At 37.0% G+C, this 144,179-nt stretch overlaps 1 protein-coding gene across 1 annotated transcript; it reads right to left on the bottom strand.

The window, feature by feature from the left end:
* Positions 1–33,195: 33,195 nt before the first annotated feature.
* Positions 33,196–34,378, bottom strand: LOC131037114 (protein SMALL AUXIN UP-REGULATED RNA 51). Its single transcript, XM_057969151.2, has one exon. It carries the CDS (start codon positions 34,015–34,017, stop codon positions 33,490–33,492), a length of 528 nt encoding a protein of 175 aa, XP_057825134.1. The 5' UTR covers positions 34,018–34,378; the 3' UTR covers positions 33,196–33,489.
* Positions 34,379–144,179: the final 109,801 nt, after the last annotated feature.

Here is a 144,179-nt window from a genome sequence, read left to right as displayed (position 1 = left end):
GTGAAGGAGAGTATTGAGGTTGAAACTCTAGATTCGATTAGCTCACTCACTCAGACCCTTATACAGTATGTTAGGCCTCTAGTAGAGGGTGATGCGAGTGATGGTGTTGATTCTTCTAGACATTGAGTTCCAGCTCATTTTTGTCGATCTTGTGGTTCTCTTTGCACTTATGATCCTAATAGTTCTGAGCATGCACGTGCACGAGCGGAGTTTGCTATAGAGAACATTGTCATGACAGAATCCTTACTGAATGAAACATTTGGCATTGATACCCAAGTGAATTTCATTACAAGTTCATTTCATTCTTTTTATTAAATCTTATATGTAAATTTTAGAATATATCTAAATTAGTAAATTATTATGATAAAAAATCAGGGTCAAAGTGTTCACAATACTAGCAACATTCCTGCAGCACCCTTTTTCACGACTTCGTCGACTCCACAAGTATACAATGAGTGAAGAAGTATAATTATTATATGTAGATAGTTGAACCTTATGTGAATGATTTTCTAATTACTCATTTTGGATGTCAAATAGTTTGATGCTAGAGCTTCAACATCAACACCTCGCAATGTATTTCATCGACAATCTTTCACCCTGCAGGTAAACAATTTATCTTTAATGTTGTTATTAAATAATATAGATAGTTTTGGAGATTAATCAATATACTTTGTTTAATTTTTTAGATGTTGACATCAGAGACTCCTCTTGATGTTCGCGCGTCAATGGAGCATGGTGTTGCTGCAGCAGTAGCAAGTTCAACTGCTTTAACAGAAGTATTAGACATATTTGTAAATTTAGTAAATTTAGCATTACATTTGTTATCTTAATAATATGTTATTGAAAATTTTAACGACACTTGTATTTAGTTTAATTTATATTGTGATGCTTACAGGAGGGGCTTGTCACTCCAAATCATCTGTTGTGGATGAACATCATGATTATTTGTATGCGGTAAGTGACTATTCTATTATATATCATTCTAAAATTCAATTTTTGTATATGCTAACATCATTCTTTTCATTGTATCGGGTGGAGTTACAAAAATGTCTGAAGAGGAGGTTAAGTGGACGTACTCGAAAGACACCTGCATCATATACATATCCATCCCCTCAACAAGCAAAGATATCTCGTGATCTGTTTCCTTCCCCTAGAGGGAAATGAATAGAATAGGGTCCTATGATGTATGCCTATATGGCAATTTTGAACATATGTTTTGTATTACAAATATGTGACATTCTATCTCCATATGGCTTTTGGAAAGCTCCTATTTGACTTTATTGAATACCATGTTGTATGCCTATATGGCAAATTTGAACATATGTTTTGTATTATGAATATGTGACATTCTATGTCCATATGGCTTTTGGCAAGCCCCTATTTGACTTTATTGGATATCATGTTGTATGCCTTTATAGCAATTTTGAACATATGTTTTGTTTTATGAATATGTGAAATTCTATGTCCATATGGCTTTTGGCAAGCCTATTTGTTTGTATTGGATATATTTGATAGTTTTAATGGTATAAATTGTTGCATGGATTTCTAGCTTTTTGGTTAATGCAAATCATTTATCATGGTTATCCATAATTGCAGTACAAATGATTAAATGAATAATTGCACAAAGTTTATTGTTACTTAAGGTTTGAACCTAAATATGTGTTTGTAATCTAAGACACAAGCTTATGGAGATCAACACAAATTCAATAGTTATAGTCAAAATGAGACTACATAAAGGAAACATGGAAAGAACCAAAATTAGACAATGTAAGACACCATTGTACCAATACCCATTCTAAACAAATTGCATAGCCCATAAACTTATATTCATCTAATGCATGCACTTAGGTGATTTCGTTGCTAGAGTGTGGCCCGCAACGATCGGGTGAGTTGGAGAGCAAAAAGAAGGCATTCCTAGTGTATACTCGACCACCCCAATGCATAGGAGCTGACGGTTTGGTGTCGTGATGAGCGGATTGAAAGATGGGGCATTGTGCAACTTTTCATTGAACTCATATGATGCTTTTTGTCGCAACCGAGAAAGTGTCACCACAAGCAACTGGATCCGAGTCTACCAAAACCAAGAGAGGCTTTTTTAGAGTGCCATAACATGACCCCGCAGGATTAGACAGCTTGTTCTTATGATTAACAGGCACCGAGAAACGTGATGCCGAATATTGACAACTTTAAGCAACTTGAGCACTTAGGCGATTTCGCTGCCAGGGTGTGGCCTGCAATGATCGGGTGAGTTGGAGAGAAAAAAGAAGGCATTCCTAGCATAAACCCAGCCACCCTGATGCATACAAGCTGACGGTTTGGTGCCGCGATGAGTGGATTGAAAGATAGGGCATTGTGCTTTTCATTAAACTCATCTGATGCTTTTTGTCGCAACTGAGAAAGTGTCGCCACGAGAAATTGGGTCCGAGTCTACCAAAACCAAGAGAAAAATTTTTAGAGTTCCATAACACGACTCTGCAGGATCAGACAACACGTTCTTATGATTAACGGGCGTCGAAAAATGCGATGCTGAATATTGACAACTTTGAGCAACTTGAGCACTTAGGCGATTTCACTGCCAAGGTGTGGCCCGCAACGATTGAGTGAGTTGGAGAGAAAAAAGAAGGCATTCCTAGCGTAAACCCGGCCATCCCAATGCATAGGATCTAACAGTTCAATGCCGCAACGAGCGGATTGAAAGATGGGGCATTGTGCAACTTTTCATTGAACTCATCTGACGCTTTTTGTTGCAACCAAGAAAGTGTCACCACGAGCAACTGGATCCGAGTCTACCGAAACTGAGAGAGACTTTTTTAGAGTGCCATAACATGACCCTGCAGGATCAGATAGCTTGTTCTTAAGATTAACGGGCACCGAGAAACGCGATGCCGAATATTGATAACTTTGAGCAACTTGAGCACTTAGGCGATTTCGCTGCCAGGGTATAGCCTGCAACGATCGAGCGAGTTGGAGAGAAAAAAGAAGGAATTCCTATTGTAAACCCAGCCACCCCAATGCGTACAAGCTGACGGTTCGGTGCCACGATGAGCGGATTGAAAGATGGGACATTGTGTAACTTTTCATTGAACTCATCTGACACTTTTTGTCGCAACCGAGAAAGTGTCACCGCGAGCAACTGGATCTGAGTCTACCGAAACTGAGAGAGGCTTTTTAGAGTGCCATAACGTGACCTCGCAAGATCAGATGGCTCATTCTTATGATTAACGGGAGCCAAGAAACATGATGCCAAATATTGACAACTTTGAGCAACTTGAGCACTTAGGCGATTTCGCTGCCAGGGTGTGGCCCGCAATGATCGAGCGAGTTGGAGAGAAAAAGAAGGCATTCCTAGTGTAAACTTGGCCACCCTGACGTGTACAAGCTGACGGTTAGGTGTCGCGATGAGTGGATTGAAAGATGGGGCATTATGCAACTTTTCATTGAACTCATCTGACGCTTTTTGTCGCAACCGAGAAAATGTCACCACGAGCAACTGGATCTGAGTCTACTGAAACTAAGAGAGGATTTTTTAGAGTGCCATAAAATGACCCTGCAAGATAAGATGGCTCATTCTTATGATTAACGAGCACTGAGAAACGCGATGCCGAATATTGACAACTTTGAGCAACTTGAACACTTAGGCGATTTCGCTGCCAGGGTGTGGCCGGCAAGGATCAGGCGAGTTGGAGAGAAAAAAGAAGGAATTTCTAGCATAAAATCAGCCACCCTGATGCATACAAGCTGACGGTTCGGTGCCGCGACGAGCGGATTGAAAGATGAGGCATTGTGCGACTTTTCATTGAACTCATTTGATGCTTTTTGTCGCAACCGAGAAAGTGTCGCCACAAGCAACTGGATCCGAGTCTACGAAAACCGAGAGGGGATTTTTTAGAGTGCCATAACATGACCCTTCAGGATTAGATAGCTTGTTCTTATGATTAACAGGCACCGAGAAACGTGATGCCGAATATTGACAACTTTGAGCAACTTGAGCACTTAGGTGATTTCGCTGTCAGCGTGTGGCCCGCAACGATCGGGTGAATTGGAGAGAAAAAAGAAGGCATTCCTAGCGTAAACCTAGCCACCCCGACGCATATCAACTGATGGTTCAGTGTCGCGACGAGCGGATTGAAAGATGGGGCATTGTGCAACTTTTCATTGAACTCATTTGACATTTTTTATCGCAACCGAGAAAGTGTCGCCACGAGCAACTGGATCCAAGTCCACCAAAACTGAGAGAGGATTTTTTAGAGTGCCATAACACAACCCCGTAGGATTAGATGGCTCATTCTTATGATTAACGGGCACCAAGAAACGCGATGCCGAATATTGACAACTTTGAGCAACTTGAGCACTTAGGCGATTTTGCTGTCAGGGTGTGGCCCACAACGATTGGGCGAGTTGGAGAGAAAAAAAAGGCATTCCTAGCATAAACCCAGCCACCCAACATGTACAAACTGATGGCTCGATGCCGCAACGAGCAAATTGAAAGATGGGGCATTGTGTAACTTTTCATTGAACTCATCTGACTCTTTTTGTCGCAATCGAGAAAGTGTCACCACGAGCAACTGGATCTGAGTCTTCCGAAACCGAGAGAGTTTTTTTTAGAGTGCCATAACATGACCCCGTAGGATTAGACAGATCATTTTGATGATTAACGGGCACCAAGAAACGCGATGTCGAATATTGACAACTTTGAGCAACTTGAGCACTTAGGTGATTTCACTGCCAGGGTGTGGCCTACAACGATCGGATGAGTTGGAGAGAAAAAAGAAGGCATTCCTAGCGTAAACCCAGCCACCCCAACACATACAAGCTAACAGTTCAGTGCCACGACGAGCGGATTGAAAGATGGGGCATTGTGCAACTTTTCATTGAACTCATCTAACACTTTTTGTCGCAACCGAGAAAGTGTCGCCACGAGCAACTGGATCCGAGTCTACCAAAACTAAGAGAGGCTTTTTTAAAGTTCCATAACATGACCCTGTGGGATTAGATGGCTCATTCTTATGATTAACAGGCACCGAGAAACGCGATGTCGATTATTGACAACTTTGAGCAACTTGAGCACTTAGGCGATTTCGCTGCCAGGGTGTGGCCTGCAATGATCAGGCGAGTTGGAGAGAAAAAAGAAGGCATTCCTAGTGTAAGCCCAGCCACCCCAACATGTACAAGCTGACGGTTCAGTTTCGCGACGAGTGGATTGAAAGATGGGGCATTGTGCAACTTTTCATTGAACTCATCTAACGCTTTTTGTCGCAACCGAAAAAGTGTCTCCACGAGCAACTGGATCTGAGTCTACTGAAACTGAGAGAGGCTCTTTTAGAGTGCCATAACATGACCCCACAAGATCAGATGGCTCATTCTTATGATTAACGAGCGCTGAGAAACGTGATGTTGAATATTGACAACTTTGAGCAACTTGAGCACTTAGGCGATTTCGCTGCTAGGGTGTGGCCCGCAATGATCGGGTGAGTTGGGGAGAAAAAAGAAGGCATTCCTAGCATAAACCCAACCACCCCAATGTGTAGGAGTTGACGGTTTGGTGCTGAGACAAGTGGATTGAAAGATGGGGCATTGTGCAACTTTTTATTGAACTCATCTGACGCTTTTTGTCGCAACCGAGAAAGTGTCGCCACGAGCAACTGGATCCGAGTCTACCGAAACTGAGAGAGGCTTTTTTAGAGTGCCATAACACGATCCTGTAGGATCAAACAAATCATTCTTATATGTCACTAACATCAAGAAAAACCATCCTGAATTTTGACAATTTTTCACACTTTGAGTGATTGACAACAAATGAGCAATTTTTACATCTTTTACCATATTAGCAGGGTATACTTCACGAAATGATCCCATGTGATCTCTAATGGTCCAAAATTACATTATTTACATAAAAGCACACAAAACAAGACCAAAACACATTTTTTTGTATTACAATGCCTTGAGTAGTCAAAAATACAAGTCATGTACATATATCCAAATAAGATTGATATTACAATTTTTTACATTTACATTTAATCCAATGAACCATCTAGATCTGCTCTACTCTTTATCGTGTCTAGTATGGCCTCATGGTCAGACTCACGAACCTTCCATAGGTTCTTGTTTAGTGGTCTACCCCATATCTGATCAAATAAACATTTGAAGCTACAACAAGGTTAGAATAATGAAGAATCTTCCTATGTGTCTCGAAGTCCTCGAATAACCACAAGTTAGACTTCTTCACTGGGTACCTTCTAAGCCATGTACCAGTAACAACTACTGATCCTGTGGGGTACTCAATATTTTCTCCATCTACCACAGGGCCATCCAAAAAAAATTTTGCGTACACACAACGACACAGGTAATAATGTGTTCCTTCTTCATTGTCTTCAGCTGCAATTACTGCATAAACATGCCCTACAATGATAAAGTGAAAAGAATTTAGCAAACAACTAAGGTAAAATATTAAAGTACAAAAAATTGCATGTGGATAATTTACCTGGTTGGACTAAATCTGACACATATTCAAAGTCAATTGATGCTTCCATCTATGTGAGTTGTAGTCACTCGGAGGTCGGTATGTCTCAAGTGGGATTAGAGGCCTCATACACCATTTGTCCACCCACTCCTTTGACTCACACTCATTATAGGCACCATCTCTACATGAAGAACAATAACATGTCATCTGTCACGTATGGATAGTCCATGAACCTACATTAGAGCTTTTAAAAGAGTGTAGCTCACTGGATCCTGTCAATGTACAACAATCTTCTAATTTTGCAATGTTAGTATCCTCTAGACCAACCAAAAAAATCTGCAAACTGAAGACTTACCTTGATTACCTAAACCAATTGTACCATTGCACCACAAAACAATTGATTTTGCATCTTTCAAGTTTGCATTCCCTTTATACTTTAACTCTTCTCGTGCTAAAGCTCTTTTAATACATGCTCCTGCACCATCATGCTCCCCTTTTCCATGCCCAGCCTTAGAGAAATTCCACATATGTTGAATAGAAGTCAACTTATGCATCCTACTCAACCAATAAAACATCTAAGAGTTCTTAAATTGTGATGCACATTATCTGACCATATGATATGTTGACAGAATGATATGCCTCGGCTAGCCAAATCATCGTAGAATATCTGAAAACAACCTTGCACAAACTCTATAGAGTGTGAGCGATCATCACTGATGTAAAAATGATACTCCCTCAATATCTTCCTATCCTCTTCCATACTATCATGTGCATGAATGAATGTTATATGCACAAATATAGCAACTTGTGTGGAGTTGTAATATTGTGATTGCACCTCATTCTGCGGTTGTAGTGTGTAGTTCTCTGCAAAGTCAACAATTGAAATGATTGTATGAAGTGGAAATGTGTCCTTGCATAACTTAAATTGTGATTCCAACCAACGAGCTCGATGGTTATGCCTTGCATACTCATACACTATATTCTCTTTATGGCCATAAATTGATACACTGATATCTTCTCACTAACCAATTCACACCTTTTTGCTTCTTTTCCATCTTTTAGCATGTAGGCCATTGTCTTATATTTTCCAAATTCTACTAATTCATTACCAATTTCTTGTCCAATATCCATATGTTGACAAATTTGTAAATGTCGCAATCCACCACAATCAACACATGTGCCATCCAGGCAACACTTATTGTAATATACTTGACCATCTACTCTTTCACATAAGATGCTAGAAGATGTTGGTGGACCATTTATGTTGCATTCCTACAAAACATTGTTAGCATGCAAATCTACACATATGTGTTGATAAACATCATAATGGTTAGAAAATTCAATATGTACTCTACAACAACAAGTTGTGCGTGTGTGATTTATTTTGACATAAAAAGGCTTTACCATTTCAAAGAATCTTTGACTAATTTTTATTTGAGGATACATAAGTTGAAACTTGGCAAAAAATTGTGTTTGTCATATCCAAAAAATGTTTCGGATGTGGATCACGGATTTTACTATCAATCCTCCTTCTTACAACATCTCTTTGATTTGGAGAGACCCTTGTGTTATTATTCCAAAAATATTCAATTAGGGATCTCAAGGCTTCAACAATTCCTTTATCTTTCCGTGGTAATCTACCAGAAAATGCCCATAACTCATTATTATATGGATCCTTCGCTCTTTGTCCCCTTCTCATAGCTCTCATTAGAGTTTGTCTACTTATCTTCAATTGCTTACTTGTCTTTCTAAGGAGGCAAGCTTTCTTATTTTGAGTGCTTACAAATGTTGATGTAATGACACGTCGTGTGGCATTACTATCTTTTGTGCATGAGTTAGAACCAACAATATCATATGCATTCATCAGATTCTTCACAATAGATTTGTCGCTTGATTCAATCGATGTTCTTAGCCCAAGAATCTTCATTATGGGCCTAAATTTCAGATTTATCATCATTTCAACAAATAGTTGACATATTCATGTCTCATTTAAAGGCTCAAAAAATATTTTCCATATCCGGTTAGCACGTCTTTGACAAGTACGCTTCGGAATCTTGTTAACCATTGGTTTCAAAACATTAGCATCAATATCAATCAAATACTTAGGCTTTCTATGCAAAACTCTAGGAGGTGTTCTCAAACTTTGAGTTACCTCAAGATTAGGAATGTCAACAACATTAGGGATAGGTGGCATACCTTCAACCGGAGATGAAAATGATGACATACCTTGAAATTGAGGTGTACAAGATGGTGTAGATCCAATAGTTGATGTCATTCATGAAGTACTTGCAATGTCAAATGTCATAGAGGGAGTGCATTCAATATGAGATGTTGTAGACACCAATGGTGTGCCAATAAGAGATGGTGTGCCTTCAACTTGAGATGTAAGAGATGGGGTGCCTTCAACTTGAATTGTGGTAGACATGCTCTCAACCTCGGGATTCAATTGTCTCATTGCACGAAGGTTTTGCATCTGTTGCCTTTGTGTGGCCAATTTTGTCTCTCTCTTAGATTGGATGGATATTTCATGTTCCTCTTCAATTGTTACCTCTTCTTCTATGGTATTCAATTTCCTTTGTTCATGAAGTTGCTTCATTCCTTCTCTTTTTTTTGCATTCTTAGCTTTATGCTCTTCCGATGTTACATTTTTTGGTCGTTTCCTCGGCATGATGATGATTTCTACATGTACATGCACATAAAAGAGAATAAAGTGAATTCATAAAGAGATTTCAAGAGGCGTAAGGGGTAGTCCTAATGGATCTATGACTATCCTAATTATGTTAGGACATTCCTAATGCATCTATGACTGTCCTAATTATGCATATGTTAAAATGGATATATGAAATTGAAATTATTCCATGTATTCCTTTTAACATCTTCCTGTCTCATTTAAAGGCTCAAAAAATATTTTCCATATCCGATTAGCATGTCTTTGACAAGTACGCTTCGAAATCTTGTCAACCATTGGCTTCAAAACAATAGCATCAATATCAATCAAATACTTAGGCTTTCTATGCAAAACTCTAGGAGGTGTTCTCAAACTTTGAGTTACCTCAAGATTAGGAATGTCAACAACATTAGGGATAGGTGGCATACCTTCAACCGGAGATGAAAATGATGACATACCTTGAAATTGAGGTGTAAAAGATGGTGTAGATCCAATACTTGATGTCATTCGTGAAGTACTTGCAACGTCAAATGTCATAGAGGGAGTGCATTCAATATGAGATGTTGTAGACACCAACGGTGTGCCAATAAGAGATGGTGTGCCTTCAACTTGAGATGTAAGAGATGGGGTACCTTCAACTTGAATTGTGGTAGACATGCTCTCAACCTCGGGATTCAATTGTCTCATTGCACGAAGGTTTTGCATTTGTTGCCTTTGTGTGGCCAATTTGTCTCTCTCATAGATTGGATGGATATTTCATGTTCCTCTTTAATTGGCACATCTTCTTCTATGGTATTCAATTTCCTTTGTTCACAAAGTTTCTTCATTCCTTCTCTTTTTTTTGCATTCTTAGATTCACGCTCTTCTAGTGTTACATTTTTTGGTCGTTTCCTCGGCATGATGATGATTTCTACATGTACATGCACATAAAAGAGAATAAAGTGAATTCATAAAGAGATTTCAAGAGGCGTAAGGGGCAGTCCTAATGGATCTATGACTATCCTAATTATGTTAGGACATTCCTAATGCATCTATGACTGTCCTAATTATGCATATGTTAAAATGGATATATGAAATTGAAATTATTTCATGTATTCCTTTTAACATCTTCCTGTCTCATTTAAAGGCTCAAAAAATATTTTCCATATCCGGTTAGCATGTCTTTGACAAGTACGCTTCAGAATCTTGTCAACCATAAAACATTAGCATCAATATCAATCAAATACTTAGGCTTTCTATGCAAAACTGTAGGAGGTGTTCTCAAACTTTGAGTTACCTCAAGATTAGGATTGTCAACAATATTAGGGATAGGTGGCATACCTTCAATCGGAGATGAAAATGATGACATACCTTGAAATTGAGGTGTACAAGATGGTGTAGCTCCAATACTTGATGTCAGTCGTGAAGTACTTGCAACGTCAAATGTCATAGAGGGAGTGCATTCAATATGAGATGTTGTAGACACCAATGGTGTGCCAATAAGAGATGGTGTGCCTTCAACTTGAGATGTAAGAGATGGGGTGCCTTCAACTTGAATTGTGGTAGACATGCTCTCAACCTCGGGATTCAATTGTCTCATTGCACGAAGGTTTTGCATTTGTTGCCTTTGTGTGGCCAATTTCTCATAGATTGGATGGATATTTCATGTTCCTCTTCAATTGGCACATCTTCTTCTATGGTATTCAATTTCCTTTGTTCACAAAGTTGCTTCATTCCTTCTCTTTTTTTTGCATTCTTAGATTCACGCTCTTCTGGTGTTACATTTTTTGGTCATTTCCTCGACATGATGATGATTTCTACATGTACATGCACATAAAAGAGAATAAAGTGAATTCATAAAGAGATTTCAAGAGGCGTAAGGGGCAGTCCTGATGGATCTATGATTGTCCTAATTATGTTAGGACATTCCTAATGCATCTATGACTATCCTAATTATGCATATGTTAAAATGGATATATGAAATTAAAATTATTTCATGTATTCCTTTTAACATCTTCTTGTCTCATTTAAAGGCTCAAAAAATATTTTCCATATCCGGTTAGCATGTCTTTGACAAGTACGCTTCAGAATCTTGTCAACCATAAAACATTAGCATCAATATCAATCAAATACTTAGGCTTTCTATGCAAAACTGTAGGAGGTGTTCTCAAACTTTGAGTTACCTCAAGATTAGGATTGTCAACAATATTAGGGATAGGTGGCATACCTTCAATCGGAGATGAAAATGATGACATACCTTGAAATTGAGGTGTACAAGATGGTGTAGCTCCAATACTTGATGTCAGTCGTGAAGTACTTGCAACGTCAAATGTCATAGAGGGAGTGCATTCAATATGAGATGTTGTAGACACCAATGGTGTGCCAATAAGAGATGGTGTGCCTTCAACTTGAGATGTAAGAGATGGGGTGCCTTCAACTTGAATTGTGGTAGACATGCTCTCAACCTCGGGATTCAATTGTCTCATTGCATGAAGGTTTTGCATTTGTTGCCTTTGTGTGGCCAATTTTGTCTCTCTCATAGATTGGATGGATATTTCATGTTCCTCTTCAATTGGCACATCTTCTTCTATGGTATTCAATTTCCTTTGTTCACAAAGTTGCTTCATTCCTTCTCTTTTTTTTGCATTCTTAGATTCACGCTCTTCTGGTGTTACATTTTTTGGTCGTTTCCTCGGCATGATGATGATTTCTACATGTACATGCATATAAAAGAGAATAAAGTGAATTCATAAAGAGATTTCAAGAGGCGTAAGGGGTAGTCCTAATGGATCTATGACTATCCTAATTATGTTAGGACATTCCTAATGCATCTATGACTATCCTAATTATGCATATGTTAAAATGGATATATGAAATTGAAATTATTTCATGTATTCCTTTTTTTAATTATTTCATAAGATCTTAAAAAGGATGTATGAAATTGCAAATTTTGTTTTGAACCACTAAACAAATAATTTTCTTATGCAACTTCCTTCAAATGCATTGTTAAATCTAATGTAAATCTAATAGGATTATAATCAATTTTGACTCACACTTTTATTCTAACATTTAAACAAAATAACACTTAATAAGTATTTGAATTCTAAAAACAAGAAAATATTACCTCAATTACTCAAATTTGATAAAAAAGGCAATGTTCTTCCTCTTTGACATTGCCAAATGAAAAAAAAGGTGGTGGAGAGCTAATGGAATGTATAAAATAACCTTGCATAAAATGTCAACACCATGCAAAAAGCATTTTTTTGTCTGATCATGCGCAGAAAGAAGACAAAATGAGAGAATGTGGGCTTTATATCATAGGTCAAGAGTCCCATATAACCGCTTTTTAGTGCAACTCATTTGGCACGCACCAAATGACTTCCATTGTAATTTTTTAACCTTTGATAAATTTCTACTCTATACCCTATAACCATTTTTTAGTGCAGCTCATTTGGCTAGCACCAAATATTTTTTAACCTTTGATAAATTTCTACTCTATACCCTATAATCTATACTCTATACCCTATAGTTTGATAGCCACGACCATAAAAATTAAACCATTTCAAACCTATAACAAATACCCTAGATCGTATGACCAAATATGCTAAATCCTCAACCCTATACAATAACCATAGACCCTATAACCCAATATGCTAAACAATATGGTGTTCTAAGGGGTCACATGGTGTCATAAGGGGTCATATGGTGTCCTATGACCCCTTATGATACCATATGACCTCTTAAGACACAATATGGTGTCGTTATGGGTTGTATGGTGTCGTAAGGGGTCATATGGTATCCTATGACCCCTTAGGACACCATATGACCCCTTAGGACAAAATATGGTGTCCTACGACCCCTTAGGACACCATATGACCCCTTAGGACACAATATGGTGTTGTTATGGGTCATATGGTGTCCTATGACCCCTTAGGACACAATATGGTGTCGTTATGGGTCGTATGGTGTCCTAAGGGGTCATATGGTGTCCTATGGGGCCATAGGACACCATATGACCCCTTAGGTGTCATTAGGGATCATATTTTGTCTTAACAGGTCATATGGTGTGTTATGACCCCTTAAGACACCATATGACCCCTTAGGACACAATATGGTGTCGTTATGGGTCATATGGTGTCATAAGGGGTCATATGGTGTCCTATGACACCTTAGGACACCATATGACCCCTTACAACACAATATGGTGTCATTATGGGTCGTATGGTGTCCTAAGGGGTCATATGGTGTCATATGACCCCTTAGGACACCATATGATCCCTTAGGACACAATATGGTGTCGTTATGGGTCGTATGGACACCTAAGGGGTCATATGGTGTCCTATGGGTCCATAGGACACCATATGACCCCTTAGGTGTCATTAGGGGTCATATGTTGTCGTAAGGGGTCATATGGTGTCCTATGACCCCTTAGGACACAATATGGTGTCGTTATGGGTCGTATGGTGTCGTAAGGGGTCATATGGTATCCTATGACCCCTTAGGACACAATATGGTGTCGTTATGGGTCGTATGGTGTCCTAAGGGGTCATATGGTGTCCTAAGGGATCATCGCACACCATAAGACCATACTAACCCCATATGGTGTTCTAGGGGCTGATACGGTGTCCTAAGGGGTCATAGGACACCATACAAACCATACTAACACCATATGGTGTACTAAGGGGTCATATGGTGTCCTAAGGGGTCATAGGACACCATATAACCCCTTAGGACACAATATGACCCCTAACGACACCTAAGGGGTCATATGGTGTCCTATGACCCATTAAGACACCATATGGTGTCATTATGGGTTGTATGGTGTCCTAAGGGGTCATATGGTGTCCTATGACCACTTAGGACAGAATATGGTGTCATTATGGGTCCTATGGTAACCTAAGAGGCCATATGGTGTCCTATGACCCCTTAGGACACCATATGACCCCTTAGGTGTTGTTAGGGGTCATATTGTGTCCTAAGGGGTCATATGGTGTCCTATGACCCCTTAGGACCTAGAGAGAGGAGGGAGTCAGGAAGAAAGTGAGGGAAAGAGGTGAGAGAGGGAATTAGATGGGTGTAAGGATGAAGAGGGAGATAGCTCGATGGATAGGAGAATAAGGGAATTGTGAGAGCTAGAGAGGGGAGGGACAAAGAAGAGTATGTATCTATAAGAATGAAGAGCCCGAGAAGAGGTAAGGGGAGAGAGAGAATATGAGATCTAGTTCATAGAGAGAGATGGAACTACGAGGGAAGGGAGATAAATAAGGGAGAGGTGAGATGGGGGTTTCTATGTACACATTTGGCGCGTGCCAAATAAGGAGAGCGCCAAATGTGTACATAGAAACCCCCATCTCACCTCTCCCTTCATTATCTCCCTTCCCTCATACTTCCATCTCTCTCTCTATGAACTAGATCTCATATTCTCTCTCTCCCCTTACCTCTTCTCGGGCTCTTAATTCTTATAGATACATACTCTTCTTTGTCCCTCCCCTCTCTAGCTCTCACAATTCCCTTATTCTCCTATCCCTCGAGCTATCTCCCTCTTCATCCTTATTTGGTGCTTGCCAAATGTGGAATATGGACCACATTTGGCGCCCGCCAAATGGAATATCCATTCATCACATTTGGCGCACGCCAAATAGGGCGAGCACCATATTTGGCATGCGCCAAATGGCCCACTTTGGGAAACACCAAACCTATGGTTTGGATTTGCCTTGGGCATCCAACCCAAAGGTTTGGACGATCATTTTAGGCTAGAGACATGTTTTTATCAGAACATTGAAAATTTTGACATATTTTTGGTCGTGCTCTCTATCAAGTTTGCACGTGTTTCAATGAAGTTAAAAAAATACCATGGTAAACTTGAGCTCCCTCTTAGCTATCCAACAATGTAATTTATTTCAAATTTTGATTTCATTGTCTTTCATCTATAATTTCTTTTGTCAGTTTGTCCGTTTTTTGTCATAAACCAACATACACTATTTTGGGTATAGATTTTTACACATTCATCAGATTTTGAAAAAACTTACATTTTTAGAAACTAGACTCCATTCTACACAATTTAAAAAAAAGTTTTGATTTTTTATTTGTTTTCAATGATTTTAGGGGGGAGCATGCTCAAATTTCTATTTTTCAGGATGTGTCCACTTCAAAAATTAGTAAAAAATCATATACTCATTAAAAAATTAGCTAAAAAATATGGCATAAACTACAAGGTGTTAGCTAATTTCTCACTAAAGCGATTTTAAAAATTAAAAAAAAAAAAAAACATTTTAGGGGGGGCACAACAGACGCTATGTTATGTTTTTTGCATAAAAACAGGACCACTTTTTGTGGCCCCCCTTTTTGAAGCCCTTAATCTCCACCATTTTCAAAAAAAATTAGTAGTTTAGAAAGTAGACTCGAAGCACTCTAACTCTTGTTCTTGTTGTATCTTCAAATTTGGAGTGTAACTATCTTCAATTTATCGTTGAAGTTCAGACTTTGCTGATTTCAAAAAAAAAAAAAAAAAGTGACATCTTAAGACCCCCTTTTGGTACCACAACGTGGAGCATATACCCGTTCACTATATCAAAATGATAAATCATGAAAAATGCATATCAAAATGCCAATAATTTAGCCTCATACATAGGTAAAATGAAAACCACATAATATCCAATAACCACAATATTACATATATCCAACATGAGCCCAATAATCAACAACAAGGCATATCAATCTTTCCAAATCTATAATTAACATAAATGTCCATCTCTGATAATAAAATCAATCCTGGGTCAACACAAGAATACACAAAGACCCAGAAAACAACCTCTAGACTGGTAAAAATTACAATAGATAACAAAAACGACTCAAAAAAGGAAAAACAATGAGGCAACGCATATACAAAAAGATTCAGCGCATAAATTAACTAGTGCATCACATTTATACAACATACTAGCACATATAAACATTACAATAGCTCATACGACATATTATTTAGTGCATATACCCCACCAGTATAGTGCATACAAAATATAGAGTTAACAAACTTAGAAACGGAAATTAAAATAATCAGTTGTCCAAAAAGATAAATAAATATATAACCATAGCCAACTTGATGGAATAAGGCATAAAACGACCTTAGATGGGATTATAAATCAAAATACCAAAACTAAGCACAAAGCCTTCTAGCATTACAAACTCTTTCACAAGGTCAAGATCCACCCATCAATACAAAATAAAAACCAAACTCCATATATTCATAACACAACACTATAGGTATTCTCAAGGGAATGGAAACTTTAAAAATCCCAAAGAATAATACAACCAATAAACCAAGCATACAATATCATAGAAATAGACTCGTTCACGACAATATACAGTCATGGGAGTCCAAAAACCAAAATTCCCAATAACCAAAATCAAGAATAAAATCCCAGCAAATACATTAGCCATAAATTTTCCCCCAACAATCATTTCACATACACAAAGAATACAATCTTTTCAAATCGAATTGCATAAGAAGGATTAAAAATCCCCAACCTGGAAAATAGAAGTTATGGAATGCAAAATTGTTGTAGAAGCGACAAGCCAAATCTTCAATCCACCAACAAAAATCACAGCCTCAAGCAAATCCAAGCCAAGCTCCAAAAGCCAAGTCAATAATTCTTAAAAAATTCTCCAGCCAAACCACACACACAACAAACTCAAATCTCCCAATAAATAGAAATTAATCAAAAACTATACAACTTCCCCAACCAATCAAAATAATCCAAAATATAATATTTAATACCAACCATGCCAAATATTGAGGTAGAACAATATAAAATAATATTATTACAATCTCCAAACTCATAGCCAATAATGAGAGAGGGTAGGTAAGATAAATAATAAATAAATGGGTAGGAAAAATAAACAATAATAAATAATAAATAAACTCATTAACCAATAATTAAAATAGAAAGGACTAATAAATAAAATAAATAAATCAAAAGCCCAATAAATTTTAAACCATGAAATTAGTATAAATAAATAAATAAACAATTAAATAATATTATCCCACAAACAAAATTTTCAAAAGGGTCAATCATAATAAGGGATAAGTAAATAAATAATAACAAAAAAAAACCAATAAATAGATAAGTTAACAATAAATAAATAAACGATAAACAAATAATTAAATATACAATTACCTATAAATGCTCCAACCAATAATAATTTAATATCAAGGTCATTAATATCTCCCACATACGTATAAAATATAATAATAAATAAATAAATAATATTTCATGCATAATTGTAAATGCCAAATATTATGATCCACAAAATAACATGAATAAATAATAACCTTCAATAATTAAATACACAATCATATCTAAATATCAATGCCATCCATTAATTTAATTTAATATTGATAAACTATATAAGCCAATTAATTAATTAATAATCACAACTCCTCAAGACAACCCAACATAGGATAACATGAAATACCACATGAATCTAAACAAAGCAACTCTAGCCAAGACACCAAAACTAACTAGATATCGGCTAAACCTAGAGTGTGGAATAGGATCTCATGTCACCTTCGATCAACTTGTCATTGGGATTAAAGACACGTTCAAACCTATGGAACCAGGTGGAGTCAATGTCTGGTATCTGCAAACAGTTGGTATTTTGGTATGGTTTTGTCATTGATGTCAACACCTACTAAACCTTATCAACTCTGGCACTTTGGAGAATCAGCAACATTCACTGGCAAGCAAATGACTTATGCACAGTCACCGGTATCTGGTACACCGGCAGGATATAATGATCATGGGCACTTGGAATGGCATGGAAAACACTTGGTTATGTTGAAAACATCATTTGGACACTTTGTCTTGGAAAATCATTTATTAGCATATTCGTGTTTGCATATTTGTTGTTACCGACAAATAGGTCCAGGTTATACACCGGCAGGTTTATCTTTTCCAGATCAGCATGGCACGCTATGGAGATGACTTATTATTGTTGTAAATGCATTAAGTCGACATGTTGAATCGATCATTGCACCGGGCATTATTTTATTTGTAAATTGATTTTATTGTAATATCCTTAGAGCCGACCTACTAAAATTGGTCCTAGGTTATGATATAAATGTAAGATCTTATTTGTTAGATCGAGTATGGAATGCAAAGAAGAATTGTGTGAAGGTATATGTGAGATTAAGCAGAGCTATACACACAGACATCATTTGAAGGTGAAGCAGGGTTTTTGTGAAAGCATATCAGAACTACACCAGTACTGAATCCAGCATATGAAGATGCTATTTTGAGCTGTACATCCTTATTGGATTTAACCATCCAATTGTAGCCAATGTGACTCCTATTTTATGTTTGAGCGCTTGGCCTTTCTGCATGTGCAGACCCCATTTGTATACACTTACTATCTACAGTAGTATCATCTGATTGTGGGTAAGGTTTCCCACCGTGGTTTTTCCTCTTACAGGGTTTCCACGTACAAATATTGGTGTTAAGTGTTGTGGATGACTTTGTCTTTTTGTTTCATGCATTAATCTTTACCGGTATTGCAATTATCTGATAAAATTGTCTACCGGTATAAAAGACTGGTTCACCGGTATTAAGTAGTAAGTTGGTTAAGTTGTTTTTGTTTTGAATTTATTTGACAACTGATTCACACACCCCCCCCTCTCAGTTGTCTCTGGGACCTAACACAAACTTGCAACCACTAATGTACATACAACGACATATAGCATATAACATGAAATAATAAGACAAGTGAAAGAGAGTCACAATGTCATACCATACTCGTAGGCGAGTGGTATGGCATCATCTCATTCACTAATGCAGTAGTACAGAAATCATGACAAACATAGCATCATCTTCATCATCATTACCCAATATAAACATGAACTGAGGTTAGCATATGGCAAGATACCATCATATCATCATAAAATATAAACATGAACCACATGTCCTAATTAGTGCAATAGTCATGAATCTCAACATAGTCCTAACTTCAATAATCAAACTAGAGCTTGAATCAACATAGTAATCATAATGAATCCACTAATGTCAAAGTGAATATCAATATAAGAACGAGACAAGAGGCATCAAGAATATGAACAAATCTAAAAGTATTTTTCACATCCTCTCATAAAGGATGAATCGGGGAGGGACGCTACATTCCAAATGTGGTTGTGTTTCTTGTTTATTATGCATTTTCTATTTCACGTTGATGAGCTTAATTGATGAAATTGATATATCAGCAAAGGTTTAGAAAATGTGATAATGATTTAGAATCTATGGGAATTTTGATTCACCCCCCCCCCCCTCTCGGTATTCTAGTCCTTTCAACCAATCCAACAACCCCACCTCGTGGGTGGATAAATTCATTGGACAAACTAGTATTGTGTTTGTATGCTCTGCCTCTTCTTTGGTGAAAAATACAGGAGGAGATGAAATTTCTTTGTTCGACGTCTTCATGGACGAAGCTACCTTGGATCTTTCCTTGAAGCTTGTAGGTAAGTTATTTTCCTTCAAACCTAATATGGATTTGGTTAGACAATGGGCTTTTGGTATGTGGAATTTGAAGGATAGTGTTATGGTTAGTGTTATGTTGGAAGGGTTGTTCCTTTTCAAGTTTGCTAATAAGGAGGATACAATTAAAGTCCTATCAAAAGGTCCTTGGTTCTTTGACAATGGACACAAGAATGGCCTCTCCCTCTGTAGATGGAAGTCAGGGTTTGAACCAAAGATGGATTTGAAAAAGCCAACGCCAACTTGGATTAGATTACCATAGCCCCCTCTTATGTACTGGAGCTTGAATACTTTAAAGAGTATTGTTGATTCATTTGGATCTCTAATCATGATTGACAAAATTACCTTACAAAAATCCCTGCTAGTGTTCACTAGACTCTATGTTAGTGTATAAATGAATAAACCCCTACCTCAATGTCTCACTTTGCTCTCCAAGTTTGGAAAAATACTTTGCAACCCATTATTTATGAAAATGTGGAGCTATTTTGTCATAATTGTTTTAGATTTCGCCACCTAGTAGAAAAATGTTGAATCCCTAAACCACATAACTATAAAAACAAAGGTAAGGAGGTTCTCCTAGACTCTAGTAGTCATTTGGTTGTTGAAGGTTGTTCTTTCTCTAGAGATAACCATCTGCCCCCTCGACTGGAGGTTACTTAACAAGTTATTGAAACTAATCCTCACACTCTAGAAGGGGTTGTTGTTGACGAAGGTAAGATCAAAAACCCTGATCCACCACAGCAAAAGAATGATATTGATAGATTTGTCAATATTGATAATACATATTTTCCCACTATCATAGTCGACCCTCCCCAAGAGACTCAAATTACTATTTTTCTCACTAGGAAGGTGTTGTCTTCTATGGATCTAAACCTAGACGACACTATGCCATCTCCTATTAGAAATAACATGGTTATTGTTGAGCCTAAGGCTCCCCCTTCTCCTAATGAGTTTGGTAATCAAAACACTATAAAATATGTTGAGATTTCTAATCCAGCATAAAACCCACCTTTTATGAGGATTGATGCTTCTACTAAGGAATCACAAAACTTCCAAATGGAGATTCATATCCCCAATAAAGCAATTAGTTTGATGGAAGTGTTGCTAAACATAATTAACTCAATACCCTCAACCTCTCATACTCAAGAAAGAAAATGGACAATGGCTAATAATAGGAGTAGAAGAAAAGTGGGGAATAAAAAAGCAGATATAGGATCTCAAACAAAACAGGGCATACCCTCGCATATAGAGACTAGAAAAAGAGCAGCAGCTAAGGGAATTGTTATGGGAAAACAAGGCACCCTTGATAATGTTTTAAAAGTGAAAAAAACCAAAAAATGAAGGTTTTATCTTTGTGTATAAGAGGGTTAATTAGACCTCACAAGAAATACATTGTGAAATGCCTAATTTTTGACAATAATATTGATGTACTAATGCTTCAAGAAACCAAGAAGTGAGTTCAATCTTTACTCAAGTTATTGATAAACTATGGCCCAATACTAAGTACAATTATAGATTTCTTGAAGATGCTTTTGGCATAACTACCAAAATGTGGAATATTTCAACTGTTAGTGGAAACATGATTGATCAGTGTAAGAACAACATTAATATTACCTTTAACCTATTCTCTACCCAGGCTCAATGGAACCTCTCTAATGTGTATGCACCCAATTGTTGAGCTACTAGGAAGGTATTGTGGGATAAGATAACATCACTAGTGAACACCAAAATTGACAGTCATTAGATGACGGGAGGTGATTTTAACACCCCACTTTTTTCTTCAAAAAAATTGGGTGGGTTGGAGGACTATTATGATAGTATGTTAGATTTAATAGACTTTTTAAATAACACAAGTTCAATGGATGTTGACCTTAAAGATGTTGCAAATGTGAATTTAATGGTGTTTTAGTATGGTTGTCGTTGATGTCAACATATTGATTCTTTGTTTCAGTGATTGGTTTGTGCTCCGCATTTTTGATATGTTGCAGTTGTAGTCAAGTGATCCCATAAAACTGGGTTACACATTTTGGCTAAACTTGACACTGAAATCGACATTTTGCACTAGATCTTTACTTTCTAACACTTATAGCAGCTCAACCATTAATAATTTGAAGATGAAGTAAACCACTGATTTGTGGATTTTTCATATAGATTCTAAATATATATTTTTTTAAATAATTAGAAATGAATTTTCCATATTGTTATGTAACTTTTACAATAATCAACATTTTTTCAGAAGTGACATTTATTTTGTAATGCATAACATTTTTTATAGTAAGAAGGAAATTCTAATTTTTAAAATATAGACTTGTCACACCAACATCTAGTGGATGGATATTTTTTCATAATTTTTTTACATGTCTTTTTTTGGTTAATTTTTAAGTCAGAGTAATTTTAATTTGGATAGAGGTGTATGCCATAATGCATAGCTTTTTTTGTATGCGTTTGAATTTACTTCTTTTTGTGTTGAAATGAAGATATCAATACTTAGGGAAAATATATTTTTTAGATTTTTTCTCTATTTTTCAATTTTTCCACATGTGTGAAACACAATCCTTAATGTTCGATGAAAAACCTACATTCATAAGAAATTAATCATAAATATATTAAAAATTATACTACATAAATAAACAAAAAAATTAAATGAATTCATTTGACCCCCCAAAAGCTAATGTAAAAGTGGTTTTTTTATCAACATTTTGATAGGTGCGAAGGAGACTCCATTGCAGATATGATTCAAGAGTAGAGGTTATATCAAGGGATTTTGATCTAAGAGGCTTTGATCTAACTCTCTTCAATTAATTACTTCAAATTAGACCTGTCAAGGCTTAAATCATTATAATTTCTAAAAAATGTATGATTTCAACAAAAATTAGGATGTACCAAAAAGTGTAACCTAGTATTGTGAGATCACCCAGTCATGAAGCTTTGGTATGTTGTTGGATGTTGCCTTGGGATGTCATTATTATAATTTGGTGCTCCGGAAGTTGTACTCTGAAAGTGTATTCAGTGATGATGTTATTTGATAGTGTTTGCAGTGCTCCACATTTTTGGTTCTAGTGATAATATTTCGGAGTTATGTTGCTTTCATCTTTATCTTTGTTATTTTAATTCAAGACATGATGATGTGCTCTGGAGTCATGGTTGCAAATATGTTCAATCTGAGTCCAATCGGCCTTGAATATTTTGTTTTTGCTCCAGTGATTATGGAGTATGGATAGCATGTTGTTTTGGTTGATGGAGTGCATTATTATGTGGTCCACTTCTTATTCCTTTCCACTGCTAGAATGTTTAGTGTAGACCTATCTCAAATTGTGTTCCGGTAAATTTTTTGGCCGACTTGGGAGACTTCTATTTCAGATATTAGTATAAATAAAGGATGATTGTGTTGAAGACATATAGATGTAAGTGAATTGAAAAAGAAGATCTATTTCCTATTGGTGTAAATTTGTGTGAGGTTGTGTGTAGTTGTGGTTGAGCAGTGTGGTAGTGCACTGATGTTGTTTGGTACCGGAGGTAGTGAGCCAAAGGTATCTTCTAGCATTGCAGCTTAGTGGCAATTGTGCTACAGTGGTGGATTCTTTCTTTTTCTTTCTTCTTTTGGGTAGTGAGCCCTTTTCTGGTGGTTTTAGCCAGGCAGTGAGCCCACCTATAGTGAGCATTCTAGCAATGAGCCACCCTTTGTAAAAATCACCTTAATTGGAGTCACCCTAACAAGTGTTTCATACTTGAAAATTAGCATTCTCTGTGGTTTTTTCATTCTTGGGTTTTCCACGTAAAATCTATTGTTTCATGTGTATGCTTCATGTGTGTGCTCTCTCATGCTTATATCAATTCATGCTTAAGTAATCAGGAATTAGTTTACCAGATCTGTTTTTGTGGCATAAGTAAAATATTTTAATTGACAACTGATTCACCCCCCCCCCATCTCAATTGTCTGGGATATTCAACAATTGGTATCATATCTTTGGTTCATAGAAAGTGAGACTAGCTGCTCGAGGAGATCTAATGGCACATAAATTGACTATTCCTACTTTTGAAGGACTCGACTATAGTTCTTGTTGAGTGAAGATGAAAGGATATTTGATTTCTGAGTTAAAAAACCTTGGAAGTTGTGGAGACTAAATATGTGATGTCAACAAATGGACCTACTACCCCAGATGAGATTGAAGCCTATAAAGAAAATAAATGAGCAAGGTATGCTATCTTTAGTGCCCTATCTAAAATTGAATTGGTGAAGGTTGTTGCATTAGATACTGCTTATGAAGTCTGAAAAAGATTGAAAAACATCTATGAAGGAAATGACTTAAACTAACTAAGATGCAGACTATTTAGGAAGAACTTAAGGATGGAAGAGGGTGAAGACATAACAAGTTATTTTTAGAAGGTTGATAGTGCAGTGAATGAGATCAGAGATCTTGGCAGCACCTTGGATGATAAGGATGTGATAGAAAAGATTATGAGGACTTTATCGGAGTGTTACAGTGACAAGATTTCAACCATTGAAGAAACTTATGATCCGTCCAAGTCCACCAGGGAACAATTGTATGGCACCTTGATTGCAATTGAGATGGGGAAGTTTGGCAAAGACAAAGCAAGAATTGAGATAGATTTTAAAGCCACAAAAGTTACGGATCCATAACAAATAAAGTATCCTTTATACATGGACTATTGTGTTGGTTGCCATATTTTTGAATGGAAGTCGACAAATAATGTTATTTTTACCTTATTCCACATCCACACATTTCAAGACTCTAGACTAACATACTAGCTCTACTATTTGCCACCTTGGTTCAAAATTGCGAATGCAAAATTGACCTTTGAGGGGAAATCTCAACACCAAACTTTAAAATCTAAATTTCTTGAATTAGGCCCACCTCCCCACTCTTACTAGTTGTTGCAAGCTTATTAGATGGTATATTAATTCAAATTTGCACATTTGGATGTTTTATTCAAACACCAATCCTAATTCATTTGGATCACCCATAGTTTAGAGAGAACCTAATGCATGTATCTATCAAAAAGTGAAATCTTTAGACATTGGTATAGCATACACATTCTAGGAGCATACTATATAGTTACATATAGTCTTGATTCTTTGTTCATCATTGTTGAATCAACCCACTTAGGGGCTTGACCAAACAAGAAGAAATCCTTGTCTAGCAAGTTCCCAAGCACAATCTCTCAAACACCATTTTCCCACACAAATATATTAGATCAAGGCAAATCAACCAATTCAATAAAAAAGTTAATTCTTTGGACATTGAGATAGCATCAACATTCTAGGACCATACTATATGATTACTGTTATGCCCTGCATACCTAACCCCATTAGTTTCCTTGTCTTGAAAATGTGGGTCCCCTCTATTTTGCTTTTTGTAGTTTTGTTTTCCTTAGTTTTTGCCTTGACACCACGGAACCTTGAGGTGTTCTTTGCTTTATTTCAAGTTCTACCCCGGAACCCCAGAGTCCCGAGGTAGCCTCTTTGTTTCCTATCTTTGGTCTAGACCCCGAAACCCCGGAATCTCGAGGTCTTGCCTTGTTCCTTTTTGTTGAAGCCTCAGAATCCTGGAATCCCAGAACTCTGAGTTCTTCATTTTTTGTTGCCTTTTTGTTTGTGAACTTCAAAATTTCGAGACCCCAGAATCCTGAAGTTGTTTTGTGTTTCCACCTCAGAACCTTGGAGTCCCGAGGTGCCCTGCTTGTTGTTGAAACACACCCCGGAACCCCGAAGTTTCGAGGTGTGTTCGTGTTTTGTTGTTTGTCACCTCGAAAGTCCGAAACCCCATACTCCTAAGGTCGAGTTTAAGGTAATCGTACGGACGGCTTATCAAGGGAGTATAAATAGGGAAAATGAACTTTTCAAAATTCATTTGTGCATTCAAGCTTTCTAATTTTCCAGCTCTGACCTCCCAACTTCGTGCCTCTGTGTTGTCGAGCTTTCGTGCGTTTTGTCTCACCAGGTTGGTGGATTTCTTCTTTCTCGTGTTTTCTTGTTTAGATTTTCTAGTTTTCTAGTGTAGATTTTCTTTGGTTTTTTTTCTTTTTTCTTTTTTTTCTTTTCTCGTTTTGCGTGTTGGTATTTTTGCATGCCCTAGGATCGGGATTCCGGGTCCCTGGAATCCCGAAGTCTTGTGTTTTTCCTATCACAACTTCGGAACCCCAGAGACCTGGAGTTCCGAAGTTGTTCCCCTTGAGCCACGCCTTCAACCCCGGAACCTCGAAGTTTCGAGCTTGGTCGTTTTAGCTTATCCTTACCTCGGAACCCCAGAACCCTGGAGTTCCGAAGTTAATTGTTTTTTAAGGGGTTTCTCACCTCACAACCCCAGAGTCCTGAAGTGGGTGAAAAATTTGATATTTTGACTATGTGATAGGCTAATTTTTGGTTCTTTCTTGCAGATTAGAGCAATAAAATGGACCCAACCTCCAGCAAGAAAGCTAAGGAATTGGATAAGCTACCTACAACCATGAAGTACCACTACCAAGGTCAGACTTTGCTTCCAAATTGGAAGACCAGATCAAATGGGTGACCGATACCAAAGTAGGACATATTGAACTGGAGGATATCAGAATGCAATTGGACAAACCAAGGTTGGGATGCTCCTTATAGGAGGATCAAGAGGTCTGGGCTAGTGGAGGCAACAATATTTCCACAATCTATTCAAGCCCCTGAATTTATTATGACTATTGCACAGTTTTATAATGCAGACACCAGAAAGTGCACGGATGATAAAGGCAAGATAGTAATAGATTTGTCAGTAGATATGCTAGGTTTTGTATTTGGTATTCCTTCAAGGGATGAAGTGCTCCTGACTACTGAGGAGGAAGTTGTGGAGGTATGGGATAAAAATACTACTTCCTGCAAGAGACACATGAATGAACATTGGCTCGAGGAGGAGAGGAAGACAGGGTTGAAGGCCAGTGACATTCTAAGGGCCGATTTCAAAGAGCCGCAACGGGACCTAATAATCATGTTGAGCCAGGTCTTCGGTAAGCCAGATTGCCAACATTTTCACCCCTAGATGTTCTAGTTTATGACTACTATTTTAATTGGAAAACAATATTACGACTAGGCCTAGGAATTATCGGATAACATACATAATCAACTGGTTGATGTGCATAAAATAAAGAAATTTTTCTTTACTTCTTATGTTATCTGGGTAGTTGCTCGGGCAAGCAAGTTTCAAAGGCTGCAAATAGAGGGCTAACTCGGCGATGAAGAGGGGTAGAAGAAGGTGTGGGAGTATTATACTCAACTCCCTCTGAGCAATACAAAGATACATTTTAAAAGGATAAATGATGTCTTCCTCTTCCCCGTTATTATAAAGCTCATAGGTGATGAGGGTTATAGAATAAGCCCAGAGGCAATGGCAATAATAAGGGAATGGGGATGTTGGTTCATCTAGAATCGACATTCCACATACATCAGAGTTGGTGGCTTTACAAGAAACCCCATGTTGCTGCCCAAATATTGTAATGATCAGGTGATACTCGTAGAATATGTAAGGCAGATGGTTAAGTTACAGTTACTATTGTCTTCAAAGCACAAAGCGTGGGTTGATTTCTCTGTAACAATTGGTTATTTCTCTTGTTCAAAAATTCAAGTAGCTAAAGCGACCAAGCAAAGAATTATCGGACTTACATTTAAAAGAATTTAATTGTGTTTGGGAACGTTATGCTCCATATGGAAAATTGAAGCAAATGATGCCAAAAGCTTATGATTGGCATAAACCAAGGTTAGAAGACTTTTGGATCAACCTCCAGGACAGTTTTGAAGTTGGAGAGAAAAATTATTCTAGGCTCTCAATCCCACAAATAAGGAATTTTGAAATAGAGACAAATCTCCCTAAAGAATTGAGGGATGATGGTGAGTTATTAGATCAAATATATAAAGAACAAGGAATTGATAAGAATCCCCTTTCCCCAATAAGATGGTCGGGACAAGAAGATGTAAATATAGATTTAGTAACTCAAAACATTATAAAAAGAACTAAACAATGGTTGAATTTGAGGATTTGGCCAAGCGCTTCAAAAGGAAAACAAAAATAATAACAGATTCTCGTATTCCTCTCCTTGGGTCGGTAAAGAAATATGAAAAGTTTGTAGAGAAGTTGTTAGGCATTTTGGGCTTGGTATTCTCGGTGTTGGACATTTGGAGGACAATGTACTCCGTTAGTGGGACGCATATGCGGCAGTTATTTTACAACTTCTGTTGAGTTTAATGTTGAGTTAATGGATAGATATACATACTTGATAACTCAGTGTCAACAGGCTTCAGAGATAATAGAGAAATTAGAGAATAGAAGTAAGAATTCAAAGGAGATTTTGAATAAGTTCAAGTTCGGAATCAAACATGTTGTTGATCCTCCTACTGAGGTAGTTGCATGCTTCATTAGCAACTACAAGAGTTATAAAAAGCAGAAGATGAACATACAGTTGCTAATGATAGCATGGTATTTTTGAAGAATTTTGCATGTCACTGTGACTGGGACTTCAACTACTACTCCAACATGTACCTTAAATTATTGAGTAAGTTTTGCATGATTACAAAGTGTTCGCTCGTGCAGCACCGTTTTCGTAATGCTCACCCAGTCAGAGTTTTGTAGTAGTTAACTGGAGTTCAAGGCAAAGTGATGCAGGAGCACCTCATGACTAAGATAATAAGAGAAATAAAGGCTAAAGGACACACATGAGAATGTGACCTTTCAATCTATGTAATAGGGTAGTCTTGTTTATTTGATATTTGATTTGTTTGTAATAAACCCCACCTTGTTACCCAATGACATGGATTTGGCAAATTGATAAGCCACCATGGGCATATGGGCCTAGGGGTATTTGGTTGAGTATTTTTCTAGGTGTTTATGTGTTGGAGATGTCTTAGAAAGGTTTAGAACATGTTGAAGCACCTCGGATTTAACATATGTCAAAAGTTGCTCAAACTTGACAACTTTTAATGACAACTTTTGGTTGCAAATAACAACTTCCTTCCAACGGTCACCTCGGTTCAAAAGGTGGTTGATAACCATTGAGGAAGATATAAAATGTCATCCCCAATCATCATTGGGAGGAGAGAATGACTTTGTAAACTTTTGGCATCATTGAAGTAATATATTTCTGAGAATTTCCAGCAAATTCGTTATTCTACGTGGTGTACCGTACTGTACGATCATTTTGGAGTTAGGAAACCAGTGGGATGTGTTAGAGTGGCCAATCACCTTTCAGATGCATCAATTCTGAGGTCCTAATTCGCCAAGACAAGGAAGAAATCGGCAAATTTCTGAAAGTGTTCTAGGTTTGACAGTTTTGTCTAGGGTTTTGTAAAGAAATGGCCTTACCTTGCTGATCCTTCATTGGTGGTTCACGGCTTTGGAGGGGATGCAAGTATGGCCAATGTATTTTAGGATTTTAAAGGCCTTTTGCAAGTTAGGACCAGTTGGAGGCGAGGGTTTGATGCATTAAGGTGGGCAACTCCATGTGGCCACCGGCAAGTGTAAACAAACAGGTCTCACATCAGGGTTTAAAGGTCTGATCATGGCCTAAGACTTAGGAATTGGTGTATTTGCAATGGCTTAAGAGTATTCCTTGAGTTGTTTTGGTGAGTTAAGGTCTGTGTCTACACACTCCTTTGTAAAATAGGCCTAATTGGGCTATATCGGTCTCCTAACCAAAGTAGGGTTTGGATTCGTGTGTTCCCCTACCGGTAAGAACCATTAGGATATGTTTTGTAACTCCCAAAAGGGTATCCAAATCCGGGATTTGTTGTTTGGTCTTTTGGAGAAATAAAGAGTTAAGTGTAGAAAACCGGTATGGCAGGGCTACTAGGTTTTGTAGACCTTGTTGCAGCAGTTACCCAAACTGGTAGAGGGAACCTGAATTCAATGATTGAAGGAGGTCTCCCTAACCTAGGGGACTTCAAATCAAACCTTAAAAAGCCATTGTTGCATTGGAAAAGGGACCAAACCATTGTTGACCGTAGGGTCCTTGTACCGGTCAATGAAAGAGACCTTGTACCGATAGTCTTTTGTTTGGAAGAAAGGGATGTGGGACTTGTCAAGCTGATATTCCTTAACCCATGAGAGTGTTGTGTGATTGCTAGGGTCTTTGGTGTGTTCTTGGATTAGGAGAACCTATCCTATATCGATACCGGGACCTAGACTTGCATGTCAACTGCGACTCCTTGTTTTTTAGTCATAGGTTTATTTCTTAGAAAGTAGGACAAGAAACTCTATAAATTAGAGATTTTGATTCTTTGTAAGGGTCCACAAATTTATGATTTGAGGCCCAATTAGATAATCTTTTAAAGATTTATATGCAAATTTTATGAGTTTGAGTAGATGTTATGATACAATTCTTTGAAGTTAATATTGTGAGGTTGCATGACTTTGCATGTTTATTGGAGGTCCATTACTGAATGCTAGTTTGAATGATATTGATGATATTTTGATTGCAGGGTGTTGATTGCGTAGTTCATTAAGTTGGTATTGTATTGGTTTCATTGTTATTTTCTTGTTTCCCTGATCCCTCTTTTGCAGTTTATTTTGAAAGAGAATCTAAATCATAAAAATACAAAAAAATAAATAAATTAAGCTATTGGAAGTTGTTTCAACCAACAAGTCCATCACCGTTCAGAACCATCGACTATAGAGACCTTGGAGTGGTTAGTCCCCAAAAAACTTAGTCTTCAATCTTTGTTCATCATTGTTGAATCAACCCACTTAGGGGCTTGACAAAACAAGAAGTAAATCCTTGTTTACAAGTTCCCAAACACAACCTCTTGACACCATTTTCCCACACAAACATATTTGATCGAGGCACTTTCAATCAACCACTTCTAGCAAAAAGTAAAATCTTAAGAAATCAAGATAACATCAAAGTTTTAGGACCATACAATATGTGGAATATGTGATTCCATGTAGTCTTCAATCTTTATTTATTATCCCAACCGAAGCTTGACCAAATGAAAACAGATCATTTTCTAAAAATTCCAACCACAATATCTCAACACCATTTTCCCACCTGAACATATTAGATTAAGGTGAATCACTCTCGACCTAAAAATTTCAAAACTCATACCGTATTCTTTTCCACAAATATAACCTTGAACTTAAGAAGTCAACCAAAAAAACTAATATCAAGAAGCCATCACCTAGATCTAATTTGTTATACCAACGACCATTTTTCATTGAATTACGACCTCAGAACCTTTTTCTTGTTACTCCCAACCAAGAAACCACTCGACGAAACCATTTCTTTAAGATAAGAAAACGAATGGCACATGTCCACACGAATGGATGAAAAAAATGTTTGAACGGACTGATGATGTGGATTGTGGGGTGACTTTTGAGGCAACTGGTGTCCTAAGACAATTTTCCTTGTCCTCCACCTCATATCCTTCATTTAATAAAGAGCAATTTGATAAAAGTTTGAATTACAAGTTCGAGCGTAGTACAAATCACATGGGTGCAACAAGCACTCAAGAACATTATAGCCTTTCGTCTGGTTAGGAAGAAGAAGGGCAGGCTTTTACTGAATTGACAATGCCCTTTATAATCACCGCTCTTGTCTATTTTCTGCCTGCCCAAATCGACAATGACCTCCATGAATTGGCCAAATCAATTAAACAATTGGAAAGTGAACAGTTTCTGTACATTTTGGATTGCCAAGTTGAAAACAATTTCGTAGTAATCCCCCTCCATACAAATCAAGTGCTTAACAGCCTGTAGATAGATAGACAGACACGCATAGAATCTTTCAGATTTCAAGGCAGCACTTAAACATCCTTCGCTCTCACACTGTTTTGATGCCTTCTTATACTCTCAACATCACCACTCCCAGCTTTTGCAGCCCATTTGCCCCACAATAATAATTTGGATCTAAAAACCCTACCCAACACACTATATTGAAAACTAGCATAATCAAGCTGAAAGATGATATCTTTCAATTCATATATGAAAACTAACATATCTATTTTTAGAGTAATACAGATAAAGTATACTAAAAAAAAAATATCATATTTACATTCATATGTAAAAGATATCATCATATTAACAGACATAAGGTTATCACAATTCATGAGATATCATCATATTAACAGACATAAGGTTTCCACAATTCATGAGATCACAATCAACCGTTTCGGAATTCAATTGTGTAAATTTTTGCATCAACATGAAAAAACCTGAAATGCATGCAGAGATATTCATATGTGAATAAAAACTTAATTATGGACAAAAAATAATGCTTAAATTAAACCCAAAACTTCCAAATAACAGGTGGTAAAGAGTAATGCTTGTATTGATAAACAGTAATTACTGCATTGCACAGTAGACGCTTAAATATGACTTCTGCAGACAATAATTCCCTTAATCATTGAAGCAAAATGTCGGCCTCTTTTCTAATGTTTAAAGAATGCAATCGGGATAGGAGATCTTCTCTTATTCAATGTAACAGAGGAACTCTTATGCTCAGCCCATGCATAGCCTTACAGAAGAGCTCATGCACTAACGTTTTTTTATCCCCTACTTATTTTAAATAATTATTTATAAAACCTGTAATTTCTAAATTTTTAAGGATAAAATCTAAGAAGAGATGCTTAAAGAGAGGGAATACATACTTGTACCAAATTTTTAGTAAAAAGCGCTCCATGATTTCAGCCCGCTTTCCATTATAGGTGTCTACTATTTTGAAAAAATTAAAAAAAATTCTAAATTAGACAACTTCTTAATTAAAATATATTACAAAATAGAGCAATAAAAAACTGCATGGACCCATTCGCTTTGGAAAAGTCTTTTTTAAGTGAGATTTTTTTTTTTTATTATTGCCCTTCTAATATTTACACATAATTGATGCGCTGATCATTTTGGAGGGTTTCTCGGAATTTTATTTGTTTCCTTAACAAAAACATAAAATACAGGAAACTATAGGTCATACAGCCAGGTAACCGTCAAATTTAATGAACAGTGTCATCTTTTTATTTTTATTGTAATTAATTTAGTTTAAGTAATATTAATGATTGAAGTGAAAGATCCACCCACATGGCCCAGGCTGGAGGGGCCCTGGACAGTTGAAGTTAAATTTGACGGTCAACTTGACAATTTTAGTCACTACTCATCCACTATTACACTTATGTATATTATGACGGCAAAGTATCACAAATACAGCCACCAAATTTATCACCGGCAGGTTTCCGGGCCTCCTCCGTTCCATGCCACTAGTCTTGTTTTGTCGGACTTTCTAAGAAAGTTCAACAGTGGCCTTTTGTTCATAGGTGAAAATTAATTTCAAAAATAATCTTTCAGGCTATAAAATCCATAGCAACTATTATCACTAATAATAATAATAAGAGAATATTTTTCGTCCCAACTATAAAATTATCCTATCATTGCATGCACCTTTACCCTACAACCATTGCTTTGAGGAGCTTTTCCTAAAGAAAAAAGTGGCTTTAGACTTGCTTTTAAAATTTACTGAAAAAAAGCAACCACTCTTCCTACAATCTTGTCACATAACCAAACCGTACGCATTCCAGTGGAATCAAAACCAAGAACAAACAGACAGAAAAAACAAAGTAAAGGACAATAAAAAGATGTATGTATATATTCTGTTTAGCAGAACCAAAACCAAGTGTACGGTAATGCTTGCCAAGGTACAGAGCTACAAACCCGGTATTACATACAAATGGAAGCTTGAGCAAGTAAGCACATTGCTCAGAAACCCCAGAAAAAACAGGGCACAGGCAAAAAAACAAAGCCTTCAAAAATGCTTTTGCTTCACTTCGTCAAAACGTCTCAGTCGGCCATTGGCCTGTTACAAACCCTTGAGGCCTCGTGGACGGACGAAATGAGCTTTCCCCTCCATTAAACTCACCCGAATGTTTTCTGCATGGCGGGACTGTGCTCTCTTAGGGTTTTAGCATGCGCCTCAGACCCGCAGTCAGAATAAAACTTCAAAAGATCATCAAAGCTCAACTTCTTGTGACCGGCCGGATCATTTCTGTCCAGAAGCCGCAAAACTTGCTTAAAAACACTCACCTCGCAAGGTATTGTAAGCGCGCCCTGATGATCGAAGCCAAACTCCTCTTCAGCCTTGTCCAGAAGGGCTCGAAACAGGGGACGACTGAGATAACCAGTAGGAATAATGAACCGCCTAGGTTCGAGTCCCCTCCCGACATACACCGCTAAATAACCCTCAGGAACGTCCGGCGGAGGGCACGCTTGGCCGCGGCAGCATTCTTCATCTGAATCATACAAAAATGGCGATCGGTTACTAACCCTAGGCGAAAGACTGCAACCGACTCCAGTATTGCGAGTCAGTGCCATGATCCGCCATTTTCTCACGAACTGCCGGAGCTTCACAATCTGCCGGATCTTGTTTCCCTTCTTCCCGCCCATTCTCCTACACTGCACCTCCCAGTATGCTTCTTGAAACCCTAAAAATAAACTCTCAAAATGGAAAATAACACAGCAGAAATGCTCAAATCAAAATAACCAGAAAATCCTAAGGGGCAAATGCTACTCAGAATAAAAAATAACCAGAAGATCCAGAGAGAGCGAAAATACTGCAGAGAAATGAGAAGAAACTGCGTAAGCAATGGAAAATCTCACCATGAAGCGGGTGGAGATGAAACAAATGGGAGAGTCTGAACATAAGGAGAGGACCCATATTTATGGAGGAAAATGGGGATGCTTCGATGGTTTGTTTTAATTTTTATTTTTGGGGGGTTGTTTTAAATTTTATCCGTATGCTGATACGCACGATTCTGTTTAACCAACCATTGTTTAGGTTTTCGTTTTTTTTACGGTGCGTTGGAAACATAATCTGACAAGGCCTAAGGTTTGGACGGTCACGCGTTAATGAAGGGTACATTTTTACCGTATGGGTAATTTAGCGTAAACCGTCAAAGTAACTGACAGTTAACAGTTGATTGCAGAGCAGTTTGCCTAGATTAGAATCTAGGTAGGTCCTCTTTTTAATGTTAACCTCTTGTTTACTAACGGTAAGGTCCCTCTTTGCATTCTTTATTTTAGACGCTTTTTTCTCCCTTCCGATTCAATCCCCGGGAGGCTCGGGAGAAAAAAAGCACGGTGAGGTTATGTTTACCGGTAACGGTTTTTTAAAGATAATTATGGATATCAACAATAGATAATTAGATAATTAATGATATTTTGAATTTGTTTATTTTAAATCTATATTTAAAAATGTAATTTTATTTATTTTACATTTAATAAATAATAGTAATAAAAAGTTTTTTTATTTAGATTTTAGTCTTTAATATATTTTTAAATTATATGTCTACTCATTAAAATGATATAGATAAGAAAGTTAGGGGGTGTCATTATAGTGTTAGGCTTCTCAACGTAATAATTAATGATATCACTAGAATAATTTGGTTAGAGAGAACCAATCAAGAGACCTACATGGGATGAACCCAAAGTCATTAACCAATTATGTCATTAGTTGGAGCCAAAATACTTTCTTTTCAATAATAAATTATTTTTTTTATTTATTTATTTGTATGATAATATTTTTCCTATTAAAATCAGTGTTTTGTAATAATTTTTAGCATCCAGTTGAAAAAGATCCATCTATTTATGATTGAAATTTTGGATATCAATAAATATTGGGTAATTTATGATATTTATGAGAGTTGAGAACGCCCTCCCCATTTTATATTTGCTAGGTTGCTAACATTTTTTAGGAATATTTTAATGTTGGCGGTCCCATGAATTTTGTATTGCACTTTAGCTTAAAAATTTAACCTCCTAAATTTAAGGATGTTGACATTGTCATCTTAAGTTCAAACTCAAAACTTACATGGTCAAAACAAGAAACTAGGCAAGCCTCTTAGGCTGCCCCATAGAGGGGGACTTCCTAAAAAATAGAGTTGGAGTTGCTGAGATTTTTTAGGAGTATTTTAATCAAATTCAGATGATTGACAAGTGAAATAAAATATTCCTAAGTTGGTGGGGCAATTTCTAGCCCCACCCATTTTCTCCTGCTTAAAATTATATGCCTAAAAGCTAGGGGCTCCTATTATTTGGGAAAAATAATTTATTCATGGAACCGTCTCTTCCTTAAAAATAGAGCTTAAGCCCCCTCCATGGGACCCTGCCTTAGCTAATTTTGGGTAACTGCTCAACTTTTTGAGGAGCAATTTATGGAGCAAGTGGCCCCATGGAAAGTAAAATCACTGCTTATTTGTATCCTCTTAAATCATTTTGTAAATGAAATTATTAGTAATATTTCTTGCAAATAAAATTTGTAGGCAAAATTGGAAGCAAATAAAAAGAAGAAAAGAAAGCCACATGTCATTTTTTTCAATAAGCATTGGCTGCTTATTTCTAGTCCCCACTTTATTTCAAAGCTTGCTCATGTTTCGATGCGGTTGCTTATGAACATTATTGCTTAAAAAACTTTAATGATTTAAGAGGATTGCATAAAAATAAGCAATCTTCTTAAATAATTTTTATAAATAAAATTATTAGTAATATTCTTACAAATAAAAATTGTAGGCAAATAAAAAGGAGAGAAAAAAATATAGTAAAGCCACATGTCAGTTTTTTCAATAAGCAGTCACTTATTTCTAGCCCCCCCTTTTTTCAAAGCTTATTTTCAATTTTTAAGCAGCGACTGCTCCACCAAAATAGGAGAAGATTTAAATTTAAGTAGAAAATGTTCATAAGCAGGACCATGGGGACATGGGGTTAGGGGGGCTGAAAATAAGCACCAACTACTTATTGAAAAGAATGACAAGTGACTCCACAATTTGTTTTCCCTCATTTTATGCCTCCAATTTTTTCTCTAAAATTTATGTGAAAAATTATTATTATTAAAGATTACTTTTAAAAATGCAATTTAAGATAATTGCTTGTTTTTATAAGCAGGAACCTGCAAGGGCACAAACACTTTAATAAACCATTAATTGCATGGGTTAGTTAATCAAAAACAACAAAATGAAATCCATTGCAAGTCGGCTTATTGCCTCCTAGAAAGTGCGAGTGTGGATTGCTCTCAGATTGCTAAGTTATCCAGTGACTAGACTACACTCAAACAGAGGATTTTTAAATGCATGCAACTAGGCGAATGCAAGATTGATAATTAAATGTAAGATTAATTGATTAAGTGAAATGAGATTATCAAGATAAATGATCAAAGCTCTAAATGAAGCTAAGCTAGATTATATGCAAGAAATTGAATCTAGATAAGAGAAATGAATCTAAGCTAATGAACTAGAAGTCTAAATGATTCTAAGAATAAATGAAAGCTAAATGAAAACTAAGTTGATTGATGAATTAACTATTCAAAGCTTCTTCAAAATTTCCTCGATAACCTACAACACAATATTAGCATAATAACGATGTAAAATTCTCAGATGTTGATTGAAGAATGAGAGCTTGAATTTATAGGAAAATCAAGAGGGAGACCAAACGTCAGAATTGATCTTTAATGAACGGTCGAGATCGATTTGAAGGAAGCACAATCCAGGTGAAATGATTTGATTGGACAATTTAATTCCATTTTGTATAGATAAGATTGAGTTCAAATTAGCAACTCAGATTCTTTCCATTTTTCTTGAGTTCAGTCGATTTGTTTCCTTTTTTGAATTTTTGTGCTCGTAATTTCCAATTTATTTTTCAAATTAATTCCTCTTTCTTGATTTGTTTCCTTTTTTTGAAGATTTATGACAATTTTTTATTTATTTATTAAATATGCAAAAGATATTTAATTAAATAAATGAGATATTTGATTTTAAAAAGATTTTCTATTTTGAATTTTGAATTTGATCAATTAATTATATGAGAATTTAATTAATTTTAATTGCCATGTTGCATTTTTATACCCTAGGAATTAATTAATCGGGTTCTCATGATTGATTTAAATTGATTATTTGATTAAGGACCTTGATGAATTTTATTGAATTTAAGCACATTAGTCGAGATTAGGGGCCCATGGTTTTGGATGACCATTTTTAGGGTATTACATTTGCCCCTCTTTGAATTGATGTGCGAGTAGCACGTTGATTCAAAGAACAATTGATGTCTAGGAGATACCAGTTCTGAACTTGATTGATCACGAACCAGATGAAGAGCGAGGTATTCAATTTGTTTTGAAGAGATGAAACTGAACAGACTGATTGAAAGCGATACCTATCCTGAACTTGATTGAACTAGGACCGATGAAGAGCAAAGATACCAAACTTGAACTTGATGGATCAAGAAGCGGATCTTACTAATCTAGAACTCGATTGAACTAGACATAGTGAGCGAAGATAAAAGTGATCTTAAACTTAATGGATCAAGACACGGTGAGTGAAGATAAACTGTCCAACTTGATTTGATGCAATGAAACTAAACACCTACTTAGATTGAGCATGTGATCAAAGATACTCTTTAAACCCTTGATTGAGTTTAAATGAATAATCAACTTGATGAAAAGCGATGAAACTGATTAACGTTAAGAGACTGATTCAGATGAAGACAATAGTAGCTTGATTTGATGCAATGAAACTGATATATGCTCCTAGAGATTGATTTGATTCAAATGATCGAGAAATCTCAACTTGATATGAAGCGATGAAGCTGAGATGCCCCTAGCAATAAGGTCTTGTTTGATGTTTAGTAAAGATTAGCTACTCGACTTGTAATGAAGATTTTGAAAGAAATTCTCGACTTTGAGGATGTGATCACTGATGATGATGATGTCATGAATATGCCCCCTCGGGAGCGAAATCAAAAGATCGATAGGTTGCGTAGTGATTTCATGCAATTTGATAAAAAAGATTAAGCAATTAATGATTTGAGTGCAAAGAATGATTCAGAGGTCCATTTGAAGATTTAGCGTTGATTGATGAGAAATTGAGTGCAAATTGAAGAAAATAATGAGCATTTGATGAAAGTGCTAAGTGGTCATAGTTGTGTGAAATTGACTAGGAAGATGATCTCGGATTTTGATTTCGATCCTGAAAATGGAATCAGGATGGTCAAATTAACCGAGGGTGTAGTTTTCACACCAATCGAAGCAAGTTGAAAAATAGGGTGTTGACCACTTAGCCGTGAAGAGAAGGTTGATTTAAATTCAAGCTCCAGGTGAAGAAGACCAAAATCATCGTTAGTATGCCACGTTCACCATGCAATGCACGAAACTTTACATGAATGCAGAAGATGCAACTAGGACCTAGTCACTGGATTTTGATTCACTTTCTTATCATCATTGAGCGTTAAATGTAGGAAATAGACATAAGCATCAAGGCACAAAGAGTCATGATAAACTGAATGTCCCGTCTTCTTTGATATAGTAGTCAAACATAAGCACCAAGGCAAAAGGAGGCCAAGATGACCTGAATGCTTCTTGCATGCAAACACAACAGACACTTTAAATAGACAAGGAAATAGTTCTAACCTCACTGAAGTGTGCATATAAATGGAGTCGAGGAATGTGAGGCCATTTCACCTTAATGCGAAGGCTCTTATCACAAACACCCAGTTTATAGGACATTTCAGATCATCAGAATCACATCCACAAGCAGAAAACAAAGAAAGGTATTATGCTCCCAATCCTTGTACCTCTTAGTCAAGATAAACTTCCTTGAGTTACTCAGAGGGAATAATGAGTGAAAGCCAATATAAAAGACAACATACAAAGAAAATGTCAGCATAGCTCAAGCAGTTTGAGTTGTTGTTTTCGGTTGTCCTTGTTTTGCATGTTTGATAGGGTGCTAGTGATCAAAACTCTGTATAAGGTAGGAGAATGAGTGAACGATCTAGACTTGACTGACACAAGGATGGCTTGGTTGAGCTGCTAAGGGCTTTAAGATTGAAGTGCCCTAGGACTATAATGTTGATCGATTGCAAGACACGGGGGTTCTAAGGAGAACCAAGGGGGGTCACGAAAGTGACTAAAGATTATGCACAAGCAAAAGCAAAGTAGGAAAGCAGGGAATGCCAAAGTTATGTTGATAGATGGAGCGCTTGTGAGTACAAGAAGTGCCTATGTACTAGGTTTTCACCTTCTTGGCAGAGATTTTTTTTTCAAATTTTTTCCTCTAGTGTCTAGCAAGGTAAAAGGGATTTTGAGCAAGTGAATGAACGAATGGGATAGAAATGGATAAGTAAATGATGGAGGAAGCTTATGCAATTTTCAAGGACTATACCACAATAGGATAGCATGTTTAATCCAAGCACAGGGACTAGATATAGCAATTTAAAGCTAGGATAGGTGTAACGAATGTCATGTGATCCAAAGGAATGGAAATGTCAAGAGGTTTTTTTGCATTTTATGTCCTTAATTTTGATCAATATCGAGGGATAGATTTGGATAGGATGCAGATATGATAAGCAAGATCAAAAGGGGGTAATGGTGGATGGAAGCAAGCATTGGACAAAATAATGTATAGGAGCTTAAGGGTGTGGATCAAGTGCAATAGATAGGGCACACAAAAGCCTGTAAAGATCCTTAACCTTGCCAAGATCAAAGGTGGAAAAAGGGATATGGATGGATATAGAGTGAATAAAGGATAATGGAGGATGGGGGATAATAGATGGATGCACACGGATGAAACTTGCCCCCAGTGAATAGTGCAAGAGGACAATGAATTACGCATGACGCCTATTTGCCAAGTTTTCATCATGGTACTTGCCCAAGGCGTCTGTTTGCCAGGTTTTCACCAGTGGATGATTTTGTTTTTCTTTACTTTTTTTAATTTTTTTTATTAATTCCTCTTTCTTGATTTGTTTCCTTTTTTTGAAGATTTATGGCAATTTTTATTTATTTATTAACGATGCAAAAGATATTTAATTAAATAAATGAGATATTTGATTTTAAAAATATTTTCTATTTTGAATTTTGAATTTGATCAATTAATTAAATGAGAATTTAATTAATTGTAACTACCATGTTGCATTTTTATACCTTAGGAATTAATTAATCAAGCTCTCATGATTGATTTAAATTGATTATTTGATTAAGGACCTTGACGAATTTTATTGAATTTAAGCACATTAGTCGAGATTAGGGACCCATGATTTTGGATGACCATTTTTAGGGTATTACTGCTAGCCAAAATAAGCTAAGCAATGATATGGGGACCTACCCATATAAATTAAAAACTCTAATATTTTTATCAACTTAATTTGTTTACCATGCATTTATTTTATTAGTTCGATCTAGTTATTTTGTTATTGGCAAAACAAGTAGTAGAACTATCATACAAAGTAAAAACTTGACATTTTTCTCAATTTAATATGGTTATCTTTTTATCATGGTTGGTAGATTTTAAGGGTCATGTTGTATTGAATGTCCACCCCCAACATTACTTATAATAATATGTGATGTTCTTTTGAATCAAGTTAGCCTTGTCACATATGAATGACTTATGTGTGAAATGTTAGGGCATATCCCATGTGGCTGCTTAGATTATTTTGGAGAAACAATATGTGGAGTGGTGGCCCAATGAATAGTAAAATTTGTTGCTTAATCTTAAATAGTATTTTAAAATGAACTAATTCGTAATAATATTTTTGCAAATAACATTTGGAGAAAAGATGAAGGCAAATAAAAAGGAGACAAAAAAAATCATAAAGCCATGTGTAATTTTTCCCAATAAGGTAGGTCCCCATGCAGTTGCTTAGCTTATTTTGGCTAGTAGCTACTGTTTAAGATTTTAAGGATCAACTTGTGGAGCTAGTGGCCCCATGAACATTATTTTTTCTACTTAAAATTAAGCAATCACCTCAAATTATTTTGTTGCATAAATAGTAAATTATTTGACTAGTATTAATAATAATATGTGTAATAAATTTTGAAGGGAAATTTTGGTAAAAATGGAGGCAAAGAAATTTGTGTAGCCATGTGGCATTTCTCTTAATATATTGGCAAAGAATCTGGTCCTAAAGGGTCACACATGTGTTCTAACACATGCATGACCCCTTAGGACCACACAAGACCCCTTAGGACACTATGTGATCCTATGTGTTCAAATTGGGTTCTAAGGGGTACATTGTACACACTAGGATGTTATAAGGGGTCATAAGTGGTCCTAAGGGGTCACACATGTGTTAGAACGCATGTGTGACCCCTTAGGACCACATATGACCCCTTATGACACTATGATATCTTAAGGGGTATGTTGTACACATTGGGATGTAATAAGGGGTCATATGTGGTCCTAAGGGGTCACGCATGTGTTTGAACACATGTGTGACCCCTTAGGACCACATATGACCCCTTAGGACACTATTGGGTCCTAAGGGGTATGTTGTACACACTAGGATGTTATAAGGGGTCATGTGGTCCTAAGGGGTCACACATATATTCTAACACATGTGTGACCCCTTAGGACCACATAGGACCCCTTAGGACACTATGTGATCCTATGTGGTCAAATTGGGTCCTAAGGGGTACATTGTACACACTAGGATGTTATAAGGGGTCATGCATGTGTTAGAACACATGTGTGACCCCTTAGGACCACATATGACTCCTTAGGACTTTATATGATGATGAGGGGTATGTTGTACACATTAGGATGTTATAAGGGGTCATATGAGGTCCTAAGGGGTCACACACGTGTTAGAATACATGTGTGACTCCTTGGGACCACATAGGACCCCTTAGGACACGATTGGGTCCTAAGGGGTATGTTGTACATACTAGGATGTTATAAGGGGTCATATGTGGTCTTAAGGGGTCACACATGTGTTCTAACACATGTGTGACTCCTTAGGACAACATAGGACCCCTTAGGACACTATGTTATCTTATGTGGTCAAATTGGGTCCTAAGGGGTACATTGTACACAAATAGGATGTTATAAGGGATCATAAGTGGTCCTAAGGTGTCACACATGTGTTAGAACATATGCATGACCCCTTAGGACCACATATGACCCCTTAGGACACTATATGATCCTAAGGGATATGTTGTACACATTAGGATGTCCTATGATAACCTAAGGAATATGTTATATATATTAGGATGTTCTAAGGGGTCATATGTGGTCCTAAGGGGTCACACATGTGTTAGAACACATGTGTGACCCCTTAGGACCACATATGACCCCTTAGGACACAATGTGATCCTTTATGGTCCTAAGGGGTCATATGGTGCCGTCAGGGGCATATGTTGTCTTAAGGGGTCCTAAGGGGTCATTTTGTGTGTACTAGGATGTGAAAAGGGGTCATACAGGTTCTATTTTTTCTAATGTTTAAATTTATTATCTAAGTTTTCTAATATTTTTCTAAGTTTTAATTTATTATTTAATTTTTCTAATGTTTTAATTTATTATCGAAGTTGTCTTTGGACATGTAGTGTCGTGGTTTAAACACTTCGTTGGTGAAGCGGCCACCAAGGTTCAAATCTCTGCTGGGCCATTGTGCTCGCAAGGCCTTGTGCCTTCACTAGGCCATTATGCTCACGGATTTGAACAAGTGAAGTGTGGGGATGAGGTCCCCCGTTTGTGGCCTCACCAGTTCATAGCTCTGGGTCAAAAGTGTTCATGTGGAGCCGGATGGTGTGTCGTGCTAGCGTCACCGGTCATGTTAAAAAGTTTACCAGGCATAGTTTTTATAAAAGAAAAAAATTATTATCTAAGTTTTAATTTTGCTAATGTTTTTCCTAACGTTTTTCTAGGTTTTAATTTGTACCTTAGTTTTCTAAGTTTTTCCTAACATTTTTTTTAAATGTTGAAAAAAATAATATATATACAATTATTTAATTAAAAAATCAAATTAACGTTAAATTAAAATATTAAATTAAGTTTTCTAACATTTTTCTAAGTTTTAATTTTGCTAATGTTTTTCTAAAAAATTTCAAACGTTTTTCTAAGTTTTAATTTAGTATCTATGTTTTCTAAGTTTTTCCTAACATTTTTCTAAAAAGATGAAAAAAAATAATAAAATACAATTATTTAATTAAAAAACAAACCAACAAGCAAATTATTTACTGTTTTAAAAATAAATTTAATAAAAAAATTAAAAAAAACATAAAAAAATTATTAAACAAGAAAAAGAGTTATTTTGTGCACCTAGAACAATGTAGGTCGAATGATGACAACTGAGGAGCGTTGACTGCTACTGATGGGGCACGGTGACACAATGTCCATGTAGGGTTCATTCTAACCCATTCAGTGGACCCAGATGTCAAGTCAAAATGATAGTTGAACTGTCAACTGTCATTTTCGACTTATATAGACAGTTTAAAAAAACTGTTTTTTATTAGGTTCGCTTGAAGGGGTGGTTCGAGTGAACCCAATAAAAATAAATATTTTATTGGGTTCGAGTGAACCCGAAATTGCAATCAGGTTCACTTGAACCCGGATTTGTCGAGGGGTTTGAGCGAACCCCCAAGGGTAGTTCGTTTGAACACCCCTAGTTCATACGAACCCATCAAAAAAAAAAAATTCCCCGCCTCACAAATTTTGTTCATGGGTAAAAGTGGGAACCATTAATGTGGGATCATTGATTCACCACCCTCCAAACTCTACCCATCACCCTTTCATCAACCTATTTCGTTAAAAATCAACTAAGTCCAATTTTTGTTACAGTTTTGTACTTGGTTTTGAAACCTCTTTTGATTTTGAACTGGTTCTCAATTCGAGTTATATTTTTGACAAAGCCTTCTTTTGTAGCCACATTTTTCTTGTTTTTCAACCTTTTACTTGGTCTTGAGAACCTTTGTCAGGCCATGGACTAGTTCTCAAAACTAGTTTAAAGTCTAACTGGTTGTCATTGTTGATTAGTTTCTTGCCTTCCCCGCCTTCAAGATTCTAAGTTCAACTTTTCTTTTTGGCAACTGAACATGGTTTCAAAACCTGAATTGGTACTCACAACTAGTTTGAATTCTAACAAAGCACTTAAAAGCTTCTTTCAAAATTGTCACTTCTTCAAGGGAGATTTTCAAAGGCTTGCAAAGACTATTTGAGATGATGGGAAAGGTTTCAAAACCTATCCCAAAACTGAGTAGAATTTTCAGAGCCAGTTTAAGATCCAAACAACTTTCAAGGGGTCACATGGACAATTTCGCTAGAGCGAATACTATTGATAGAGCCTTCCCTCAACTCTAGCAATCCAACAATGGTGAGTTCCACATGGTAATTCCTCATTGGCCCATTGATTTCAAAAGATTTAAAGTATTGTGTAGCTTACATAGGGACAAAATTTTAATGACCAACGACCATTTCTGGAGCCCGATAAAAAAGGAATGATGTCGTTCCTCTTGGCCATGCTTGTAGATGCAATTTTCACATGATTAATGTTCAAACAATGTTAGAGATCAATTTTGGTTGCTAGTTGTGAACGTTTTCTTCCTTCTAGCACCAAATCAATCCTATACCTTCATGTGTGCCTCTAGCCTCTAGGAAATAACACAATAGAGACTCGTGTATCTTTCTTTAGTTCTCTTCATTTTTTTTTTGTGTAGTCACGGGTAGGGAGAGACAAATTCTAATTTAGGTGCATCACCTCCTTTTAGGTTTATGCAATACCTTCTCCCCTTTTGCTTTGCAAGTTGTTAGAATATGTGTAGAAGTAGAGTTTGAGGTGTTGGTTGGTTCAACACTTGCACCTAGATCAAACAAGAAGTCAACCTTCTCCAAAGATTCAACCCCATTGCACAAGGTCCCATACTTTGAGGTTATTTCCATGTTTCAAGAGGTTGTTGAGTTGATAGCTCAATATAGGTGCAAACTTTTGTGACAACATAACCAATAGTTAATAATCATTCTTGGAAAGTTATCTTGATAAGTGAGGTATCTTAGATTTCAAACTAGAAGATTAGACTACTCAATGTTCTTTCCATGGAATAGAATTATGGGAGTGACCTAGCTGAAGGAGACAAAACCCTTACAAAATAAGCAAGTCTTGATATCAAGTGATATATTTAGCACATAAGAATACTAAAGGTCAACAAGTGTATCAAAAGAGACAAACCGAATGCTATAATCCACAAAACATAATGTAAAATAAAAGTGTAAAAGTACATGATGTATATTTTTATTTGTATCCTCTCAAAATATAAGATAATCTCATCTATGTATGTATGTATGCCACTAATGACAAAAGTAATTTATAAAATAACATACAACACAAAGAAGACCAATAAAAATGTAAAAACACATTTCAAAAACATCAAAATTCTTACATAAAAATTATATCATATTCAAATTTATATATAAAAATTACATCATTTTTAAAGAAAAATATTACAATTAATTACAAAATAGCATATATGAAACAAGATGGTTGGTGGTTTATGATTGCTTACGACCTGTTACTTTACTAGTTACATTTTAGGTATTATTTGGTTGTGATTGTGCTGATGTTTTAGTTCTTGATGTCGTTTGACTATGGATGTAATAGAAACAACACTCTCGTTTTGCTGCTTTTTAATATAAAGAAAATATAAGAAACAAGAATAAATATAAACATTATGAATATAATATCTCATAATAAAAACATCATGTATTGACAAGGTTCATAAAACACAACTCCTCCTTTCATGCTTTTTAGAATTGCTTGTTTAACATGATCTCTTGCCCTGAATCATGCTAGTGATCCAAGGCATTTGGTCATATCATGGGGAACCATCTTTATTAATAAACATCCATCACAACCAAGATGATGTTGATGTTGTTTCCTTTATAATCTTTCTCTTTTTTGACTTCAAGCCTAAGATTTAATAACTTAATTAATAATTATTTTGTCTCTTGTCATTAACCTTCAAAGGTGATAATAATTAAAGTTTTCATGGATCTAATAAAAGGTACGGAGCCCTTTGTCAAACTTCACAAAAAAATTTGTAATTGAACTCCAAGTGTATTCTATTTAATACTTAAAAAATAATATATAATTTTTGGGTGTACGTATTAAGTGCCGTTGAGTCTCTTTCGGTTCTGCATGTTAGTCAGACTATAGTTTTTTCGGGGAAAGCATGAACAAAATTGTGGATCTTAACCGTTTCTTTTTAATATATTAATTATTTTAAGCTCACGGACTGTTCTTTCCTAAATTAACTATGTTTGAATAATTAGGTCAATTAAAATATCATTTTGCAGAGGAAGTAGAAGCTTTCAAGTAAGCACTTGAGTACTCTCACGGGCATATTAAGAGCTACAAACAAAAATAAATTGACTACTCACGGACATGTTGGGGTCTAACATGGGAATGCACCAATCTCTATGTAGTAAAGTAATTTCAACCATTAGCCATTATGGTGTGGTTTTAATTGGCGTCGTCTATGGGGTCAATAGAATGTATCGATTTTATAGTGTGTTTTATAAGTTAGTCTTATAAACATATTATGGGGCCAATGTATTCTATCAACCCCATAGCCAGAACCATTTTAATGAGGATGCGATTATTCTCCACAGGAAATGACAATTCACGCAATTTCTAAAATCTACAAAATGCAATAGATTTTCACAAAATTTTCAGTCTCTCAAACCTCATGATCTGTCTCTACATTGTTGTTAAACCACAAAAATTCGGACAAAAAAACGTCGTGTTATGCAGATTTGGGTTTTTCCATAGGATGACATTTGGTGTGGAGAATAGCTACAGGGGTTTTAGTGGTTTGTCATTGGAAAACATGAATAGTGGTTGTTGGCTTAAATTTTTTAACAAATATTGTTGATGGGTACATCGTCGATCTAGGAACTAAAAAAGGGGAGCTATCTTTAAAAGTGTAAGAATCTTAAAGGTTTTGCTCTTGATTTTCTTGATTAGAGGAAAAAACAAAACAAATGAAATTGTTTCTCAATGTTAATAATGGAAGGAGTGAGGAATCTTTTAATATATCAGTGACACAATAATGACTTATATCTTAAAGTCTATTTTTAAATTGAAAAAGCTTTTGTTGTAAGTAACTCGTATAAATGATTTCACTCATGATTGGAAAATATGGCGTTTCTTTTTGTATTCTCCTACACGAACTAATTAAATGATCAAAGCTAATTATTAGATTTAGCAAATGACATTAGCAATTGAAATAATTTGACAAAGATTAGATGTTTGATCGATTTAATTTACTAGAAGTATATTGTTATTTGACTAGATAACAAAAGATCTAAAATTAACATTTGGTTGAGTGACAACTTTGTGCACAATGGTAGGAAGATTTTTTTTGAAAACCTTAGAGGGTATTAATCTATATTGTAATGCCATAACCTAGAGAAATATTTATAATCATTCTAACAACTCATTGGTGAATTTTTCATAGCCTTAGATATAAAAACATTTAGCCAAAATAAGGGTTTAAGAACTCCTAACTATGAAGAATAAATGTGAACGCATACTTGTGTTGGTAGGATGAGTATTAGAGAAGGGGTCTAGAATAGTAGTAGATTGATGGGGGTCATTGTAATCCTCATCATTTAATTACCAAAATAGGGTAGTGTCCATGGTCATATGCAAGAGAGAATAGAGATAACTTGCATGACAATATCTTTTGTAGCATACATGTGGAAAACAAAGCTACTCTACAATACACTTGTAGAAATAAAAATAAGCACTTTTGTAGAAAGGGAAATGGATAATCTATCTCACACTAGTAGGAATTGAAAAGGCTAATCTAATTCACACTTACTAGAATCAAATTTAGTGTAGAAAATCTAAAAATATAATGTTGGAAATGAAACTAAAACTAACCTACTTCCTCGAGATAAATAGAATCTTACTTATCCCTACTTAATCCATTGTTTACAATAAATTTATAGAATACTTATTTCTAATCTACTCAATTGATCCACCAAGAATGTGGATTTGATATCCTATGCTCTAGGATGCATTTATCAAACTCCCAGTAAACTACAATTGTTGTCCTTCATCTTGCCACTTTTATATTAGTCATTATCTATCATTAATTGTGTGTTCATGATTGTGAATATCCTTAAATGGTTTTTGGGTTTTATTTCTTGTTCTTTAATATTTCTATATCATTTTGAATTTTAAATTTTATTAATAAATGGGGGAGATATTGTTGTTTACTAAAACCACATTTTTAACCTTTTCTCTTCTTCTTCTTTTTCACCTATTTTTTAGGCAATCCTCTAGTGCTCCACATGAATGAAGGAATTATTATTTAGTTTATTTGACCGAAGCATTTATGATTATCATGAAGAACATGCCATTATTTGAAGAGATATAGTAACACTAAAGTTGACCTTGGTGGAGAAAGCAACATGGTTCGAGAAATCTCTTGAGTTTGTATGGAATAGATACTTAGTCCATCAATTTAGGAATAACTAATTGGTAGTGAACCTTGCTAGAATTTTGGAGTGTGTTGGCAGAATGGAGGAATCTATTGTATCTTCTCACAATTTCTCCAAATATTTTAAATGTTTGTGAAGCTCTCTTTTGTTGGTGTCTTTAGAGCTCTCTATTACTAGTGCCTTTGGAGCCTTCTACTTGACATGAGTTATTCAATATTCTATCCCCTTGCATTTTAGCATCTTACACACAATCATGTAAAGATATTAAAAGCAATTTGGATCATATTGAATACAAAAAATAAATCAAACATCTACTTTGCATTATACAATAAAAAGCTAGATAAATTTCAATCATTACTCAAATCCACTTCAATGCCAATTATTAAAGAAGAAAGAGATGGTTTTATTTGGATAAAAAATGGACAATTTATGGTCTCATCATAGATCCCCCCATAAACCATCCACGGGGGCTTCACTGCCTAGGCAATATAATAACATGTGCATTCATATTGGGGGTTTAATATCCCAAAAATATTTACTATCCAATGAAAATAGGGGGGTTTTTAATTCAGGGTATGAAAAAATACAATATTTGGTGAAAATAGGGGTGTTTTTTATTTGGCCTGTGTATTGGGAGGGGGTGACAAAAAAAGAGTTTAGGGCAATATTTTTTGAAAATAGGGGAGTTCTTTAGTATGCCATGAACGCATGTGATATAACCTAGGTTCACTAAGTGAAGCACCCATGAAACCATCACATAGAGTATGCATCAAGGTTGAATAGGCCTCCCAAAGAAAAGTAATATTTTTCTAAGGGACATGTCCCAACACAAAGATATGTGTATAAGATAGGAAATATGATGCAAGTTATCAAATATGCATGAAATAAAATATAGATAAATGGTATAATAAATGTAATGAAAGACTAAATATTTCAATATATAGAATTCTTTTAATATCTTGTGTAGTGTGTTATAGATTATATGATGGATACTTTTCATGGTTCATATTAATGTTTCAAGTAGAGACATAGCATTCGAATCCTAAATTTGATCCTTCTACTATTACTAAGTTTGGGGTATAATACAACATAGAGAATACTTGGGGCTCAACAATCTGGTTTATGATCCCCAATAATCTTCCTAATATTGGTTCCATTGTCAAGACCTTGGATAGGCAAGATCCTAAATCAAACTTAAAACTTATAGATTCAAATAAGGATATCAGAAGAAGCTATAAACATTTTCTCATAATTTGTGGCAAAACCCCTATTATTAGTCTCACAAAAAGGGGTTAAGAATCCAGGGGATGAAAAATGGAAAAGGGGAATCTCCAAAAGGAATCCCTAAAAATATGTGGTTGATCAAAGAAGACACAATAACTACCATGTGATAGAATAAAGGAGTAATATGTTGGCATTCTACACTCTTATGAGAATGGTTGGTGTTGTCATTGATGGCAACCATCTGGCAACCTTCTGGCACTCATCTATTAAAACCATCGGCAGACACCAACACCGACATAGACATCTACATACACCGACAGACACTACACCGACAACGGCAACAATGCATACCAACACCCCAACCGACAGGGAATAAACTTTTGTTTATTGTATTTAATTGTAATTATCTTTTGTAAAGCCGACATGGCATATTGTAAAAGACTCATATATATGTATGAGATCTTATAGGTCATTTTGTGTAGTAAGGTATATGCATGGAGAGAATATATGGATGATACTTTGTTTAAGGAGATATAGTTGACAGCGAAGGTTTTGGTTATAGAATGAGCTTAAACCGGTACTGAACCTGACATAGTTGATGTTGATTTGAAGAAGTACATTGTATTCGATTTCATAATCCACTTTTGTAGCCAGTGTGACTCTTATTGAGCAGTGAGCTCTAGGCAGTTGGCCTTCCTGCATGCGTAGGCCCCTCATTGTAAGTAATATTTATTCATTGGCCAGTAAGTGAATATTGTGGGTCACAAATCCCACCGAGGTTTTTCCCACACCGAGTTTCCTCGTTAAACATCTTGTGTTATGGTGTGTTTTCTATGGTGTCTTTATTATTCCTGTTTACTGCATTAATTCTTATTTATCAGTACACTATTTTGGAATGCAAAGTTCTTAATAAGGTTAAATATTTTGTAAACCGGTTAGATACTGATTCACCCCCACCTCTTAGTATCTTTGGGACTTTCATTAATCCTAACAATTGATATCAGAGCCTGGTCCTCTATTTTCAAAAGCCTAACAGCTTGAGGAAGATTCTGACATCGGTACAGATGGAGAACTTAAGAAAACAATTGGAAGGAGCTCTTGTAGACTATGATGTAGAGAAGTTGAAGAATATCAAACTTGAAGATGATCTAAGGACTGCACATGAATTCATTCAAGGACTTCAAGAGAATCTTACTATAGCTCGAAATAAAAGAAAAGAACTTCATGAGAAGATGCAGAATGATAATGATGAAAAGGAAACTCTTAATGAACTTGTGAACAATTTGAGACAAGAAAACAATACTATGAAGAATGAATTGCAAGATATGACTATGAGGTTTTGTAAAGACATTGAAGATAGAAAGAAGATTGAAGATGACTTGACTAGGAGACTCAATGATGCCGGAAATGAAAATCTAAGATTTAATCATGAAAATGATATGTTGAAGACAGATCTGATTCACATGCAACATGATAAAACTGAACTTATGAGACAAAAGGGAATTCCGGAAAATGAGTTGGCTACTGCAAATCAACACAAAGAGAAATTCAAGAAAAGCTCAGAAGAATTTGATAACATGCTGAAAAGTTAGAAACCTAATGGAGATACAAATGGACTTGGATTTGAAGTTGGAGAAAGTTTCGGTACTGCAAAGAATCATTATCACAGTAAACCGGTAAGACAACCTAGTGCTTATAAATTTAATGAGAAATGCTTTAACTGTAACAAGTATGGCCATAGAGAAAATCAGTGTAGATTCAAAAACAATCAGAGCATCAATGCACCCACTGGTCAATGTTCCAAATGCAACAAAGTTGGTCATAATTAAGAAAACTATAGAATGAATGTGAAATGTTATGTTTGTGGAAGATTTGGGCACTTATCTAATCAATGTAGAACACAAACCGGCATAGGATATGGAAAAGCTATTCAGAAGAATAATGTAACTTGTTATGCTTGTAACAAAATTGGACATATTGTAAAATTTTGTAGAAGCAAGACTTCACCGACGAATAATAAAGGACCCAGTTTGAAAGGCAAAGAAAAGGTAGATGAGGTAAAGCAATAATTTTCAAAACAATGGATTAGGAAGATAGATCTGAATGTTGATGAGAGTATTTCTTCACCAGTAGAACAAAGTATTACTCCACCGGCAGGAGATTCTTCATCCAACTGAGAAGTAACCCTTTGGGGGTATTGCAACAAATTGAATATCATGCAAATTACCCTTGATTGATGGTGAGAAGATAAATTTCTTCTTTACCGACAGATGTGTTAAGTTTTCACTCAACCGACGAGCATTTATTGCGGTTGTTGAAAGAAATTTCATTATAAATCATCAGCTTTCCCTCATTTTTGATTCACCGAGCATTCAAATTAGCAGAGAGTGCAAAATCTGAGAAAATGCATTCAAAGTGAAGGTGTGAAGTGATTTCTTTCAAGCATTCAGACATTATCAGACAGCTAAAGGTATTTTTCAAATGGCTTCTTCTCCTGCTCCCGAATTTATTGCAAACCCTACTATTGTGGAAAACATAAAATGCCCTAGGCCCATGTTCAAAATTATTCCCGAAGTAGCTAAGCAAGATGATTCCATAGGAGCATTTTCAAAGATTCCTAAAGGTGTAGCTTATGCTGAAGACCCTAGGATTTATATTCATTGCAACATTGAAGAATTAGGTTCTTAGGAATTGTTAAAATGTTTATAACCGTAATTTGTGATGAAAATGGCACTGTTAAACCTGAGCACAAGATTGTGGAGACTTTAGGTTTTGTTGAGATATTGACTATCCCTGAATTTCCAGAAGAAGTAGTGAGAATTGTCCTAAGTAGGGCACATGGAGAATTTCTATGGTTAGAATTTGTCTGCAAATTCACCTGGCAAGCAATTAGGACAGTAACAAGTTTACCCTCAACCGACAGCAAACCAAACAAGACAAAGAAAGTCCCTAACAATAAATTCATGACCCAAACTGGAGCAAAATCTGATAGTAGATCACTAAGAGTAAATGACATCAAGGACATCAATGTGAGATTCATAAGTATGGTTTTAGGTTACAAGACTACTCATGCAAACAAACTTAATTCAGTTTCTAGTCTTTGCATTAATAGTGCTTATGAAATGGTGAACAACAATGCAAAAATAGATGTGTGTGAATGGCTGGAGGATGAACTCATTGATAATTTGAAAAAGATTAAAGGTGATAAGAAAGGGACATTTTGCTTTGGTAATCTCTTCGTATGCTTAATGTTGTATTTCACAAAGGAGATCCCTGGTATAGGACAGAAAGACTTTGGATATGACATGCTGGTAGGAAAATAATTACAGGAAGCTTTCACCGGCATGGGTACTGCTAAGGACATCAATATAACTGAATATTTCAAAGCTTTTCAAGCCAAAATGAAAACTAGAGAAAGACTACCGCAAAGTGTAGTGGATAAATATGATAAAGAAATCTGTTTTGTAATCAAGAAGGATGAAACATGGATGGAAGTTGTACTACCTAGGACTGTATGGGTAACAAAAATGGGTTATGAGGTAGATCTCAACATAATTGAGACTTATGCAAAAGCCTTGTTAGATGCACCTAGAGAACCAACATAAGAAGTTTTTGGTAGTGTTGAAACAATTGAAAGCAATGTGAAAACAATGAAGCAAAGGAAGAAAAGAGAAAAATACATAAGAGATGCATCGAAGCAGGTAAAGGAAATCAAAGAAAATGTTATGAACATTATTGGTATATTGGCTAGTGAACTAGAAGGACTACAACCGGAGGCATACATTTCACCGATTGGCACATCTTCTGACAGTGAGATACCAGTTGAATTCAAAAGAGTTGAAAGAAAGAGAAAACCTTCACCGGTACCCTCTCCTCCACCCAAAAGGATAAGAACCTTAAGGAAGAAACAACAGGCAGTAAGGCAACCGGCTAAGAAACTAACTCCCAAGAAGAAACAGAAATTGGTAATACCCTCATTAGATAATTTACTAAATGAAATAACCGATGATGGTAATTTGGCTAATGTGAGCAAATTGTATAACACATTCAAAGATTCAGAAAAGGAAAGCATTGAAAATAGTATAATTTTACATCTGGATATATACAAGAAAGTTTTAATTGAAGTTGTAGATGACTTACCCAATGAACTATATAGAAGATTAGATGCAAAGAGGATTGCAGTGATGGAATTGGACAAGAAACTAAAAGTTGAAAAACTTCTAGCTGTACATCCGATTAACTCAAAAGAGGAGATTGATGACCTAATTTGTGAGGCTAACAAATCCATTTTTGCTAGTGGTCACTGGCAAGTAAGTTTGATGACAGTTAGAGTAAATGAGATTACAGAGGAGACTGCTGATAAATGGGTTATCTTCTTTGTGGAAAAAGAAAAACAAGAGGAATTGAATCGATCGAAGAAAACATTCAAAGTTTATCAGAAGGATAAAGACAAAGGAAAAGGTAAAGTTGGTGGAATACCGAACATCAAGATAACTGATAACTTGCCACCACCTTTGGATACTACACCAGTACATACTGATGTTCCACTGATTACTGAAAGTAAAGGTATCACACATGACAACACTATTCTTGAACCTAAAATACTATTCACCATGAATGTAGACACTCAAGAAGTAAATATTGTTGTGGATAAGGACGGTACAAAAGCTAAGGATAATAATGTTGACAGTGGCAACATTGTTGATAAACTAGTAGAAACTGTTGAGGTTGAGATCCAAATTGAACAATCATTACAAACTAAGCAAACATTACAAACATAGCAACCATTGGATACTGGAATGAATACTGAAGGTATAGATGCTAGCACAGAGAAACCTACTGAAACTGAGACACCGACAGTTGAGCACACAGAGAAACCGACAGAGGCAGAGGTACATATTGAGGTAGTGAAACCGGTAATCACTGAGATACCTAAACAATCAGACAAACCTTTATCGGTTGAAATGCAAACTCAGACTGATCCACCGAAGGATAACACAGGCAAAATGGTTATGTGTGGGGGAAAAAGTGACACTAAGCAAACATGCCCTAATCTCACTTTCAATCACACATTTGTGGAATACGAAAGAGCCTAGAGGTATCACACAATTGGCTACTTCTTCTTGTGGAAGAGAGAGCCACGGGCTACCTATTAGGATTTCTATTCCTTTGTTGCAATTGAAAGATAAAATGATGCAAGTTCAATTCCCAACCCCAAAGTGCAAGTATGAACTAATAACAAGATTGCAGAATTGAACTTAAACAATGGAAAGCTGTAAACACAAGGACAAGATAAGAATGTAAATGCGTACCCAGTGTTAAGATATGAATGAAAATGTTCGGGACGGGGGCGCGGGCGCCACTGTCCTGATTCTGCCCCTGAAACTGCTCCTGAAACTGATGTTTTGCAACCTGAAAAGCTGTCAAAAATGCTAAAACTTGCTATCTAACAGAAGGACCAGGGCGCCCCTGTCCCAGGGACCAGGGCGCCCAGCACCCCTGTCCTGGTAGGACCAGGGCGCCCCACGCCCCTATCCTGGTCTTTTGCTCTGAAATTTGGTGGGTTGTTTCGTCTCAGTCTGCCTCTTTCGAATCTGCAACTTGCGACGTCGTCCGAATCCTGAAATCTGCACTTATATCTGAAAAGGTGTTTTGGGCGGCTATATAAGGTTTTGCCTTAGTCAAACCCCCGCTTTGGTGATTTCCACCTCCACGAATAGCCAAGTTGTATTGTAAAAGTAATGTGTGTGCAGACCTTGTGTGTGTGCAAGATCCTAAAATGCAAGTAAGCAAACTAGAGCAACCTAGAAAGTAAACCCTAATTGCTTGTAAATGATAATGTAAATGCTCTAAATCAAGATGCAAAGAGATCTAAAGCATGAATACAAGTGATATGATGAAGCTTATGCAAAGACATGAAAACAACATGAAATCATACCCAACCCCAAGGGAGGGGTAAAAGCCAATCTTCAGTCGGTGATCCCCTATTGCTTTTCAATGTCTTCAAAGCCCTAAATGGATGAATGAAATTGATGAATGCTTGATGGATGGATGTTGAATGTTGTTGAAGTCTTCAAAGATCTTCTCTTTCGCTGCATAGAAGGTCCTTGAAACCAAAAATTCTGGATCCTTTCAAATGAAGAAAGAGAGCTCTTATATATGAAACCCTAGGTCTTAATTTCAACTTTTGGTCGACCTAGAGATTGAATCTCCCGCCAATTTCTTGGGGTTAAGCTTTATTTTATGATTGGATCGTGCTCCTAAAATTTTGGGAAAAATGTCCGGGACCATGTGCACGCCGGGCGCCATGGTCCCGACAACTTTTCACCAAATTTTCAGGGTCATCAGATATGATGATTTTAGAGCGAATCCCGAAGTTACAGCTGATTTCGAGATGTTTTGACCCCTGAAATCAAGCCCCCAAGTTCAAAATAGGACCTAATTAGGGTTTTTGATTAAATGATGTATTGGAGGAATAAAATGAAAGGGGCACACTTTAATGAAAGGGCCCAACTTTATGATGTGGGAGATGATAAAATAGAACCCTAGACCCAATTAATTTGATTAATTAAGTGCTAAAGGGGAAAAAGCAATGCAAAATGAAAAATGCGCCAAGGCGGGTGCTAAACTAGGTGTGAAATTGTACCACCCTAGCAAGTGCGTACAATTTACGACGCTACAGGTTACAAATGTTGGAAGCACAGAGGTAATCAAGGTAGTTGGTCAGACACCCAGTACTTCATCAAGTGAATTCAGGCCTACTAATGTGACAGAGGTACTCCTAGACTCTATCAAGAAGATAAATGATTGTAATGCATTAGCTTACAAAGCAATTGATGACACAATACTAGTTCTTAAATTGATTGCACGGAAATGTAATATAGATCATGTAAAGGATTCTTTAGGTAAATACACATTGTCCAAATTCATTACTGACAATGTAATAACAGTTGATAGGGTGAATGAGGACACCTTCAAAGAGAAAGTTGAAAAGGAAAAGGATAAATTATTTGAGGATACAATAAAGAATTGCACATAACACATAAATACACTATTACTGACACTGAATACTACAATTTTGGAATATAAAGAGTTGCACAGAGAAACATGCAAACCACATCTTTTGACAAAGGACATAGAAAAGGAAATAAGTAGAGTACAAAAAGAAATAGATGACATAGCTGATAACATAATTGGTTCATCCAAACCTATATTAGTTATTGAGCAGGAAATAGCAAGTTTTGAGGAGAAACTGGAGAAATTTGAGAAAGAGAAGGCAAGGATTAAGGCTAATGCCAGAGAACTTAAGTATAAACTTGGTCCTAAGTTGGACAACCTTATCTATCCGAGAAATGAGATCTCTAAGGCATTACTTCAAGGAGAAAGTGTAGACGTATAAAAATGACCATATTCCTAAATGAATATTTTATTTTCATTTCTCTATTTAATTAAATCCAATTTAATTAAATAACTTGCATTCCTCTATTTAATTAAGTAAATTACTCAATTAAATTCACTATACCATTTAATAGGATAAATTCATTTTATTCAATTAAAGCCCCTGCCCACTTTTTAATTAAATTCAAATTTAATTAAAATAGTTATCCTAAATTAAATAAATCCAATTTATTTAATTGCAACCAAATTGAATTAAATTCAATTAAAACCTATTTTCCCTCACCCACTTGCAAAATCCTACACCTCCCACTTGCATCCTAACCCTTTTTCTAACCTCTTCTAGATTCTTCTAAACCTAATTAATTAACCCAAACCCATCCATTATCTCTTTTCCCTAAATTTGAGGAGGTTACTTCTCAAATTTGGAGTAAAGTCTTCAAAGTGCATTAAAGCCTTTATCCATTCTACAAACTAACTATTGAATGCCCCCAAATTTGGAAGGACTCTTACAAATTTATCCCCAAAGTCTTCATAACCATTAATGGTTAACTCAACCCTCTTACATGGTTAAAGAATTTCCATAAACTCAACCTCCATCTAACCCAAGGGTCTCATCAAGCATTTATTGCTTTGACCATGGTTATCCTTAAACCTTTGCACAAGAGTTTATCCTTTGGGTAAAAGCTTTATCCAATAGATAACCCTAACTTAACCTTAACTTTTAACCCCTAGGGTAACCATGAGGTCTTCTCAAGCATTTAATGCTTCTTACATCTCCTCTCAACCAACCTTATGTTGATAATTGTCACCATTTCATTGGTGCCAATTGCAAACATGGATTCCCAACTTTCAAACTTGGCCCTTGATTGCCTCTTTCAATCTTGACCATCCATTGCCCTATTTTTGCTATAAATAGAGCTCTCATTCCTCCATTTTCATCATCCAAGTCTTTAGCATCACACTTATACTTAAATCCATTCAAGCTTTCATATCTCATTTTATACTCATCATTTATCTTCTCTTTTAAACAGGAATTAATCTAAATATGCTAGTTTAGAGTATGTTCCTTATCATTTAGCTTAAATCATGAACTAATATAGTATGCTAGGATAATCTTGTTTACTAATCTTATCATCTTACAACTAGTTTATTGCATTTGTAGCATCATGCATAGCTTAGGATGCATCTCATCTTAAAATCCACAAAAGCATCCCTCGTTCTTCCATTTGCCATCCCTAAACCATTTTGCTTAGTGATCTGAGAGCAAAAACATTGGTTTGAGGGACCGTGTAAGATAGAGAACCATGGAACCATCCTTGGGAAGCTGAGCCATACTTCATGACTCCATAGCTTGCACCAAGAAGTCCTGTGGGTGTGTGAGCAAGGCTCCATAGAGCTCCATTTTTCACATATTGAGTTCTATCGGCCCGCTTTTCCCGTATACATTTTTGGCACCCACCGTGTGGCATTACCCCATATATCAAATCAGTTTTTAAATATAACCACTTTTGCAGGTCCACGGGAAATGAGAATCAATGCGTGGGAAGCATTCCCTAGCGCATCTGGTCAATAGCCTAGCGCATTTGGTCAATAGCCTAGCGCATCCAGTTTACTATTCAACGCGTTGGGTCCATCATCTAATGCATCAAGTCTATTTATTAGTCCATCAGAATACTAAACTTTTCCTATAGGTCTCGACACGAGAGAAAAACAGAGCAGCGCTTCCAGAATATAGAGTAGCGCATCTCAAAAACAGTGTAGTGCATCACTGATTTCTTTTAGCACATCATTGTTATTTTGTAGCGCGTATAGTTTGTTCTGTAGCACATCATTGACAGACAGAAATAAAAAATTTAAAATCTATATCCGGGGATAAAAAGTAGACTTGTTGAAGTCCACCAATCATCTAACGTTTTCCTCTTATTTCCTTGTAGGATTCTAACAAATTTGTTGTAGATGGGAGCTTAGTTTTAAAATATTAAGATAGTTAGAATTTTCACTAACTTAGTTAAGTTAGTTTAAAATCTGAACTTCTTTTGTTCTTAAAATTGAACTCACTTTTTTGGGCTATAAAAAGAACCACCAATCAGAACATTTCTTGCTTTCATAGGAGAAAACTTATTTTTGGGCTTTAAAAAGAACCATACAAACCTTCCTTTTTGCAAAAATAGCTATAAAAAGAACCTCACCATCCTTTGGTGTATAAAAGGATTCATTTCTAATTTTTGCAAAGGAAAGAACCACACTTATGAAGTTTTGTTACAATCAAAGGAGGGAAGTTATTCCCCTTTTGACGGTTTCCTTTTGTTATCCAAAATCGAACTTTTGCTTTGTTGACCCAATTATTTTCCTAGATTAAAAAAAAATCACTGATTTGGGGAAAGTAAAATTGACACCATGCTTTTTGGAGAAACATCTCCCAACAGAAGTTAGCAAATCATTTATCTTGAAAGGCTAAAAAGAAAAATTGTTTGCCTTGTCTCGAAAGTGGAAGGAATATGCTCTCCCCTTAACTGGGTAATCAAAAATCCAGACCACTCTTAAAGCTTTCTTTACTTCAAGCAATAAATCCTTTAGCAGGCCTGCCTTCCCGAGGAGTTGGAATCAACTCTTAAAGCCATTTATGGCCGGTGTGAAGGGAACGACCTAAGTGAGAAATGGCTTTGACGCCAAGTATTTCAACCCACTATAATCAAAAATGGAAAGTGACAAAAGTCCTTTTCAACGGTTGCGCGTAGCGATTAGCCTTCCCCCAGTATCCTCGAGATACGTAAATCCTTTGTTCTAAAGGTTGGGAAGCCTCCTGAGGGAGTTTATCACTGACGGCCAAACATGAAGCTTGATTATGAACCATAGAAATAGAAACATTGAGTCGAGTCAGTAACCAGACATTTATAACATCATAGTGCAAGGGTGGGGAAGAATCCGCCCCAAGATCACTCACCATATATCTCCCAAGATAACTACTCAATTGTGAAGCAATTCACTTTGAGTTAATTTCTGGCAAAAGGCAAAAAAAGGGCACCCTCTAGGGGGTGACACAGTTGTTTGAGCTGACGGAGTATCGAGACTAGTGGGCTATGATGTTATTTATGACCTTTGAATAAAGAGTCTTCTTGAAGTGTATTATTCGTATCCAAACCTATTAAAACATTGGGGATTTGAACACATCCTCGCAGAACATACACTTTTTGTTAGATTAGGCAAAATGGTTGTCTTTTTTGTGCTGTGCTTGCATTTACTACTTCAGAAAATCATCCACCAAGATTGAAAAAATCACAATCAAATCTGAAAATTACAAAAAAACCAACCAAAGGAAAATTTAGGGCAGTTTAACGCGTGAGAACAACTTCTTAGCCCATAGGGTACTTTTGTTAGCGCATCAAAGCATAATGTTAGCGCATCTGGTCAAAACAGTAGCGTTTTATCCAAAATTTCAAAACAGTGTTAAACAGTTAGCGCATCTAGAAAATAGCCTAGCGCGTTGAAGCATCAACTTAGAGCGTAGGAGTCAAACTTTAGCGCTTAGGGTTTAACAGTTAGCACGTCATAGACCCATACTAGCGCATAAATTTTTGAGCCCGATAGAAAACAAATTTTAAACAGTCAAAAACTTTAGCGTGTGGCAGGGGGCAGCCTAGCGCATGTGGTTATTCTTTTAGCGCGTGAAGTAAATTTAGTAGCGCATCTTGTCTCTGTTTTAGCGTGTGACCAAAAATAGAAAAATAGGGGGCAAAACAGTGAGGAATTTTGAAAATTTGGAAAACATCTTTGGAAGCCTCTTTTCATCAGCATCATTTTTCATCAAAGCAGAGTAGTGAAAACAAAGCTATAAAAACCATTTCTTGAGCAAAGTTTGTGTCAAACAAACGTTGTAAAAATCCAAAACTAATCGCACGGTAAAACATATCTATCCTATCAAAATCCAGAAACATCATCACAAGTATCAAAAGGATCCTTTATCATCTCACGGATTTCATCTCAAAAACACTTGTTTAAAACCTCAGGTTGTTGAATCAAGTTTCCATATCGGGAGACTTTATCCATATCATTTGACACACTTTGTCGTGAAGGGGCATCTAAACCTTCACTTTGATAGAGTAAAACTTGAATTTTAAAAACAAGATCAACTAAATCTAAAACAAATCGAAGGAAACCATTGATCACTTATGCATGACTAATCCCCATATTCTGAGAAGAAAGAATCTTTATCGTAACATCACGTTAAGGAAACAACAACCAAGTTTTTCCAAATTTATCAAGAGAAACAAGTTTTTATACATCAATCATCAACTCTTCAAATCTCATTGAGTATTCCTTCATCACGTCAAACATTATATCCAAAACAAATCCACCGAATTTGACAAAGAGCCTTTAAAGACTAGGGCGTATTGTCAAAAATCCGCTTTTAATCAAATCATAAACCGTGGAGGAAGGATCAATCAAGCATTCCTACCCGACGAGTGTATCACTTATAACACACCCCGACTTGAACCACCAACCCCTGAGCAACATATTGAAGAGGATTTTGTCCCCTTCATCACTGAAAGTTTCTACTAAAATGCTTGTTACTCGCTCTCAACAAAACCAACAAAGTGAGGCACAAGCGGAATCTAGTATGAATCGAAGGTTGTCAAATCCTTTTGAAGGTCCACACCTAGAGGATACTGAAATTTCTGAAGAGCTTCTTCAGGAATGCCAAGAAAGTGTTTCATTCCAAAAGCTTGTAGAAAAGCTCATGAAAAATGACAAAGAAAAATACTTGCTCATGCTCACAAGCAAAGGAGTCAAACTCCCTAAAAACTTTGACGCAGATGTGTTTAGAACGTGACCTCAACATTATGAATATCAAGAACGACAACGGGAAGGGGAAGCACGCGACCCTAAACAAGATATCCCTAATCAAAACATACCAGAACAACATACACCAAGACAAAACATCTCGGATCAAAACATATCGGAGCAACATACACCAAGACAATACATTCCCGAGCAAAACATACCGTTCCATACACTGTTTCAACCCAGGATCAATACAAGGGAAGAAATTTTCCCTCAGCAAAATAATGTGCCTTTAGTTGCCCTTACTCAACAAATGCAAATGTTACAAAGACAAATGCAAGACATGCAACAATGGACAATAGTGCAGTACTCATTAGACGAAATTTGTCCTTATCCTTTTGACAGAAGATTGCACATGATCCCTTTTCCTCTAAACTTAGACGTACCTAAATTTGACAAATACGATAGGAAAAGTGATCCCCGTGATCATGTCAGAGAATTCTATACCACGAGTCTTGAATTTGCTCATGATGACACCTATCTAAAGAGGTTATTCCCCAGAAGTTTGGGAGGACAAACAATGGAATGGTTATCCAAAATTACACCACCTGTCAAATCGTTTGATGAATTGGTTAACAAGTTCATAACACAATATTCCTATAACATTCAACATGCTATAACCATGCTAGACGCCTGCAACACCAAACAAAAGAATAATGAAACATTCATGATATTCCTTCAACACTGGCGACGTATGGTATCACGATATCCTCGAGATATTCCTAAAAAGGAGAAAATGGAAATCTTCATCGACAACTTGAATGGTGAGATGAGTTACAGGCTCAAACTCCAATGCATCCCATCTTTCGCTAAATTGATTGAAAATGACATTCAAGTAGAGGAAGCATGTGTCAAAAAGGGAACACTCAAATTCTTCAAAGAAGGAACAAATTCATCAAACTACAATAACCAAAACAACAACAACTTAGACAAGTCTCAATTCTGGACTCGAAACAAAAACGAAGGCAACAATGAATCACATGATCCAAAATCCAAGCAACTAGTGCTCGCATTATCCAGAAATCCTCAAGCTACTAAGAATCCTAAAGGTGCTAATCCAAATGCTAACACCTACACACCGAATACCAATAAAGGTCAACCCAATGCAAACAACACCAATGATACTAAAAAAAAAACCACGAATCAAGGACATAATAACAATTCACGTGACAACACTAACAATTTCCAGAAGCATGTCTTCACACCACTAGGACAATCACTAGAATCAGCATTCAAAGAGCTCTTGGCAAACAAGATTCTCTCTTTGCCTGCAATCAGCAACTATGAACCCCAAATCAAACCACCTTGGTGGAATGATTCACACTATTGTGATTTCCATCGTAACAAAGGTCATTGAATGAACGATTGTATGAGATTGAAAAACATTGTTCAGGATATGATTAATCAAGGTGATTTAACGGTAGATGGTCTCAAAACAAATGGTGACCACAGAGCCTTTAAAAATCCTCTTCCAAACTACAACAAAGATGGAGCTTCAACCTCAAATGATGCACGTGGAGCTCGTATCAACCACATCTACAATAACACCATCAATCACATATCAGCTGAAGACCATCAGGTAAATGTCATCACAATTCGAGACCAGCATGATCATGAATCCATCAATGTAACCACTAGAGCTCAGAAATATGTCTTGAAGGGACATACCACACCTACAACCACTACACCAAAAATCCAATATGATTTAGTTAGCCAACTACGCAAGACTCCGACTCAGATATCTATACTAGAACTACTAAAACTGTCACCAAAACACAAAAACATATTGGAGCAAGCGCTATTGGAAACAAATGTACCTCAAGATCTGGATGCAAATAGATTTCAAGCCATGGTCGCTCATATGACAGGGCCTCGTAATCTCACCTTCTCAGAGCATGATAATACTTCCTTGAGTCATCCACATAACACTCCTCTCCATATTGAAGTCATCATTTATAAACACCGAGTAAAAAGAGTATTGATAGATGGAGGAGATGGACTTAGTATATGTACCTTAAAACTTATCCATGCATTAGGCTTCTCAGAGGAGTCTATTGATCCCCGTAAAAAGATTACCATAAAGGCCTATGATGATGAGGAAAGGTCATCTAAAGGAACCGTGATGTTACCCATTCAAGTTGGACCAGTGCAAAAAGACACTATGTGTCAGGTCTTAGACATAGACCTCACCTACAATATTTTATTAGGTTGACCCTGGATACATGAAATGCAAGTAGTGCCTTCTACATATCACCAGTGTGTCAAATTCCTTATAACGGACAAGAGGTATCTATATCTGCTGATCACAATCCATTTCAACATTGTAATGCAATGGGGGCAACCCAGGACAGTTTGGTTCCCCATAATAGGGAAAAACAAAGATCCTCAACATCAGATCTATAGACGGCAAAGCCCAAATCATTACCTAGAGATTTCAAGCAGAAAATGCAAATCAGAGAACAAGGTATGGGAGAATACTCTTTGGAACCCATGTGTTTGGCCAAATTACCAACATCACCCAGATCTCATGGATTGCCTACTACATCAAAGCATCAGGTAACTTAGCCCATCACCAAATTTGATGATACCTTCATCCAACTAGGCACTCTTGCACATGAATCAGAAGAGAAGGACATTCTTAGCTTGTTATACAAAGATGAGGAAGAAGATAACAGAGTAGCTACTTTGGATATAGTTCTACCAACACACCTATATGGAAAGGGCTACTTAATCATGCAGCAAATGGGATATGATGGTAAAGGGCCTATTGGAAAATGCAAAGAAGGAGTCACTGAACCCATAGATCTTCCTTCACAACCCAGTAGAGACAAAATAGGATTGGGTTGTAAACTCACTTTCCTATTAAGAAGGACACCAAGCATAACTCCAAAACCTCAATGGAAAGCAAAGAAGAAGTACAAAGAAGAATCTTGGTAGGAAGCACTATTTGAGTCAGCAGAAACAATCTGCAAGGCACGTGAACATTAAGAACAGAAGCAACATCAGGAAAAGCTTCTAAGTCACAAGAAGGCCATATCTCCAGCAGTAGCTCATATTCAAAAGTTAATATCTCAAGAACTGATAGTATCATCTCCTAATACCGTTATTACTCCCCAAGGAGGCACAGTCTATGAACAAATACAGAAAGTAGAAGCAAGATCTGACATTGAATCAACAAAAACTATCAAACTGGTATCCATCATCAAAGATCTATTTTCACCCTACAACATACCTATTTACAACTCTGATAGAATCTGGGATAATGCCTTAGAGATTGATTCCAATGAATATGAATGGGGTAGCTACTCCAATGCTACTGCAGATATCACTGATAATATTGGTACCATATCCCTTTCTCAGGAAGAACATAACGCAAATGATAGACCTCTTGAATTTGGACCACAGAATATCTATGACGCCAAGGAAAGTGAATAGAAACATTATGAACAAGTCTATACGAAAGATAATACCATCGAAGACCTCGATGAAATCCTTGACTTCTTTACTAAAACCAATCATGATGAAACCTCTGTCTTGACACTTACAGTAGCAGAACTTGATCCACTGAATGATTCCTTACCGCTTGTCTTTCCTGACCTCATTGACTGGGATGAACCCGAAATACATGATATTCCAATTTTCCCAGATGATGAATCTATTATCCACTACCTATGTATGGTTAACCTGGAAACAAGCTCTACCAGTGAACAAAGTAACGATGTCTACGAACCAGGGAGTGCCAAGTCTCTCAGTCGCAAAAATGAACCAAATAAAAGATCTGATGCTTTAAACCAGTCAATGACAGCTCTAGATCACAAAAAAGTAAAAATAAAGGATGCATCTGAGGGTGAAAACCTTTTTAAGGTACCTAAGGATGGGAGATTTGACGCTCTTCCTGAACATTTTCATGATCGATCACCCATATTGATTGAGCCCACTCAATCAATCAACATTGGTACTACAGAAGCAGTCAAAAACATACACCTAGCAAAATTTCTGATAGAGGAGGAAAAATTGACATTTATCATCTTTTTTAAAGAAAAGCAAATTAACTTTGCTTGGTCATATGCAGATATGCTCGGAATTGATCCACACTTAATCATGCATCACTTGTCCATCTCTCCAAGAGTTAAGCCCGTCAAGCAAAAACTACGAAAGATGAATCCACTGGTGGCACTCATGGTCAAAGCTGAACTAAAGAAACTATTAGATGTCGGATTCATCCATCCCATCGACTATGCAAAATGGATCTCCAACATAGTGCTAGTATCAAAACCAGATGACAGTATCAAAATCTGCAATGATTTTAGAGATGTCAACAAAGCCTGTCCAAAAGGCGACTTTCCTTTACCCAACATCGACATAATTGTAGACCTCATAGTGGGCCATGCAATGCTCTTACTAATGGATGGTTTCTCAAGCTATAATCAGATAAAAATAGCCCCAGAAGATCAAGATAAAACAACGTTCACCTATCCTTGGAGAACGTACTGTTGGAATGTTATGCCTTTTGGCTTAAAGAATGCAGGGGCTACTTATCAAAGAGCAATGACAACAATTTTTCATGACATGATGCACACATTCATGGAAGACTATGTGGACGATCTGCTAGCTAAATCATTCACCAGAGCATAACATCTCGACATCATAACAAAAATCTTTGATCGATTGGAGAAATTCCAAGTTCGACTCAACCCTAAGAAGTGTGTCTTCGGGGTTACATCAGGAAAGCTACTGGGCTACATTGTCTCAGCTAAAGGTATTGAAGTGGATTGAACAAAGGTACAAGCCATTATGGAAATGCCACCACCAAAGAATATTAGTCAACTCAGATCTCTACAAGGATGACTTCAATCAATCAGGCGATTCATTGCTCAACTAGCTCATAAAAGTCTACCATTCAATCATTTTCTCCATAAGAATGTACCTTTCAGATGGGAGACCAAGTGTGCATAATCTTTTTATCAAATCAAATAGTATCTGATGAACCCACTAGTTCTAGTACCACCAGTTGCAGGAAAGCCCCTTATTTTATACATTTCAACAACAGATATATCACTGGGGGCACTGTTAGCACAAGAAGATCAACAAGGAAAGGAACGAGCCATCTACTACATCAGTAGGACATTGAATAGCTATGAACTCAACTATACATTCATTGAGAAGGCTTGTCTAATAGTAGTCTTCACATCTCAAAAGTTTTGACATTATATGCTAGCACACACAATTAAGCTAGTAGCAAAAATTGATCCTCTCAAATATCTACTCAGCAAGGCAGCTCTTACTGGAAGATTGGCTAAATGGGTCATGATTCTTAGTGAATTTGACATCCAATACATAGAACAAAGGGCCATCAAAGGACAAACAATTGTAGATCAACTAGCTAAAGCACCGCTACCAGGAAAACAAACTATGGAGATTGAATTTTCGGACAGGGACGTTCTTGCTATTTCTATCGCACAATGGACCCTATACTTTGATGGATCCTACACCCAACATGGTTGAGGTGCTAGAATTATTTTCATTACTCCTGAAGGGCACACTATACCAAGATCATATAGGCTTATGTTCCCATGCACAAATAATGTGGTTGAATATGAGGCATTGGTTATAGGCATCAAAATGGCCATAGAATGGAAAATCACAGAGTTAATGGTCTATGGAGATTCGCAACTGGTCGTCAATCAAATCAACAACAACTATCAAATAAAGGATGACAAGCTACTCCCGTACAAGTGAATGGTGGATGACTTCAAATAGTATTTTGTACACATCACCTTCGAGCAAATACCAAGGTTGAACAACAAAGCAGCCGATGCCATGGATACTATCGCTTCATTACTACAAATTCTAGAGCAACAGAGTCGTTACGAGTTCCTGGTAGAGCAATTGTTCTCCCCAGCCTATGACCACTCTGAATCCCATGTTGTCTATGCCTTAACCGGTTCAGATTCGCCTTTGTATGGATCGATATATGATTATCTAAAGGACAATATCCTACACATTGACTTATCCCATAACCAAAAACGTAATTTTATCCGACAAGCCGCCTGTTATACCCTTACTGCTGATACTTTATACCATCGAGGTCTAGATGGTACTCTTCTTCGTTGCCTTGATTGTAATGATTCTAATTCCGCTTTACATGAGCTTCACGAAGGTATTTGTGGAACACATTCTAAGGATGGGATACTACTAGCCTACAATGGAGAAAGATTCTTACCACTTCGCCAAGAAGTGTCCTAAATGCTAGATCCATGGCAATCTGATACATGCACCAGCATAGGAACTGCAGCCATTTACAACATCCTGGCCCTTTTGTCAGTGGGGACTAGACTTGGTTGGCAAAATTCATCCTTCATCTTCAAATGGACACAAGTTCATTATAATTGCCACATAATACTTTACCAAGTGGATAGAAGCAGCCCCAATGACCACAGTAACTAGAAAACAAATTGCGTCTTTTATCCTAAACTATCTAATCTGCAGATATGGTATTCCAAGTTCCATCATCACCGATAATGGATGACCATTCAAAAACCAAGATGTCTGAGAACTATGTGAACAATTCAAAATACAACATCAGTTCTCTACACCATACTACCCCCAGGGGAATGGTCAAGCAGAAGCATCCAACAAAATAATACTGAAGATTCTCAAGAAAATAGTAAATGATGTAGGCAAAGATTGGCATATACAACTCAATCCAACACTTTGGGCATACAAAACCAGCATCCGTACACCTACAGGAGCAACACCTTTCTCATTGGTCTATGGATCCAAAGCTATTTTATCGCTACAAGTAGAAATTCCATCTCTTAGAGTATCTCTAAAAGGCTTAATCCCAGATGAAGAGTATCAGGTCAATTGACTGCAAGAACTAGAACTATTAGATGAAAGGCGTCAGCATGCTTACACTCATCTCAAAGCATATCAGCAATGCATGTGCAGAAGCTACAATCACAAGGTCACCCCTCACAATTTCAAAGTTGGTGACCTAGTCCTCAAAGAAAATCCAAGAAATCAACAAGATCGAGAAAAGAAAGGGAAATTTGAACCTAACTGGTTGGGTCCCTATGTCATCATATCAGTCTATGGATCAGGTGCTTATCAGCTCACAACCTCAGAAGGAGATGTGCTCGAAGAACCAACTAAAAACATTCATCTGAAGAAATACTACACTTGAGTAGTCTAATGCACGGAAAAACAAACAAAAAAATCAAAAAAATCAAGAAAAAACAATATAAAAAGGTACAATAAAAGCAACTGGTGAAAACCTGGTAACAGGCGCTATTGTGAAAGAACAACTCCTCCATTTATATCTATACGCTTGCAATAAAGTACTATCGGCCATCGCCCGACACTTAGCAAATATCCCCTCAGGACATACTTAGCGTAGTCACTATCCTGGTCTATCCATATATCCTTTTACCACATTTCACCATGGCTTGGTAATCACTGAACGTATTCACATCAAGAGGCACACTCAACTAGGGGCAATAAATCGTCAAAACTTGCAACACGTTCAAGACATCAAAACTATTTGCAAAACTTAGAAACATCACATCCAACAACCAAAAACTTCACTCCATCACAGAGAAAAACATTGGATCACAAAAATACCAAAGATGGATGATTTTCTGAAGTACTAAATGTTGCATTATCGCATAAAGTCTTGACTATTTTTGCATTTGAAATTTTTAAAATTATTGGATTCTCTGCATTTTCTCACTAAATGCTTCAAAGCTAGAGATCATGGGGAAACTCCAATATTTTCTTAGTCTTTTGTCTATGAGGTGATCACTTGTACTGTGTAAATACTTGTCTCGAGATGTGATACATCGAATGTCACTAAAGACATGATTCCACTTTACGCATACAAATGATTTAATCTTGTCTGTTTATACGCAATCCACACTCTGGTCGTCCTGGTTCAATTATACCTTGACGCTTGTGCTATCTTGCAAAATCAAACATCATGTAAATTTTTTTCAGGTCATTATGGTAATTATACCATTATGCTTTTATAAATTTTCAACATATCCCAAACAAATCAATGCTCAATGATGATACCTATATCGAAAGCAAATAACATATGGTTATATCAAGATGACAAATGCAGAATGCGGATGCTCCAAATACAATTAGTTGCATATCATTTTAAAAGTAGTTGCATATCATTTTGCATATCAAATCATACATCTCATTTTCAAGATACATCTCACATCATTATCATTATCATACATCTCATTTTCAAGATATATCTCACAACATATCAAAGCATACATCATACATTTACATTGTGCATCATATTATCTATCTAAGCATTGCATCATCATAAAGTAAAGAAAGAGCATATAGAACATGCATCCATATAACACATCACATGATCAAAGAAAATGGTGTCATCTATATATATATATCAAAAATGGTCCAAATGTACAAAATCTGTCATGTCTGTGCCTAGTACAAGCAAAAAAATGATCTAAAAATACAATAGAGACATCGTCTCTCAGGTATGACTATCTCCTAAGGGGGATGGTCTCACTGCTGATGTCCCAACTCTTGGATCTCCAGGAGGATCCTGTCTCGAGGGCCCCGTCATGCCTCTGCTCTTTGACTGTGTCCCAGTCTCTCGAGATTGACTCGATCTTGCCTGCATGAAGCTTTGTACTCTGCGCTCCCTGGGCACGACATCCTCGTAATGGCATCTATAATACTCCACCTCCCTCACTCTCGAGGATAGCTCTCTCATAATATCTCTCATCGGGCCCCCTGCTACTGCTCTCTGAATGCTAGCTGCCAGCTCCTCTACTCGACCACGCCGTTGTATCTCTGTATATCACTCTAGAGTCAGCTGAGTAATCTGACGTTGTTGCGCCAATAGCTATGCCTGCAACTACTGAACTGTCAACTGCAGGGTCCTGATCTGAGCATCCTCCACATGTGTCGGGACTCGAACCCGTAGGGGCACCTATGAAGGGGTACCCCCTATCCCTCTACCTATCCTAGGTGCTGGTGGAGGTAACTCATTAGTCCTCCTCCTTTATGCCAACCGCCTCCACTCATCTGTCCCTCCCACCACTGCCATCACCTCTCCCACTCTCCCCTCCTCCCCTACTCCAATCGCCAGCCCTCCTCTCCCCCTGTCCATCACAACTCACCGAACTGCTCTCTCCACTTGACCTCCCCCATCCCTAGCCCTGTCTCCTCTCCTCCCCCGATATCCTCTCCCCTGTCATCTGCTTCCACCTCCATCATCTCCATCATCTCCATCTCCCCCAAAATCCTCCTCATCATCATCAAAGGCTGACTGCATCTCCTCAAGATCTGATATCCTGGCAACAACACGAGCTACAAACAAACTAGCAAACTCATGGGTCATCCCTGCGTCTAATATCTTGGGAGCATAGTCCCATATCTGACTCGCTAAGCTGGAGAACTCCTCTACAACTACTCCACTATCAATGGTAGGACCCCAATCAGGTATGTCCTATCTTCGACGCGCATACAAGCAGGTCCCTTGTGGTATACCCTGCTACCGACCATACTGCCTCAACACCCTGCCCACCTAAAATCTCTCTATCACAAAGGGCGTCCGCCCTATCAAAAACTGACTCATAAAAACATAAGGCATCTCCAGCCCATCCTCTGCCCAGACCTCACAATTTGTATATGGTCGCCAGACGACTGTATCTATATCATCCAAGACCCTCTTTCAATGCTCTAGTTTGCCTAGCTTATGCTGGACAACTAGACCCTTGTACCCATAAGCATATGCCCGCCCAATAGGCCTGTCTCTGTCCACCAGTGGTCTCACTGCTGGAATGTGCTCCCAACACCATACCTGTAAAAGTGTCATGCCAGCTGACAAACTGCTGTAACCTAGATACACAACCTCATGCAGGTCCCTGTACAAGTGGGCTAACATGGCTGATCCCCAAGCAAACCTGCGGCCCTGGGTCACCATCTCCTCAAGAACCAATCCCCAGCCACAGAGAATCCCTTTGACCTGCAATCAGGACAAAGGAATCCACCGATGAACCCTGCTAGTACCGACGGGAGAGGTGCATAATCTAAATCCAAGAACTTCTGCCATGGGATCTCATACCCGCATACCGTCTCATCATGGAAAATGCACCGCAACGCCTTGGTACCACCCTCCTCCATTTGCTCATATGGCAATAAAGCACTTGCTACGGGAATCCGTAAAATCTTGTAACAGTCCTCTGGAGTGACTGTCATCTCACCAGTAGCAAAGTGAAAGGTGTTCGTATCATTGTGCCACCTCTTAGTGAGCGCTGTAAGTAGATCCCGGTTCACAGTGAACCGAGGCATATCTAACAAAGATGATAAACCACATCTCTCGATCGCATCTAGGTCAGCCTGTGCCAACTGAGGTATCAATGCCCAGGGTTTGGGAAACTGCTCCTGCGACTGCACCACTCCCAATCACTCCTGTCAAAATGCAAAATGAGTTCAATATCAGTGTCCACATCAAAACAAAGATATCAAAATCAAAATCACATCAAAAACATGAAACAATTTGCAAAAACTAATCAAGTTCCACATCATATCATTCTGTATCAACTTGTAACACAACTCAAGTTTTCAAAAACCATATCAAAACTTGTAAAACAACTCAAGTCTCCACATCACATAAACTTGTAAAACAAATCAAGTTTCCCACCCATATCAGCTTGTAAAACAACTCAAGTTTCCAATGCATATCAGCTTGTAAAACAACTCAAGTTTCCAACCCATATCAGCTTGTAAAACAACTCAAGTTTCCAACCCATATCAGCTTGTAAAACAACTCAAGTTTCCAACCCATATCGGCTTGTAACACAAATCAGGCTCCACACATTTGAACTTGAAACAGTGCAAAACAAATCATGGATCTATCACAACAACACATTAATATCTACATCAATAACTTGAAATGAATCACAAATTTAAACCAAGTTATATCCAAACTCATATTGGACACATTATCAAAAACATGACCAAAGACACAACAAATGGCAAAAATCCACCTCCCCAGGCAAAACTGACCTTTTCCAATGTAATTTTTCACCTTCCAAAAATTACTAACTCTTGCAAAAACCCGATCCATGCGCTAATTAAACCTGGTTATGCGCTAAACTACACCCATGCGCTACCCTGTTTTCTCCACGTGCTATTATATCTACCCTATGCGCTAGACTACCTCTATGTGCTATCTTTTTTTCTCCATGCGCCACCCAACCTACTCTAAGCACTAAAACCGACTTATGCGCTAACCTATCCCATGCTTGCGCTACCTATTTAACCTTATGCACTAGGTCTAACCTATGCGCTAAATCCCCCTACCCATGCGACCCCCTGTGGACCCTATGCGCTAGGTCTAACCTATGCACTACCTTTTCAACCCGATGCGCTACCCGATATTCATCATGCGCTTACCTTAGACCATGTGCTAACCTAAAACTTTCATGTGCTACCCTATTCATTTTCAGACACTACCCTAAAAAGCTACCCTATGCACTACCTAATTTATCGTATGCGCTAAACTACGACTTCTATGCACTAAACCGTTACAACCGAATTTCAAAAATAAAAAATGGACCAAAAATGATCAAATTCAAAATAAAAAAGGGGTCAAAAGCGTTGACTTACTGGTGGTCCATATGCGGCAGGTCTCCGATGCCTCCGAATGCTCTCGAATCGATGCGTAGAATAGGGAATAGGCATTTTGTCTTCTCTCTAAAAATCTCTTTCTCCAAAGTCAACAAGCACAAATGAGACAAAACAATGCACTTTTTCCCTTTTATAGGGTAAAATGAAATTAGGGTTAGGGAAATGAGCATGTAATTTGCTCACGGTCTCCCTCATACCCTAAAACACGTCAATTATTGGAAGATGAATCAATTTCAATGTTTCACCTAGCCAAAATCTTGCACACCAAATGCAAATTATCAAATCAAATCAAATTTTTTAAAATATTGATTCATCTCTCGAGGGGGCATTATCACCATTGTTTATCGAATTTGGGGCATCACACATCAAATCTGGGGTATAACATAAAAATCATAAACAACATCGATCATAAAATTGCAATGACACATCATTTTCTTTGAAATAACATGTGCACACACGTCACTTCAAAGAGGGGCAAAATGTAGATGTATAAAAATGATCATATTCCTAAATGAATATTTTATGTTCATTTCTCTATTTAATTAAATCCAATTTAATTAAATAACCCACATTCCTCTATTTAATTAAGTAAATTACTCAATTAAATTTACTATACCATTTAATAGGATAAATTCATTTTATTCAATTAAAGCCCCTGTCCACTTTTTAATTAAATTCAAATTTAATTAAAATAGTTATCCTAAATTAAATAAATCCAATTTATTTAATTGCAACCAAATTGAATTAAATTCAATTAAAACTCATTTTCCCTCACCCACTTGCAAAATCCTACACCTCCCACTTGCATCCTAACCCTTTTTCTAACCTCTTCTAGATTCTTCTAAACCTAATTAATTAACTCAAACCCATCCATTATCCTTTTTCCCTAAATTTGAGGAGGTCACTTCTCAAATTTGGAGTAAAGTATTCAAAGTGCATTAAAGCTTTTATCCATTCAACTTGTTGAATGCCCCCAAATTTGGAAGGACTCTTACAAATTTATCCCCAAAGTCTTCATAACCATTAATGGTTAACTCAACCCTCTTACATGGTTAAAGAATTTCCATAAACTCAACCTCCATCTAACCCAAGAGTCTCATCAAGCATTTATTGCTTTGACCATGGTTATCCTTAAACCTTTGCACAAGAGTTTATCCTTTGGGTAAAAGCTTTATCCAATAGATAACCCCAACTTAACCTTAACCCTTAACCCCTAGGGTAACCATGAGGTCTTCTCAAGCATTTAATGCTTCTTATATCTCCTCTCAACCAACCTTATGTTGACAATTGTCACCATTTCATTGGTGCCAATTGCAAACATGGATTCCCAACTTTCAAACTTGGCCCTTGATTACCTCTTTCAATCCTGACCATCCATTGCCCTATTTTTGCTATAAATAGAGCTCTCATTCCTCCATTTTCATCATCCAAGTCTTTAGCATCACACTTATACTTAAATCCGTTCAAGCTTTCATATCTCATTTTATACTCATCATTTAGCTTCTCTTTTAAACAGGAATTAATCTAAATATGCTAGTTTAAAGTATGTTCCTTATCATTTAGCTTAAATCATGAACTAATATAGTATGCTAGGATAGTCTTTTTTACTAATCTTGTCATCTTATAGCTAGTTTATTGCATTTGTAGCATCATGCATAGCTTAGGATGCATCTCATCTTAAAATCCACAAAAGCATCCCTCGTTCTTGCATTTGCCATCCCTAAACTATTTTGCTCAGTGATCTAAGAGCAAAAACATTGGTTTGAGGGACTGTGTAAGATAGAGAACCATGGAACCATCCTTGGGAAGCTGAGCCATACTTCATGACTCCATATCTTGCACCAAGAAGTCCTGTGGGTGTGTGAGCAAGGCTCCATAGAGCTCCGTTTTTCACATATTGAGTTCTATCGGCCCGCTTTTCTTGCATACAGAAAGATCACCGGAAGAGCACATGCATCATCTCACCGACATGATCCAACAGATAGAGGCAACCTTAAATGATAGCAATAGATTCATGTAGAGTTTAAATTTGGTTTTGGCAGATATATTTTAGATTGTAACCAACCAGTTACAAACTTTGAAGTGAAAATTTTGCACTCGTTTGACAATATTTGACAACCTTTGTCATTGATGTCAAAGGGGGAGTAGTGGATAGAGAAAAATGATTAATCAGAAGAGATCATCTGCTTAGGGGGAGAACATCTTTTTGTAACTTTTTGGACTTCGGTTTTTGGAACAATTTTTGGATTTTTCTCATGAGTGTTGCCTTCAATGCCAAAGGGGGAGATTGTTGGCATTTTACACTCTTATGAGAATAGTTGGTGTTGTCATTGATGGCAACCATCTGGCAACCTTATGGAACTCATCTGGGAAAACCATCGGCAGGCACCAGCACTGGCATAGACATCTACATACACTAACAGACACTTCACTGACAGCGGCAACAATGCATACCGACACCCCAGTCGATAGGGATTAAACTTTTGTTTATTGTATTTAATTGTAATTATCTTTTGTAAAGTTGACATGACATATGGTAAAAGACTCATATATATGTATGAGATCTTATAGGTCATTTTGTGCGGTAAGGTATATGCATGGAGAGAATATATGGATGATATTTTGTTTAAGGAGATATAGTTGACAAGGAAGGTTTTGGTTATAGAATGAGCTTAAACCGGTACTGAACCTGGCATAGTTGATGCTGATTTGAAGTAGTACATTGTATTGGATTTCATAATCCACTTTTGTAGTCAGTGTGACTCTTATTGAGCAGTGAGCTCTAGGCAGTTGGCCTTCCTGCATGTGCAGGCCCCTCATTGTAAGTAATATTTATTCATTGGCCAGTGAGTGAATATTGTGGGTCACAAATCCCACCGAGGTTTTTCCCACACCGGGTTTCCTCATTAAACATCTTGTGTTATGGTGTGTTTTCTATGCTATCTTTATTGTTCCTGTTTACTACATTAATTCTTATTTACCGGTACACTATTTTGGAATGCAAAGTTCTTAATAAGGTTAAATATTCTATAAACCAGTTAGATATTGATTCACACCCCCCTCTTAGTATCTTTGGGACTATCATTAATCCTAACATAATATAATACCAAACCATTAACATCAAATGAAAAGTTCCTAAACTCAATTTACCATATTCAGACTTAAGCATAAAAGCATGACATGATACAATCATGCTCAACTCCAATGTCAAGTCACACAACCATAAATCACTATCACTACCATTTTCATAACTATTTACAACCCATCACATTATGATAGGTCCAAAGATAAATATTACAAATTACACCTTTGGGACTCAAATGTCCTTCCAACTTACAATTACAATAGAATAAGTAAATAAAGTATAAAGTAAACGTGGGTCTTTGTTGATCTAGTCAAATTCACCATCCATGATCCTCCAAACCCCAATGGTGGTTTCCACACCACCCAACCTCGTGAGATCAAAAGATCAACTCCCACGATGAGCACTCCCACCAAAAACATTGGGAGAAAAATTACACACATTCTATACCGAAATTATGCATGCTCATATAGGTCATACAAGCAACATCAAGGGATACACTAAAATAACTTATTATGTTGGTTCTACCAACTAATTACACAAAGTATCGTAAATATTAGCAAACTCTTATACTTGAAGACTTTGGGGCAAATTGCCAATAGACAAGAAACAACAACAAGGTTGATTTCCTCTACACTTTTGGTTTTGCAAGACCAAGGAGGGTGATTCTTCAACAATACCTACCGATTCACTCAATTAATTACTTGGGTATTATAAAATAGAGATGCTCTTCATATATAGACCAAGAAAACATGAAATATACTAATGATTTGATTTAATTCTTGGACAAGATGCATTGGTGGTTTCAAGAGCATATAATTTAACCTTAACTTAAGAAAATACTAAAAGTAAACATATGATTTTTCATTTTGAGTTTGGTTATGGATGGGAAATACAAGACTTCTTGTACAAGTGCCTTCCTAGGGTTATAAAGCTAGTCTATAGAAAGCAAACAATATTTGTCTAGCAAATTTGACTTTAACCAGCAGGTTCATAGTATCAATGCCTTACACTAACACCCCTAATTATGGAAACAATCACAATTCTTCTTTTAGATCCTTGGAATTTTACCCAGATCCTTGTGTTGTATTCAGAGCATTTTAATTTTCTACTTAAAAAGAAGCAAAGAATAGGACATACAACATAAAAAACATTATAGAGCTAAAATAAATGATACTTTCTCATTAACTTTCAAAAGATGTTGACTACAATATCATGGAGACAATTGTAATTGAAACATGTATAACTCATTCTGTATTCCAACTAAAATATTTTCTTTACATACATCACATGAACAAACTATTCACCCTCTCCTAAAACAAACTATATAATGGCTTGGAAATCCCTTTTATAGAAACAAGGGAGCAAACAAGATTGAAGCCATGTACACATGTCATATTTTCATTTGACATTGACATTATGAAAAGAATATGCCAAAGGCATATTAGCTTCACTAGAGGACAAAATAACACTTTATGCTCACAATAGAGAATGTTGAGACCATTGAGGTTTCTGGAGATGAACACACTTCTTGAGGACACACATCTTCAAAACTGATTATGTACTATCTCCCAAAATTGCTAAGGTTGCCATAACACACTCATGACTTCAAGTACTGATGATTTGGCAAAAAGGTTATTGATTGAGACCAATTGAAATGCAAATCAAATTCATTTATATTTTACTTCATTTTAAATCACAAAAACACCATGTGAGAGGAAATGGTGGACCCTAGCCATGTGATCATTATACTTGTCCATTAGAAGTCCCTTTATCACCATTGCAACTATAACCATTCCATATCCCAGCCTAAAGAGTGCATCCAAATATAAGCCCAATTTATCAAGGTTTATTTCTCCATCTATGTATCTTATTTTTGCAAACATGGGGGAAGGATTTTAGTTAATTAGGTCATTTAGTGTTTTTATTATCTTAACTTAACCCTAACCCTAATTTCCACCATTACAACACCTAGTACTCAATCCTTAAATACTCTGAACCTCACCAAGTCCATCCTCTAAACTCATGCCAACTATAGGTCCAACACACCAAACCCACACATCTTAAGAGGTGCACAAGCTAAGAGAACACCAACCACTAGGTATGTGAATACCTTTGAAACGACCACTCTACCTTCACTAGCTATCACAACAACTAAGGGAAAGGAAAAACTACAGGGTCCAATTAATGACAAGTGGTCAAAGCTCTATTTTAGGACTATCACTATTGACAAGAATCTCTATCTAGTGCTTACCCAAACAATGTAAGGAACTCAAGCCTATGAAATCTATAACTGCAAGAGACTAACAACCACAAGGCCACACCACGCATGGTCTCTCCCAAGACCAAGATATTAATCCTTAAGGCTACCACCCAATGATAGGGCATGAAAAAATCCACAAGACAAGAGACAAAACTTCCCCACCTTCCATTATCATTGACTACATGCCTCACTTCTAACTATGGCACACTGTAAGAGGTTCTCCTTTAGGTATCACTTTGATAAAGCGATAATTTCCCTAACCCACTAGTGTCTCAACACTAAGCTAGGCACATTTATGGTTTCTCAAATGTAAGAATATAGGAAATTTTGTCTACAAGGCACAAACTCTTACACCAACAAGGCAATAATTAGAAGTTTGAGAGAACTTTAGGAAATGATCAAAATTTTGAGAGATATACAACAAAAGCCTCCCATAGTCTACCCTCGTGACCTAGCTAAAATTTATAATATTTCACATAGTGTCTATGAATGCACACAAGTAAATTTTCAAATTTTTATTTTCTTTTACTTAATCATAAGATAATTTATATTTCTATTATATATCATTTTGCAATTTAAATTCTACATGTTAATGTGTTTACTTTATTTTATTAGGTGGACCTGTAGAAAAGTTTATGATGCAAGAGCACCAAGACAAGACATGGGGAGAGTCCATGCAAATGAGGAATTTTATTAAATAAAAAAATAATAATTAAATTGCAAGAGGAGACTGTAGACACCTAAAGTGTCTCATTAATCACATACTAATCATTCGTCTAATTGATTAAATATTTCTTTAATTATTTAATTAAATTAATTAATCTTATTCGTCTAAATTCATATTTCTTCATAACATTATTTATTATTCAATTTCTAGTCTATCCTAATAAATTAATCATTTAAACCCTTTTCTAATATTAATTCATTCCTCTAATTCAAAATCCAAATCCCCAAATTATAATTTCATTGATTCTTTTAATTTCATCTAATTTTGTTACATGTGCATTTCAATTTCATGATTTCAAAAAATCAAATTGAATTCCTAAATCAGGTTTGCATGAATTTAAAGATCAAGTTGAATTTAAATAAAATCAAAATTCAATTAACATTCAAAATCAAATTGAAAATCTAAGTCAAGTTCTAAATATATTCAAAGATTAAATTGAATTATAAAAATTCATTATCATGCAAAGATTAAATTGAATTTCTAAATCAAGTTCAAAAGCATGCAAGATGGAATTGAATTTCAATAAAATATCCTACATCACATGTTAAATTAATAATTCAGTTAACTGATTAATTAAATCATTCTTTCAAATTCTCTCCAATCATTTATTTCTATCTTCTAAATTAACTTTTTTCCAAAAAGCTTTCAATCAGTCATCAATCAATTAATAGTTCAATCTATTTAATTGATCATTTCAATTAAATGATTAATTAAATCATTTCCACCATTTTCTCCAATCATTCTTTTTTATCTTTCAATTAGCTAATTTCTCAATTAGTTAACTCATTTATCTATTCAATCAATTGAGTTCCACCTCTCAATCGTCTGTTCCACCTCCAAATTAACAGTTCAACTATCAATTAGCATGTGAGCTCACTTGACTTCCACCTCTCAATCAATCCTCTCCAAAAATCTATAAATTTAGCAACAATTCTCCATTTTCAACAATCACAAACTTCAAATCTTTGTGCCATTTGCAGGTTAGCAGTGCAATATCTGATAGCCAACATTCATCAAGAAAGAGAAGGACAATGGAAGCTATATGAGATCATGGAATAGGGAGTTTTGATTGAATATTATACATCCTTATTGTCTTGTTTGCATTATTCTATTGATATTTTTTATAATTCTTTAGCTAGAATAGGGATTAGTGATTTTCTTATTATTTATAGTTATACAAATGATGAATTTTACTGAGTTACAAAGACAATGTGGAAAAGAAGAGGAAAATACTTGGAGGGACATATGTGTAGGAAATATAGAAGGTCATGATGACAAAATTAAAATGGGAATGAATGAAGAAAGGAATGAAAGACAACAAGGAGGCATGTAAGAAGTTGATGGGTTGAAAATGATGTTGGGTTCCTTTAAACAGAAAAGAAATGAATAGGGAGTATTAATAGAGATAGTATGCATGTTGAAAAGAGGTGAGCTTGTAGGTTGTAAAATAATAGGAGCTGGTGTAAGAGGAAGATAAGAGATGACAAATAGTGGAGTAGGAATAGTAAAATGTATGGTGCTAATTTTATGAAGAAAATAAGAAGATATTTTATGATGCAAGTGTTTGAGAAAAGGAATATGTGCAGGGAAACAAGAGGGAGGGATCCATTACCAATTAAGAAAATAAATAGTAAAACAAAAGGGGCATAGGTAATGATGATGAGAGGATATGAGATCCTCAAAGTTGGGTGGATGCAAACAATGCACATAGACTGTTGTCTCAATTCCCAGAATAGTTGGGAACAAACCCACAAAAAATTAAACTTAAAACACATAAGGAGACATGCAACTTTGATTTTCTTTCTATTAAAATAACTGGAGAAAACTATAACAAAATACAAACTCACAAATAACAATTGATTACTATTCTACAGGAAGCGAATATGAGCTACATAAAAACAACAAAAACAGAGCTTCTTTGAGTTCACTACCAATAAAATTGCTCACTTGGAGCTACACACTGTTAGGGGCAATCGAGAGTGATCTCTTCCAAATTGATTACCCATACGTTGACACCTACAGGCTAATGTTGTGATTCTTCTATTTTCTGCACTCACTCTGGAGTTGCACTTCTTCTTTGACCTGTTAATCTCTTTCTCTATCTCCCTAAATATGGAGAACATTCTCTCCTTTTGTCCACATGGTGTCAATTCAAAAATCCCTTTCAAAATTTCAAATTCAAACTTACCTACCTCATTAACTGCTTTGCATTCACGTCAGGAGCTGCTGGGATGGAGATCCCAACCAAATGTTCTAGGCTATTTGTTGTACATGCTCTCCTGATAGGTAGGAGAGGAAATACATTGTGGGAGGCAAACTAACTTGGCTTGAGGACAATAAAAATTTCCAACACTCCCCCTTTGTCTCGAGCCAACAAACTCAATCAAAATCTAAATCAACTACACCTAGATTTCTCCTTAGGAGCCCGAAACTGTCTCTGCCCAATGGCTTGGTAAAAATGTCTACTAGCTGCTGCTCAGACCTACAAAACTCCAATTTTATCTCACCATTATCAATGAAAATTTGAATAAAGTGATACCTGATTTCAATGTGCTTTCTTCTTCCATGAAACACATGGTTTTTTATCAATGCAATTGATGAAACATTATCACAAAATATTACTGTTCCATCCTCTTGTTCTTCTTTCAAATATGCTAGGATTCTTCTCAGCCAAATAGCTTGACATGTTGTTGCATTTTTTGCTATATACTCAGCCTTAGTTGTTGATAGGACAATAATGGGTTGCTTCTTAAAAGCCCATGAGATCACACTCGAACCCAAATAAAACACATAACCCGATGTGCTCTTTCTATCATCCAAACTTCCTGCCCAATCACTATCCATGTAACCAAACAGCCTAAAATCACTTACAACATTATACAAATTCCATATCCCTTGGTTCCATTCACATACCTTAGGATTCTCTTACCTGCTTGCCAATGGGTGTCCTTTGGAGTCTCCATTCTAGAAATTAGACTCACTACATGCATTATATTAGGCCTAGTTGTTGTCAAATACATCAAACTTCTGACCCAACTCTTATACTTGGTCGGATCAACATTGTTGTTGCAATCTTCCTTGCTCAACTTAAAACCTATGGCTGCTGGTGTTGGTGTAGGCTTGCTACCAGACATTCTAAATATCTTCAATATCTCATTAGCATATCTTTCATGAGGATAAAAATACCATTATGCATTTGTTTTACTTCTATGCCTAGAAAATACCTCAAGAGACCTAAATTTGTCATTTCAAACTCTCTTTGCATGGCCTCTTTAAAATCAACAATGAGGAAATCATCATCCCCAGTGAAAACTAGATCAGATCAACATACAAGACAATAATGAGAATCTTACCATTAGCTATCTTGATTTAAAGAGTGGGCTCACCATCGCTTTTGCCAAAGCCATTGTTCATCAAATATGAGTCAATCTTGTTGTACCATGGCTGCAGAGCTTTCTTCAGCCCTTAAAGAGCCTTATTCAACCTATATACCTTGCCTTCATGACCCAAAACTTCATAACCAGTCCATATAAACCTCTTCTTTCAACACTCCATTAAGGAAGGCAAACTTCACATCCATTTGAAACACCTTCCATTTGTGCTAGGCTGCAATAACTATGACTACCTACATGGTCTCCATTCTCATAACGAGGGCATATGTCTCATCTAGTCTCTCCCAAACTGCTGTTTGTACCCCTTGACAAACCAATCTTGCCTTATGCCTCTCTATTCTTCCTTCAACATTACTTTTGGTCTTATAGACCCAATTAAACCCAATGACTTGCTTGTTGGGAGGCAAATTAGTTAACTCCTAAGTATCATTCCTCTTTATTGCATCTATTTCCTCATCCATGGTCTCACACCATTTCTCCTCTTTGATAGCATCCTCAAAATAAATCGGATCACTATGAGAAAACAATGCAAAGTTTACATTTTCATCAAATTCATCATCATACCTTTCATCTTGGTAGATCTCCCTTAGGCTCTTAGTCTTCTTTGGCATTACGGAGGTGAGAGTGGGGTCTAAACTCTCACTACTACTGCTACTCTGCTGTGCAGACTCTGATCTGTATTGTCAGGAGCTTTCAAGAGTCGATTCTCTGACTATCTTTGGCTACTTACCTTTCTGCATATTTCTATCAGGAGCTGTCTAAAGCTTTCAGGAGTTGTCCAGATCTGACGAGAGCTCAATGAACTCTAAGAATTTTGTGACAATCTACTTGACTTCATGTCTACATCAGGAGCTGTTGGGAGCTATCATGAGCTATCACAACATCTTCCTGATCTTCATACTCATCATCATCATCATTGATGGGCACATTTGTGAGGTGGATGAAGAGGTGTCCACCAAGCCATCCCATGGCTCATTCTCCAAGAACTCAACATCTCTACTTATGACAATCTTCTTAATGATGGGGTTGTAAAATCTATATGCCTTGGATTTAACACTATACCCCATGAAAATGCATTTCTCACACTTGTCATCCAACTTTTTCCTCTTATCCTTTGGCACATGAGCATATGCCACACATCCAAACATTTCAAGGTACTCAACCATCCACTTGTACTTGGACAATGCCTCTTGTGGAATCTTGTCACAAACCGCCTTGATTGGACTTCTATTTATCAAATAAACTATTGTTTCTACAACCTCTCCCCAATATTCATTTGGAAATCCTTTTTCTTTGAGCATGCTTCTTGCCATTTCAACAATGGTCCTATTCTTCATATCATCCATGCTATTTTTCATTAGAGTATAAGTGGTTGTTAGCTCCTTCTTGATGCCATTTTGTTTGCAAAAATTCACAAAAGCATTGGAGGTATACTCTCCTCCACGATCTTACCTTAGGACCTTTATACAATGTCCACTCTCCTTTTCAACTTGGGCTTTAATCAACAAAAACTTATCAAAAGCTTCAGATTTATGCTTCAAAAAATAAACCCATATTCTATGGCTGAAATCATCAATAAAGGTCATAAAATATTGGCTGCTACCAATAGATATGGTTTTCATAGGGCCAACCAAATTAGTATGCACCAACTCCAATGGTGCTCTTTCCCTTCTATAGTTGCCTTTTTGAAAGGGAAGCCTCTGTTGCTTACCCAAAATGCAAGCCCCACACTTGCTACTAGATTATTCTATACTTGGCAAACCATCTATCATTCTTTTCTTGGATAATAAACTCAAACCAACATAGCCCCAAGTGTCCATACATGAGATCCCATAGCTTGGAAGGGTCTTCAATGTGGCTCTTGAGGGCCTTCAACTGCTGCATTGTTGTACATGCTTGCTTGAGAGGTGCAACAATGGACTGAGAAGAGAAACACGTCTCTGTTCTCAAAGGAAACATCTGGTTCTTTGTCATTTGAACTGCTGCAACAACTTTCTTACTCCCATCATTGTCAAACATGACACATTCACCCTTCTCCATCAACAACTTATATCCATTTTGGATCAGCTGTCCAACACTCATGAGATTATGTTTAATGCCTAGGGAAAAATAAATAGTCTCAATCTCCTTCTCACCTTGCTCGTTGTAGATCATAATAGACCCTCTTCCCACAACTGGAACTATTCCATTGTTCCCCATTTTGATCTCAGACTTGACATTTTTGTCAATAAAAGAGAACAAACTCTCATTACCACTCATGTGGTTACTACAACCGTTGTCCAAACACCAAACTTTGGGGTCGCCTTCTTCACCAATGTTGCACATGATGAAGGTTGTGGACTGATTATTTTCAGCCACATTCACATCAACCACATTAGCATTTTGCTTTGACTGATTACCTTTCTTTTTCCAACAATCTCTTGCATAATGCCCAAATTTATGATAGTTAAAGCATTCAATATTGCTCTTGTCATACCTCTGATTTGAGTTGTTCTTCTTCTTTCCTTTTTTGGAGTTATTTTGAGAGCTTCTCACTCCCTCTTGGTTGTAAGCTCGTCCTAAGCTTTCTTCATTTCCACGACCTCTACCTCTCGAGCTCTTTCTATCGTTTATTCCTCTCCCCCTGTCTCTTACATTGGCTTGAGCTTTGAAAGCTTGCTCTTGGGAAGAAGTAGCATACCTATTTAGGCACTACTCATGGGTTTGAAGAGAACCCATCAACACATCCACTGTCAATACTGACAAATCATTTAACTCTTCAATGGCAATCACTATTGCATTAAACTTTGATGAAATTTTTTGAAGGATTTTCTCAACAACCTGTTAGACAGTTCAAATAACCAGAAGACAACTAAGAGGGGGGGGGGTGTGAATCAGTTGTCACAGATTACCAGAACCATTAGCAATTAAAACTTTAATACTGAAACCCAAAATATTAATACCAAAATAGCAGTTAAACCAATTAAGCATAAACAATAATCACAAAATAAATACCATCGACATGACACCAAGATTTATATGTGGAAAACCAAGTAAAGGGAAAAACCACAGCGGGAAGCCTACCCATAGTTAGATAATACTTCTATAGTAAGTATGCGAATTAAAATTGAGGGGCTTGCACTTGCAGGAATGCCAACAACCTAGAGTGCACTGCTTATCACAAAAGGAGCCTCACTGACTACATAGAAATCCAAACTACAATCCCGAGAAGTGTTGAACTACGAAAGATAGCATCTCCTATGGCTGAGTACAGTTCCGGTTAAGCTCAATACCGGAGGACTAAATCCTCTTACATAAACCCAATTTGATCTCCAATGATCGACCAAATCCTCTACCTAAATGATATTACATTATTCGCACATTACATTCCTTTCCCATTCCAATCTCTCTACCATATATATGGTGATCTACAATGAGATCTTACATCTATATATACAAACCCTCGACCATAAACAATTAGGTTGGCCACCAGATAATAAACCAATTACATAATTACAATCCATGTCGGCCTTAGACCAAACAAATAATATCCAACACATAAGACATCTTGGAAACACATCAAGAGGTCCAATCCACATGTTACATTAAAGCCGGTCCATAACCTAAATCAACCGGGACCCAATATAGGTCCACATGCTACAACAATGTTCTCCATCAGCCAAGTCTCTAGCATGATCACCAACAACATCCTGAAACTCCACCAGAAGGTGCACCAACACCACTTATGCAATTCATCAAAGATCTTCATCAAAAGCTCTGTCGGTAAAACCCTCGCAAGAACTAGAAACCAAGCTTCTAAGCAAATAGGATAGCATCCGATCACCAAACCAAAACCAACTTATTGAATATGATCATGAGTATCATGAACAAGCCAATTCCATAACCAAATCATATCGGAGCCTACTGGATCATACCAAATCCAAATAAAGAAGAAACCACTCAACCTATTGGGACCATAAGGGTGCCGGTAAAGCATCCAAACAATTAGTATTGGCATCAATGATAAAACATCAATGCAAGACATAACCAATTCCACCAAATGGCCAACAATCTCCCCCTTTGGCATTGATGGCAACACTAGATGTGAAAAACATCTACGTACCAAGAAATGCCAAACAAGTCTCCCCCAATGGAAGACAACCAACAATCTCCCATATACAACTCTGAAATAAAGACCAAACTTCTCCGGTGAATAATATCTCTGTAAAGCTCTGAATTATACATATATCTCTCCACTTTTCTTTATCTTTTTTACTTCCTTTTTCACATCAATATCACTCCCCCTTTGACATCAATTCCAGAAATTTGACAGAAATATCAAAGCGAAAACATAAGCCTCTAAATCTCAAAGCTGACTACTCCCCCTGAGCAACAACATCCCACATCAATGCTAGAATGAATAGTATCTCAGATAATGCATGCTAGACTGATGCCAAACTGCATCAATCAAGTCTCTAACGGAGGGGCAGAAACTCCCAATTTGTCTCTTAGGTACTCAAATGCTTCCTTGGATAACGGTTTAGTGAAAATATTTGCAATCTGTTCTTTAGTGTTCACATAAACCAGTCGAACTTCATTTGCTTCCACCTTCTCCTTCAAAAAGTTATACTCGATAGATATATGCTTTGTGTTAGAATGAAATACCAGATTCTTTGATATATCAATAGTAGCAGAGTTATCACAATTAATAACTACTGGTGCATCACAATCCACCTTTATATACTTCAACATTTGCTTCATCCATAAAACTTGTGTACAGTTAGTAGCAGCAGCATATTCAACTTCAACAGTAGATAAAGAAGTACATGACTGTTTCTTGCTGATCCATGAAACCAACTTCTTTCCAAGAAAGAGAGCTCCACCGTAAGTACTTTTTCAATCATCAACATCTCCAACCCAATCAGCATTTGTATATGTACATAAAGTGAAGTTATCTTCCTTAGGGCACCACAAGCCATATTTTGATGTACCTTGCAAGTATCTACAAATCCTTTTCACCGCCATCGCATGATTTTCTCTAGGATCACTCTGAAATCTTGAAACAATACAAACAACATTCATAATGTTAGGTCTAGTTTGAGTCAAATAAAGCAGACCTCCAATCATAGATTTGTATGTTATAGGATTTACCGGTGCAGAAACATCTTTTCTTGTCAATTTCTCACTTGTAACCATAGGTGTACTTATTGGTTTAGAATCTCCCAATACCAAATTTCTTTAATAATTCCTTAGCATATTTAGTTTGATAGATAAAAATTCCTTTGTCAATCTGAGTAATCTGCAAACCTAAGAAAAATTTCATCTCACCAATCATAGACATCTCAAATTCTTTTTCCATATTCTTAGAAAATTCTATGCATAATTTATCTTCACCTCCAAAATTAATGTCATCAAAAAATACTTCAACAATCAATATATCATCATCAGTGATTTTATAATATAAATTACTGTCAGCACTGCCCTTAGTAAAACTAAGCTTCAAAAGATATTTATCCAACCTTGCATACCAAGCTCTAGGTGCTTGTTTCAATCCATATAAAGGTTTCCTTAACCTGCAAACCATGTTTGTATCATCTGATAGTGAAAAACCACCAGGTTGCTCAATATAAACTTCCTCATCAAGATCCCCATTCAAAAATGCACATTTAACGTCCATCTGATAGACCTTGTAGTTTTTATAATCAGCATAGGCAAGAAATAATCTTACAACTTCAATCCTAGCTACAGGTGCAAAAGTCTCTCCATAATCAATTCCTTCTTTCTAAGAATATCTTTTACAAACCAATCTAGCCTTATTACTTATAGCTTGACCATCCTCATTCAATTTATTCCTAAAAACCCATTTAGTTACAATAACTTTTTTTTTTGGGTCGGGGAACCAAAGTCCATGTATTGTTTTTCTCAATCTGATCTAATTATTCTTCCATAGCTTTCAACCAATATTCATCTTTACATGCCTCAATTATTGATACCGGTTCAACTTGTGAAATTAAACATAACTCATTAGTTTCCAATCTTCTTCTTGTCATCTCTCCATTGTTCTTATCCCCAATTATTTGATCTCTAAATGATTCAATCTCACATACCTAGGAGTCATCTGACTCTTTGTTCCTCTTCCCTGATCTTCAGTCACTATAGAATTCTCTGATACTGTCGGAGTAACTAGTTCAACACTCTATTCTGGTAAAGGTGCTACCGGTTCAGATATAATCATTTCCTCCACCGATTCCTTCTCATAAACTCTAATTTGACTTCTGTTCAGCTCATCTACTTTGACATTAGCACTCTCCACAATTCTCTGCAATCTCTTGTTATAACATCTATATGCTTTTCTTTCATTAGAATAACCAATAAATATGCCTTCATCACATCTAGGATAAAATTTTCCAATGATATCATCTCTCTTGATATAATATTTACTACCAAATATTCTGAAATACTTAACTGTAGGTGTATTGCCAAACCATAATTCATAAGGTGTCTTACCGGTTTCTCCTTTGATATGTACTCTGTTGAATGTATAAACCATTGTTCTTACTACTTCTCTCTAGTAGATATGAGGTCGACTAGCTTCCATCATCATTGTTCTAGCAACATCCAAGATAGTTTTGTTCTTCCTTTCCACAACTCCATTTTGGTGAGGTGTCCGGGGAGCAGAAAATTGTCTTCTTATACCATGCTTCTCACAAAAGTTATTAAACTCACTGGATGTGAATTCTCCACCATTATCTGACCTCAAACATTTAATCTTCAATCTTGTCCTAGTTTCCATTTTAGCCTTAAAGATTTTAAACTTTTCAAATGCTTCGGATTTTTCCTTTAGAAAAGTAACCCACAACATTCTAGAATAATCATCAATGATTAGCTTAAATGTCTATCACCTTGAAATTTTTTAACTCTAGCAGGGCCACACAAATCAGTATGAATAAGATCAAGAACATCATTTGATTTATCTTGTATACTCCTAAAAGAGGTTCTGACCTGTTTACCCATTTGACATTCTTTACACATCGGATTATAGGGCTTCGTAATCTTAGGTATATCCCTAACTGCCTTGGTTGAATTGATCTTTACAATGCAATCAAAATTCACATGACACAACCTTTTATGCCATAGCCAGTTCTCATCAATCTGTGTAATCAAATATGTCTTCTCACCAGAGTTCAAATGAAATATATTACCTTTAGGCTGTGTACCGGTTGCAATCTCCAAACCAAATCTATTAATGATTTTGTATTTTCCATCCTTGAACTGTAATTGAAATCACTTATCCACCAATTGTCCTACACTCAAAAGTTTATGCCTTAAACCTTCAACATAATAAACATTATTAGTATTATTCTTACCATCCAATGATATAGTTCATTTTCCTTTGATCATACATACTTTGTCATCTCCAAATCTAACTAGACCACCATCAAATTCTTGCAAAGATAGAAACTTCCCTTTATCTCCAATCATATGATGTGAACAACCACTATCAACTACCCATTCATCCTTGTCTTCAATTTTAGCAGCAAGTATCTTCTCTTCACGTACATTCTCTTCCAGTGCCAGATCATCTTCCTTGATAGCTAGTAACACCCATTCCTTTCCATTGTCAGAACTATTGGGACCTATAAAAATCATGCTAAATTTGGTGACCCAATGAAGCCTTTCTTTAAGGATTTCTCTTCGTGGCTTTGTAATGTGAAGGCGTAAAAAATTGAAACCTTCAGGCAAAAGCGAATGGCAGGAGTCGCGTGATAGAGGAAAGGACCCAGAGGGCCTCCAAGTAAATGTCACCAGGCATAAACATTTATCCCACATTGGTTGTGGGAAGGAAATATTTTTTTTTCAAATGCAAAGCTCCACGCATATTAAGTGTCAAAGCTTACGGGCTTTTGTCAAGAGGTGGCTCATGGCCCAGTGGACCCTGCGTGCGTGCAATCTCAAAGCATCCAAAATTTTGGGACAGGCTGGCGAGAAGAGATTAAAAATCAAGCAGATCACTGAGATCCAATGGCAGATCTGAGGAAGATCAATGGTGGAGTGGAATTCCAAGGCTATCCATGACTGTCACTGTACCACGGTTGTGAAGTGCCTGAAATGAATACCCTCATGACACATGGCACGTTGAGGTGGCATGTCCAAGTGGCGGGTCCAAGTAGCAAGATAGGTGGATCCGTGAGTGGGCCATAGGATGACATTTGGCATCAGGGAGAAGATCAGCCAAGGTAAAGGTTGAGCAGATCAGGAAGATTGGGCGGTGATCCGAGGAAGATCAACAGCTGTCGCTAAACCGCGATGGGAAATGACTCGATGAATATCTATCACGACCTGGTGACAAGGCAAGCCCAGGTCCAATGGAGGGTCTACCCTAAAGTGATGTGGTGGTTAAGGTGGCACCCAGTTGGATCCAAAGGTGAACCAGAGGCTAACACATGGTAGGCTCGACAGAAGGGGTGAGCGACAAAGACCAATTCAAGACCTCACGACTTAAACCCAGTCTCTAGCTTGCTAACATAAAATGGTAACACCCAAAATATTAGAGACCTCGCGAGTGAGAAAATATGTAGATGATCCAATGGTGGTCGCTATATCATGATAGAAAGACTTGCAATGTTTATTTGCCACAACTTGGTGACCGAGTGCTGGGGCCCGCTAAGAGAGTAGATCAAGGTTGATTAGATGGTCGTGGTTTCATTTCGGCCATGAGTCTAGGCCGTGTTGAGGCAACAAGATATGGGCCCTGGAATGAACCAGATGGTGCCACATGGTGGAGATGCATGACAAAGATCTGCACGAGAAATTCAAATATTTAAAATATAATTTTTGACTGTGGTGAACAGGTAGAAAATTAAACGACTGACCTGCAGAGGGATTAATGCGCCTAAGGGATTATGTTTTGCTCGATATGTAAGTGTTATATATCATTGGAAAGCTCTAGATCCAAGGAATCTAATTCTGTAGTCAAGTGTAACCCATTCCAAGTATTTATGGGGTGGTTACCTCAGGATCTCAGATTGGATTTTTTAGTCGGAGAGATTAGACGTTCTGCAGGCCAAGTTGTGCGAATCAGTTAATGCTGAAAGATAGGGTGGTTGCCATTGTCAAAGAATGAAATTTGATTTTGTCCTCCCTGCCTTCTTATTCGAGAGTCTTCTCATTTTGTAAGGGTTCCAAATTTTTATGAGCAAGGCTCCATAATCTCGGTTTCCAATTCTGAGCTTTTTTCCAAATTTGTAATACAATGTCCCTTTTCAAGTTATAGAGTATCTTCTTGCCATAGATGTTTTTTGTTGTAGGTCACATATATGTAAGGCATATATATAGTTTATTGGATTGTCTCTAGGCCTTCTTTGATTTTCAATAAATCTAGTCTTCAAGGGAGTTTGGGTTTTTCCTCTCAAAGTGAGAGTGTAATGGTTGTTCTTAGGTACTCTTCAATGAAGAGTTTAAATTCTATGAATAATCATTTTGGATTCAGGATAATGTCTAGATATGTATGATCCTTTGTTTGAGTTTAGAATGTATTAATGTCAGGCATTAATACAGGGATAATCTTTTTCAATAATTTGGATTTGTAATAGAAGTTTCCATTTACAGTTTGATGTATGACTCCATGCCCTTGGATAAGGCACTGGTCTTGCAGATTCTGGGGATTCTCAGAGATTTTAAAATATCAAGTATCCATTTGCTTTTATGTTTGTATTTTTAGATGTTCCACCTATCTCATGCTCCAATCTTGTTGAGATGTCAATGTAGATTTATCCCATCTGCAGTAACCTCCTTCTTTTTGAGCCTCGTGAGATCTATCTATTTTTCTTGATGCCATATGCCTGTAACCAGTTGTATTTTATGCATCAAAGGGTGTCCCCCCCTAGGTCTTGTAGAACCTAAAGTGTAGGAGGATCATTAGGATCCTATGTTATGTTGTCCAAGACTTGAAGCATTTCATTGATTGAGATTGGCTATTTCATTGATAGTTTATAGGTGAACTTGGGTGTCTTTTTTGAGACCAACAAAATGGCGACTCTGTTGGGGAGTAAATGAACTATTGAAAGAGATGTAAAATTTTGTTAAGTCAAATCCATGAGTCTGGCCAAAGACATTTGGGGAAGAGTCTTAGAAGTTTACAAGTCTAAAAGTTGTTTTCAAATTTGAAAGTATATATCCTGGAAGTTTTTGTTGCTAAGAAATTAAAAAAAATATATATTGTGACTCTGTTGTGTAAGACCCAAAAATCTGAAAGCTGTTTCAGAGTGAAGATCAGTGGTGAAATTTTTATTCCTCTTCAGGGAGGTGGCTACTTTGTAAGAATGAACCTGAGGTTTGGAGGTTTTCTTCAAATTTCCAGTCAGAAGTGAGGTGAACAATAGCAACAACTTTACCCAGGTATTTCCCATTCATGAGATAACTTTTATTCCTTATAAGGTGAAGCAAGTCACCAGGAAAAAGGAGTATTGGTTCTAAGGTTACATACTTCTTGTTTTGAAAAGTTTCAGTCATAAATATGGTGAGAAGTATGTTTGGTTATGAAGTTAATTACTGCATATGTTTTGAAAAGAGAGGAACAGTAAGATGCATTGTCATGGTAATGGTTCAATAGATGTTTCAAATTTGATGGATCTAGATGTGGTTCCTAGATCTGAAATTTCTTTGTCAAATTTGAAAGACATTGATAGGGAAATTGAAGTTTGTCTTCAAAAGATCCAAGATAAATACATCTTGTTTTTAAGAAGGAAAGTAGGGAAGAGAAAGGTTGAATCATCATATGTTTTTTATGAAAGATTGTGTTGTATTAAATGAGCTTCCGGTTGATGTTAGACCCCACGAGTCTGTTTGGATTGAGTTATTTATAGAGCTTGATGAGCCCGACTCAGTCAATTGGTCTTCAACTTTGAGAGAAGAAAGTGTTGCATGTATTAAAGAATGGATTGATGAGATTGAAATGAATAAATTTGAAAATACACATAGTTTTGAGTACAGTGATGGAGATGAATCCATGAGTGGATGTACCTCCTATGATGTTGAAGGTGACTCTTATTCCCAGCATGACAGTGCAAATGTGTATTCAGAGCAAGAGTAAAATTGTGAAAGTACAAGTTATTGTTCAAATAATCTTGAGTCTATTGAGGTTTTAGATTTGAATAATATAGATCACCTTGTTGACAATATCAATCCACAAAGTGTTTGCATCCAGGGTTATGAAACCATGTTGCAATATATAGCAACATTTTATGATCAACCTGATAAAGGTCATGATGCAGATGCAAGTTATTGTAATGAAAAAATAAATGTACACAAAGACATGAGCACTGCAGATTTAATGCATGCATCAGATTGGGAAAATGTTCATGACACAGAAGATAAAGCCAAGGAAAATAAAATGAAGGAGAAGGTTCACTAAGTAGTGAACAAATCTTAGAACTCTTAGTTGCTGATCTTAAGAGGTATACATCTAGAAATGTCTCCAATCTCTCATATCCAATTAGTATATGTTTTGATACTGATGATGTTCTTGAAGGTGTGAGGTATGATACATATGATATTTCATTCCCTACATTTGATTTGAATAGTGGACAAGATGAAGATGCATATAAGGTTAATAAATGTGATAATGTGGATTCATATGTTGATATGCAATTAGAACTTGATATGCATTGTGCGGATCTTGGGTTTAAAGAGAAAGTCAAATTTGAGGTAGTTTTTCCAGATTTTCAATTGGTAAATGAACCATTGACAGATGATGATGTATTTCTATGTTTGCAAAAGGCTGTTATAAGGTGTAATCAACATGCTAAATTGCAGTCATTTTATGAGGAAATATTCCTCTCTAGTTTGCAAGCCTGTATTATGGATGAGTGCTTTCCATTTGTGCAAACTAGCAATCAATATGCGCCTGATGTTCGCAGTGATCCGATGGAGTAGGGTTACTTTTCTTTTCAGCTGGGAAACAATTGTAAACAATATGACAGTTATGTGTCATTTGATGGTCAATATTCAGAGGAGGGATCTGTTTTTCAAAGATTGAATGATTACCAACACGCTGATTATCTTTTATGTGATGAGCTCATGAGAAGTTGCAGAGTTTGTGATCAGGAAAATGTAAATGAAACTTTCAGCTTACCCTTGATTCATGGAAATGAGAATCATGTGTTTGATAGAGCTAAGCATCGATTCCAATTTTGATGGCCTGGGGCCATATGTAAATAAGTTCTATTGTACAGTTGCTTTGCTTTCAATTGTGTAGTTTTGAATAAGAAGCCCTACTGTTGGGTCAAAATAATGAACCCCTATTTTGGAGAGTGAAGCTCATTGAAGATTCTAAAAGAAGAAGAAGAGATCTATTTTTGGGTGGTCTTCTTTGCCATAGATTATGAAATTCTTGTGTTAATCTTGCAATCAACCATCCCCAGTCAGAGCCACTATTGGGACCTATAAAAATCATGCTAAATTTGGTGACCCAATGAAGCCTTGCTTTAAGGATTTCTCTTCGCGGACTTGTTATGTGAAGGCGTAAAAAATTGAAACCTTCAGGCAAAAGAAAATGGCAGAAGTCGCTTGATAGAGGAAGGGACCCAGAGGGCCTCCAAGTAAATATCGCTAGGCATAAACATTTATCCCACATTGGTTGTGGGAAGGAAATATTTTGTATTTAAATGCAAAGCCCCAAGCATATTAAGTGTCAAAGCTTACGGGCTTTTGGCAAGAGGTGGCTCGTGGCCTAGTGGACCCCGCATGCACGTGCATCTCAAAGCATCCAAAATTTTGGGACAGGCTGGCGAGAAGAGATTAAAAATTGTGCAGATCGCTATCATTGAGGAAGATCAATGGTGGAGTGAAATTTTGGGGCTATCCATGATTGTCATTGTACTATGGTTGTGAAGTGCCTGGAATGAATACCCTCATGACACATGGCATGTTGAGGTGGCATGTCCAGGTGGCGGGTCCAAGTGGCAAGACAGGTGGATCTACGAGTGGGCCATAGGCTGACATGTGGCATAAGGGAGTAGATTAACCAAGGTAAAGGTCAAGTAGATCAGAAAGATCGGGCGGTGATCCAAGGAAGATCAACAAATGTCACTAAACCATGATGGGAATGGCTCGATGAATATCCATCATGACTTGGCGAAAAGGCAGACCCAGGTCCAGTGGAAGGTCTGGTCTAAAGTGACCTAGCGGTTAAGGTGGCACCCAGTTGGATCCAAAGGTGAACCAGAGGCTAACACATGGCGGGCCTGATAAAAGGGGTGAGCGGAAAAGACTAATTAGAGACCTCACGACTTAAACCCAGTCTCCAGCTTGCTAACATAAAATGCTAACACCCAAAAGATTAGAGACCTCGAAAGCGAGAAAATCTGCAGATGATCCAATGGTGGTCGCTATACCGTGATCGGAAGACGTGCGATGTTTATTCGCCACGACTTGGCGACCAAGTGCTGGTGCTCGCTAAGAGAGCAGATCAAGGTTGATCGGATGGTCATGGTTTCATTTTGGCCATGAGTCTAGGCTGTGCTGAGGCGGTAGGATATGGGGCTCGAAATGAACCAGATGGTGCCACGTGGCAGAGATGCATGGCAGAGATCTGCGCGCGAAATTCAAAGATTTAAAATATACTGTGGTGAACAAGTGGTGTAGGAGAACCTAGGACTTAGGCTCATAGTCCTTCTATAATTTTGGCTTGTACTGACCTTATCCAAGTCAAGTTTCTAATAAGGACTCTAGGAGGGTCCAAGGTGTGTGTGTAAAGTTTGATATGAGTTGAGTGTAGGCCTAGTTGAGTTAGTTTCCTCTCTAGGTTTGCACTTTGTGAGTAGGTGATAGTTTGAGTAGGCAAATGGCCTTCTTGATGGTCAAAAGAGGCATAAATTGGTGTGAGAATTATAGAGGTTTATAATAGTCTTATGAATGTTTAAAAAGTCATGAGTAATGACTTGTAATAGTTTGCTTAGGTTAAAAAAACAAAATGTGGAAAGTTGTAAAAGTTGTCATGACAACTTTGGTCCTAAAGAGCTTAGCGGTGGAGTTAGGGTTAGCATATTTACCTAAGATGCCTCCACACATGGGGAAGACTATTTAAACCTCCTCTTGCATGGTTACCAAGGTTGGAAGCATTAAATTTTATGAATGACAATCTGAAACTACTCATTTTCGGACTGTTATCACTGTTTTTGTCTTATTTTGCATAAAATGTGAACACTAATGGATTGAATCCATTGATCCAATTTTGGATTGTAGTTATTTGTTGTGTTCTAGTACTATTTGTTTCATTTCATGCTTTGTATGTAGTGTATGTTAGTACTTTTGTTTCCAAACAGCCAGTTTTGGCTTGTAAATAGCAAATTCATGTAAAATGGTTGCCTTATAAAATCCCTATGTGCTACCATAAACACCTATTGGGAAATGGAAGGAAAACCTATGTATAGTGTAATTATGTAGGGAGGAGTTCTAGAAGTGGAGTTCATCATGGTTACCATCTTGTTCTGGATGAGTCCAGGAGCAACCCAACTAGAGGAAATAGGGTGTAAAATGAATGCATACTGCAGGGGTGAATGCAAAACCTTAACCAAATCACTTATAATGGTTCATGAGGTCCATAAAGAGTTGAAACTACAAGGATAAGTCTTGACAAGTTATTTAGATGCCCATTTCACAAAGTTGGACAGTCACTGCAGGTTGAAGGCCTAGAAACCCTAGCAAACCCTCATTTTTGGGTTAGGGCATTGTATGGAAAGTTGGAGAACTAAAACCAAAAAAATATCTTAGGGATGGGTGAGTTATTGAAGAAATATAAACCTTTTTGTAGGGTCTTTTGGACCGATTCCCTCAAAACCCTTGAAAACCGGATTTAGGAGGCCTAATTGGGGCTCATCCTTGTAGCCCTATTTCTAGGCAAATTTATGAAATCGGTAAGGAAGATAGTGAATGCAAAACCAAAAATGGACCAAATTGAATTCATTCCATGGTAAATTCCACCTCCATACCTCTGGAATGACTCACAAAAGTAAGGGGGTGACAAGTGAGAAATTGACAAGTTTTTGTCAAGATGGCAAGATTGAGCATATGGGAAACACATTGAAATGGTAGGGTTCTTAGTAAAACACTTCTTGCAAACACCTTGATATTGGTAAGGAGAAAGTCATAGCAGAGATTGGGAAGGACTTGGAGGTCTTGGAGCATAGCTAGACCTGGTGAGGTTGGTGGAATTGAGCAACACCAACTAGGTGAAGTGTGAGCAAGCTAGGTAAACCCTATCAAATTGGTATCAGAGCCTATAAGATTTGGGCTAGGAGAGTAGATGTCCTTAGTGGAATATGTAGGAAACAACACCATGGTGACCAATGCAGAGTTGGAAAAGAAAGTGGATGATCAGGAGGAAGAGAATAGACTCCTGAAGGAAAAGTTGATAGAATTAGAAGGTAAGCTTGGTGAGATTGAAACCAAGGCAGATGAAGTGTTGGTAAAGGTTGAAGGAGTAGAAGGGAAGGGTAAAGAGGTGTCATAAGTAGACAAAGTACCTGAACCTAATCCTATCTTAGAACAAGAACCTTTCCTAAAGCCATTGAAAGCCTTAAGTGGTAAATCACTAGAAGGATTGCCATTGTTTACTGTTAAGATGGAAGCAAAAGTGGTTCTAGAATGGATAGAGGGCATGGAGAACCATTTTGAATGTGAAGGCATAACTGAAGCTCAAAGAGTAAAAGTGGCCAAGTCTAGGATGAGAGGATTTGCTCTCACATGGTGGAAATTTGTGCAGAACGAGAGGAAGAAAGTAGGTAAAACCCCCATCTCTTCTTGGAAAGGGATGCTAGTCAAAATCAAAGAAGTCTATCTCCCTAATGACTATGAAGTGCAGATTCATAGGAAAAGACAAAACCTAAGAAAAAAAGACCTTGATGTAAGTGGTTATATGGAGGAGTTTCACAAACTTAGTCTTAGATCTCATGCGGTGGAAGAAGAAAGTCTTAAAGTTGCTAGGTACCTAAATGGACTAAGATGGAACATCCAAGAGGAAATCAGTCTAATGAGCCCAAAGACAGTTCATCAAAGCTATCAACTTGCCCTTAAAGTGGAAGAAAAAATGAAAAGAAAACATGATTCAAGTAGTAATAGGGGCAGACGTAGAGGAAAATCGAATAGAGGCCATAGGGGAGGCTTTGGAGGAAGAAAATCAGAGCAAAGAACACAAGGTGAGTCTAAACTCACTGAGCAACAAGAAAGTGGCACTGGTAAAGGAGGATTAAATAGAGGAAGGGGGTCAAATAGTGGTTTTAGAGGAAGGTCTAGTGGACAAGGTAGAGGTTCCTCATATTTTGCCTCAATGAAGTGTTACCATTGCAATGAGCTTGGTCATCCAGCATATAGGTGTCCAGAAAAGGGATCATCATCACAAAGTAGTCAAAGGAGAGTGAACTATCTTGAAGAAGAGAATTCAAGCAACAAGACTTCAGAGGTTTCCTTAGAATCAGAGGTAGGTGACAACCTAATGATAAGAAGGACTTTGATAAAAGAACCCGTCAGAGAAGGCCCTAGCCAAAGGAGGTCATTATTTAGGATCAAATGCAAGATTATGGACAAAGTTTGCAAAGTGATCATTGACTCAGGGTCAAAAGACAAAATTGTGTCAGAAGAGGTAGTGAGTAAGCTTAGATTGCAAAGGATACCTCACAACAACCCATATAGGGTCACTTGGTTGAACAAAGGCCAACATGTCCTAGTCAATGAGCAGGCATGGGTGGATTTCACCATTGGGAGGTATAAGGATAAAGTGTTATGTGATGTCCTACCTATGGATGCATGCCATCTTCTATTAGGAAGACCATGGAAATTTGATAGACAAGCTATTCATGATGGAGCCAAGAATTCATATTCATTCAAGAAAGATGGAGTCACATTCAAGATCCAATCTATCCTTGAGGAAGGTGAAAAAAGAGCAGCAGGTCCTAATGCCCTTTTGGTGAGTGAAAAATAGTTCTTGATGACACTTGAAGAAGGTGAAGATATAGGGTTTGCATTAGTGATGAAGCCTAAAGAGGAAGACAAGAAAGAGCACCCAAATTTGCCAATAGAGGTACAAGATCTATTGAAGAAGTTCAAAGGGATAGTGAGTGATGGACAACCAACCACCTTACCTCCTAAAAGAGCCATAAGCCATCAAATAGACTTTATACCCGGAGCATCCTTACCTAACAAGGTGGCTTACAAGATGACTCCCCAACAAAATGTTGAGATTGCCAAACAAATCCAAGAGCTTTTATACCAAGGCCTAATTAGGAAAAGCATTAGCCCTTGTGTTGGACCTACCGTGTTAGCCCCAAAGAAAGGTGGTACTTGGAGATTGTGCACTGACTCTAGGGCTATACATAGGATCACTAATAGATATAGGTTTCCAATTCATAAAATAGAAGACCTTATGGATTGTTTAGGGGAAGCCGAATACTTTACCAAGATTGACCTTAAAAGTGGATACCACCAAATTAGGATTAAGGAGGGTGATGAATGGAAAACAACATTCAAGACAACAGAGGGTCTTTATGAATGGCTTGTAATGCCATTTGGCTTATCTAATGCTCCAAGAAACTTCATGAGGATCATGAATGAGGTGATGAAGGACTTCATAGGTAAATTTGTGGTGGCATATCTAGATGATATTCTCATTTTTAGTAAGGATAGGGCAGATCATGTTAATCATTTGCAAATTGTGCTAAAAAGATTGTATGAGGAGAAGCTAACCATGAACTTGGACAAGTGTGAATTTTTTAAGCAAGAGTTGATTTATCTTGGGTTTGTGTTGTCACAAGGATACCTTAAGATGGATCCTAGCAAGGTTGAAGCCATAGTAAATTGGCCAACTCCTAAGTTAGTAATAGAGGTGAGAAGCTTCCATGGACTAGCTCAGTATTACAGGAAGTTCATTAGGCAATTCAGTGCTATATGTGGACCAATGTTGGACACTATTAGAGGTGGAATGAAGGAAAAGTTCAGTGGAATGAGCAAGCAAATAAAGGTTTTGAAAGCTTGAAAGAAAAGATAGCCACTCAACCGGTGTTAGTGTTGCCTAGTTTTGAGAAACTCTTCATAGTGGAATGTGATGCAAGCAATGCTACAGTAGGTGCTGTCCTAAGCCAAGAAGAAAGACCAGTAGCTTTCCATAGTGAGAAGCTAAGTGACACAAAGAGGAAATACTCCTCATATGACTTGGAATTATATGCTTTAGTGCAGGCTTTGAGGAAGTAGAGGCACTATCTCTTTCCTAAGGAATTTTTAGTCTACACAAACAATCAAGCTTTAAGCTTTCTAAACTCACAAGAAAAACTCAGTCATAAACACATGAAGTGGGTAGAGTATATGCAAGCCTACACATTCACAATCAAGCACAAAAAAAGTCAATTAAACTAGGTTGCTGATGCATTGAGCAAAAGACTCTTGACATTCTGAGAAATTCAGTTAAGAAGCATAGGTGTTGACAGTTTTAGAGACCTATACCCAGATGATGAAGACTTCTCAAATGCCTACAAGGTATGCAAATAGTATCAAAATCATTTTCATAGTGAGTATTCAGATTTTACCTTGCAAGATGGGTTATTGTTTAGAGGAGGACAAGTTTGTGTGCCTAGAGGGTCAATGAGAGAAAATATCATACAAGAGAAGCATAATGGCATTCTTAGTGGTCATTTTGGAGTCAACAAGACTCAAGAGTTGGTTCAAAGGTATTACTATTGGCCTAGGATGAATCAAGATGTTAGGAAATATGTGGAAACTTGTATTGTTTGTCAAAAGGCCAAGAGCACTTCTTCAAATATACCGATTTATACCAACCTCTTCCAAAACCAAATAGACCTTGGGAGTGCATTAGTATGGACTTTGTAGTAGGTTTACCAAGGACAAAGCAGCGATTTGACATCATTTATGTCATAGTGGATAGGTTTCGTAAGACGACCCACTTTATACCTTGCAAGACTACTCATGATGCATGTCATATAGCTCATTTGTTCTTCAAGGAAGTGATAAGGATACATGGTTTACCCATGAGCATTGTTTCAGATAGGGACTCAAAGTTCACGAGTCATTTTTGGAAGACACTTTGGCAAAAGCTTGGCACCAACCTATCTTTTGGATCAACTTACCATCCACAAATAGATGGGCATACCGAAGTGGTTAATAGGAGCTTAGGAAACTTATTAAGGTGAGTTACCAAGGAGTATGGTCAGACATGGGATCAATTGTTATCACAAGCCGAATATGCTTACAATGACACAATAAATAGAACCACCGACAAGAGTCCTTTTGAAGTGGTTTATGGTCTTCACCCAAGGGGTATATTGGAGCTAAGGGATTTAGGAAATGCAGAAACAAGGAGTGGATATGATGAAGATTTTTCTCATTCAATGAAGGAGGTACATGAATCAGTCAAGCAAGCATTGATGGAGAACACAAGTAAAAGCAAGAAAAAGGTTAATGAGAGAAGGAAGAACCTACAATTCCAAGTAGGTGATCTTGTCATGGTGCATCTTAACAAAGCAAGGCTATAGCAAGGAGTACCGAATAAGTTGCAGATGAGAAGGTTGGGTCCATGTGCCATCCTAGCCAAGTATGGAAAAAATGCATACAAGGTGGACCTACCTAGTGAAATAGGGTTGTCACCAGTTTTCAAAATAGTAGACTTAGTCGTTTACAAAGGGCTAATTCAAGATTCAAATTGCAATCACTCAGAGGTATCAGATGATGTAAACAACCTTCAAGTACTAGCAAGACCAAGTCCAAAGGCTGAAAAGGTGTTGAGTTCAAGGATCGCTAAGAAGACAAGACACCAAATCTATTGGGAGTACCTAATAAAGTGGTAGGGTATGGATGATGTTGAGGCTGCATGGGTGCTTATGATAGAGTTCAAGAAGTTAGGCATTGATCAGAATCCGATCCCCAAAGAGATGACTTAATTTTCTTTTGTTTGGGAGAATGGTGCAGGAGCACCTAGGACTTAGGCTCATAGTCCTTCTACAATTTTGGCTTGTACTAACCTTATCCAAGTCACGTTTCTAATAAGGACTCTAGGAGGGTCCAAGGTGTGTGTGTAAAGTTTGATTTGAGTTGAGTGCAGGCCTAGTTGAGTTAGTTTCCTCTCTAGGTTTGCACTTTGTGAGTAGGTGATAGTTTGAGTAGGTAAATGGCCTTCTTGATGGTCAAAAGAGGCATAAATTGGTGTGAGAATTAGAGAAGTTTAGAATAGTCTTAGGAATGTTTAAAAAGTCATGAGTAATCACTTGTAATAGGTTGCTTAGGTTGAAAAAAACAAAATGTGGAAAGTTGTAAAAGTTGTCATGACAACTTTGGTCCTAAAGAGCTTAGCGGTGGAGTTAGGGTTAGCATATTGACCTAAGATGCCTCTACAAATGGGGAAGAATATTTAAACCTCCTCTTTCATGGTTACCAAGGTTGGAAGCATTAAATTTTATGAATGACAATTTGAAACTACTCATTTTCGGACTGTTGTCGCTGTTTTTGCCTTATTTTGCATAAAATGTGAACACTAATGGATTGAATCCATTGATCCAGTTTTGGATTGTAGTTATTTGGTGTGTTATAGTACTATTTTTTTCATTTCATTCCTTGTAGATAGTGTGTGTTAGTACTTTTGTTGTTTTGTTTCCAAACAACCAGTTTTGGCTTGTAAATAGCAAATTCATGTAAAATGGTTGCCCCATAAAATCCCTCTATGCTACCATCACGGCCTTTTGGGACATGGAAGGAAACCCTATGTACAATTTAATTATGTAGGGAGGAGTTTTGGAAGTGGAGTTCATCATGGTTACCACCTTGTTCTAGGTGAGTCCAGGAGCAACCCGTCTAGAGGAAACAAGGTGTAAATTGAATGCATACTACATGGGTGAATGCAAAACCTTAACCAAATCACTTGGAATGGTTCATGAGGTCCATACAAAGTTGAAAATACAAGGAGAAGCCTTGAAAAGTTCTTTAGATGCCCATTTCACAAAGTTGGTCAGTCACTGCCAGTTGAAGGCCTCGAAACCCTAGCAAACCCTCATTTTTGGGTTAGGGAACTGTACGACAAGTTGGAGAACTAAAACCAAGAAAATATATTAGGGATGGGTGAGTGACTTAAGAAATATAAACCTTGTTTCAGGGTCTTTTAGATTGATTCCCTCAAAACCCTTGAAAACCAGATTTTGGAGGCCTAATTGGGGCTCATCCTTGTAGCCCTATTTCTAGGCAAATTTATGAAATCGGTAAGGAAGATAGTGAATGCAAAACCAAAAATGGACCAAATTGAATTCATTCCATGGTAAATTCCACCTCCACACTTCTGCAATGACTCACAACAGTATGGGGGTGAAAAGTGAGAAATTGACAAGTTGTTGTCAAGATGGCAAGATTGAGCATATGGGAAACACATTGAAATGGTAGGGTTCTTAGTCAAACAATTATTGCAAACACCTTGAGATTGGTAAGGAGAAAGTCCTAGCAAAGATTGGGAAGGACTTGGAGGTCTTGGGGCATAGCTAGACCTGTTGAGGTTGGTGGAATTGAGCAACACCAACTAGGTGAAGTGTGAGCAAGCTAGGTAAACCCTGTCAATAGGTAGAAAATTAAACGAATGACCTATAGAGGGATTAATACGCCTAAGGGATTATTTTTTGCCTGATATATAAGTGTTATATATTGTTGGAAAGTTTTGGATCCAAGGAATCTAATTCTGTAGTCAAGTGTAACCCACAACAAGTATTTTTGGGGCTGTTACCTCAGGATCTTAGATTGGATGTTCTGTAGGCCAAGTTGTGCAAATCAGTCAATACTGAAAGATAGGGTAGTTTCCATTGTCAGAGAATGAAATCTGATTTTTTCTTCCCTGCCTTCTTATTCGAGAGTCTTCTCATTTTGTAAGGGTTCCATATTTTTTTGAGCAAGGCTCCATAATCTTGGTTTCCAATTCTGAGCTTTTTTCCAAATTTGTAATACAATGTTCCTTTTCAAGTAATAGAGTATCTTCTTGTTATAGATGTTTATATTGCAGGTCACATATATGTAAGGCATATATACAATTTATTGGATTGTCTCTAGGCGTTGTCTGATTTTCAATAAATCCAGTCTTCAAGGGAGTTTGGGTTTGTCCTCTCAAAGTGATAGTGTAATGGTTGTTCTTAGGTACTTTTCAAGGAAGAGTTTAAATTCCAGGAATAATCATTTTGGATTCAGGATAATGTCTGGCTATGTATGATCCTCTATTTGAGTTTAGAATGTATTAATGTTAGGCATTAATATAGGGATAATCTTTTTCAATAAATTGGATTTGTAATAGAAGTTTCCATTTACAGTTTGATGTATGACTCCATGCCCTTGGATAAGGCACTGGTCTTGCAGATTTTGGGGATTCTCGGAGATTTTAAAATATCAAGTATCCATTTGCTTTTATGTTTGTAGTTTTAGATGTTCCACCTATCTCATGCTCCAATCTTGTTGAGATGTCAATGTAGATTTAGCCCATCTGCGGTAACCTCCTTGTTGTTGAGCCTTGTGAGATCTATCTACTTTTGTTGATGCCATATGTCTGTAACTAGTTGTATTTTATGCATCAAAGGGTGTCCTCCCTAGGTCTTGTAGAACTTGAAGTGTAGGAGGATCACTAGGATCCTATGTTACGTTGTCCAAGGCCTAAAGCATTTCATTGTTTGAGATTGGCTATTTCATAGATAGTTTGCAGGTGAACTTGGGTGTCTTTTTTGAGACCAATAGGAACCACTAACAGAGTCTTCTATTGATTCATCATTAAAATCAGTAATGCCTTCCTCATTCTCTATGTAGCATGACTTATCTCTTTTTTTCTTGTACTTATACTTGTTATGATATCCAGGGTTAGGCTTAAATGATCTTCTAACTCTTTCTTCAAATATTGAATTCTTTTCAAGACATCTAGATGCAAAATGACCAATCTTATTACATGTAAAATATTTAAAAGGTGCTTTTCCTTCATACTTACTTCCTACCGATCCTTTAGATACTCTTCTAAGAAATAGTGTTTCAAGTTGCTCAAACTCATCATCTTCTCTCTTCATATCTTCTAATTCCTTTGCATACAAAGCTTCCCAATATTTCTTACCAGTTACAGATGATGCATGAAAACCAGGTTCAGTCTTCACAACTCCAAAAGGTCCAAATTCTTCAAGCTCAAAATCAGCTAGTTTTCCAACCAAGGAATCTCTGTTGACAGATTTATTAGCCATTGTTCTCAACTCATTAATAGCAGTAGCCTTCATCTTTTAAGCTGGTGGTAGGGCTCTCATAACTTTAGAAACAATTTCATCTTTTCTCAGAGTTCCACCAGAGAATTGTATTCCCATAACAATCTCATTTACCCTTTCCATGAATAAAGTAATCCTTTCATCTTCTTCCATCTTTAGATTTTCATATCTCACCTGGTAACCATCAAGTTTAACAATCTTTACTATAGGGTCACCTTAATTAAGAGTCTCCAACTTATCCCATATAGACTTTCCAGATGATTTATCGATTAATCCCATTATTTGTTGATTAGAAAGTGCACACAAGAGGGCTTCTCTTTCTCTACAATCATTCTCAAGCTCCTTGTCTAGGTTTGTCAGAGGAGGATTGCCAAATCTCGGATTATAAGGTGTAACACCATTCTGTGTGATCTCCCAAATCTCCTTGCCATGACATCTCAGATGAGAGTCCATCCGAATCTTCCATACTGTATAATTTATTCCATTAAGCTTCAGAATATCTCTCTGAAAGATAACTCCAGAAGAACTGGATGAACTTGAACTATTAGCTGCCATAGGATCTTCCTCAAGCAGTTAAGCTTTCTGCAAAGAGGACCAAAGCTCTGATAGCAATTGTTAGACAATTCAAATAATCAGAAGAAAACTAAGAGGGGGGAGGGTGAATCCGTTGTCACAGATTACCAGAACCATTAGCAATTAAAACTTTAATACCAGAGCCCAAAACATTAATACCAGAATAGAAGTTAAACCAATTAAGCATAAACAATAATCACAGAATAAATACCATCCACATGACACCAAGATTTATACGTGGAAAACTCGGTAAAGGGAAAAATCACGGTGGGAAGCCTACCCACAGTCAGATAATACTTCTGCAGTAAGTTTCTGAATTACAATTGAAGGGCCTACACTTGCAAGAAGGCCAACAACCTAGAGCACATTACTCATCACAAAAGGAGACTCACTGACTACATAGAAATCCAGACTACAATCCGGAGAAGTGTTGAATTGCAAAAGATAGCATCTCCTATGCCCAAGTACAGTTTTGGTTAAGCTCAATACCGGAGGACTAAATCCTCTTACATAAACCCAATTCGATCTCCAATGATCGAAAAAATCCTCTACCTAAATGATATTACATTATTCGCACATTACATTCCTTTCCCATTCCTATCTCTCTACCATATACATGACGATCTACAATGAGATATTACATCTATATATACAAACCCTCGACCATAAACAATTAGGTCAGCCACCAGATAATAAACCAATTATATAATTACAAACCATGTCAGCCTTAGACCAAACAAATAATATCCAACAAATAAGACATCCCAGAAAACACATCGAGAGGTCCAATCCACATGTTACATTAAAGTAGGTCCATAACCTAGATTAACCGAAACCCAGTATAGGTACACACGCTACAACAATGATCTCCATCTGCCAAGTCTCAAACATTATCACCAACAACATCCTGAAACTCCACCAAAATGTGGACCAACACCACTTATGCAATTCATCAAAGATCTTCATCAAAAGCTCTATCGGTGAAACCCTCACTAGAACCAAAAACCAAGCTTCTAAGAAAATGAGATAGCATCTGATCACCAGACCAAAACCAACTTACTGAATATGATCATGAGTATCATGAACAAGCTAATTCCATAACCAAATCATACCGGAGCCTACCGGATCATGCTGAATCCAAATAAAGCAGAAACCACTCAACCTATCGAGACCAGAAGGGTGCCAGTAAAGCATCCAAACAACTACTATTGGCATCAATGACAAAACATCAATGCAACACATAATGAATTCCACCAAATGGCCAACACAATCCTCTACTCCTCCATGGTTTCTCCATTTGACCTTAGCTGGTTCAACAAACCAAAGACTCTTGTATGAAATTCTGAAATGGACTCACTATCCTTCATTTGAAGAGTCTCAAAATCTCTTCTAAACATTTGGAGCTTCACCAATCTGACTTTATCAGTCCCCTTGTAGCTTGTTTGGAGGATTTCCCACACTTCCTTAACATAGTTAGCTACTGTTATTATGAGAAATATCGCCTTTGTCAAGGCTTCTTGAATCAAACTCAATTCCTTAGCATATTTCCTCCTTGTTTCCCTTAATCGGTTCTTCTAATTATTTGTGAGGACAACATATTGAGTTGGATCAGTTGTATCCACAAACCCAGTTGCACAAAGTTCCCACAAATTATTTTCAACCATGATGGTCTTCATCTTCTTCGTGCAAACATCTTAATTTTGTCCATTAAAGGACAGAGGCTACTACCAGCTCTTTCCTTCATCTCTAGCCATGTCTCCTACACACAAAACTCAAACACCCAGAAAATGCAAATACCCTTCTCATAAGGATTTAGGATCTATAGCTCTATAGCTCTGATACCATGATGAGAGGATATGAGATCCTCAAAGCTAGGTGGACCCAAACAATGCACAAAGACTATTGTCTCAATTCCCAAAATAGTTGGGAACAAATCCACATAAAATTAAACTCAAAACACACAAGGAGACATGAAAAATTGATTGATTTCTATTAAAATGTTTGGAGAAAACTATAAAAAAATACAAACTCAAAAATAACTACTGATTACTATTCTACAGGCAATGATCAAGAGCTGCATACAAACATAGAAAAATTGAGCTTTTCTGAGCTCACTAATAATCAAATTGCTCACTTGGAGCTACACACTATCAGGGGTGATCAGGAGTGATCTCTTCTCAACTGATTAACCACACACTAATACCTACAAGCTGTTGTTGTAATTCTTCTATTTTTTGCACTCACTCTGGAGCTGCACTTCTCTAATCTGTTGATCTCTTTCTCTGTCTCCCTAAATCTAGAGAACATTCTCTCCTTTTGTCCACATGCTGTCAATTCAAAATTCCCTTTCATAATTTCAAATTCAAACTTACCTACCTCATTAGCTACTCTGCATTCACGTCAAGAGCTGTTGGGATGGAGATCCTAACCAAATTTTCCAAGCTATCTATTGTAGCTACTCTCTTGACAGGTAGGTGAGGAAATACATTGGGGGAGGCAGATTGACTTGGCTTAGGGACAATAAATATTTTCAACAAATGAAAGAGATTTGCAAACTTTAAAGGAATGTTTATTTCAGATTGAACAAGATGGATTGGGCTACAAGTGAAGGGCATGTCGAAGATTATTCAGATGAAAAAAGATAAGAAATAAAAGTGAGAAAGTGAGTAAAAATAGATTTAAAATTACTTTGATTCCTAAAGTAATAGAGAATGAGAATATATCAAGCATGGTGTTAAGAGGAAAATATTAGAAAACTGCAACAACCTGAAAGTGTGAAGGATAGAGAGTGTGGGCATGGCAAGTGAAGAGGGTTCATTGGCTAAGTGTACTCTCTGAATAGAAGAGATAAGTTTTATTAGTGTAATGCATATTTTGAATTCATTGTATGTTGTAAGAGTTTTCTATATGAAAGAATTCAATGTTGGTATTTATATAATTTATTCTCATGTTTAAATGAGACTCAATTTTTTGGGGTTTTAAAATCAGAGAAGATAAATTGGCTTCTTATTTGGGCTTATCTCTGGGCCTTTGTCAGTTTAGAGAGTGTGTCATTTGAGAGAGGAGGTCATGTCAATAAGTTTGAAAGAAACCATCATTGTATACATCTCTATCCACTCAACATTAAGATGCAACTCATGACCTCTTTCCTTTTCCTATAGGGAAGTGACTACATCAGAGTCTTATTTTATATGTCTATTTGACAATTTTGTACATATTTTTTTGTATTACAGATATATAACATTATACGCCTATACAAATTCATTATAAGATTATATAGATTTCTTGTACATATATTATAAATTTACCAATATATAACATTGTATGCCTATATGACTTTTTAGATAATACAAATTTGTTTTACCAATAGTATCCATATTTGTTGTTTCTTACCATGATCTAGGAATATTTCCATGTACCATATCATAAGAATATATACTTATTTATTTGGTTGTTTTGATAAGATGTTATTCTCTTATCCATTTATGTCATTGTAATTTGTACTGTAATTATCCTAGGATTCATGTAGATACAAATTTTACAATGCTTAGGAGCTTCCTATTGTTTGATATTTGTTGTTTCTTACCATGATCTAGGAATATCTCCTTCAATTTTATTTTAACACAAATATAAGGTTTATGTTGTCTTCTTATTTGTCCTTAGAAGAAATGGCATATTGATGTGATGTTGTTAAATTATTTTTGTAATGAGAACTTCTAATTTATCAATATTTGTTGAAGTCAATCCTTCACTTAATTTCTACCAATTTTTTTTCTATCATTTCTTCTTTAGCCTATTTTTTAAAAAAATCTTAGCATTTATACTATATTTAGTAGTTTCCTTGTCCTATCTTTAACCATAGGCACTTCTATCTTAAAGAACTATTTCTTTACAAATCTTCACACAAAAATATACAATATCTTTTTTTTTCTTCTCCTATAATTTTAAATGATTAAATAAATATATCCTCTCTGAAATGGTATAGGAGATGACTCATTGTTGAGGTTTTCACCTATTCATGTTGTTGTTTCAATAGAGGACATAGTATTTTATGCACACTTTAATTAGTTAATGTCATTTTATGAAGCAATATAGTGTTGTCCCATCTCTATCTAAATATCTCAGCTATGTTGATGGATCACTTATTTTACATGTCATTTAATTCCTAGTTCATTACATCCTTTTCTTTATCTCTTCATTCATAACATTTCATCATGTTTTCTCTTTCTACTCGAACTCATTTGATTACCACATTATCTAAGTATTTTAGGTTAGAATATAAAGTTTAAATTTTCTTTTTTTGTGCTAATAGACCCAAAAGCCCATCAATAATGGTAGCCATAAGGTTCAGAAAATATAATTTACAATATGGTTTTTGAGTTAAAATATTATATGGTAGAGAAATTCTATATCCACATAGTGGTTAAGAACTATAGATCCTTGTGGGGTAGGAAATTGAACGCAATGAAAGGAAAATTATTCCTTTGAAGTTTGATTCTCTTATCACATTATGATAAATAGGTATGTCACAACAATCCAGTTTCATCTTTTATACAAATAGTTTTAACTAAAAACAATAGAGTTTATATAGAGTCCTTTTTATACAAACTTTCAATTATAGTAAAGAAATTAAAATATCAGCTTTTGTCTATAAAATTAAAATATAACTACTTCAAAAATAGTAAGTATAGGTGAAGATGAGCACTCTATAACTTGCACCATCTCTCTGCCTCAAATACCGACACTGCATGTTGACTATAGCATGACACACTATTGTCCCATATCATCAAACAATAGGGAGCTCTAAAGAACTATTAAATTTGCATCTACATGAATCCCAGGATAGTTGCAATACAAATTGCAATGAAATAAATGAATAAGAGAATAATATCTTATATAAACAACCAAATAAAGAACAAAAATCACCAATATCATCAAATACACAAAAGACTCCAAAAAAATTGCACATGAGAAAAAAGAAGAGAATTTGGGGTGGTTGTGTTAAGAGGTTGCCTTAGTAAAACCCTTGCTTTTGTATTCCTATCTCCATGGACAAACAAGATAGACAAAGGATAGTAGATATTGATAAAAGATAATAAATATGCTATGAAAGATTCAAATAATAATACCAAATATCCACAATGGAGGAAAGACAACCAACCCAGCAAGAGGATTTTTCTTGGAAGTTGCCACAATATACCAAAGATAATCCTTCAAACCCAAAAGGTTGTTCTACACTTAGGTACAATGGAGAATATACATGCAAGAGCTTAAGATAGCTATAATATGTGCTTGTTTTGTATTTAAAGATTCAATTTGTAGAAGAGTTGTATAGGTGAGAGATTAAATGAAATATTATAATTGTTGTTGATAAAAAATAACCTCTTGTTTTCAAAATAGAATCCTTTTAGCTAAAGATAGAAGGTTTGGGTTAATGGCAAGATCTGACCCGACGAATAGGGGCATTACATTGGAAAATTCCAAGAAACACAATACTCCAACAATCAATTGAATCATGCATTTTCATTGGATGCTGTACTAGTGCATCATGTAGATGCCCATGCATAGTTTAATATATGGGAAAATCAGACATACTATAAGATATTATAAATTTACTAGGAAAATTAACATTTTGACATGATCATAACAAAATTAAAAAAAATATTTTTCTTATGATAAAGGGAGGTTTTGTGTAGTGTGGAATTATAGGAGGATGTAATTTGTGACATTATATTTTTCCCCTAGTTTAGGGAGTGCGTGCATTCTATACTATATATGCAAGCTAAAGTAGAATAACATGGGATTAAAATAAGTTTACCCAAGATATGTAAAGGACACAATTTTTCAATCCTACATAAAAACTAATATGTAGAGGATGCAAATATACCCTGCATATTACACTACAAATTTACCACAAACATGTTAGCTATAGACAAACATGCTAGAGAAAAGTAGCACAAAGTATACAAATATTTAGTCCAAGATACATGAATAAGACTTCAACATCACTATATCTAGCGATCTCCCTAGAATGTAGTTGCTTTTGACTCACTACCTCAAGCAACCATTTGACAATTCAGCTCCAATACTTCCACCACACACTCTTACTACACTTTAACACATCTTCCACAATCCACACATTTGTAACTGATTTGATTTTCTATTTATACAATCAAAAACATTTCAAACTCCAATTAAGAGTAGGGAACAAGGAATGACCTCAACAAGTCATCCCAAAAACATCTTTGCAATGAAAGCGGTCCAAATGAGGAGATATAATTTGGATCTACAACAATTTAATACATCTTTTCATGCATCGCCAAGCGAAAAACATTCTAAACACATCCTCCCATGTCAGCAATAGGGTAATGTGTAGATGAAAATGTGGCCCATAACCAGTTGACCTAAAAAACATGTCTTCCAAATAAAAATATAGAATGTAGAGCACCACAAGAAATAGTAGGAGCCAAATACAACCTGTAGTCACATAAATCTGTCCATTTTAATTAAATGAATATTTTCTATTTATTTGATTAAAAACCCACTAGCCAACAATTAATTAAATTACCATTTAATTAATTTCATCTTCAAAACATTCTCCTATTAATTAAATAAATTATTCAATTTATTTTAATTAATCCATTAAACCAAATTCACAATCAATTAAATGAATAAATATTATTTATTTAATTTAATCCCCTTTCTTCTTTTAAATAAATTAAATAAAACATTTATTCCCCCCCACTTGCATTTTCCTACAAATGCAAGTTGCAACCACAAGTTGAAATAAATTAATTTTATTTTAATTAAAATCCTATTTTCCCTCACCCACCAAACCCACTCGCAATCCTAACCATCTTATAGATTCTTCTAAACCCTTCCTAATTAATCTAATCCATCCCCTAATTATTGTCACATTCCTAAGCAACTTGGAGTCACTTCTCATAGACTTCAAAGTCTTTGAAAAGCATTAAATGCTTTGTGTGCTCAACAAATTGACCTCTAAAGTCATCCAAACCACTTATGGCTCTTACATGACCATTTATGGTTAACCCCTAACTCGACCCTCATGTGACTCATGTGTCTCCTCAAGCATTTATTGCTTTGACCATGGTTATCCCTTTAACCTTTGCACAAGAGTTGATCCATTGGATAAAAGCTTTATTCTTTGAATAAAGAATTTATTTACTCAACCCAACCTTGACCTTAACTCCCAAGTTAACCCTTAGGTCATGTCAAGCATTTAATGCTTATTCCCTCTCTTCTCAACCCCTCTCATGTTGACACTTGTCATCTTGGGATTGGGTTGAAAGTCCACACATGGATTGAATATCATTCAATCTTGACTCTTGTTGAGATTACTCAATCTCAACCATCCATTGCTCCATTTTCCCTATAAATAGAGCCCATTTCTTCATAATCTAGATACTAAAAACTTGTATGCATCTAAGTTATAAAGAATTTTAGAGAGCATTTTAGCATAATTAGTCATACTCACTCTTTTGGTTAAAATTAACAAATAGCATTTAGATAACTCATCTTTCTTTGGTTATTAAGCTTGCATTTGCATACTTTTCATAATCATCTACAATCTTGAATCTCCATAAGGTATCCATAGTGCAAAAAGCTGCTAAGAGCTACACTAATTTGGAACTTGGAGAGGAACAAGGGAGAAGGAGTTAAAAGCATGTTAGAAGGTATTTGGAGATGCCTTGTTGTGTTTGCTTCCATAGTTAAATATTTTATCATGTTTTTAGTGTCTCTTTTGGTATGCCTGCTTAGGCTAGTTTTTGGTTGATTAACACTAATGTTTGTCTTTGTTTCTTGTGTTTTGTGTGTTATACGACCACAGGTTTTAGTCTAACATTGTCCATTTTGCAGAGCATCATTTGGTGAACCCGACGTGAACCCAACAACATTTTTTAAAAACAAACTAACTTTTTGACTGTTTATCTTGAAACACAGGTCACGATTTGGCGCTTTTGTTCGCGATTTACCGCTGTTGCAATTTGATCTTTTAGTGCTATTCTTTTTACAATAGCGCTATTGTCTCAAATTTAGCACTTTTGACTCTTAAGTAGCGCTTTTGTCCATATTTTAATGCACTTGTATTGTTGTTTAAATATTTTACTTTAGCACTTTTGCCTATACTTTAGCACGTTCGTGTTAAGTAGTGCTTCTGTTGTCACACATAGTAGCACTATTGTAACAGAATGTTGTAAAAAAAGGCCTTGTAACCGATAATATTATTTTTTTAGGCTTGTGGAAGCCCACCATATTTTTGGATTTTACTAACTTTTCATTCGTGTGCAGGTTTTAAACTAACCCTTTTTGTTACTTAAACAATAAAAAACACTTCATTTGGTGCTCTAAAAAACCACAACACAATTTTGTTTACTTGCAAGTTAGGAAACAAACTTTCATTTGGTGCTCTAAAAACCACAACACAATTTTGTTTACTTGCAAGTTAGGAAACAAACTTTCATTTGGTGCTCTAAAAATCACAACACAACTTTATTTCTTGCAAGTTAGGATTCATTTTCCTTTGGTGCTTAAAATCAACAACACAAAATTTGATTTCCTTGCATCAATCCAGAATTAAAAATTCACAATCAACACTTCGATTTTGTCCAAGTAAAAAGAACAATCAACTTGTCTCATTTTGCAAAATGATTTTACTTCATGCATACATGTTTTAATTTCAGCTGACTAGGATTTCAAATTCTAGTTTACTCAAACATATTGCCTTTGAAGTTAAAAAGAAAATCATGGTTGTTGGAGCAACATCTCCAATTAGATAGAACATCATTGCAATGACAAGTTAAAAAAAACAAGTGTATTTTGTGTTTGGCACACTTGTACAAAAGAGTTTGTCGAGTGGTCCTACTTCTAACACACACTATCCTCTCCCTTGGCTTTCGTGGTCCTAGGTGCAAGAGAAAAGTGTTAGTAACACTCAAATTTTATCTTTTTAAGAGAGGCCTTCCAAGAGATACATCACTCTAGGGAAAGACCTCGCACGGTAAATCCTTTGAACCGCTATAGAAATCAGGTGAGAGCAAAAGCTTTAGCCTTGGGTATAGCTGTTCCTACAGTGTAACTTGCCGAAAGGACAAATGGGCCCCACCACAAGTTACAAGGCTCTTAAGTGAGTCACTACAGAATGAACTTATGTCCAAAGATATCAAAAATTACTAAACACCTTATCAAAAATTACTAAACACCTTTATGTAGTAGCCCACCTGTTCTATTGATTGAGGATATTTGTGATAAATTCAATGCAAGAGCATAGATGGTTTTGCTCCCAAGATACTCACCATACATATTTCCTTGAGTAGAAACATAGAATTTTGAAAGGTTACTAGTAACCCGATAAAAGTGGTGACTCCCCCATCATAGGGATCATCTATTTGTTATGCTCGTGCAAGACTTAGTGTATCACATCCTTACCTGCCATGACGGGATTCATAAGGTATGTAGTACCAAAGTCGAAGAAATATCAAGATGTGGGCTGAAATTATCGTGACTGGCCATTTGACCTTAGGGATAAAAAGTGTTTGAAGTGTTTTCATTTTTAAGTCAAGACTAGTGCAAATTGAGTCGACTTCAGGCTTTGGAAAAATACCTAAAATACATTTGAAAGAAAGGGTCATAAAAAGTTCAAAAGATTGTGTTGATCTAGATCCATACTTACTTGTGCCTTTTGAGGCAACATTCTGGTGTTTGTGTGCTTGCTTTGTTTTCTTGTCAAAGAAACATCATAAAACCAAAATCCAAAACAAGTATTCCTCCAACACAAAAAATTTCAAAAACAAAAGATCAAATACAAAGAGCAACAACAAAAGTGTTGAATTATATGACCATTCTTCACATCTTGAGAAAGCAGAATCTTCATCAACACATCAACTTGAAGAAAAGACCATTGAGCTCAAAGGCTCTTATCAAAAGGAGGAAATTCTTCTATCTTAATAGACAAATCTTTGTCTCTCATAGAGCCTTCCTACATCACATGCGTCTATATTTTCAAGGGAAATCAAACGAATTTAATCAAGAGTCATTAAACCGTAGAGTTTTTATGCAATATAGAGCTTTGAGTTATCACAAGAACAAAGGAGGCAAAATTAATCCTGACTTCTTTCCCAAAATTTGCATCACATATAACATAGCTTGGGAAGAACCACCAACTCCCGAAAGAGAAGAGGAAGAATTTGTCCCATATGGGACACAAAGCTTTTATTGAAGTTCACATTTCATCCATTATCATATTCATATCTCATCAAATCCATTTCCATCTCTCAAAACATCAAGAGGTTTTTGTCCTAAGTTTTATTTTCAATATTGTTTGAATCAAACACAAACACATCACTTTTAGAGTGTCTCTACATCTAGGATAATCTCATCCTAAGAGGCATTTCTACACGGGTTAAAACTACTCTATGAGTGAATCCTCTCATTACTAGGTAGTGGGGTCTGTAAAACATCTCAGATCTCTCTAGACCTTATCACATCAAAAATTGTCAATCAAACACAACAAGCAATCCAAGAAAAGAACTTTGGTAGCATCTACCTTTAGTGCTAGAGATTCATATGCAAAACAGTTCATGAAACATCAATCTTTCATTTCATCACCAACTCATCATCATTTTCATCAAGCTTCAACAAAAACTTATAAACAAAATGACCTCATACCAGGTCCAGGTCTAGACAACAAGAAATTGAAGAAGAAGAGGAGGAATATATCAATGAATTCCAAGAAGCCTTTGGAGGAAACGTAAATGATGACAACCCAAGTACTCCTACTCCTGCAGTGATAGAAAGGGCACAACACAATGCTCTCTTTAATAGACTTTTTGACGAAATACTCAGGAGCAATGCTGATGTTCACTTTTTAAGACTTGCTCAAGAGGGGGCTAAACTACCCTCTGACTTTGATGTTGCACAACTAAGACAATCATCAGAACACCAAAGTCGTAATGAGGATGAAAGAGGTCAAGATCACATCAGATATAACCTTCCTCAAGGTAATCCCCCACCTCCTCCTCCTCCAAATGAAATAGACATGTTGTGGCAACATGTCAAAAATCTCACCCAACAACTTCATAATGGTATAAAAACCAATCAATTTTCACTCAATGACATTTGTCCCTATCCCTTTCATAGGAATCTTCATATGCCACCTTTTCCATGAGAGTTTGAAACACCTAAGTTCGAAAAGTATAGAGGAAAAGGAGATCCCCATGATCATGTTAGAGAATTCCATTCAGCTTGCCTCGAAGTGCCATACGAGGATACATACCTAATGCGGCTTTTTCCCGAAAGCTTGGGAGGAACAACCACATCATGGTTTTCCCGATTACTAGGTGGCATTAGGACATTTGAAGAACTCATCCAAAAATTTCAGGCACATTACTCACACAACATTGAACGTGATATCACTATGGTTGTTCTATGTAACACTAAACAAAAACCAGGTGAGCTATTTTCAGTGTTTCTGCAACGATGGCATCAAATGTCTAGCAAATGTTCTCTTCAGTTACCTGAACAAGAAATAGTGGAAATATTTATTTCCAACTTAAATGACGAAATGGAATTTCACCTAGACGTAAAAGACACAGACTCTTTCAATGACATGATCACCAAAGGCTTAAAATGTGAGCGGGCTCTCTTCAAAAAAGGGCTTATCAAGATATATAATGAGCCAAAGGATGGCCCTCACCCACGCTTCAATAGTGACAAGCCTAACTTCTGGAACAAAAACAAAAACGTCGTCAATGATGGGGTTGTGGATGCAAGAACTATCAAAAGTGCACAATCTGTGGTTCAATTTGCAGGACAGAACCCCCAACCCAAGAATAACATAGTTGCTCCTCTAAATCAAGCCTGCAACACATCTCAAGAGGAACCCAGATGACGTCAACAAAATTTTAAACCAAAACGAACATACACTCCCTTAGGGGAACCCATCGAAATAGTGTTACATCAGTTGGTTTCTCAAAATCTGGTGACCTTGCCCAAAACATCAAATTATGAGCCTCAAGTCAAACCTTCATGGTGGAGGGATACTGAATATTGTGATTTCCATCAAGGGAAAGGGCATAAGACAAGCAATTATCACAGATTGAAAGATCTTATTCAAGATCTTATTGACCGAGGTGAAATCAAAATCGAAGGACATGACGCAAAGACAACAAACAACGATCATCTTATGTTCCAAAATCCACTTCAGGGAGAAACATAGATACCAGTGATTATACACAAGTCGCATATAATTACACTATGAATCACCTATATGATGCTAGTGAACAGATTGCAACCATTACCATAAAAAATCCTAGCTCCACTTGCAATGTCGTTACACGTCACAACAAGATTACCATAAAAGCAGCTCCACAAGGCACCCCATCTATCTGAAAGTAGTATAACCTTGTGGAATAGTTAGACAAAATGCCCACGCTGATATCTATCTTAGAGCTATTGCACCTATCTCCATCCCATAAAAGAATCTTGGATCAAGCTCTCCAAGAGGCGTCGGTCCCTACAAACCTAAATACATATCAGTTCCAAGCTATGGTTGGAAACCCAAGATCATCACCTTGTCTCACTTTCTCTGAAAGTGACAACTCATCCTTCCAGCAACCTCACAACGCCTCACTCCACATTGAAGGGTTTATCAACCAACATAGGATGAAGCGAGTGTTGATCGATAATGGAGCAGGCCTGAATATCTGTACACTACAATTAGTCACAGCTTTGGGATATGCAATTGAATCGGTGGATCCATGCAAGAAGATCACAATAAAAGCCTATGATGATGTAGAGAGTTCATCCAAAGGAGCTGTTTTGCTACCAATCTGAGTGGGCCCTATGGTGAAACGCATCATCTATCAATTTCTGGACCTTCCTCTGCCATACAATTTGTTGTTAGGAAGACCTTGGATACACACCATGCAAGCGGTTCCATCCACCTACCATCAATGTATCAAGTTCCCGCATAATGGTGTAGAAATCACAAGCCTAGGAGATGCAAATCCCTTTGCATATTGTCATAATATCAGTCATCAACTAGAGATTACCGTTCCCAACAACAGAGAAGCCATCTCATCCACATCATACATAAAGTCTAGCCTCTCTTTCTAGTTGAAACACCACTATACCCAAGCAAGAGAAGCTCAAGATGAAAATAGCAGAGGAAGGTCTTGGGGAGTAAAATTTGAGCCAACTCTTTTTGTTGGACAAATGCCTACTTCTCCTAGAACTCATGGTAAACCTCAACGGTTATTTCAATAATCACTGATCAAGCCAGCATGTACTTTGATGCTATTCATCATTGGAAAGAGCCTAGAGGAAGAGACCAAAGATGAGGACTTAGCAGAATGGATCTATAAAGATCATATCACCACACAAATCCCACAAGCTAAGCTTCCACCAGATCAATATGGAAAAGGCCTTCTCATTATGCAAAGAATGGGTTATGATGATCAAAGTGCTTTGGGACCTTGCAAACAAGGAAGACATGAATCGCTACAGCCGGAATTAAAGCCCAAAGATAACACTGGCCTAGGCTTTCAAAAGGAGATCCTTCCTAAGCTCAGATTCAAAGGGAAACCCAACAAACCACTATATCAGCCTATTACAAAGAGGTCACCTTTGATTATAAAAGCATCATCAAACACCATAGCAACTACCCAATTAAGGCTAAAAATCCTAGCAAAACCATCCACAACACCAATCATCCCACCAATCAAACCAGCAACCCCATCAGTAATAGAAACCGCATCAACAACACCACTGACACTAGAAAAACCCCCAACAGTATCAACAACACCAACAATTACAGCAGAAGCAACAGATTCAACACTATCGATACTCCCTGTATCGGATTCATTGATCACCATAATTCTTCCTACAACCCCAATACTTTCATCTACAAAGGTACGTCAACTGATGACACCTACAGTGTTTAACTCAAAGGATATCCACGTATGGTACTATAATAGGCTACTAGAAAGTGACTCAGAGACTGACTCACATGAGTGGGAATTTGATTCCATACAACTTAATACTTTAGATGAGGAAGACGCATCACCACCTGCACCTTGTAAGGACATTCTTGTTTACGGAGAAGCATAGATAATGACCTCTTGGGTTCCTAAATTGGAAACATCTTCCATAGACCCTATGTCACATCCTACGTCTGATTCTGATAGGGAGAGTACCATCAACGACCTTCACCACAACGTCTTAACCCTCATTGACACATCTAATGAACTTAACCTAATTGATGAAGTAATGCCCATTATCCATCCTGAACTCATCAAATGGAACCAACTTAATCCCCCATGTCTTGGCCATTTCCAAAATGATGAGGCGATCATTGACTTTTTGGAACTACGAGATAACATACCAAGCGGGGATCAGAAAGTTGGATTCACCATTGAACTTAATAGCACAGCATACTTCGGGGCAGATGCTAAACCTTTCAACTGCAAAAAAATAACAATAAAACATGGATCTTCTAGTGAAAACCACATTGTGGCACTGTTTGATCTCACAAAAGTAAAAAGAAAGAGTGTATCCAATGGTGAAAACCTCTTTGAGGCACCGAAGGATGAAAGGTTTGATATTCTCCCTTCTAGTACACCACAGGGATGGTCAACAATCCTTATCAAGGAAACAAAAGAATACAACGTGGGGACTCCTGAAATGCCTCACCACATACATCTGACATCTCTTTTAACTCCAGAGGAACAACCTAAGTTTGTTGAATTCTTCCAGAAGCGCCAGATTAAATTTGCATGGTCCTATGTAGACATGCGTTGGCTTGATCCTGATTGAGTCATGCATCACCTCACTATCATAGAAGGAGCCAAAACTATCAAGCAAAAGCTTCGCAAGATGCATCCTCGGATTGCAGTACTAGTCTAAGCAGAACTTAAGAAACTCCTAGATGGTTTTATTAGACCAATTGATTATGCAGATTGGATATCCAATATTGTGCCTATCGGCAAACCAAATGGGGGCATCCGTATTTGTACTGACTTCACAAATCTGAACAAAGCATGTCCTAAAGATGAGTTCCCCCTACCAAACATCGACATAATAGTGGACCTAACAGCAAGAAATTCCATGCTTTCTATAATGGATGGATTTTCAGGGTACAACCAGATAAAAATCACACAAGAGGATCAACATAAGATGGCCTTCACATGTTCATGGGGCACATACTGCTGGAATGTAATGCTTTTTGGTCTAAAAAATACAGGAGCGACCTATCAAACAACAATGACCACCATCTTTCATGACATTATGCATACCATAATGGAAGATTATGTTGATAACTTACTGGCAAAATCAATAACAAGAGAAGGTCATCTCGAAATATTAGGGAAAATGTTTGACAGACTGGAACAATATCATGTTCGACTCAACCCAAAGAAATGTGTCTTTGGAGTAACCTCCGAGAAGCTTCTACGATACATTGTCTCAAGCAAAGGTATTGAGGATGACCCTGCAAAGGTCAAAGCAATCATGGACATGCCACCACCAAAGAACACTAGTCAGCTAAGGACATTACAAGGGCAACTACATTCCATCCAATGATTCATTGCACAACTGGCAAATAAGTGTCACCCCTTTACACACCTGTTACATAAGAACATTCACTTTCAATGGGATGCTAGATGTCAGCAAGCATTCTAGATGCTTAAGGACTATCTCATGAATACACCATTGTTGATTCCACCAGATCCAAGTAGGCCTTTATTAATCTATATCTCAGCAACAAATACATCGTTGGGTGTACTACTGGCCCAACACAATGTAGAGGGGAAGGAGTGTGCTATTTACTACATCTCTCACACACTGGTTGGCTATGAACTCAATTACACCCCTATTGAGCAAGCTTGCCTAGCAGTAATCTTGGTAGCCACTAAACTGAGGCACTATTAGTTGACACATAAAGTACAACTAATTGCAAAGATTGATCCACTCAAATACTTACTCAACAAGTAGCATTGATAGGCCGCTTGGCCAAATGGGTGATGATTCTAAGTGAATTTGACATCGAGTATGTGGACCGTAAGGCTATTAAAGGTCAAGTTATTGTAGATCAGTTGGCCGATGCACCCCTCATAGGTGATCATCCTCTCATTTCCAATTTTTTAGATGAAGAGATATTCATGATCACAACAACACAACCATGGAAACTATACTTTGAGGGTTCATACACTAGGCATGGCTTGGGTGTAGGCATTTTGTTTATCACACCTCAAGGTGATAGCATCCCAAAGTTTTACAGGCTCACATTTCCATGCACAAACAACATAGCTGAATATGAGGCCTTGATCACAGGACTCAGGCTAGCCATACAATGGAAGCTACAAGAACTACAAGTATATGGTGACTCCCAACTAGTCATTCGACAAGCAACAGATGAATATCAGACAAAGGATGACAAAATCATGCCATACAAACAAATGGTGGATAAATTAAAAACATCCTTCACTACTATCACCTTTGAGCAGATACCCAGAGATCAGAATCGAGCTGCTGACGCTATGGCTACCATCGCATCTCTCCTAGATCTTCCACAGAATTCAACACACTATGAGTTCTTGGTCAAACAACTTTGGATTCCCGCTTATGATATCCCCGAATCTGAGATGATATGTCACCTTATCAGTTCTGAATCCCCATGGTACGATGAGTTCTACACCTACCTCCATGATCACACCCTTCCTCCTAACCAATCAAATAACCAACATAAAACCTTCATTCCCCAAACTGCTTGATATACCATTATTGTTGAAACCCTATACCGACGCAGTCTTGATGGTACTCTCATTCGACATCTGGAATAGGATGAGATAACAAAGGCCTTGGAAGAGGTACATGAAGGAATTTGTGGAACTCATGCAAGTGGTCCTTCACTAGCCAAGAAACTCATGCACACTGGATACTATTGGCTATCCATGGAAAAAGACTCCTACTATTTTGTCAGAAAATGCAAAAAATGCCAAGTTCATGGAGACCTGATACATGCGCTAGCATAGGAACTACAACCAATCACAACACCATGGCCCTTTTGTGAATGGGGACTTGACCTTGTGGGTAAAATCCATCCATCTTCATCCAACGGCCACAAGTTCATCATTATCACCACCGAATACTTCACAAAGTGGATTGAAGCTATTCCACTTACTTAATTTATCGACAAGCAGATCACCTCATTCATCCTTAATTACATCATTTGCCGGTATGGTGTACCCATGTCCATCATCACAGATAATGGTCTTCCTTTCAAAAATTAGGATGTCTGTGAGCTCTGTGAGAAGTTTCACATCCAACACTGCTTTTCCACTCCCTATTACCCACAAGGCAATGGTCAGGCTGAAGCATCAAACAAGAACATATTAAGAATCATCAAGAAGACAGTCAATGATGTCGGTCATTATTGGCACATTCAATTGAATCTAGCACTATGGGCATATCGAACTAGCATTCGAACCCCTACAGGCGCAACTCCCTACTCACTGGTCTATGATGCAGAAGCTATCTTACCTAATGAGGTTGAGATACCATCACTACGGGTTTCCTTGCATAATCTTATAGATGACGAAGCCTACAGAGTATCACGTCTTCAGGACATAGAGCTACTTGATGAGAAATGACAAGCTGCATACAATCACCTCAAGCCTATCAGCAGCCTATGAGTAGAAGCTATAATCATCGAGTTATACCTTGCACATTCGAGGCAGGTGATCTTGTTCTTCAGGAGAATCCTCATAACCAACCAAACCGAGAACATCAGGGGAAGTTTGAATCAAACTGGCTGGGTCCATATGTTATCATTGTTGTATTTGGGTCTGGAGCATATCAGTTGGCTACTTCAGAAGGAGAACCACTAGCAGATCCGATCAACAACATGCACCTCAAATGGTTTTATACATAAGCTATATAGAGCATCAGACTCCCATGCATATCGAGAAAAAAACCAAAAACATTCAGATAAATGTCCTGAAGAAAATACAAAAAAAACAAAAAAACAAATCAAAATAGTAAAGAAAAATCATGCATCCAAACGGTGAACAACCACTCCGGTGGCATCTTGGGTAAGTGTGATGGTGAAAACCTAGCAAACAGGCGCCACTCGCAAAGGCTATGGCTCCATTATATTTCAAACTTGTTGCGATCACATTCATTTCATTCACTGATCCATCAGTCCAAAACCATGGCTTGTTATTGATCTGCAATCAAGGATAGTGATTCATGCATCTTGCATCCTGCTTTTTCATAGTCATATCAAAACTGGGGGCAATGCCCTTAATCTAGTTGATGGAAGTGGATTCTACATTATTTTGTGACTCATTAAGTTCTTCATTCAAAACTATCTCACAAAACTCCAAAAACATTCAAAACTATTTCACAAAACTCCAAAAACATTCAAAACAATCATCAAAACTCCAAAAACATTTAAAACAATCATCAAAATATCAAAAACATTGGAAAACTATCTCACAAAATCCAAAAACATGAAACAAAGAAAAACATGGCAACGCATTGTACATCGACACACCAACATGGCAATGCATTGTACAATCAACATCGACACACCAACTGTCTTAACAAGGATGCATCCTTCCTTACCAAAACAAAGACAAGTGACATTTTCTTTGACAAGAAAATTCTATTTAAGCTATCAAGTACTTGGTTGGTTTGTAGGTTATTTATTCATTTATATCAGGTTCCTATGCTACTCTGAGATATCCACAAGTGACTAGAGTGGTCGGGATGGTTCCTAAGCATTGTTTGTATGTCTTTTGTGAATTATTTTGATGAAGTACTGGGGCACATCCTAATGGTGTCTATGTGGGAAGTTCACGAAGCTATGTGATCATATGCAAAATACAGTCATAGATCACTATGGCTTGCTGATTATAGCATATACCTCGACCATATGAGCATGAACCATTATCGAGGGTCCATATTCTTTATTCTTTATATATGCTGTTTGCTTATAGGTACAATGCTCCATCTTTGGTTCCTACTGCCTCATCCAAGCTCGATAATGGTTTATCTCTTACTATGGTATGAACTTGCCTCGGGATATGATCAGCAAAAGATCAAGGAGGACGTTCCAAGTCATGCATGAAAGGAAATAATCCTTGTCTGTTCTGCAAGCGCTACTTAGGTCAACTTGATCCATTATATCAAGTTGCTTGTATTAACTTGCTATATCAAAATCCATGTAAGGAATACTCAGGTCATCTTGAATCATTATGTCAAGTTGCTTGTATTTTATTACAAATTTTAAAGCTCAATGATGAAAATAAAGCACTATGGATTGTCATTTCATCTCATCTGTTTATATTGCATTTCGTTGCATATCGCCCATCCATTTACTCATTCATTATTCATATGCATAGTTTTGTATGCAAGTGTGAACAAAGTTAATATGAGCAGTTATGTGAAAATTGAGTTGGTCTTGGATACAATCACGACAGAGTACTCTGATACATCATCAGTGCATCATGCAAAGTCTAAACAACCTTGCATTCATCTATCATAATCACATCATCATTACATTTAGTTGCATTTGCGTAGAGTGCATTTCATATCATTTAGTTGCATTTAACTACATATAGTTCATTATCATTTATTGGCATTAACATCATTATATCATTTCATTATTGCACAAATCATGACATATAGATCCATCTATAACATTACATTTACTATCATTAGCCATTACTATACATTCATTTAGTGTCAGTTACCAATCACCATTTATCATCATTTAAACATGTGTGTACCATACATTTGTTTAGATTTCCATAGTTGCATACATTTATTTATCTATCCATTCGTTAAGTGCATTCATTTGTCCATTTAGTATAGTCTTATACTCATTCATTTCATTTCATTTAGGATTCATTACAATGCATTCATTCATCTTTTTAATTGCATTAAGGTGCAGTTATTTGTTACCCATAAGTTGCATTATCATTTCACTTCATCATATTTTTCGCCATTTAGAATCATAATAAAACCATTTGCCTCAACATTGGTTCATACATTATCCATATGCATTCATTTAGAAATCATCATTTAAACATTTGTACTTTACATTTGTTTATTCATATTCCACTCATCTAAAAACCATCTCGATGCATTGACATATATAAATCATTCATTTAATGCATTATATGATAACATCATTGCATATCATTATCTCATTGTCTCATCAACCATAAAATCCAAAGTACCATCATAATCATCATTTCATTATGCATACATAATCATCATTTAAAAATAGACATGACATCAACAAATCATGCACATCAACCTACATCCACATGTTAGCATCCCATTCATAAACAAAAATGCATATAGACATCATGTAAGAATAAATCATCATAAAACATGCATATAGGAATCAGCTCATAAACACATACATATAGTAAGAACAACTATCCATCTGAGCATAAAATCATCATCCTGCATAAACATCCATCCATGTCATCAACATGCATATCAGCACCAAATATGGGATCTCCTCATATATATCATATCATATCGCCAAACATATACATGTATCAGAGTATAATGAAGTCCAAAATATCAGCTACCAAGAGTCATCCAAGACACAGTCCAAAATGACAATGTAAAAACATGCATACAAAATTCTCTCTTAGATGCCACTCTGACCGGATGCTGCACCACCATCACCACCTGCTCCCCCACTAGCCCCTGCACCACCTAATCTATCTCTCAGTGGAGGACCCATCACACCACCACTGCTCTGCATCCTCTGAGACCGCTCTGATCTCGCCCATCGCATCTGTGAATAGCTAAGTACTTGTTGACTAGCTGGCACCGCCTGCTCATATAACCACTGCCAATAATCTATCTTGTCTTGTGCTCATCGCATATCCCTCATCTCATCCCTAGTAGGACCCTGTGCTCCTACTCCTGCTCCCACCCGTACTCTCTCTTGCAATGTCGTAAATCTCTCCACGACCTCATCCCTCTCCCATAGCACCACCGTTAGCTCTGAATCTCATGCAAACAACTGTACATCTCTAGCTACCACCTCTACCTACATATCCTCAAGTCGCGTTTGCAAAAATAGTATCATATGGTCCCGCAAATCTCCACCTGTAGTTCCCTCCCCCATATCCATAGGTGCCTCTCTAGTGGCTCCCTCACCTGTAGCTCCCTCCCTTGTATCCATAGGTTCCTGTCCCTCACGTGCATCCCTGCCACCTAATCTCATGCCTCCCTGCATCAAAGGTCCCTGAGATAGCTGCAATCGCTGCCCACCTCTCCCTCTCTACTGTATCATCCACCACCCCCACCACCTCCTCCAAACCCTCCACCCACTCTTCCTCCTCCTCCATCACCACCTCCTCCATCCCCACCACCACCATCCCCTCTCCCTCATCCACCTACCACTCTACGAACTCCTCTCCTCCTCCATCTCGATCCCCTATCCTCCTCAAAATCTGGAATTGGCTCTACTGGATCTGATATCCATGGAATCGAATGTGCCGCAATCTACTGCGTATACTCTTCTAACACCCCAACATCTACCATCCCCAACCTCATATGCCATGGTCTCACCTATAGTGTGTGAAACAATGCCAATGCCTGATCATAAGGTAGCACTGGCCCCCATAAGTACCTCTCTTGTACCACCCGTGCATACTCTCCTGAACCACTAGGCAATCCCTGCCTCCAACCAAACTGTCTCAACACCCTGCCAGGCAACTGTCTCTCCACATTGTAGGTTGTCCTACTAATAAGGTATCATTTCATGAACACATACGACAATGCCTCCGCATCATCCTCCCACGGCTCACACTCAATATACGGCCTCTAGATCACTGTATCCAAGTCATCTAGTGCCCATCGCCACCACTCTAACTTCCCCAGGTGGGGCTGACTCATCATACCTACATGTATATATAGCGTTGGTCCACTGCCCTAAATCTTAGACTAACTGGTTGAGTCATAGGTAGATGCTCCCAGGCCCAGATATGCAACAACGTGATACCCACTCCCAATGAGCCCCTCCCTCAGTATGCTACTTCATGTAGATCCCGATATAAGTGTGATAGCATGCACGATCCCCATGCAAACTAGGTCCCCTCTGTAATCATTTGCTCGATCACCTGACCCCAACCAACGACAAGTCCATGCGATCGTCGATCTGGACAAAGCAGTCCCCCAACAATCCCTAATAGCACTGCTGGTAATGGCTCATACAAAGCTGCTATATCCTCCTAGGCTATTGACCCATCATCAATGAAGATATCCTCCTCAAAAACTCTCTGCACTGCTAATGTCCCCCACGCTCGATCATAGCTCATGAGCTCTCCTTGAATAAGAATGTGCAGGATGTGCCATACATCCTCCAGTGTCATTGTCATCTCCCCCTGCGCCAAGTGAAACATGCATGCCTCACTATGCCAATGCTATGATCAACCCGTGATTCGTTTGAATCACGGGCATATACATAACATCATATAGGCCTGTCGTTGCAATGCAATCTACCTCAGCCTTTGTCAATCGATCGTGCAACACTTGTGTGGCGGGATGCCTCTCACGCATCTGTAAGACACGAAGATCCTCCTACACACATGCATCAACCATCATCATTAGTTGTTTTGTCTCAAACTTTCTTAAGTTTAAACCTAGACTATCAACATATACTTTGATCAAGTATCTTTGGGTCTCAACAGGTAAGCAATCATGGAACACCTAGACTTTAACAAACATTTATCCTAATGACCTAAGTCTCATTAGGGCTGCTATGGTTCAAAACAACTCTCACCTCACCTCTCCATCCATCCATCATTGGCATCAGGAGATTCTTTTTCCAGCACACTGGGGCATTTGTTTTCCTACACATAGCGCTATTTTGAACACAACAATGCTAATACTATCACAAAAGCGCTAAATCAACTACGCAATAGCGCTAAACCAACAATAGCACTACATTGACTATACCATAGTGCTATTTCACAACAATAGCGCTCAATCAACTACTCAATAGCGCTAAACAAGCAAAAGCGCTAAAGCATCTATACAATAGCGCAAATTTTGACAACAATGCTAAAACCACTATGCAATAGCACTATAGCGGCACAATAGTGCTAATTTAGTTGCTAATAGCACCAAAACATAGTTTTAGCGCTATTGTGTTGACTCAACTTGGACTCAGCAAAAAAAATAAAAAATGAATAAAATTCAAAATTTCATATTCACATACCGCTGGTCCATAGTCATCTGGCCGTTGGAATCGACAAACTCGCTCTAAACGGTGCTCTGCTATGGGAACCAACATCTTGACTGCTCCTTGCTCTTCCAAAAGGTCACTCCCTACTCCTTGTTTTCACCCCTTTCCCCTCATATATACCCTTCGCCATAACCCTAATTTCCCCCCGCTCACTGCCATGAACTTCTCGAGCCTCCCATTTCTCCATTTTATCTCCGATTTCTTCTATTTTTTCACCAGTATTGCTAAAATCTTCTCTTCTACCACCCCACCAATTTGTATTCTTTTTCGAGAGATTGCTCGATTTTTTGAAATTTTCGGCCCATCTCTCGAGGGAGCATACCACCCATTAAATTTACATTTTATGGGGCATATTTCTTCACACCTATTTCTCTTTCTTTGAAACAACATGATAAACTGTACTATCTCAAAGAGAGGCAAATGTAGTCACATAAATCTGTCCATTTTAATTAAATGAATATTTTCTATTTATTTGATTAAAAACCCACTAGCAAACAATTATATTAGCATTTAATTAATTTCATTTTCAAAACATTCTCCTATTAATTAAATAAATTATTCAATTTATTTTAATTAATTCATTAAACCAAATTCACAATCAATTAAATGAATAAATATTATTTATTGATTTAATCCCCTTTCTTCTTTTAAATAAATTAAATAAAACATTTATTTAAATCATTTATTCCCCCCACTTGCATTTTCCTACAAATGCAAGTTTCCCTCACCCACCAAACCCACCTGCAATCCTAACCCCCTTCTAGATTCTTCTAAACCCTTCCTAATTACCCTAATCCATCCCCTAATTATTGTCACATTCCTAAGCAACTTGGAGTCACTTCTAAAAGACTTCAAAGTCTTTGAAAAGCATTAAATGCTTTGTGTGTTCAACAAATTAACCTCTAAAGTCATCCAAACCACTTATGGCTCTTACATGACCATTTATGGTTAACCCCTAACTCAACCCTCATGTGACTCATGTGTCTCCTCGACCATTTATTGTTTTGACCATGGTTATCCCTTTAACCTTTTCACAAGAGTTTATTCATTAGATAAAAACTTTATTCTTTGAATAAAGAATTTATTTACTCAACCCAACCTTGACCTTAACTCCCAAGTTAACCCTCAGGTCATGTCAAGCATTTAATGCTTATTCTCTCTCCTCTCAACCCTTCTCATGTTGACACTTGTCATCTTGGGATTGGGTTGAAAGTCCACAAATGGATTGAATATCATTCAATCCTAACCCTGGTTGAGATTACTCAATCTCAACCATCAATTGCTCCAATTTCCCTATAAATAGAGCCCATTTCTTCATAATACAGATCTTGAAAACTTGTATGCATCTAAGTTATAAAAACTTTTAGAGAGCATTTTAACATAATTAGTCATACTCACTCTTTTGGTTAAAATTAACAAATAACATTTAGATAACTCATCTTTCTTTGGTTATTAAGCTTGCATTTGCATACTTTTCATAATCATCTACAATCTTGAACCTCCATAAGACATCTATAGTGCAAAAAACTACTGAGAGCTACACTAATTTGGAACTTGGAGAGGAGAGGAACAAGAGAGAAGGAGCTAAAAGCATGTTAGAAAGCATTTGGAGATGCCTTATTGTGTTTGCTTCCATAGTTAAATATTTTATCATGTTTTTAGTGTCTCTTTTGGTATGCCTGCTTAGACTAGTTTTTGGTTGATTAATACTAATGTTTGTCTTTGTTTCTTGTGTTTTGTGTGTTATACGACCATAGGTTTTAGTCTAACATTGTTCATTTTGCAGAGCATCATTTGGTGAACTCGATGTGAACCCAAAATTTTTTAAAAACAAACTAACTTTTTGACTGTTTAGCTTCACACACAAGTCGCGCTTTGGCGCTTTTGTTTGAGCTTTAGTGCTATTGCAATTTGATCTTTTAGCGCTATTGTTTTTACAATAGCGCTAGTGTCTCAAATTTAGCGCTATTGTACATATATTAGTGCTTTTGACTCTTAAGTAGCACTTTTGTCCATATTTTAGCGCACTTGTATTGTTGTTTAAATATTTTACTTTTGCATTTTTTTTCTATACTTTAGTGCATTCATGTTAAGTAGCGCTTCTGTGGACACATAGAGTAGCGCTATTGTAACCGAACGTTGTAAAAAAAGGCCTTGTAACCGATAATATTTGTAGCGTCATAAATTGTATGCACTTGCTAGGGTGGTACAATTTCACACCTAGTTTAGCACCCACCTTGGCGCATTTTGCATTTTGCATTGCATTTCCCCTTTAGCACTTAATTAATTAAATTAATTAGGTCTAGGGTTCTATTTTATCATCTCCCACATCATAAAGTTGGGCCCTTTCATTAAAGTGTGCCCCTTTCATTTTATTCCTCCAATACATCATTTAATCAAAAACCCTAATTAGGTCCTATTTTGAACTTGGGGGCTTGATTTCAGGGGTCAAAACATCTCGAAATCAGCTGTAACTTCGGGATTCACTCTAAAATCATCATATCCGATGGCCCTGAAAATTTGGTGAAAAGTTGTCGGGACCATGGCGCCCGGCATGCACATGGTCCCGGACATTTTTCTCAAAATTTTAGGAGCACAATCCAATCATAAAATAAAGCTTAACCCCAAGAAATTGGCAGGAGATTCAATCTCTAGGTTGGCCAAAAGTTGAAATTAAGACCTAGGGTTTCATATATAAAAGCTCTCTTTCTTCATTTGAAAGGATCTGATTTTTGGTTTCAAGGACCTTCTATGCAGCGAAAGAGCAGATCTTTGAAGACTTCAACAACATTCAACATCCATCCATCAAGAATTCATCAATTTCATTCATTCATTTAGGGCTTTGAAGACATTGAAGAGCAATAGGGGATTACCGACCGAAGATTGGCTTGTACCCCTCCCTTGGGGTTGGGTATGATTTCATGTTGTTTTCATGTCTTTGCATAAGCTTCATCATATCATTTGTATTCATGCTTTAGATCACTTTTCATCTTGATTTGGAGTATTTACATTATCATTTACAAGCAATTAGGGTTTACTTTCTAGGTTGCTCTAGTTTGCTTACTTGCATTTTAGGATCCTGCACACACACAAGGTCTACACACACACTACTTTTACAATACAACTTGGCTATTCGTGGAGGTGGAAATCACCAAAGCAGGGGTTTGACTAAGGTAAAACCCTATATAGCCGCGCACCATACCCTTTTCAGATATAAGTGCAGGTTTCAGGATTCGGACGATGCCACAAGTTGTAGATCCGACGGAAGCAGACTGAGACGGAACTTCACACCAAATTTCAGAGCAAAAGACCAGGACAGGGGCGTGGAGCGCCCTGGTCCTGCCAGGACAGGGGCGCTGGGCACCCTGGTCCCTGGGACAGGGGCGCTGGGCGCCCTGGTCCTCCTGACAGACAACAGTTTTCAGCATTTTTGACAGCTTTCCAGGTTGCAAAACAGCAGTTTCCAGAGCAGTTTCAGGGGCAGAATCAGGACAGTGGCGCTCGCACCCACATCCTGAACATTTTCATTCATATTTTAACACCGGGTATGCATTTACATTCTTGTCTCGTCCTTGTGTTTACAACTTTCCATTGTTTAAGTTCAATTCTGCAATCTTGTTATTAGTTCATACTTGCACTTTGGGGTTAGGGATTGAACTTGCATCATTTTATCTTTCAATTGCAACAAAGGAATAGAAATCCTAATAGGTAGCCCGTGGCTCTCTCTTCCACAAAAAGAAATAGCCAATTGTGTGATACCTCTAGGCTCTTTCGTATTCCACAAGTGTGTGGTTGAAAGTGAGATTAGGGCATGTTTGCTTAGTTTCACTTTTTCCCCCACACATTTTGGTGAACCCGACGTGAACTCCAATCTTCTCTAATTCCAATTTATGTTGTCAAAGTTGAGTGTTTATGCTATTTCAAATTCAAATTTGTATTTACAAGTTTCAATTTCTTGCAAAATTCAAAAATTTAGAGGAAATTTTTGCTAAAATTCAAAGTTGAACTTGTGGATAGCTTAATTGGATCAATAATTTCAAATCTGATTTAGGAACTCATTTGAATCATAAATTTCATTTTCTAAATCTACATTCTAAGTGCTTGCATTGGTTAAAATTACACATTTCCTTCTATTTTGCATGTGTTATCATTTGAAAGAGTAAAATTGTTGTGATGATGCATTCATTTCATAGATGTGATAATGGGTTAGCTTCCCTTGTTTCAATTTTTCCTTCTCCTAAAGAACCTCCCCCCATCTATAACAACATTTTAGTTCCTAAAAGAGTTGCTACCAATCCCTTTGAGACTCTCCCATGCTCTAAGGATGAAGACTTTAAGAGTGATCTTGGCAATTCTCTTAAAATGTGCCCTTCCTATTTAGCTATCCTAGAGGAAGAGAATGATATCATAAACACCTTTCTTAATGTTACTTCACCTTCCCTACATGATGCCTCTCTAAGTGAAAAGGTACTGATGGATATTGACTTATTTTCTCCTAAAGTTGGTCCTTCCAATGGGGGCATGTTAGTGCAACAAGAGGTTATGAACACTTCTTTCAAAGATCTCCTTCCTAGGCATGAATCTTTGGAGAAATATGTTCATGTTCCTCCTAAAAAACACTCCCTTCATGAGGATCCTTTTGTGCAAGAAGATGACATGATCCCTACATTCCCTAGTGATGGCATTTCCTTTTCCAACAAAATTCCCACTAGAGATGATGAATTAATGATAAATGCTTACCCTTCTCCTAAAGTTTGTCTTACCCATAAGCATCCCTTAGAGAAAGAAGATGAAATAATAAGCAATTTCCTTAATTCTCTCTCTCCTAAAGATCATATTGAACATATTTTGAGGAAAGAGGATGAGTTTAACACATTTATTGATGCTCTCCCTCCTAAGGATGAGGAATTAATAAACAATGTTATCTCCTCTCCTGAAATTGACAATACTTCAAACATTCCTTTCAACAACCTCACTATTTGGGATGAACCATTAGAAGAAGGTGTAGATTATTCTCTTCCCCATGAGAGAACCCTAGCCAAAGGGGATGAAATCAAGATTGAAAACTCCCTTGATAGTTTCTCACCTTCCTTGAATCTCAATCATTCTCCCTCTAAAAATAAAGCATCTCCCTCTCCTCAACTTGGTTCTACTCATAAGGAAACCCTAGTTCAAAACAAGATGGTTAACATCTCTTTCAAAGATCTCCATCTCAAAAGTGAGACTTTAGAGAGTAATGTTGATCCTTCTCCTAGAGAGTTTATTCCCCATGTAGATCCTTTGATGATAGAGGATGATATGACCTTTCCTAGTATTACTTTTCCTACTAGAACATCAATGCCTACCCCTTGTCTCTCTCCTAAAATTGATTTAATTCGTGATGAGATTTTAGTGCAAGAGAAGACTATCAATAATTCTTCCAACACTTTTGTTCATTCCTCTAAACCATCCTCAATCAATTTGATACATGTGAATGAAACACCTAACAAGCCTCTCTTCACTGTCCAAGGTGCTTGTCCTTCTCAAAATTCTCAACCTTTACATAAGCCTATCTTAGTGGTTCAAGGTAGTTATGCTAATGATTCTTTTTGCACTCCTAAGAAACCTATTATTACTGTGCAAGGAGGTTATTCTACTAAGAGCCCTTATGAGTATGCTAAGCAATTAACTAGAGAGAGTTATCATGCAGTTGCCCATACCTATAACACAAGAAATAATAGGCAGCCTAATCCTCCTCCAGTTATCCCAACTTCACTTCCTCCTTCCCAACCTATTCTTCCTCAAGCTCCTCATATTTCACAAGTTCTTGGTAAGGAATATGATCTCATAGAACAACTTAAAGCTACCCCTGCTAAGATATCCCTTTGGGATTTGATCCAAACTTCTTCCGCTCATCATGGAATGTTACAAGATGCCTTGAAAGATTTGAATGTTCCTCCACCTAATACATCTACTAATATAGTGTCTTTGGTTAACTCTGTGATGAATCCTAAAGCTCAAATTGTGTTTACTCAAGATGAGTTTCCTAATAGTGAAATTCAACATCAATATGATCCCTTGATGATTGTGGTTATCATAAATGACACTGCTATAAGACGAACACTGGTAGATAATGGTTCTGGCCTTAATGTGTGTAGCATTAATCTATTGCATAAGATGAATGTGGATACATCCCTTATTGAGCCTGACTCTCATCCCATTCGAGGCTTTGATAATGTGGCTAAGTCTTCATTAGGTATTATCACCTTACCCATCACAGTGGGACCTGTTACTTTGCCTACTCCTATCCATGTTATGTCGGGAAATCTAACATACAACTTGTTATTAGGGAGACCTTGGATTCACAGTATGCAAGCTGTCCCCTCTACATTGCATAGACAAGTTAAATTTATTTATAATAATAAGACATATACCTTGATAGGTGATACTAATTTTCAAGCTTGTTTGCAAACATCTACTTCCAAAGGGAGTTCTTGTAAGCCTTCCTCTTCTAGTGATGACTCGTTAAACAAGATACCTATGGATGAATCATCACCCTCTGATAATCAAAATTCTTTGGATGAGTCTGAAGTTCCTGAAGAAGACTCTTCTCAACTTGAATCTACACATGAAAAGGCTTCTGATCCTGAGAAGGTTCTCGCAGAAGATGATTGGGGATCTCTTGATTTTAATCCCACCTTTGTAGGTGAGTATAGGGTTCCTCCTAGAGAGCTTAAAGTTAAAAAGAAGGAAGAAACTAGAGATCAATCAGTCTTACTTGAACCTATGAGCAATAATTTTGTGGCCGCTTCTCAAACTTCTTCTCCTCACACCTCTAATTCTAAAAAATTTGATTCTTTGTCTTATGAAAAACCACCTTTTCTTTCTGAAATGGCTAATCGTTATGGTCGTGGTTTCCACATTTTGGCTAAGAGTGGCTATAGTGGAAATGGTTGTGGTGCAAATGAACAAGGAATTAAAGTTCCTTTAGAACATAACATGCATGAATATTCATTTGGACTTGGATATAATCTTTCTAAGCCCACCAAAGCATCTAAAAGACCATCTCTCAATGTGAATGCTATATTTAGTAGTGATGATGATCTCACTTCAACTAAATCATCTTCTACTTCTATCAACTCTCATTCCCCTCATAAGGAAATCTTGGCGATGAACAAATCTCTTTATGACTCCCCTCAAATTTCTAAATCCACTTATGAATCTTTATCTCCTATTCATCATAAAGTCCTTTCCTCCAGGGATAAGGCTCTAATAAATTACACTCATCTTTCTTCTAAGATTTCTTGTAACTTTCCTTCTTCAATTTTTATCATTTTATACATGTTTTTGATCTCACTTATAGTTGAGCATTTAGCATGTCATATTCAAATACCTTATTCAATCTATCATGTCTTTAAATAACATTAATGGCTATTATGTTGCTCATCATTATGTGACATTGGTAGCTCATTTACTGGGGGCTCATTGTCATTCATGATGGTACAATTTCAAGTGCAATCATATTTTTGAAGCAACATAATAGCCTAATTTTTCTATGTTATCTCTTGTTCCTATGGGGTAAGAGTGTGGAATATTGATCATCTTTTCTTTAGAATCCTCTTTTCCTAGATATGGGAGAAGATGTGTATTCTCTTTCTTATCCTACCCACTTCTTGTGAGGAGAATTTTACATACACTAATGTCTTGCTTGCATGAACTCATGTGAGTATGTAGTACATTTTGCTTATGTCTAAATCTCCCTCTAGAAGATTGTGTAAGTCCTTCCCATTGTCCTTATCCTTGGGAGGCAATGATCTTTCCTTATTTCTTATCTAAGGATCCACTTTTTCCTATTTCATGGATGGTGTGAACTTTATTACTTGATGTTATTCCTTGTATGCATTTGTTGTTGTTTGTTCAAGGATTCTCTCTCACAAGAGGTGTAAGTCCTTGACTACAACCTCTTTTGCACTTGGTAAAATACATCCATAATGAATTCACTCTCCCAATTGGGTTAAAAAGAGCGTCATCCTTCATTAAGAATCACTTTCACCTCGCAAAAGAAGGAAGTATTGCATTCTTATTCTCTTCTTTGTCTAAGATAATTCCTCTCGGGGATAGGTGTCTTTTGTACAAAGATCTCTTCTCCTCTAAGGATCTCCTTTACGCATACTACAAGATATCCCTTTTTCAACTATCTTATCCTTGCTTAAAGAGTGCAAAACTCTCTTGCTTGGATCTATGACATTGTTGCATTTTTGGGGTATCTTCTTTTGTGATGAAGGTAGGTATCCTTGTTCTACTTTGCTTATGACATAAACATTACACTTTTTGAGCAATGGGTCATTCTCGAAACCAGAGCACAGACTCTTAGAGCGAGATGTCACACTTCTATACATATACAGGTTGTAGCATACTCGGGCATAGACTCCTATGAGGTGCTTCTAGCCTCACTTACACACACATGCACGAGGTTGAGTGGAACTAGCGGCATAAGGCTAGACTTTCTCGCTCCCCTCCCTTACATGGATCACCTAGACAGACTCTAGGGGCTAGTTTTCCATGTCCTTTTCCCATGGATCACCTAGACAAGATCTAGGGGTGAGAAGTCCATGTTTTCTCTCTCACTATTCTTTTCATGGATCACCAATGTGTGTATTCATGCTTTTTTTTCCTTTCTTTTCTTCTCTTTGCATTTTGTTTCCATTTACATCCTAAATCTTGTGTTAGAGAACTCTCAAATCCTCACACTCTTTGTTGTGTTAGAATTGAGATTTAGTCCTCTTTCTTACCAAATGATTCTCCATTAGTTTTTGATCTCATATCAAATCTTCTTGTGAGCATTTGTCATCAATATTCTTTAACAATTCGAAGTGGTAAACATGATACCCTGTTTCAACTCACTAAAATTAGCAAGCCGAAATAGGGGGGGCATATAGCTACCCTCGAATTTTCATCACCTTCCTTAGTAAGCATTAGGTGATTTTGTGATCTAACGTGTGTTTTGTAGGGTGCGGTTCCTAACTGTGTACTCCAGATACCGCTGGGGGCTTCATTCGACAGACTTATGGATATATCCTTTTTCAAATAATGTTTACTTTTCTGTACTTTAGCTTGCATATGCACGTAGTGTTCATATGACCGCTAAAGTGGGGGTTAAATGTAGCATCATAAATTGTACACACTTGCTAGGGTGGTACAATTTCACACCTAGTTTAGCACCCGCCTTGGCGCATTTTGCATTTTGCATTGCATTTCCCCTTTAGCACTTAATTAATTAAATTAATTAGGTCTAGGGTTCTATTTTATCATCTCCCACATCATAAAGTTGGGCCCTTTCATTAAAGTGTGCCCCTTTCATTTTATTCCTCCAATACATCATTTAATCAAAAACCCTAATTAGGTCCTATTTTGAACTTGGGGGCTTGCTTTCAGGGGTCAAAACATCTCGAAATCAACTGTAACTTCGAGATTCGCTCTAAAATCATCATATCCGACGGCCCTAAAAATTTGGTGAAAAGTTGTCGGGACCATGGCGCCCAGCATGCACATGGTCCTGGACATTTTTCTCGAAATTTTAGGAGCACAATCCAATCATAAAATAAAGTTTAACCCCAAGAAATTGGTGGGAGATTCAATCTCTACGTCGGCCAAAAGTTGCAATTAAGACCTAGGGTTTCATATATAAAAGCTCTCTTTCTTCATTTGAAAGGATCTGATTTTTGTTTCAAGGACCTTCTATGCAGCGAAAGAGCAGATCTTTGAAGACTTCAACAACATTCAACATCCATCCATCAAGAATTCATCAATTTCATTCATTCATTTAGGGCTTTGAAGACATTGAAGAGCAATAGGGGATTACCGACCGAAGATTGGCTTGTACCCCTCCCTTGGGGTTGGGTATGATTTCATGTTGTTTTCATGTCTTTATAAGCTTCATCATATCATTTGTATTCATGCTTTAGATCACTTTGCATCTTGATTTGGAGTATTTACATTATCATTTACAAGCAATTAGGGTTTACTTTCTAGGTTGCTCTAGTTTGCTTACTTGCATTTTAGGATCTTGCACACACACAAGGTCTACACACACACTACTTTTACAATACAACTTGGCTATTCGTGGAGGTGGAAATCACCAAAGCGGGGGTTTGACTAAGGTAAAACCCTATATAGCCACCCACCATACCCTTTTCAGATATAAGTGCAGGTTTTGGGATTTGGACGACGCCGCAAGTTGCAGATCCGACGGAAGCAGACTGAGATGGAACTTCACACCAAATTTCAGAGCAAAAGACCAGGACAGGGGCGTGGGGCGCCCTGGTCCTGCTAGGACAGGGGCGCTGGGCGCCCTGGTCCTCCTGACAGACAACAGTTTTTAGCATTTTTGACAGCTTTCTAGGTTGCAAAACAACAGTTTCCGGAGCAGTTTCAGGGGCAGAATCAGGACAGTGGCACCCGCGCCCCCGTCCCGAACATTTTCATTCATATTTTAACACCGGGTATGCATTTACATTCTTTTCTTGTCCTTGTGTTTACAGCTTTCCATTGTTTAAGTTCAATTCTGCAATCTTGTTATTAGTTCATACTTGCACTTTGGGGTTAGGGATTGAACTTGCATCATTTTATCTTTCAATTGCAACAAAGGAATAGAAATCCTAATAGGTAGCCCGTGGCTCTCTCTTCCACAAAAAGAAGTAGCCAATTGTGTGATACCTCTAGGCTCTTTCGTATTCCACAAGTGTGTGGTTGAAAGTGAGATTAGGGCATGTTTGCTTAGTTTCACTTTTTCCCCCACACAATATTATTTTTTGACTTGTGGAAGCCCGTCATATTTTTGGATTTTACTAACTTTTCGTTTCGTGTGCAGGTTTTAAACTAACCCTTTTTGATACTTAAACAATAAAAAACAACATTGTCTAACATTGTCCATTTTGCAGAGCATCATTTGGTGAACCCGACGTGAACCCAACAACATTTTTTAAAAACAAACTAACTTTTTGACTGTTTAGCTTGAAACACAGGTCACGATTTGGCGCTTTTGTTCGCGATTTACCGCTGTTGCAATTTGATCTTTTAGTGCTATTCTTTTTACAATAGCGCTATTGTCTCAAATTTAGCACTTTTGACTCTTAAGTAGCGCTTTTGTCCATATTTTAACGCACTTGTATTGTTGTTTAAATATTTTACTTTAGCACTTTTGCCTATACTTTAGCACGTTCGTGTTAAGTAGTGCTTCTGTTGTCACACATAGTAGCACTATTGTAACAGAATGTTGTAAAAAAAGGCCTTGTAACCGATAATATTATTTTTTTAGGCTTGTGGAAGCCCACCATATTTTTGGATTTTACTAACTTTTCATTCGTGTGCAGGTTTTAAACTAACCCTTTTTGTTACTTAAACAATAAAAAACACTTCATTTGGTGCTCTAAAAAACCACAACACAATTTTGTTTACTTGCAAGTTAGGAAACAAACTTTCATTTGGTGCTCTAAAAATCACAATACAATTTTGTTTATTTGCAAGTTAGAAAACAAACTTTCATTTGGTGCTCTAAAAATCACAACACAACTTTATTCCTTGCAAGTTAGGATTCATTTTCCTTTGGTACTTAAAATCAACAACACAAAATTTGATTTCCTTGCATCAATCCAGAATTAAAAATTCACAATCAACACTTCGATTTTGTCCAAGTAAAAAGAACAATCAACTTGTCTCATTTTGCAAAATGATTTTACTTCATGCATACATGTTCTAATTTCAGTTGATTGGGATTTCAAATTCTAGTTTACTCAAACATATTGCCTTTGAAGTTAAAAAGAACATCATGGTTGTTGGAGCAACATCTCCAATTAGATAGAACATCATTGCAATGACAAATTAAAAAGAACAAGTGTATTTTGTGTTTGGCACACTTGTGCAAAAGAGTTTGTCGAGTGGTCCTACTTCTAAAACACACTATCCTCTCCCTTGGCTTTTGTGCTCCTAGGTGCAAGAGAAAAGTGTTAGTAACACTCAAATTTTATCTTTTTAAGAGAGGCCTGCCAAGAGACACATCACGTTTGGGAATGACCTCGTACGATAAATCCTCCAAGCCGCTATAGAAATCAGGTAAGAATGAAAGCTGTAGCCTTGGGTATAGCTGTTCCTACAGTGTAACTTGCCGAAAGGACAAATGGGCCCCACCACAAGTTACAAGGCTCTTAAGTGAGTCGCTGCAGAATGAACTTATGTCCAAAGATATCAAAAATTACTAAACACCTTTATGTAGTAGCCCACCTGTTCTATTGATTGAGGATATTTGTGATAAATTCAGTGCAAGAGCATAGATGGTTTTGCTCCCAAGATACTCACCATACATATTTCCTTGAGTAGAAACATAGATTTTTGAAAGGTTACTAGTAACCCGATAAAAGTGGTGACTCCCCTATCATAGGGATCATCTATTTGTTATGCGCATGCAAGACTTAGTATATCACATCCTTACTTGCCATGGTAGGATTCATAAGGTATGTAGTACCAAAGTCGAAGAAATATCAAGATGTGGGTTGAAATTATCACAACTGGCCATTTGACCTTAAGGATAAAAAATGTTTGAAGTGTTTTCATTTTTAAGTCAAGACGAGTGCAAATTGAGATGACTTCAGGCTTTGGAAAAACACCTAAAATACATTTGAAGGAAAGGGTCATAAAAAGTTCAAAAGATTGGGTTGCTCTAGACCCATACTTACTTGTGCCTTTTGAGGCAACATTCTGGTGTTTGTGTGCTTGCTTTGTTTTCTTGTCAAAGAAACATCAGAAAACCAAAATCCAAAACAAGTATTCCTCCAACATAAACATTTTCAAAAACAAAAGATCAAAAACAAAGAGCAACAACAAAAGTGTCGAATTATATGACCATTCTTCACATCTTGAGAAAGCATAATCTTCATCAACACATCAACTTGAAGAAAAGACCATTGAGCTCAAAGGCTCTTATAAAAAGGAGGAAATTCTTCTATCTTAATATACAAATCTTTGTCTCTCATAGAACCTTCCTACGTCGCATGTGTCTATATCTTCAAGGGAAATCAAACAAATTTGATCAAGAGTCATTAAACCGCAAAGATTTTATATAGTATCGAGCTTTGAGTTATCACAAGAACAAAGGAGGCAAAATCAATCCTGACTTCTTTCCCAACATTTGCATCACATATAACGCAGCTCAGGAAGAACCACCAACTCCCAAAAGAGAAGAGGAAGAATTTTTCCCATATGTGACACAAATCATTTATTGAAGTTCACATTTCATCCATTATCATATTCATATCTCATCAAATCCATTTCCAACTCTCAAAACATCAAGAGGTTTTTGTCCTAAGTTTTATTTTCAATATTGCTTGAATCAAACACAAACACATCACTTTTAGAGTGTCTCTACATCTAGGATAAACTCATCCTAAGAGGCATTTCTAAGCAGGTTAAAACTAGTCTATGAGTGAATCCTCTCATTAGTAGGTAGTGGGGTCTAGAAAACATCTCAGATCTCTCTAAACCTTATCACATCAAACATTGTCAATCAAACACAACAAGCAATTCAAGAAAAGAACTTTGGTAGCATCTACCTTTAGTGCTAGAGATTTATATGCAAAAAACTTCACCGAACATCAATCTT

This window comes from Cryptomeria japonica, chromosome 2 (genome assembly GCF_030272615.1).
Source record: "Cryptomeria japonica chromosome 2, Sugi_1.0, whole genome shotgun sequence".
NCBI classification, from domain to species: domain Eukaryota; kingdom Viridiplantae; phylum Streptophyta; class Pinopsida; order Cupressales; family Cupressaceae; genus Cryptomeria; species Cryptomeria japonica.
The sequence above is the reverse complement of the archived record's forward strand: the minus strand, read 5'-3'. Positions and strand labels throughout refer to the sequence as shown.

Excerpts from the sequence above, each read along its gene's own strand:
- LOC131037114 (XM_057969151.2), bottom strand. The coding sequence starts at position 34,017 with ATGGGCGGGAAGAAGGGAAACAAGATCCGGCAGATTGTGAAGCTCCGG.